A 144,179-nucleotide genomic window follows, 5' to 3' on the forward strand; every position below is an offset into this window, starting at 1 on the left:
TAAGATATCAGTTGCTAGTACCCACAGGATTGAATTGTTATTTTCAAGGAAGAAGCTGCAATTTTTTTTTTTCCGTCATTGTTCCTTGATCAATTAATTCTGTTTCAGTTCAGTTCTGTATTTTCATATGTAAGTGGCCATATCTCATTTTAAGAGTTGAGCCTAGGGGATGGAAGGGCCAAGAGGGGAGGAGAAGGTCTAAGAGAGAGTCTGATCTCGATGGCAAGGTTTAAGAGGCAGATGGAAAGTGGGCGCGGAATCAGATTTGGGCCAATGGGATTACAGATACATGATGGATCAGGGCAGGACCACAGGATTGGGATATACCATACATTTTGGAGGGGTGAGACAGAGCATACCATTTCAATAAAATGCAATATTACAGTCTTTCAAAGCTAATGAATGCATGCATAGAAGTGGAGTTAGAGAGGATAGCATGCATATACCTCGAGATACTGTACTTTCACTGAAAATACTCTTTGAATTGGAGCACCAGCTGTAATACAGGGTTTGTATGAGATTATTTCAGTTCATGCCTGCCCTTAACTAGACAGTAAGTCCTTCATCTGTTGATTTCTAAACTGACTTTTGGTGGGATAGTGAATGTCCTTGTGTCCTTTTTTCCTCAGGACTGAACTTTACAGTAGAGAGTAAATCTGTCTTGGACCAGAGACAGGGCTCAGTGATGTCAGTGAGAAGCTAGAAGCCAAGACAGAATCTGCTGTTGGATGGTGGAGTGGGAAGTGAGCTCCTGAACTGAGAAGTCTAATCCTTGATCACTCTGAGGAAGCACATCAGAGTCTTTCCTTACATAATTGTTAAATTTTGGTTTAGAAAACAGTATTTTTTCCTTGGCATTGTACCTTCTCTTTATACCTACTATCTCCCTGGTCGACTGCCTTTTAATTTCACTGCCCAGTAATAAGAAAGACTTTCCTAATAGATGAACAGCTTATACTGCAGCCAAAGCAAAGGTCTATTGCACCCCCAAAATCAGAAATACACTAAGCAGGATTTAAGAAATATTAGGTTTCTTTTAAACTTAGACATAAGAACAGTAAGTAACAATGTGTAAAACCATTTTTCATCCTGTAGCCCTGTAACAACTGTAATGCTTTAGGGAATAAGCTTCAGGCCTTCAGCTAAGTGTGCCTAGGCAAACTCTGCAAGGCCCCAGTTGTCGTCTATTAGGAGCGTTGCCAATTTTCTGTGAGAACTTGTGATATGAACTGGAATTTGTTACATAGCATTTCTTGCCAGGATGTACAGTTTTGAAAGTATGGAGTATTTACGTGTTTGAAATATGAATATCTCTTCAAAGCAAAGGCTCTGGAACTGTAAGCAACCTGATCATGGACAATTACTGCTCAGTGAAAATATGCAACCTTTAAGGAAATGAGGAGGCACTGGGCAGGGAAGAAAGAGCCAGGCAGCAGTGCAGGGAACTTGCCATAGCAACCTCCTTGAGCACTCCACAGAATCTCTGTCACTGCCAGGGACCCAGGACTCATACATGTCAAGAAAATCAGATATTTTACAAAAGGGAAAGATCCCAGACATTTTGCCCACATCAGTGTACCCCATGGAAGAGCTCTGGAACCTCTCCCTACACTGGGGTGAATCTGACTGCCCAGGGGACGAGCACTGAAGGACCGAGGGCTCACCCTGGGGGTTGAATGTGGCTGCTAAACACCCACTACTTAAATTTTATACTGAGAGCAACTAAAAATTACTAAGGACTAAGCATTAGTATGAAGGGCATCAATGAATGTCAATCTGGTTAAATTTTTCTTTGGAGCTCAAACTGACCCGGCTTATCAGTCTTATAAACATTATAGTAATATTTAGGTGTCTGATACATCCTTGTCCATATATTCAGTTGCTGCTATATCAGTTTGTTTATTAAAATTATTCTTTTTTTAGGTTTTAGGCCTAGATGCTGTACTTTTAAAACTGATATCTGCAAGATTTTACTTCATATCTGACCATCGTCTTCATATTGCAAAGATAAAGAGGCCAAGTCTCATTTCCTTTTTATGTTAGAGCTACAGGCAAATATCAAGGAATCTTAATAAGCTCTGGTCCAGGGCTAAGTAAACTGAACAGGACATGGGAAACTATGACCCGAGAAATCGCTGGACACAACAGGTAATGATGTGGGAGGATGCCAAAGGTTACAGACAGCACTGTGAGGACTGTCAGGGACGCCTGGGTTTCAGAGGTGGTTAAAGAGGAGGTGAGACCTGAAGCTAAACATCACAGACAGCTGGAGGGGAGCATTATAGACCTTTTGGGGAGGACAGCTTTAAAGGATAAACAGCACTTTGACCGCCTTGTTAGTTGAGCATGTAATGCTGAGATTACCTAGTAAGCAGAAAAAGAAACATCAAATTTAACTATGTGTGTAGCAAGAGTGAGCTCAGTGGAGAAAATAATTACCAGTAATTATTTGCGACAGTGATGGAGTGCAGAAATGATGGTGAAGAGGATGGTAAAGTAATAGGAAAAAAGGCAATAAAATACATAAATTATGTGTTTGGGTATGTCCAGGGATATGTCCTGTGGTTCACTGCAGCTGGAGGAGGACAATAAAGCCAAGCTGTTCCAACCATAGCACATGCTAATTCAGCTGCCATGATCAGGAGGAACTGGAGTCAGTGGAGTGAGGTGTTTTCCCTTGCTAGCAAGGAAAAACCCAGGACAGATGAATTGAGCAACCTGATATCACACTGTCAATGCCTGGTGCAGGCCTGAAAGCACCAGCCTCCTCCTAAAGATGTTTTGACTGTTTTGGCCTTGTCTGCCTTGATAGATGTCTAAAGCACAATTTTGCTAGGCATTCCTCACTGAAATTCGTGTTTCCTGGATGTGGTAATCTGTCTTACACACAGCACTCAAGACATGTTTTACAATGATAATTCATACTTTTCCTTTCGCATTGTACCTACTTGAATTTAAGTACAAACATAAGATATTTGACTTTTCAACTAGTATCTCAGCAAACACTGTAAACTCAGGGGTATATTAAAATATAACATATGGTGATCTTCTGACATCCATTACCAAGTTAACACATAAGATCCTGTTTCTGCCATAGCACAATAGCTCTTCCAGATATGGAAGTATTCAGGAGTTAAGTAATTCTAAATATTCTCATGTCAAAAATCAAGGTGAATGCATCTATGTTTGGTTTTTTTTGTTGTTGTTGTTTTTTTTTTAAAAGGTTAAAATAAGAGTAAACCATAGAGTTAAGGGGAAATGCCTAAATTCTCCACTACCTATATTTCAATTAAAGATAATAAAGAGATGTTAAGTGAATAACACTCCTTCTTTGAAGGACAGTGAGTGTGAGTGTACATTTCCCTTGAGAAGGTCTTTTTTTTACAATCTGGTCATATCGATCTTTCAGCAAAACCCTGGAGCAGTAATTATACTAAAAGACAAAGAAAGTGAACACATATTTACAGCTAGTGAACAGTATGATAGACTTATTCCAATCTCCAGAACATTTTGTAGAAAGGTTTATGGCAAACTCTAAATAGTTGTTCATACTATGTCACGAACAAAAAGCATATATGCTACCTTCTCAGAGCACTCACTATATCACTTGATTTATCATGAAAACACCAGCTGGTGAATTTGTGATACAGACACAAAATTCAGAATTTGTTTACTCTCATTCCAAACTTGAACTTTTGACTGTATTGCTTTTTCGTTATTAACACAATATAAACCCCCACAGGCCCGACATTTGCTGAATAGGTCAGATTCTCTCTGGTTAATTTGTCATACTTCAATGAAACATACTGAAGTTTTTCAGTGCTAGCATGAAAAACTAAGTTGCTTTTTAAAATGTACATCAGCTTGCTCCAGATTCAGTGTAAAGACAAAGTAGAATCCTTTGACATATGGGGAATATTTTTCAGCCAAATAATTAATATTTGATACTCTTTTGGGTTAAGAGAGATTGGTATGGGATAAAATATAAAATGTTTGCAAATATCTGTGAAGATCAAGGCATAGAACCAGTAAAATAAGATTTTTTATTATTTTTTTATAAAATATTTGTTTTCCCATGTACCTAAGACAGATATTTATTCTGTATGTTATGCTGTGACCCTTTCAAAGCACAAGAATCAGACTCTGAACCTGAGTTTTTGCATAATGCCTCTAGATATAAATACATACTACCTCTTCCTAAATCCCTTTCCTCAACATTACCCACTACCTTTGCTTGAATTAGTAAATTTTTGTCTTTTTGAAGTCTTTAGTTAAAAAAGTGTAGTAGTCGTTCTGTGCTTTAATCATTATACCTGCACATCTCCTCAACTGTTCACCCCACCTATACAGATTAAACTTCTGCTGCCTTTTAAAATGAACAAAGCAAAATAATTCCCACCCTTTTTCCCCCCAACTCAGAAATGGATCAAGACCATGGGATAAATAATGTAAATAAAAAAGAAAACAAGTGGTAACTTGTTTTCCAGTACATAACCCTGCAGATTCCATAAGTACTTAGAAAAATACTTGTATTCACAATATTTTTTTTCTTAAATGTCTAACATATCTGGTTGCTCTTCCATTTAAACAAAATGTAGGAGGACTGGTCTTCCTATATCTGCTGAAGCACCCACTGACCCTTCCTTCCCTTGCTTAAAAAATTTCTTCTTTCTTTTCCATGTGTCCTTCTGTCCCATGATGTAGTTTGATGCTGATTTCCTACTGTAGAAAATGGAACAGAGTTCAGTGTGGCAAGGATTGTTCTGGTTTCTAGAAAGCTTTATCTCCTCCATTATGACACATGAAAAAAGGATGCTGAAAATTTCTAATTCTACAGTAGCTGTAATGTTTCCTTAAATTAATACAGACTTTGAGGTGGTGATTGTTAGTTTAAGTGGCTTTGGCCTCATTAGAATATAATGAATTTTCAAGGTTAGTATTGTATCATGTAGGTAGTAATAATAAATAATTTCCTTGTCAGCAGGGAGTCAATGAATATTTTGGGACTCCATCTGCAGACTGTTTGGCTAGCAGGAATGCACTCTGCGCATACTTTGCTATTGATGTGCCTGTAAAACTCCTGTTAATTATAATGGGGATTTATAAATGGACATCAAAGACCAGTTTGTGAGCTCTCTGAAGCCCTGATCCTGCAAAGGCTTATAAATGTGTTTAATTTTCACACTGTTAGTAGTACAGTTGAAATCAATGTGGCTTAATATTAGCTACATGTGGAGTGTTTGTAGGACTGGGGACTGGTAGTGATTTTATACAGAATTTACTTACTGGCTCCTCTGAGTTTGCTTATTGTGATTTGCATTAAAGTCAGAAAACTGTGATCTGAAGGGGGCACACAAATTTAATTCTAAATAGATTTGAGATCACTGCAAAGCTTTACATTTAAAAAAATACTTTTGGACAGCAGAGCATTTTTAGAGGGGTAATTGGGCCACATATAGCATAAACTAAAGTTATGCTAAGTTAAAGATTTTGCAAAATTAAATTATGCAATAATTTACAAGACTTACTTATGGTTTTACAAAAAGGTCACAAAAATATTAATTTAAAACATCTTCATTCTTTTGACAGGTGTTACCCAAAATTCTTTTTTTTTCTTTTAGTTGAAATGTAGTCCCAGATTTAGTAAATCTCATCCTGTGGAATGCATTCTGTGTTACAAGATTTTTACACAACAGAATTTCAACATGACTTATTTAGTTAAAAGAGTCAATAAAAAGATCAGATCTGACCTTTTTGATATGACCATTGCTTGCTACTATCCTTCTCTAATAAGCAGAAGCTATTAAATAAGTACCTGCATCAGAGAGCATTGGGAGTAACAACAGGGTAACATTTTTACTTAAGAGCCCCTGCCAATCTACCTATATGAAAAAGATAAAGTTCCAGACAATTAAAAAAAAAAAAAAAAAAAAAAAAAAAGGAAGGCAAAAGCAAAATTAATAAAAGAAAATGCATGTGGTTGAGCAGAAGTATTCCTCTGCATCTTACATTTTAAAATCAGGGACTTCAAAAAATTAAACCTCTTCTCACATCATAAAATGTATGGAGGAGAAATCTAAGTGGGCTTCAATTTCTCAAACAGTGGAGGCAAGGCGTCCCTTTGTCCTTGCTCGGCTAGTGCATCCCTGTGCTATTTGTCTTTGTCAGACCTGTGCATTTGAGTACCCGCACTCCTAAGTCCCAGTTTGGGCTGTGCTCCTGTGCTAAATGGATGCGCTGTAGGATATTGACTACTGCGAATTTGACAAGGCTGCCCTTTTGACAAGGTGAAAGAGGTCATTATATTCACCTCTGGGATGCAGCCAATATAAATCTCATTCTTAAGGAGACACAATGTGTTCAGAAGCTGAGCCACAAGTCCAACAGCCTCCTGGATTCTGCCTAAGCAACAGAGATCTTAAAAATTATTAAAATGTAGTCAGGGTCACCCAAGTATGATAGGAAACAATCAATACTGTTTATTGTTCTCTGTGGTATAATGTCTGTATCTAGGACAAATACAGGAGATGTATCTTGGGGCTTTCTGTGACAAACAAGTGTTTGAGGGGAAAAGCATGAGTGCCAGAATGTCAGCCCATCCACAGGGGAGATGAAAACATATGCAAATGAGCAAACCTCCACAAACCAGTGCATTTCTTAATCTTCTTCATCTGTCCCACCCCTTTTTATGGTTAAGTGAGTTATTACAGCCCTAAAGCTGTAGAAATCCTAGCACAGTTGCCACTAGAGACTGGGGCTGAATCCCAATGAGTGGAAAGTACTGATTAAATGACAGAACAGTCTTTTCCATTCCAGTAACTCCAGTGGTCAGGCATTGTGAGAGCAAGGACTTTGAATGTCATTGAGCTAAAGGAGCTTTCATACTCATTACCATTCTTTGCATATTCAGCCACAAGGTGTGCCCTGGGCTTCATGGCCTCCTTAATGCTCTCTTCAGGCTGCACAAAATTCAGAGAAACTCACTGAAGAATCCCATATGGTGCCAAGGAACCTGGCCCACTTTTACAGACCGCTGGCAACTGAAGATCTGCTACAAGGAAACAATTTTGATGCCCAAAGTACAAAGCTGACTCAAACACAGCAAAACACATTACCACTGCTAAAGCTTTACGTTGCAAAAAGCTCAGAAACACAGATAAATAACTACTTACAGAGCCATAGAACCTCTGAAATATTTGCCAAACAAATACTAAATTTTAAGAAGCTTCTTTGCCTACCTGATATTTATTATTTAATAATTTTCTGCATTAGAAAAAAACATAATCCAAACCAACTATGAAAGTGTTTAAATTGTTATTTATATCATGTATTTCTCATAAGCCTTCAGCAAAACTGACCTTTTTTTGTGAGAGGCTATATATCTGTGATTCAGACCCCTAAAATCTTCAATATATATTTATTATCAGACATGCCTATTGCCTTACCTTTCTGGTTATCTTCCCTATGTAGCTATTTTTGGCAAATTGTGGCACATAATCTGTTTGCAGGTTCTCTACATTAAATCTAAATAATCACTACATAAAAGTTGGATGAATTATATTCTGAAGAAAATGTAGGTCTGCCAAAGAACTGATCTTTAGGAGACCTAATATAGTCTACACCACAAAATAGGATGCAGTCTCCAATGAAGCAAAAGTCCTTGAGTTTAGCCCTACTGAAAGAAAATGTCAGATAAATTCCAAAGCTTCTTTTTTAACTCAAATTATCCTTTCTTAAGAAATTGATGGCAAATTTTTCTGCTGGCAGTTTCTCACACATCCCTCCCTTGTTTTAAAGGCACATCTGAAGTGGAAGCCTGCTCTTGGCACTCTGCATAACAATGAATTGATGGTTGTCTGTGCAGGATGCTGACTAGCTGTACATTTGTCATATGTAGGAAGGTATATTCTTACCTTTCAATCAATCCCTAATAATTTTATTTTACAGATATTTTTCTTTTTATTTCCCTCATATTTCTTATGAACATCTGTCTTAACCTAAATCCTTAATATTTTCACATGCGTAGGAATTGACAGTCATTTGTAAGAAACACATATATTTAAAATGTCCTCTATGTTTCTGCCTGTTTTGCAAATGCCTTCCTGAAAGGCTCTATGCAGGCTGCTGTCAGAACATCTTTCCTCAGATTGTTTAGTATTCAGTTCACTGCTCGTTGGCTTAATCCTCTTCCCTCTCTTCTATTAAAAAGGGGATTAAGCATTTCTAAAAATAAAAATAAATGTTGAAAAGTTAGAAAAGGTTGATGCAAGTAACTGTGAGTGACTAGCAGTTGAAAGAGTTCAAACATTCTCTAATTAAACACCAGTGCCAAGGAATGTTAAATGATCCTAGGAGTCAAGCTCTTCTGGGGCTTGTAAGTACTCACTGATACAGCCTACCTGCACACTGCCACAGGAAGAGCAGCTCTGTCCCTAAATTCTGACAGAAAGAAGGTGGCAAAGCTAGACAATATTTGAAAAATGACTCAATGGAAGATGGACAGAGTATGGAGTTGAAAGTTTGAGCCCATTCTCCTTCTTTTAACTTTTCAAAATAACCCCTGTAACATATTGCACCAATTTTATTCACTTCTGATCCAAATGAAAACCAAGCTGCTCAGCAGAAAATTCTGGTAAAATTCAAACTTTATCTGCCCACTACAAATTAACTTTTTTCAGACCATAATCCTTATTTCTGCCCTCAACTTTGTTTGAAACATATTTACTATCAATCCCCAGAGAAAGTGGAAGCTTAGGATATTGAGCTGTTAAAAAACTTTTAGAGATGTTGGTAGACATCTCTTCTTCCCAGCAGATATTGGAAACTATTGCTTTTAACACAACTGTAATTGCTCTTACACTGCACTCCCAAGTTCTTGAGTTACACATACTCTTCTAACATGTAAACCCTTGTCTCACAGAGAGGGAAACTGAGGCAAGATAGGTGATGACCCAATATATGGGGGATTTTAACCAGATCCAGCTGTTTGTACTTCAGTTACACCTCTGCCTTTTTCTGCAATTCACCCTCATTGGTGCTGAGATGAAGCAAGTTTTCATAACCTCTAATAAATTGTGTATATTTGTATTTATGTTTTTACACAGATAGAAAAATAGGTAACGAACAAAAATAGTTAAACTGAAAATTAGTAATATGAAGAAACCCCCACGCACTTCTCAACATTAGAGAGCACTTTTCTGTTCTTTCATCAGAAGAATACAGAATTTAATATGTGCATTTTTTAGAGATGAAGAACACTCTTCAATGCATAAATAGAATACAGAATAAGGATTACTAAAGATTATGAGAAGGTATACAATGAGGAGATGAAGGCTTAAAATTTTATGCTAGGGAAGTGTAAAAGTCAGTGCAAGATGTACACTGAATTAATTTAAGACCCTTGGCTGAAGCTTAAGGAATATTATAAAGCATCCTTTAGAGGCAATTTTAAATGATATTTCTAAAAACAAATTATTTAAAGCTGAGTGACTGCAGAGAAGCATCAGTTAGAGAGAAGCTAAAAAGGCCTAACAAATAACAATGATGTTCTAAAAAAGGAGAATGTGGAAAAGAAGCAGCATGTAGATAAGGCTAGTCAAAATGTTACATGAGATCCTCCCAATGACTATGAGGTTACTGAAAAAGCCATGATCAGTTTGATCTGAAGTTTCTAGAGAAACAGACCAACAGCCTGATTTTTAAGATAGTGTGATAGAAGTTATGATGAGAATTTCCAATGGCATTTGAGAAACTTTTCATACTCTGTACCTTAATTTTTTTACAAAACATAATACTGTTTGATGAAAATTGTTTTGTCAGAAAATGCACTAGTAACTCAATTAGTGCCATTTCTTTTGGTAACTCCACCCTAATTTTGAAATTCCCAGTTTTGTTGCGAATATCTATACTCTTTGTCTAATCTTATCCCATCACCCTAGGCGAAACAAATTCATCTGTTAAACTGAGTCTTTTTCTGTGATAATTTCAAAAAGAGAGAATTTATCCAGAGTCCTACTTGATTCCCATATTTAAGCAAAATCATGAGAACATAAATCAGAAACCCAAGTAACAGCCGTTCAGCTGACAGATCAGGTAGGAGGGAACACTTAGTCACAGTGATTAATAGGTCTTTTCAGGAAGCACTTAGATACCATGGTGATGGGTGTTACAGCAAATCCTCAGATAGTCCTTGATGACTTCATATGGTCTAATTCCTTTTTGACAGTAAAGGGAGGGTAAAAATTAGACTTCTAAATTGCCTGTTTGATATTCACATGGAAATAGACTGAACAAACTACCATGACTACAGGGGTCTAGGTTGAGACTGTCATTTTCAAGGACACTTGAAAGGACAGCTTCTAATATCCTCAGATGATTTTGGAACTCTTGCTGAAGGCCTCATCTTGCAAGCTGTTATGCACAATTGCACATAGGTAAATCCCTTCAAAGTTTTAGTAGTTTATTGTGCAAGCATTAAGTTTTTATAGATTGAGGCTTAAAACAGTAATAATTAAAATGCCCTGGTTACAGCCCTTAGCTAAAGAGGGAAATGTGCAGGGTTTTTGGATCCAAAAGATGCCTATGCCTACAGGGAGTCCTATGCCTGGCTGCAGCCTGATAAAATCACCATGGTCCCTGCAGCCTCTTTTGCCTATGCCACAACTTCAGCCAAACCACTCTTGTTATTCTTATTGAAAGAATAATCAAAGACTGTGGGAAAGCAGTCATTACCTTAAGGGAGAGTTACAGCTGCTATTCCTCCTATCCCTCAGCAACAGGGAATGCTTCTCTTTTTCAGCACTGGTGAATATATTCAGTGTCCCAGAGATCTCCTTCCATTTTTCACTTTCCAATGGAAACAGCAACTAATTCTAGCCCTTCCTCTCAAAGGCAGAATAATTGTTTCCTATACAGCACTACTAATCCTTAAAATTTTCTGAATCACCACACTGGCTAAAACAATACCTGTAATTTCTACTTTGAAATTATATTGTTGTAACATTCTTAGCATAAATTTGCCTAAAAAGAAACCTGTTAAGAAGAGACATATTTTTAATAGGTTATCTTGAAAACATATCATATTAATAAGACTATTAATTAGAGAGATAAAGAAATAAACTGATTTTTAAAAATAAGTTTTCTAAACAAATTAGAAACAAAAACTGTTATAATTTTGCCTTTCAATTTTCAAAATATATTAATTTCTTTGGACACATGGCATTGTCAACCTGATGCTGAGATATAATAAACTGGCAGATTTCCACAGAAGTGAATGTAGTTGTTGATTATCATTAGCAGTGGGTCTAACATTTACATCTCAGCTGCTCTATAATAATTACTCTAGCAACACTTCTGCAGAGAACCAACACAACCCTTCAATTGTACCAGAAAGAAAAAGAAGTTACTAAGACTTTTCTTGTGTTTACAGAAGCTTTGTGTGAAATAGAGAGCAAACTCTAAGCAACTTATAGTGTACGTTATAACATTTCTGTCCCCTGACAGACCCATCCATTTCCAAGGGTATTTGAATGCTGGCATGTGATTCTAGGGTTTGTTCTGAAGGGTCAGATTGCATAGTGAAACATCAATGAAGAAGGGATCAAGTGAGGGCTTCCAAAACTTCTGAACACCAGAAGTTTTACCGGGGGGTCATGTCCTTTGTGGTAGTGGCTCATGTTCTCCATCTGGAAATTATGATATCAGTCTTAGAGGTCTTTTCCACCCTAAATGATTCTGTGAAATAAGCAGTTGCTTATTCAACAAACAGCATTCATAGGCTTTTGGAGTTCCCATATTTTGAATATTTTTGATAATTCATTCATTTGTTAAATACATTCCCTTCAAACTTTTGTCTTTCAATACATTCTGTTTTAATTTGCACTTGGCAGGAACAGCTTTTCAAAATAGTGAAATGCTTGAGACCAGTCTTATCCTTAGGGGTCCTCACCTTAAGAAGAGTGGAGCTGCTTATCACCACTGGAAAGCACAACTGTATGAGAAGTTCATTTTTTCTTTTTTCATAAGGGCCGAAATTTTCCATTTCTGTGAAATTATGCATTCCTTTAGGAAGAGAAACTTAATGTTCGACTCTTACCATGATTATATGCCTCTGGTTAGAAATGTTCTCTGGAGGTCGTCTGTTCCAACTCTCCATCCCTAGGCTGAAACAATTATATCTTTAGCATTGACAGGGGTCTGTCTAGCCTGTTCCCTAGTCCACAGTTTATGCAGACTCTTACCACTTTCATTATCAGTCTATTTTAGTGATTCGCTATTTTTAAAGTCAGAAAGTTTTCCTTATGTCACACAAGGCTCTTATGCTGCAATTTCAGTTCATGTCTTCTTGACCTGTCCTCCACACAGATAGAAAGCAGATTGGTTTTCTTCACTTTACAGGAGCCTTTTACATATTTCAGAAGTGGTATAATGTTTCTTTCTGTCTCCCTGTCTAGACTAAAAAAACATAGTTCTTTCAAACATTCTTCACAGGTCATGTGAGTAGGGTTCGATATTATTTCTAATAATTTATTACATGGGGTCATGTAGTTTGATGTCTGTGAAAGACCCAGGAGAAGCTGTACTAGCAGCAGAAGAAGTAAAAATATTGCTACTTCTATTTCCGGTTTGGTTAATGCATTTCACTGTGCTGTTCTATACTCTTAAAACTACAAAACATGTTTGATATATTTTCTGCTAATGTTCCTCAGCTTCATTTTTATGGTAGGTAGTCAGCTGGATTAAGAAATATTGTAATCAAAAGGCAGAGTCTTGCATTTATGTTTATTGATTTTTTTTTCTCCTTCCCAAATAATTATTCAATTTGACAAAATTATTTTGATTTTGGAATCTGTCCTGCAATTTATGTTTACAACTTTGAAAATTATATGTTATGTCAATTTAATAAATCTCATTTCTGCTTCCATTGTCTAATTTGTTGCACATTGGAAAGTACTATATCTCTGCAGAAGCACATCCTTCCATTTTACACTCTTAACTGTCTCTGCTTTCTATATAAGGTTTCCTATCACAATCTATACCAGGCTTATTCAAATACCACCATCTGCTATAAATTCAGCTATGAACAATTTATTTCTGACAAATCATTTGGGTCCTAGAAACACGTGAACACAAGATCACCACATTATTGAGGTTGAAAGGGATATTGGGAGATTATTTAGCCCAGCCTCTGATCAAAGAGAGGAGGACAGTGAATTCAGACCTGATTGCTTGGTTTCCCCTGTGCATTTGAGTCTGGAAAACTTCCAAACACAGGAATCCCATAGCCTCTCTGGGAATTCTGTTCCAGTGCTTAATTACCCTCATAGAATAGATCCCTTTCCTTATATCCTCTCAAAATTGCCTTGTTTCAATTTATTATGATTGTGTATTCTTTTCCCTCTGTTCATGGTGTCAAGGAACTTGGCTCTGTCTTATTGGTAGCCTCTTCTAATGTAATAGAAAGCTGCTACTTTCTCTCTCCAGGCTGAACAAGCCTCATCTCCTCTCAGATCAACTGCCCCACCCCCAACCATTTTAGCCACCTTCTGCTGGACTCTCGGCTCTGGACTCAGCTCTACTCTTTCTACTTTACTATAGGGTCATAGAATCATAGAATATCCAGCATTAGAAAGGACCCACAAGGACCATAGAAATCCAGCCCTGGCTCTGCACAGGACCATTCCAAAAATCACAATACCTGAAAGTGTTGTCCAAATGCTTCTTGAAGTCTGCCTGGCTTGGTGCTCTGACCACTTCCCTGGGGAGCCTGTTCCAGTGCCCAGCCACCCTTCTGCATGAAGAATCTTTCTCTAATATCCAGCCTAAACCTCCCTTGACACAATTTCATGCCATGCTGTCAGTGGTCCTATAACTGGTCACTGGAGAGAAGAGATCAGTGCCAGCTCCTTTGCTTTCCCTTGTGAGGAAGACATAGACCATGACAAGGTCTCCCCTCTGTCTCCTCCATGTTGCACAAACCAAGTGGCCTCAGCCACATCTCGTAGACCCTTTGCCATCTTCTTTATAAACACTTCTAGTACCAAGGTCCTGAAAAATGATTACAGCCTTCCTGATGGAGTGAGCCACATCTCGTAGACCCTTTGCCATCTTCTTTATAAACACTTCTGTACCAAGGTCCTGAAAAATGATTGCAACCTTCCTGATGGAGTCTCTTAATTGCTGAATAAAGGGCTCTTCTCTTGATCTACTGGCTATGCTCTTTTTGCTACAGCTCAGTATGCAATGAAGTTTTCTGCCAGGGCACAGAGATGACGCATATTTGGCCTACTGCCCACCATGTCCTTTCAGCAGAACTATTTTCTGGCAGTCAGTCCCTGGCCAGTCTCTGGCAGCAGGAGGTGAGTATGCCTCAAGCACAGGACTTTGCAGCTGTCATAGTTGGATTTCATAAAGATCTTTTTATTCCACTTCTCTAGCCTTTCTAGATGCCTCTGAACTGCAGCATTGCTCTGAAGCATATCAGCTGCATGCCCTGTCTCTACAAACTCAATGAAGACACAGTTTATCTAGTCCTACAGGTCATTGATAAAGGTAATAAACATGATAAATTCCCTGTTCAGTCTCTGAGTAACTCTACCTACAACCAGTCTCTACACAGATTATGAACCCCTACCTTTTGAGCATGATCATTCATCCAATTTTTTACTCTCCTGGTAGTCCATTAATCTAGACCATAACTCCCCAACAAAGACAATGTGGCAGATGAAATTCAAAGGCCTGCTAAATTCAAAATAAGCATTTTCCATCACAACCACAGATCTAGGAAACTCATCATAGAAGTAAGTCAGGTTTATAAAGAATAGGTTACCTTTGGCAAACACATACGAGTTATTCCAAGTCACCAGAAATATTTCTAAGGGAACCTGCTCCTTGGAGAGCTCTCCCAGGGCTAAGAGAGAGACTGACTGAGCTGTAGATACCTTCTTGCTTTTTACGAAGTGACTTGAACATTTATTTTCTTCAGTCCTATTATATTATTTCTGAAATCAAAAAATCAAAGCAATCTGTGAAAAATCAACACATTATTCAAGATCTGGGATCTGGGGAGAAGTTGAGTTGATACAGTGGCATAAAAATTTTCTTGTTGGCACAGAAAAATTCTGGCTTGCTCTTGATTCCTTTCCTAACACTGTTTACTTTTCTTAACTGTCACTGCATTAAAGTATTCATATAACTATCTGTGTAGTCCCAAGGGTGTATTCTGCTGCTTTAACAGCCTGTTCTGATTCCATCTATGAAAATCTGATTAGTTTTGATATTGTGCTTGAATTTACATTTATCTTCACTGACTTCTGTTTGTCATTGGTTTCTCAGGTATTTGATTGTGTGAGATTTCTTCAGTTCTCACAGCTGGTTTTCATTTACACCAGATAACTTTGTTTTATTGCAGACATTGACTACTCACTATCAATCTTTCTTCCTGCATCTTTGGTTACATTTTCTTTTGTCCAAACGAATATTTCACTAATATTCCATTCAAAAATATCATATACTTCAACATCTGTTCTCTAATATTTTTTAATTTTTTTCCCTTTTTTTACTACCTTTTTAAACCGTTCTTTATTTGTATAGGAACCTTCCCTGGTCTCCCTCTTGCAGAGTAGAGCTGATCAAAATATGCTAAAAAATAGACTAATTTTGAATGGAAAGCAGAGAATATTTTGCATATGGAAAAAGAAAAAAACCCCAGAATTTAGGTATATTATTAACCTACTTATAATTATAGGCTTTATAGAAACCCTTCTATAAGAAATACTTTAAGAAATACTTTGGATTACAGGTGCAAATGTTCAGGTTACTAGATTTAAACTTTGTTTAAAACAGAGGACAAATTTGTGTTTCTGAAAGATTATCTGATTATACTATTTCAGATTTTAAAGCTAATGCAACGCCATACCTGCCCAAAATATTAAATTCAGAACCCCAGATATGATATTGGATGAATTCTGATTTAGAGCTAAAAGCATTTTCTACTGAATCAATAATATCATCCTTTTAATACAAGTTCATGATGAAGTAAATAGAATTTTTTATTGACTTTAATTGGATTTTACCTCTAAATAGCTCTTAGAAGCTTCTTAGCCATGTAACAAAAGCCATTGCTGATCTTGTTTACCATGCTAGATATCATGAGATTTCAGTGCAAGGTGATATATCTTCAAATTTAAATTCAGTCACTGAATGTAGAAGGAGCAAAGTGTTGCATTGACAAATGTGAGTAGGCAAAAAATGGGTGAACAAAATTGTAATATGGAGCATAATGATGTTTTATATTTCTCTCCTTGCCTTTCACTGTTGAAACCATACCTTAATCTTGAGATCTTTATTACTATAATTTGGTGATAAATCATACAGAATTTATAATGATAATAAATTTTCTGACATTTTCTTAATGTTGGCGATTCTTAACTATGGATATTGTTGCAATTTCATTTTAAGTGCTAGCTCTGAGGATTTTAACAGGAGTGTCTTTCAACTTGGATGGTACACAAGAAAACATATTGACTTGCTTTTGCAATGAAGATTTTGAGTTAATGAGTGAGGACAAATCACTGAAACTGATCAGAGAATAATAGAATCGTTTGGTTGGAAGAGACCTTAAAGATTATGTAATTTCAACCCCACACCATGGGCAAGGACACTTCCACTAGACCAGGTTGCTCAGAGCCCCATCCAGCCTGGCCTTGAACACTTACAGGGATGGGGCGCCCGCAGCTTCCCAAGGTGACCTGTTCCAGCACCTCACCACCCTCACAGTAAAGAATTTCTTCCTAATATCTAATCTAAATCTGGTCTCTTTCAGTTTGAAGCCATGCCCCCTAGTCCTGCCTCTACATACTCTTGTAAATTGTCTGTCTCCATGTTTCTTGTGGGAATCCCAATTCTCTTAGCCTTTCCTCAACAGAGAGGTGCTCCATCCCTCTAATCATCTTGGTGGCCCTCCTCTGGACTCTGTCCAACAGGATGATATCTTTCCTGTGCTGAGGACCCATGAGCTGGATGCAGGGTTACAGGTGGGGTCTCACCAGAGCTGAGAAGAGGGGCAGAATCCCCTCCCTGTCCCTGTTGGCCACACTGCTTTGGATGCACCACAAGACACATTTGGTTTTCTGTGCTGCAAGTGCACATTGCTGGGTCATGTCCAGCCTCTCATCCCCCAGCACCCACAAGTCCTGCTCAGCAGGGCTGCTCTCGATCCATTCTCCACCCTGCCTCTATTTGTGCTTCGGATTGCTGCAACCCATGTGCAGAACCTTGCACTTGGCCTTGTTGAGCTTTATGGATAATAAATCATTTGTCATCAATCTGAATCTCAGACAATGGAGTCATGGCTGATGATGATCATTGTTGGACAGGGGTCTTGAGCACCTCTGTGCTGCTTGTGAATATGACAGCTGTGGATTATTTTTATGAGCTACATTGCATACATCAAAAACTAAAGATGCTTTCTCTATATCTGAATATTTTAGTAAGCATATCTGAAATTTTTGTATCTTATTCAAGAGCACAAAATTGCTATGGAAGATATTATTTTTTTTCTAAGCTTTACAAAATTAGTGTAGCTTTATACTGAGATACTTTCTATAACCCTAGAGAAATCTACTCTGGATCATTTGGTACATAGATTTCCTGCTTTTATTTGGATTCTTCATCTAGAGGGTCCTGTAACAAGCTTCTTAGGGAAGTGGTCAGAGTACCAAGCCAGAAGGAATTCAAGAAGCATTTGGAAGATGGTATGATACTTGGGGATGATCTTGTGTGGGGCAAGGAGCTGAACTTAATGATCCTTGTCGATGCCTTCCAACTCAGGATATTCTGATTCTGTGAAAAACTGTAAGTATGAAAGTAATAAATACGACCTTTCTTGTGGATTGCATCAAATCAATTTTTTTTATATTTTTAAGAATATTCATATTTTGGTTAAGAACCTGTTAAATCACTCAATTTTACAGATATAGTTCTCAACTGCTAAATAAACCCATCTTGCTGTGTTATATGATACTAAATAGACATTTAAACATTTTGGAATGATTCCTTGGTTTGTCCATAAAGAAACACAATGTGTATGAGATGATGGTGTTTATGAGTACTTTAAGCTACCATATGCTATCACTGCCAGAAACAATGCTTAGCTTTCACACCTGCTCTCACTTCAGCTCTGTGCAATGAACCCCACTGGAGAACTGATGGAGCTGAAAAATACCTGTTTCCTTCTGCTGTGGAAGTTTTCATGTGAATGGCTCTTGGTTCTGCCGCTGTGACATTATGCCTGCTCAAGGGAGGATATGGCACTGACAGGACTAGGTAACTCAGGGTGCTACTAGCAGATTACACAGGTTGAGCTTCAAATGAATGTTCTCTTTTTTACTGAGTGGCTTTCATTTTCTCCATTCATTTTCTGCTTTATTTTGCAGGATTAAATAGCTAACATGGTGCAGTAAAGTTTCCTTGGTTTTCCACTCTAAATTTTTCTTAATGTTTTTTATTTGCTTTAAAGTAATCATATTTGAATGAAAAGTTATTGGATGAGGTATTATTCTTGAATCTCAGAAAATCAAGGACATGATTCCAATCCTGACATAGATGGAGGTGAGGCAAGAGGAAAAGGGTGATGGTGGGGAAAAGAGCCTTTGCAGCTGTGTAATCACAGCTGCATCACAAGATGCAGGAGACAGCACAGCTATTGAGTGTGAATGGTGAACCAGAGTGCCCTAAGCACACCTGCATCTCGGTGTGATTAATAGAGCACTCTTAGTTTTAGAGAAGAATTACATGTTTTTAACTGCCTAAAAGGTAGCTGGAGAATATCATGCTGTGGAGGTGACACTGCTTCCCCTGAGTTTAGACTAGGCCACTAGCTTTTCAATGATTATGTTGCAAAGACACTAACAAATGGACCATTTGCTAAAATCTTATTCACTAGGATCTCAGCACAGGGCAAGTCTTATGTGGGGAATCAGATCTCTTGGACAAAAGGTGGCTCTCCAGACAGAGATGGGCACCTCCATTGCAAGGTTCCTTGTAGCAATGTCTTCAGCTGGATTGCCTGAGGCTCTTCAACCCACTGCTCTGCTCACTTCTTGCAGTTCATCTGACGCTGCTTCTGTGTGACAACCCCACCATAAGCAAGCTCCACTGCAACAGATTATTTAAAGCTGCAGACAAAACATCTCCTAATTCTCTTAATTGTCTACAAAAGACTGCCCCATTGGACTTTTCTACATGCAATTTGATCAATTTTGTGGCAGGAACCTCCTGAGAGTCTCTGAGATAGCACATTTTTCCACCCAGGTTGTTAATCAACATATTTAAGCACAGAAATTGGTCTAGGCACTGCAGGGTTTCCTGGGGGAAATCTTCAGGGCAGTCTCAAATTTCCACTAAGAGAGCTTTGGCACCAATTAGTCAAATCCTTAATTGAAAGGGTGGCTAGAAGTTCGGTCAATCACTGTCTCAAGTCAGTCTATTGTCTAAATTACTCCATTATCTCCTCTATGCAGATGTATACACCGGGAGTTTCTGGATCACCCAAGGAGTTAATGACTTGAGTGCATCAGGTGTGCACACAGGCACAGCCCTGTTTCTCAGCTACACCACAATTATAACTATAGGACAAACTTGAATTTCATACTTATTTTTATACTTAAGTTCTATACCCCTTGCTGCAATTAAAAGTCAGGCAACATGAAACTCAGTACCTCAGTAGCTGTAGCATTGGCTGATGAGTAAGACTCTAAATTATAACCAATTTTTAACAGAAATTATTTTAAAGAAGACTTTTTTTAATACCATTTTTATGCTTTTAACAGATTCAAATTGTCTTCATAGATAATGCAAAGTGAATAAAAATAAATAGATATCATCTAACACATTTAAGGCATGATTTTCTTCCTTGTGTAGTAAAGGCCTAACTGAACAATGAAGTAAAAGACTTACACATGTGCTTTTTCTTCTCTTTAGAACACTTAATATAATTTCTACAACCTACCAAGCTGAAGAATACCAAAACCTAATCAGAATTTTTACATAAGTAATAGTTCTTACACACACAATATTAACGTACACTGTGGTTGCTAATTCACAGTAATGTCTAACTCAACTAAAGTGAGAACAAATTCACTGAGCTTGAAATGCCATTCTAATGAACTAATAGCGGTTCTTCCTTTATTTGTATTTAGCTTTTTGTAGGTCATAGTAATTGAAACCTAAATGACGACTCACAACTTATGCTGAAGTTAACTTGAGCACCATTTACGCCTCCATTCTCCTGTCAGAACAACTGAGCTCAAAAAGGATCATAGCTCTAGAGCACTACTGAAACAAACCACCAGCTGGTTACAGCTGGGAACATCTGAAAAGGGAGAAGGAAGGGGTAGTCAAGACATGTATCTTTGGAAAATAATTCCCTTGGACATCATTTTGGGACGTTACATCTGGTAACCTCAGTTAATAGGAGGTTGTAACCGAAGGCTATAAATTCATATCTATTTTAGTTCCATATCTTGTCCTTTGCCTTATCAGTACCACTGTTAAGCTAAAAACAAGTAAGAAAGTGAAAACAAAACAAGTCTCCCCGCTGTTAAATCTCAGCTGTTGGAGTGCTTTACCTACATCATAAGAGTTACTACAAATACAGAGTCTGGCACTTGGTGCTCCTAAATCACTTTGGAAGCTGTTTTTAGCAGATATTTCTGAAAGAAAAGCATCTTAAGTGAGGTGTTGTTAATGCAGGCTTCTTAATCTCAAGACCTTATTCTTCCCTGCAGAATATCAGCAATTTCTACTGATTTTAAATAGAGGCAGTTTGTGTCCTGCAGGGAAGAAAAAGACCTAGGGAGCATTAACTAAAACAGCTTTAACACAGAAAACTGTAACTGAGGTCATCTTAATTCAAATACTTTACACTGTGCTGGCCTTAAATGAACTAATTTGAGACCTATGACCTTAACAGAGGGATTTCTCAATTGACATACTTTTAGCTGATGCAAAGTCTACCTGAAATAGCCTTAGGAAGTCTGTATAAGCATATTACTAAACATATACTATAGTAAATGTGAAATTCTTCTGGATTTAGTACAAATCAGATATTCATATAGAACTTCTATGAGGAAAGCTGCAGATTTTTGGCTATTAGTAAGTTTTTGAGTGGAAGTAAGAAAGTAATAATGAATTCTGATGCAAGCAGATTAAAATATAAAAATATAAACCTTTCCTGTGCCATAAAGAAAGTTATATAAAATCAATGGCTCTGTTTCTCCTGTGAACTATAAGAGACCCTGAGACTGACCATTGTGTGCAAGGCTCCAAAATCACAGCTAGTATGTATCTGAAAACCCCTTGGGGCTAGCACCATCTTTAAAAAATATTAGGTGTACAAATAGCTTTTTAAATCCAAATCAAAGCCAGGGATCCTGTTAACAAGAATTAAATTATCAGAGCTTATGTTTAGGATTCAAGCTTCCCCATATGATTTTCTCTTATCAAATATAGGAGGTAGCCATTTGCGTGATGAAGGAGAATTCTGTTTCTAAATTATCAATGTCCCACCCCTCACCTCCACCACCTCCCCAAAAATAAAAATCCAAATAGAGGATTCCAGGCAATAAAACCTGATAAAACAAAATAAATTATTTCTAATGGTCCCAATTATTGCATCTCAGCTGGCAATGAGTACAGAAAGGTTTCAGGCATCTATTGTGGCTTCTCAGCCAAAGTCTACCAGCCTGATTCCTCACAGCTCTGGTGTGTGGTCAACATTGGACACGTGTGTTTCAGCTCATTCCTGGGACAGGCTGTACTACCTGAGAGGGGATGACTGAGCTAGAGCAGTCCCAGGGTATGAGAAATTAATACAGGGAGGGAGCTGTCGCTGGAAAAGGAAGGAATTGTGGCTCTATTGCATCTCCGCATCCTAGGAGAGTTGGCAAAGCATTTTCCCTTCTCTCAAAGGCAAATGAGTATAAAACTTAATCTCACCACAATAATTCACCACTAATTTTTTAAGAGTTTATAAAACAGAAAGGGACAAAAAAGCACAGGAAAAAAAAAAACCCCAAAACATATATAGCAAATGTTTTAAAGAACTCATGCAAAATATATTTTCCCAATATGTGTACATGAAATGTAAGCAGACCCACACAGCTTGGGAATTTGTACACATGTATTCTGACTTCTATCTTCACATTAAGCATTTGGCATGTAAGAGAATGGACAGTTAAAAACATTTGGGCTTTACTGCATTGTTATAGATGCTGAAACAATATAATACTTGGCAATATGTAAACAGAGCATCAGTGCACAACTCCTGCATCAGAACCCTTGTAATGGAATGCTATTCTATATGCAGGTTTAGGACAGAAACAAACCAGAAGTGATATAAAGTTCTGACTTTTTTTCCCACACAAAATCCCAAGACCTTTTTTTTTTTTTTTCATTTGATCAAGATTACTACTCTAAAAATTGTAAGTTTAGCTCCAGAGATAATACTTTTGTTCTCATGACTGTTTTTTTTGTGTTTAATGCAGTCTGTTGATTTTGGACTGCTGAGTCTGACTACATATATCAGACAAAGGGATTGGATATGTGCCTTCAACATCCCCTTCACTCACAAAATTTGCTTTGCAGAAATTACACATTTGGTGTTACACATCTGAAGATATTTCCTTGCTCCTACATTATGTCCTCTCAGAAGGATATAATATTTTTCTGTCTAATTTTCTTCTGTGATGTATTAGTTGATCTCAATTTCTAGTTTAAAATGATACTTGCTTTATGAAAATTTCCTTCTTATAATTTCATACGCTTCCACCACATATAAATGCAGTGATTTTACAATAACAATTAATTGCTTTTAAGAAAAAGACCAAATTATGCATGTGGATATTGCACAGAACTTCACCTACATTTTGAGAAATGATCGTTTAACCTGTTTTTCTCATGTTGTTTCTCAGACCACATTATCTTCCACTTTAAGGCTTTAACATGTTTATGGTAATTACTAATATTGTATAGAGCTGATGACACCTCTGTTTATTTTCTTTTACATAACTTCTTTATGGAATTACTAATCTGGCAGTATAAGGGAAAGTGATATTCCATTGCTTGGTTGTATACTTATGCTGCAGACTTCTGCCAGAAAATCCATGCCAGTTGGGATAGATGTGGTGTCATTCGAGACTGATTTAGCTGTAGGAGCAAAAAACCTTATCGTGTAGACTACAGTGGCAGAACCATATTTTTGTCAGCTATCTGTGAGAAAATGTGCTTTGCCAGACATAATAAAGACATGTAACTACAGTAAGAAAGCCTTACCAATCTGATGTGGCAGTTTAACTGTACTTAGAAAGTAATTGTAGTTTGGATTTGCTTGGTTTGGTTTTGGTTTCATTTTGTTGAGGATTAATTTGGTTGGGGTTTTTTTTTGGGGATTTTATTTCATAGCAACTTTAGGCAGCTTTTCAATGACAGAAGAATCCATGAAAACTCCTTAATGCTTCTGCATCTGGACTCTTCCCTGCAATATCAGGTGAAAAAAAGACCATATAAAGCCTCAGAGATTTAGTACATTTTCAGTTCTGGACTAGTTGTCTGCTGGATCCAGTTACTTTAGTAGATTATTTGTCAGGAGTTTGGCTCTAGTAAGAAAAAGAGTGGAACACAAGTTGTCCAAACAAAAGTAAATGTTTGGGAAAAGATCCTAAAGAAAACAACTTCTTTGGTCCACCTTTGCATTATGTGTTCTTTATGAAGTTTATTCTGAATAAGATGACACAAATCCCACAATATGATGCTGTTTCCAAGATTATGATTTTCATTATAATTTATGGTTTTAAAGAGATCTTGATCAAATACAACTTTCCTGAACTTTTTTTTTTTTGTGTCTGTATTTGAGAGTTCAACACCAAGCAAATAGATATTCACCCTACCTCAAAAATAAAAATATAGGTGTTATGGCTCCCACTTTATTAAGCTTTTTATCAAACTCTTGGTCTGTCATTGTGACAGCTGTATTTGGCAGTGGAGGGAAATGTCATGGCTGATACTCCAACAAGGAGCTCCTGCTCTGGGATACTGCACTAGGTGAGGTCTTGGTCTCAACCAACTCAAATTTGTTCCCTCAGAAAAAGATACTGGGATCTTTATACAAGGATGAGATTTTGGTAATGAGTAAACTGTACACCTTGGGGACCCAGATGAAAACTTGCATCTTCAACAGACCTTTTAGAAACATTAAAAATATCCTGAAAACTGGTGGGGAAATAGACTTAAAACTGTTTTTCAAGAAATAAACTCAATATCTACTGTATTTTTTGAGACAGAGTACACAAAAAAATAAATGCCAGACCTGAATACAAAAAAGTAAATTAAAGCAGTGTTATTTTAGTGATGCTAGGAATATTTTTAAAAAATATTTTTATTAAAAAAGTCAAACCCAGTACTTCTGCAGAAAATTGCTTTTTTGCTATCAGATTTTTAACAAACCTTATAGCAGATGTCTTTACACTTTTATTAGTTTATATATTTTCCATGGGGACTCATGATAATACATTCCTGATGCGATATTGTGGTTCAGACTTCCAAGTGCATTCTCTTATCTTATTGTGTTGGGTTTTTTCTTTTCTTTCCTCATTTTTAATAACTTAGTTATGCACATATTTTGCCTTTATGTCATACTTTTCTCCTGGTTCTGAGATAAAACTTTCAAGAACAACTTATTATTAGTCTAGGTATTCTGGCTCTTCTTTATTGTTATTAAATTGATAAATGATTTTATATTCCACTTTTCCTTGAGATTTTTGAAAAAGTAGACATTATATCAGGTTGCTGAATTACAGGAAATACATTCTCTAGTATTATTAGGTGCCTAAGCATTTACCAATCACAACTTTCATCTAACTATTTTAATCTTCACTTGTATTAGTCTTTACTTAATTTGCTTTGTCTAACCTTCAATTAGGTGCATTTGTTATCACAAAGGACTTATTTCTCTCTTATTTTCTGTAATCCTCTAGGAAAATAATGATAATTATGCATTTTTTTGCCTTTGGATACTTAAACATCACATTTTATCTTGCAAAATTATAGCAAATAGAGAAGTACAAGTCAAATGTAGATTTTCTTTATGAGTGCTGAGGTGGAAAATTTCTGTAACTTTTGACTGTGTTATACAAGTGAGATGAAGATTGCTTTAAAGTTACTTTCATGTCTCAGCTAATTTATGCTTCCTGAAAGACAACTGGATTCCTCATAAGCATAGAGAATGATTCTTAATATTTCCTTTGTTTGCAGAGCAGCACCCTATATCATTTAAATTGACAAAACCTTAGAAAGGTTCACCCATCTGTTTACACTGCCAACAAAAACTTAAAGCAAAGGAAATATCAGGAAATCTGTTCTGTAGAAATACTTTCTCATGTTTGACTCATCTATTACCTATCACAAGGCTCATTTTGATCTTCCTTATTTTCTGAGGTGCTGTCCTTCAAAACAGCAGGTGTTGAAGTCTATCATATAGCCAAATTCTTCCTTATATGCATAAAGTGGAGTTAGTAGACATTCAATATAGAGGCACTTGAAGTGAAGCCTCACCCACACGAACCACACAGGTGTAAAATTGATTAATTGATTTATTCACTTCCATGGAAGAATGAGTTAGCAGATGGAAGATTAGGGTGAGCAATTATATTTCAACTATCCAAACTATTCCACATTTTGAAACTGAGCATCTCTGATTTTAGCTGTTGTAGGTCCCTTCTTGTCAGTCAGAAAAGTTACCATATTTAGCAGTACAAAGCATGTTTTCATTGCATGACATTCAAGGGAGTAAAGTAGGACACGTGTTTTGCTTTGCACAAATCAGTGACAGAATAGAGTCAGCCAGAAGGGAAGGTCTTGTGGGAAGACCTGCTGGACTGCTGCCAGAAGGCTTTAGTGACATACTGTCCCTGATAACCTGAAAGGGGGAAATTCTGAATTTCCTTACTTTGTCAAGAACATTGGCAGGAATAAATGGTAATTTTATAAATTGTAGCTCAGGACAAAATGGCAATCAGGATTAGTATAAAAATAGGAACAGAGTATGCAAGAGCCAAAGGATCTATGGTCCTTTCCTTTTCTCTTGCTAACTATAAAATTTTTTGTGAAATCTTGTTTAGATATTAGATATTATATATTTAATTGATCCTTTCCCATGGTGGAGAATATATTTTTGCTTCTGTTATTGTAGTATTTTGAAGCTTTCAGTCTGTTTGCGCTTACACTTATAATCATAGTGAGCTGTTTAGAATCACAGGCTCTTCTCAAGAAAAAATGAACACTAAAGGAATTTTGTCTGATATTAAAGCAGATATATGCTTTACCTATCATGTCAGTTAAAGAGGCCCAGTTTTTACCACTAAATACTAATCACAGAAATAATCTATCAATGCAAAATAGTATATGGCCAATATAAATATTACCATGTAAGAGATCTGATACACATAAGAATCTTTAAAATGCTGGACCCCTAATTTGCTTCCTTGATGTATGGGTATTATACAGCTTTTGAATATTTTGCTGCATATTATTGTTTTTATGCATCCTATTATTTTGGCTGTATTTGGTCTCATTCAGTTTACAGGTAAACTCTGGAAAAGAATTGGCATTTATACAATATAAGATCATTTTTCACACCTAAAAATTTTCTTAATGTAGTGTATATGTGTTTATGACCTCTTTACCTTTGTAAGCTCCTTTTCATCAGTAATTGAAACATATAAATTGAGTCTGTTAGTCTGTCTACAATATTCCCCTTATGCAGTATTGAAAATTAAATGAAAAAATTAACTTATTGATTTTGCTTATCTAACTAATCGGTAAACCAAAATCGGCATCTTGTGTTAAACTAAGTACAGCTGATCAAAACTGATTTGCTTGTATAAGTATCTTCTTTTTTTTTCCCTTTTCACTAAGTCAGCATGCAAAAAATGGAAAAATTTGATCAAAATGTTATGAAATTAAAATATGGGGCATGATTTTATTTATCTGAAGAAGCATTCAAGAAACTAAAGTATTTCCAGGACCATGAACAAATCCACAAGTGATGTAATCCAGTCACAGCAATGGGTTGGCAGGGACAGTGTCACCTGAAGGACAGGCTCAGAAAGCCACACATGGACCAGGCAAGTGCAACTAGTGTCCAATTTGATTTTTAACTCCACAAGGCATTCTCACCTCACAGCTGATCTGGCACAGAGTGTGTCAAGCCAGCTCTGTTCCTCCAAGAAAAGTAGCCCAGTGCACATCCAGCAAGTCTGAGGCACTGAAAGACATGAAGCAAGAATACAAGAATAATGCCTAGGACCTTTTGGCTTCTTGAGAAAGATCTGGACATGAAAAGACTGGGAAATTAACTCTCCTAAAGTACTAAGATGAAAAAATTTAAAACTTTCATGTTAGTGGTATGCATGATTAATACTGGGACAGAAAATACCAGTGAAATCTATCTTAGTAGGAAATTTTCCACCTTTTCCACCTGACATGGTTATAATCCTGACTTGGTGTAGTACTGCTGAAAACAAACATAGTCTCATTTTTTAGCCTTGTAATTTATATTTGGTTAAGGAATTTAAATAAAATTTAATGTTTGTTGAATCAATTTAGATAATAGTCTCATAAAACCACATTGCTTTCAGGGAAAAAACATAAAATAATTACACCGATTTTAGTTTTAAGAATCTCATATATCATCCACTGTCTGAACAGATGAAGTAAACAGCATGAGAGCATCTTGAAGCATTTGAAATGTGTGGTAAAGGGACTAATGATCACATAATATAGCATATAATTATTTATACTTATAAAGGGACAATATTTCAGTAGTATTTTTAAATGTCATATATTTTGTGATTAAATATTCACTTGAAAAGAACTTGAGCATTTGAACCACAGTTTATCTCTGCATCTTTGAGCAAATTAGTAGCAACTTGGCGTCAACTCATTGAGGTTTTCTTTCTTTCCTGCGCACAGCAGGAATCTCTCTGAGAGAGAGTAGGTTGTTTTACAACTGAAACCTTAATTTGAGACAAATAGAGGTAGTGTAAAACTAGCAAGTTGTTTTGTTTGTTTTGCTGCTGGAAGAAAAACTAAAAAAAACCCCACAGATTATCATGCTAGTTTAACCACAATCAATAATTCGAAATTCAACATTAATTCACCTGTAAACACTTGTAAGTCCTTACAAGTTTTTATAAGCAACACCACCACAACTGTCCAGATATCCAGAGTATGGATTACCCTACTCTAAGAAAAAATTATAGAACGAGGATTCACTCTTCAACTATGCTACATCTGGAGTCTTATGACTGAGCCAATATTTAAGTTGTTTGTTCTTCATGGCAGAAGAAATACTTCAGAAAGACAATCTGAGCTGCAAGAACCATATAGCAACACATAGCACCACAAAATACCCAGTGCAGAGTACTGGCAGGAGAAATATTAAAAATGCCTTTTCTCCAGAACCAAAGTGTAGGATGAAGAAAGAAGTGTTAGGTAACATTGACAGCTTCAAATGTATTTTTAAAAATCATATATGTTGATAGAGCTGCTTCTTCTCACCTTCTGTCAGCTGTGTACTTAAACCACTAATTCAAAAAGTGAATTTTTAGTTAAAACTCTTCTTTTTTTCTGTCTCAAGAGAATGTTCTATTCATACAACTTGAGAAAACAAGAAGAAAAATGCATTCAGCTTTTTTTGACACTGGACATTTTGAAGCTGTTTTGGGCCAATATGAAAGCATGAATAATGAATTACTGGGAAAGCATTATGATTCTTACCTTTGAAAACTCCACTTTTGTTTTCCTTTCTTGATAACCATTCCTGTATTTTGTCCATGAACTCTTGAGTATAAAGGCAAAACAATTCCTACAAGTAGATTTTATTCTAAGGAAAATGAGGAAAAATGAAGATTTATCAATTAACTCTGTGCTGAAGAAACTATTTCATGTTTTCACAGAATTTCCTAAAGGAAATCTCTATTTGCAATTTACTGCTTAGCTTTTCTCTGAATGTGTTATAATGAAGTTGACATACTGAGACATCACTCTATTTCTATGTACCAGTTGTATGTAGTAGATCAGAATAATAAAAAAAATTTAAGTCTGCAACTATGCATTTAACAGTTTCTAATATTGCTTAAAAGATTAGACCCTAAACTAACTGACCAGAATTATCATGTCAGCTGAGACAGACCATTAGTAAAATGTGATGTGAACACTCACTGTTATGTTCAGTTAACATTTTTCTTTTACAATCACCGTGCATTGTTACATTTTCACCAGAATTAGGGAATTACCCCACAAGTATCTTTTTAGTATTTAACAATGTTTTGATCAACTTCCCAAGTGTGATGAAAAGCCAGTTCAGGCACTGGCAAACCAGTATATAAAAAGCTTGAAGGACTTGTTAAAATCTTAAATAGCTGATCTGTACAAACCAGATTATTTTCAGAGTGATCCATGGATCATGGTCCTTTGATAACAAACAAACTATAACATAATACTTGCTCCATTATTTATATAGCTTCTTTAACAAGTGGTATCCATAATGAAAGAAATGCAAAATGCCTATTAATAATTCTTGTGGAACGATGCAAGTAAGTAACAATACCCATTATATTTCTGAAGTGAATAATAGTGAAAAATATTACCCATGAGTGGAATCTGTCACCCTCTAGAGGTACCTATTTATTTCTACTGAGAAAAATAAAGGCTCGTTGGGTATGAAGGGGCCTAATCTATGAAATGTGAGCTCCATCCTCATGGCAAGGTAAGTCATTTGAAAAATTTAACCTTACCAGGGTAAGGACCTTGATAAAGGCTGAGATTACAACAAGACGTAAAATTAAGGAAGAGATCTTGAAGAAAGTAAGACTGGAAGATCAGTAAGGACTAAAAAAAGTAAACTGGTTTTGATTATCCTTTTGCAGAGTCATAACGTCCTCCTAAAAAGGCAAAAGGGTAATCAGCATACAAGACAAAAGGAATGAATTTTGAAAAGGAAGAAAATATAGGAGATGGATTCAGAGACTGACAGTACTCTTTGTCATCTGCTCATCCTTCACTGAGATAGGCCAAATAAAAGATCTCTATTTTACAAGGACAAATAAGAACACAAATACATTTCCTGTTACATTATAGTAAACCTTCAACTAAGCTATTTATTTCCATGCTGGTAAGCAATTTTGCATAAAAGATCTTCTACTCTAAAATGTAGTCCCTAGTGAATTTTGTGCAAGCTAATTATGGATTGGTGAAAAATAAGATAAGAGAAGTGCTGACACAATCTTAAATAACAGCAGGCTAGACTAAAATGCCTAAGTTGGATAACAACTTCTGAAACTTTGCTCATTGGTGTGTGCAACATTGGTTTTTAAGCAAACGTAGCTGTTTGCAGCTCAGCAACATAGCTAAAGAAATGTTATAGTACATAAAATGATACAAATGTGATTAGTATGTCACACTCAGATCAGTATGCTATGCATTGTGCATCCACACAGTATGAGTGGTTCCTGCACTACAAAGATTAGGGCTTAAGTAATGGAGCAAATGCGAGTGTTATCTGTTTTGTATAGTTCAGGACTGCAGAAGGGAGATTACTGACAATATTCAAGAAAATTTGTTGGGAAGCTGAGGAGTGAACAAAGAGCTTCTCATAGCATGATTAGTGTCTTGGACTTCTGTCATATTCTTCTGGTTTTGTTTTTTAGTTTGATTTTAGGAACTTTTTTGTATTTTTGTATTATTTTGAGACTATCACATAGTTTTTACTTATTCACTGTTTTTTGTCTAAATAAACTCAAAAAGCTTTTGCAGATTAAGGTGAGTTGGTCCTGAGTCTCTAAATTTGAAACTTGGCAGTGCTTACTTGTACAGAGAAACCTTACTTGTACAGAGAAGCTAAATTTATGAAAGGAGTATTTACTAAATTTAATTTTGCATATATTGCTGGGAATGATGAAACATGAAAGAGAACAAATGTCTCCTTACTTATCCATTACTATCACTTCTTAATTCTGTTGGAAATATTAAACAGACTTTCTTGGGCATCTTGGCAGAGAAATTAAGTTCTGTCTGTGCAGCTGGACATAGTTTGAGTACGTCAAGGGAAAAGAACCATAGTTTACTCAGCATTGAAAGCAAGCAGTAAAATGTGAAGGTAAAGTCTAAGCATACCACTGAGGTATAGGATTACTTGGATAAGATGTTCACTGCCTTGTTTGTTTGTCTGTATTCTCAGATATCTAGCCTCTGACATGACTTCTCCTCTGGAAGAGCAGAGGTTGTTAACATGCTAAATTTGTATGTCCTTCTCTTGAAAACTTATGTTCCTTGGGAGAGCCAGCAGCCACACTGATGTGGTTATCATCCACTGCTGTAATAGAGTCACCATTAGGATGGGGATCTGTGTTTCCTGAGTGGAAAGATGAAGAATACATCCCTAGTGGGACATCTGCACAAAAGGCAGGAGGGCTGCTGCATGAACCTGCCATGGCTCAAGAGCACCAAGGGCTCTCTCACACTTTTGTGTGTAGAGGATAGCAGTTCTTTCATGCAAAGAAATAACATTTAGATGAACATATCAATCATTGAACTAAGGAAGTTTTAATCTGTAATCTCTGTAAAAGGGGACAGAGAGAAGATGTTTTCATTTTTTTTTCCTACATGCAAAGATGAGATCTAGGAGAGTTGTAGTCATGAAAAAAGCACCAGTTGAGCTTCCCACTTTTCATTTGTTTCCCTTCCTCTCAGTAAATGGATGTGGTATTAAGCCTAGCAATAATCAATGCAAAGTTAAATATTTATAAAAAATTATTTAAAATATCATCTGCACTTTTTTCATGCATGTGTATTCTAGATAAGAGGAAATGTTTTCTGTCAAATGGAAGAAAAATCAACATTCTATTTCTTGTAAAGACAGTAAATTACCTCCTATTGAATACAATGTTCAGGGAGTTTCCAAAAGCTTCAAGATCGTCTATACAATGAGATTTCTGACACAGCTGCCAACCCTTTTTTGACTTTAAAAGAATCAGCTCCACTGTTTGCTGGAGCATCTAATCTCTGCTAGATTAATTCCACGGAGACACATTCCAGTAGTTTAATCTCTGCTTCATTGGATTTCTTGAAAAAATAAATGAGAGGCTTCTGAGCACTGAGGTTTTAGATTCCTACCTCTTTATTTCAAATTAAACCAAAATATAATAGCGCTAGACCTAGAATCTAGGCCCTTAAATATATTTCCAACACTTGAAGAAGTATTTCTCTTTAGAAAAGGACATTGTAAATTTTAGGAATCATTACAAGGTATATACTGTAATGATCCTAATATGACAGACATGTACAAGACCAAAGTTGAAGACTTGACTGATTAAACTTTGGTAACAATAGTTTCAGTGGAGCCAATTATAAGGTCAGTCACGCATATAATCATACATGTAAATGTTTGCATGCGCAGGTAAATTATTAAAAATTTGTTTTCATAAATACCTTTATCCTGTCCCCATTGAGATTCTACTTCTGGATCCTATATGTGAAGAAAAACTGAAACAGAATTTGAACTTTTCAGAGTTTCCATTTTGTGAACACTAGAGCAAAGAAAGTGTGAAACAGAAAAGTGTACTCACCTTTATAAAAAGAAATCATAACAGTAAATCAAAATGGATTGACGAATGAATTCTGCACTGCAGCATTTTCATACAGAGCCTTAGATGAATTTATTATTATAACTTATAGTCACTTATTCATAATAATGTCTCATTTTACATAAACACCTGCTGAAAACTCATTGAGAACAGCCATTTTTTAGTTGTTCCTCTATAGGGCTGTGTACATTCTTCCATTTAGGTAATCTTCACAAAAAAATAAAATGGAAATGCTTCCAAAAACTATGCTAAAAATGAATGCAAAACACAAAAGCAAAATTCATTTATATCTCTCCCAGTTATTACTCAGAAAGTGTAGGATAAATCACACTGTCTCTCACTGCTCATATGATCTGCATACAGCTAATATTTTAAGCACAGAAATACTGAAATGTGAGACTACATGAAATTACTGCAGATTCACCCTGAAAAAATAATAATTATTAGTTCTCTTTAAGATAGTCTTGAGATAATAGCCATGATCTTACTTCTATTAAATAAAAGTAGGATATCTATTTACAGAAGAGTACCCAGAGGGAAAATAAAGATGTAAAAAACCTTGTTTGATTTATAAAGTTCTGTCACTGAGAATACTAGCCTGGGATTCTCATGACAATTTTACAAGTCAGAATAAGAAACAATTTTCTTCTAGATTAACTGATGAATTCCAAGTAGTAACTTGTTCATCTCAAGCAAGTATTCACTTGACTTCCAGCGCCTGTTTAACATTTATCCTGTGAATAAAAGAAATTATAATTTTGTGCTACATAATTTGTATTACCAGTGAAATATTTAACATATATTTGTAATCTTTCCCACAGGAAAATTTCTAAATGTATTCATCTGATTTTCCAGGGGTTTTGGTCTCTTGACAAAGATGATAGTGACATCTTGTCTAAATTTTGTGAAATAGTGATTGCCTGCTCACATACAGATGGAGACATTGTTGCAGCCTTTGTGGTAATAAAAGCTTTTATTTAAAATTCTCTAATGAGCAATTGAGGAAAGGATATGAGTAATATCTGAAATTCCGTTTGTATGACCTTGACAGACAGCCAATACAAAGTACAGGAGAGGAGCACGCAATGAAACCAATATGGAAAAAAAGGATCCTTTTAAACATATCCTATTGTGAGAGAGTTTTTCTCTTCATCCCTCATTCACAATGAAAATGGATTGAGGTAAAATGAGTTTCCATATCCTCACATATGGACCAGTGTATTCACCAAACTCCCATTTCATTTACTACGGCATCATAAGGGGATCAAAATGGATTCACTGGAAAGTTTATGGTAAATATGCATCCACAGGTCCAAAAAGTTAAAGAAATGAACATCAGAAAAGGGTATACATGTTTCAATATCCTCTTGAGTGAAACTCTTTTTTCCAGCTAAACATCCTACAATAGGTCACTGGAATATTTCTGCCGCCAGGTTAAAATGGCCAGGGGTCCCTTCTCTAACTTTCCACAATTTTCTCACATGGAACCTAAATTACTTAACACTTTCTTGAACGGATTCTGCCATAACTCAATAAAATGTACTAAGGGGAACCGAGGAGCAATACTGGAGCAAATTTGATTTCAGCTACCACCCGCCCTTTAATTGCTTCAGTGTCTGAAGTCTCTGACCATTTAATCTTTGAGGCACTAATAATGTGCCTAAATGATCAGTTACAAGTTTTTAAAAATTGCCTTGTGTACATGCATTAGGAGCTTTTGGTAGGCTGCGGCGAGAAGAAGTTGCTATAGAAACACCACCTTAACACACTCCATTCACTGATGGCTATAAAGAGATACAATGGTCCCTGCATAACTACTACTAATCCACATGATATTCGAAAATTGCCAGGGTTTTTCTCTCAAAATTCTTACTTGCAATGCCAGGGGAACTCCCCCTCCTTCCCTGCACCTTAGCCTCCCACCTTTCCATTCAAACCTTCCCAGATGGAACTTTGCTTGAGTATCTACTTGCCTGTGTTATTTTGTTCTGTTTCATGCAGGCAGCTGAATTCAGCTGTGATCTACACAATATGAAGAACTCAGCAAGAATAAATAAAATCAGCTGCTTTGTCAGAAATACCTATGCAACTAACAGGCAAAATATGTTGAGAGCATCAGGGTGGAGCTATGCTTGGAAGAAATGAACCTTTTTTATTTCCTGTAGCTTTTTCTAACAGATTCAGACTGCTAAAAAAACTGCTGTCTCATCCATTGATCCATTTTACCTTTTTTCCAGAATTTTTCTCCTTAATCTGGTAGGTAATTAAATGTGTGTTTTCAGCCATTCCTTATTCATCTTTTAACATTCCCAAAATTTAATCACCTGTAGAGGATAGAAGTACATGCACAGTAGTATTAATCTTTCTTGATTGTAATTGTGATTCAATTGTGATGGTCATTTGAGATGACCATCTCTGAAGAAAACTCAAAAATTAAATCTACCCAGGACCAAAACTAAATCCAATACATCTTGTGTAATTTACAAAAAAAAAATCAAAAGCTGTCAAAAGTCTATGATTGTGTTCTGGTTCCAGCCAGGGCAGATCTAGGTTTTGCAGTACGCAGAAGGAGGCATGGCTAGAACCCAGAGATTATTCTATGTAATTCATATCAGTATCAGGGGTGGGGAAGGAAGTTTCTTCTGAGAAGTGATTCCTTCCAGTCAAGCCCGTGTGGTGGGTGGAGCAGTGGGGTAATGCTGGTCACAAAGAGAGCAAGCAGTGGCTTGGCACTGGTCCTGATCTGTCACGAGCTGTTGGGGTGGTGTGGCTGGGGTTGGTTGAGCTCTGTGGTAATCACTTATGCATGTGAATCATTCTCTCTATCTCTGAAGAAAACTCAAAAATTAAATCTACCCAGGACCAAAACTAAATCCAATACATCTTGTGTAATTTACCACAATCCAACTTTAAACCATTAATTCAGGAGGTAGATGACCTGACTTCTAGATTATCCTTAGCTTGGAGAGAGGTATAAATGTAAGAGAACATAATGGCCTTTTTCTCCCCTTCAGATTGTTTCCTGTAAAAAAAAAAAAAAAAAGAGCATGCATTTGAAGCAGAATAATTATAAAACTTATCTAGAATAGGTTATCACAGCTGGATTGTCTTCCAAGGCCATTGAAGAAAAGGAGAGACTTTAAACAGTATTTTTCTCTGCAGATGTTATATATATGCTTTCCTTTGCCTACTAAGATTGCAGATGGTTCTTTTTGATTACTTTGGTTAGTGACCTTCTCCTTTCTAGATGTGAGCCTCTACAGTGTCATTTGGGTAATATCTGGGCTAGATATCTAAAGTGTTAAGAATTCCAAATTCCAGATTAATTTCCTCCTTTATAAAATTCCCAAATCATGTAACAAAGAGGAATGTATTAATTTTTTGGTCTGTGAACCCTTGTGAAATTATTCTCCCTATCAGAATTTTCCATTTAACTGATTGTCCTGTTTTGGGGTGGGATAAAGTTAGTTTTCTTTCTAGCTGTTGCAGGGCTGGTTTTTTTTATTTAAGATGAGAAAAAACTTTAGTACCATGCTAATGTTTTAGTTGTTGTTAAGCACTCTTTACACAAAGTCAAGGACTTTTCAGCTTCTCACAGCACCCCAGCCATGAGTAGACAGGGGCACAAGAAGCTGGGAGGACACACAGCCTGAACAGCTGACCAAAACTGACCAAAGAGATATTCCATACTCTATGATGTCATGCTCATTTTATAAACTGGGGGGAAAGCTGCCTGGGGTTGCTGCTTGGGAACTGCCTGGGAATCACGGTTGTGTTATTAATATTGTTGTTTTTATTAATATTGTTGCTGTTAGTCTTCTTATCTCAGTACTGTTTCCAGTAAATTGTTCTTATTTCAACTTGTGATCTTTACTTCTTTTCCCTCTATCCTGACAAAGGGAGTCAAAGGATAGGAAGGATAGGAAGTGAAAGTGAGCATGCAGCACGTGATTTGGAGAGTCTAGCTTTTTTTTGATTTGGGAGCACTATATTGGAAAGTACTATTCTTAAATCTCAACAAGTAGATAAAAGTTATTTTGACAAATTATTTTTTTCTGTAATGAAGCTGTAATAATATCATATGTATTTAATGTGAGGAAAATACAAAATGTTTTTATTTTGTTTTTTCTTTTTTTTTATTTTAACTGTGAAAACAATTAAGTTGTTTTGATTTTAATGGTATGTTATCTTATTTTTTAGCATTGCTACAATTTTAGAAAAATAAACTTTTTAAGATTTAACAAAAATTCTTTTTTAACACTTGTTGCAATGTCTTATTTTCTGGAAGTAAAATTTATTTATATATAAATGTAATAACTTATCTCTTAATAGTACCAGAATTTTGTTAACAAAAAAGGAAAAAGAATAGAAAGGAGGATGAAAAAAGGATCCTTATTAAGATAACATCATTAAATCCATCTGGTTTGTGCTCTTTATAAGCAATGAGAATGGGTTGCAAGAAATCAAAGTGTTCCATGAACTTAGGTTCATTCATATGTGAAGAAGGACCACCTTACCCAATGTGATTAATCTGAAAAAATTGTTGAATGTCAGGTTCTTTAATGTCATCTCATCTTATTAAAATGAGGCACATACAAGTGTTGTATTAAAAAATACCAACAGTTTTTACATGAACCCTGCCTAGGCTGATTTATACAATATTAAGAGCAGCTGGGGAATTCTTTTTCTTCAAAACTTAGATAAGTGATATCTCACCATCCTGTACTATTAGGAAGCAGTCTCTGGTCTGATGTAACAAGAATTATCGCGTATTGTATTATTTCTCATTTACTTTTGAGATTTATTTCCAATTTCAGTGATGTTTTGGTAGCTCAAAGACTTCTCATATAGTGTGAGAGCACAGTTCCCACTTCTTTCTCACATTGAATCATTGCTTATTTATTGACCTCAAGAAGTGGTTGACACCACACTTGAAAATAACTTTTTTAGACAGGCTTTCTAACGCTCTCTATATTTCCTTGAAAGGAAAAAGTGTATTACTAGCAGGTTAGCCGTTCCTATGGAAAATACAAATTTCTATCTTTTCCTTATCTTTTATTTTTGTGCTTTTAACAATTTAAAGAGATAGCATGAAAACATGGCACATCTCACTCTGGACACCAAAATAGTAAAAACAACAACAACAACAACAACAACAACAATAATAATAATATACAACAACGAAACAACCAACCAAAAAAACCTAACCAAAAACCTCAACCATCTAAAAAAACCCCAATTTCTTCTCAGTTTCCCCTTACTACTGCTTAAACCTGAAACACTGAACATGTCTTTTCAAATTCTTGGTAAGATGGGAAACAAAAATTTAAGACAGTCATTATTTCACCTCCGGTATGCCCTGAATACAGGGCTTGAAGTAATTTAGCAGTTAAATATTATCCTGACTGTGCAATGGTAGCTGCTTCTGCATGATCACTAAATTAATAATCCTGCTAAGTAACCAGAGAGCTTTTGAGTTTGATCAGAAATCGAAAAGATTTTTTTGATAGTATATTTTTAAAAATATTTAGTCATTAGAATTATACTGTACTCTATACTCAATGAAAAAAAAAAAAGTCAGTTATTATGTCTGTAATCATTATGTGATTTTGAAGGTTAATTGGTAATAAAATCGGAAATGTCCAAGCTGTTACAATCATAACTATTATATCAGTTTTAGAACAAAGATCACATAACTAGTGAACTATAACAGACCTCCCAGTTTTTATGAAATATGTCTCAGGAGGTCTGTTAATCTCTTCTGGGCCATCTGTCCTATTTGAATCAGAGAAGATAAAGACTTTTTGGGATCAGGGAGAAAGTAGGTCATTGCATTCCGGGACATATCTAACTTAGGTAGAAATATCCAGGAGGGGCTGTTAAACAAGGATCATTGAACAGGACATATGAATGACTAGAAGTCTGGCTAGAAGACTCCTAAAAGTGCAATTCTTTACACAGAATTTTATCACAGCTTGCTGAAGTTAGCAAGGGAAAGAAAAATTACAGTGACTGAAGTTTGGACTCCCCAGACATTATCAGAAATTACTTCCCTCATCTTCATGGTATTTGTCTCTTGCCCATTGTGCTTTTTGTTTTACTAAAAAAAAAACTCCTTTTGATGGAAGTATGTACTGAAAAATGGCAATGTAATTTAACGAATCTATTGGTTTCAATTATTTGGCCTCTGGCAGAGAAAGAGATTTTTGTTGTTCTGTTACTTTTTTTTTTTCCACTAAAAAGTGTATTCATGGTATAAAAATTCAAACAACCACTAAATAAAGCAACAATATTTCACAAACCACAGAGTTATGATAATGAAATTTACAAAAGTTTAGCAATCATGGGCAGTTTGTATTGCCCTGGTAGAAAAATGCAGCCACCTGTAGAAGCAGGTGCCAGAAAGGCCCTGGCAAGTTCAGCTCCTCACCAGTGTTGCCCCTTGGTGTTCTGCTGTATCCATGCTGCCTTAAGAGCTAATCCTCACACTCATTCTGTCCCCACTACTAGAGTGGCTGGCTCTTGGCTTATCAGTCTACCCCTGGGAAGAAGTACACATAGACTTCTCTTTAATTGGGACTATGCATTTCGGAACAGCTCGAGATATTTTAATGGCCTCCTAGATATCAGTAGGGAACCATTCATTTTATCAGGTTCAGCTATACAACAATGAACATCCTTTTCAGAACCTGTCAGTGACAGGGAGTTTAGACTGCTGTATGTGCATTTGTTTCTCTTTGAATGCTCCATCTCTCTGCAAGTAATATTGTCCAACAAGGGAAAAGGACTTTTTTATTATTTCAACCCTAAACATCAAAAGCTGGCTCTCATCTTTTCCCCTTCAACTCAGTACAAATAACCAACTAGTCAAAGAGCAAGAACTGCCTTAAACAAACTACAAAAGAATCAGAATAGCCAAAGATGTAAAAAAAATCTGAACTTCAGATATGGCTCCCTGATAATTGTTATGTTAAGCCACTGGGTTGACTAAACTAAAATCACATACTGAACCTTGCTTTTAAGCATATCATTTCAGAGGCTGAATTTCAGACTTCAGCTTTCCTAAACTGTGAAACATCTCTGTACAACATAGTTAAAATATTATTTTGAATTTAATTTGTTAAAAGCTCTATTGCTTTTGGCTTGTGCCTCAAAATACAGTGCAATGCCGTAAATAATATTTTATTATATTTGTGTAAAAATAAATCACACAGGAAACTGTCTTTGAAACTACCAGATATAATGATAGCAGAGCTCTCAGTATTCCCAAATATTCCTAAAGCAGTATGCTTCACATAATCTCAATAGTACAAATATACAAGAAAACAAGAAAGACATGGTGCTTTATGCAAACCTAGGTATATTTAGCTCTTTCTCTTGCAGCTGAGCACTGCTGAACTAGTAAGTGCATACAGTAGGAAGATTCTCACTGATGAGAGACCACCTTCATCACAAGAAAAGAAATCCAAACACTGAAAAGCCCCAGATACTTCATTAAGTTACTTTGGCTTGTTGAGGTGCCGTGTATAAGCTAAACCACTGTAACAGAGTCATATTATATTTTCATCTGATGGCAAATGTGATGTAAAACTTCTCTCAAAAACCCAAATGTTGGGTTGTTTTTTTTAAGTTTTGTTCCTTTGAAATTAGGTGTTTTATTTCTTGTTTGCAGTAGGTTAGGATTCACATTAACTCAGTTAAAACACTTGTCTAAGGTGTGATAAGTCAATTATATGTCTTAATCTGTATATCCTGGGCTGATATGCATTTAAGGATCTAGAGCCAACACCTGGTTATTCTGTTTCTGTCTATCCTTGCTCTAATAAATTTGTTAATTAGCTTAGAGATGAAAGGAGGCTATAATACACTCTAAAGTCAAAAGAGCCTGGATGGCAATATTGATGGCTGAGCTTTCAGATCTCCTCCTGAAAATGTTCAGTTCACCTTACTTCATCGAAGGCGTATGTACAGATGATCTGGCAGCAGTCGAGGACTAAAATGAATTTTCCATGGGTGTCAGCCTGTTTTGAATGCATCCACATTCCTCAGGTCACCAGTTGCACTGTCACCAGCAGCTGTCAGTTCTCGTGCTCCTGGACTTCCTATCACCAGGCAGCAAAGAAAGTGTCACCCTTATTTATGGTAAGGATGACCAAATTCCTAAACACAACTGTCATGGAACAATACATATGATATGTTAACATTTTGTGATCTTAGCATATCCTTGGCTTCTTCTGGAGCAACTGGACACGAATGCATTTTGTCAAGGGCTGTTGCACTGCATGCTATTCTAGTTGGAGGCTATAATGTCTTGTGGAGGATTGCAGATAGTAGAAGGAGGAAGAAAGCAGGAGGAAAAGGGAAGGTCCTCCCAAAGACATGAGATTATCCCAGGAGTGCAGCTTCTAGATGATGCTAACCTGCACAAGGATTAGATATTTGGATGTGATATGCTCTCATGCCCTGCTTTGGTCAGCTCATTATGGAGAAGATGAACATGCTCTTGCCTGGAGGAAATCTGGTTAACCTCTGCTGCTTGTGCCATATCAAAAGAGCTTTACTCCTCCCATTGTGTGCAGAAACACAGAAACAGAGGGATGCTGACGTCTGAAGGCCAGACTTTCAGTGTGTCTCCAGCCATTGCAGAGAACTTACACTGGCTTCAGCAAGGCTCCCAACTCAACGTGAGCAGCCCACAGCCACCTGTAGGGTCAGTGTGATACCAGTAATTCCAGTAATTCTGCTGCTCTGTGTATGCTGAGAGGGGCTGGATATACCCACGAGAAAGGACCTGTAGGAATATGACATTGTGTATGAGAAAATCAGGTGTAAAAATTTAGGCCCAAATACATTAAGACATTCTTACAAATGTTTCTATATTGCAGTGCAATTATGACTAAATATCCACTTTTTTAGTGGCATTTATATAGCTAGTGTTTCTATAGCATTCAGAGTAAGGATACCTTAAGCACTTTAATGCTCTCATGGATTCTGCTTATATTATAACTACTTAAGAGCCTTAAAGCTAATGATTATTTTAAATTATATTTTAAGGATTAGGTAGAAAAGAACTTGAGTTTTTGCCTTCCTTTGTCTCAGAAATCTGTCCTAGCATGAAAAATAGGTTGTGTTTGTTCCTACAAAAAACAACCTCAATCCTTGCTTAGAGGAATAAAGTAATGCAGCTAAAAAAGGTCATAATTTCCCCAGCGTGTGTGGAAAATGATACATAGAACACATCTATTTTGCATTTGTGTGCGAAAATTACAACAGCAATAGCAAGGCAGCAAAGTACCCATACTTTTAAAAAGGGATCTGGACAGCAACATAAAGCTCTGAGTTTCCCCAGCACTTCAGCTTGGGTCTTTTCTTACTCTTCCTTAAAGTGTGACAATTATAAAATTACTTCAGTGAATCTCTGTTTGTCATTAACTCTTGTCATTCCTCCTCAGCAATGAGGAATGATTTAAATCACCCCAGGAGAGTTAAAGCTGCAGTGAAAGAATTGTGTGATTGCTATGTACTCCAAAGTATTTTAAACTGGATCCATAACAGATGAAATAATTTACCTGTAAGGGCAAATCAAGAGCACACACATTTTGGTTGTGTCACAAAAGGGAAGCTAAACTATGTGTAGTACAAATTCTTATGAGTTCTTTTCCAGGAATAAAAATCAGCCAAAATTTTCAGAGTATTTTAGACATTATTTTCATTTTTTTTAGTCTCAGTTTATCTTGCTCTCTTAACACAGTTGCTGTGTTAAATACCATAAATTGTCACATGCATATGATTCCCTCTATGTACAATCTTCTTCAACAATGAAAGATCTAATTTCACCATTTCTGCTGTCTGCAGTGAATTTTTTTCACACAGCTCTAGATGGCAGTGCTGATAAACAACTAGTACACTCAGCAGGGATATATTTTACTTGGTGAACTGCTACAATTGATTTGGAGTCTTAACCTTTCCTCCACTTACCCTGTTTCCCACTCTACCACCTGCAGCCCTATAAACAGAAAAGACTTGCATGATGGAAGCCATCTGTACAGTAACTCGTCTCATCAGAGTGCTGAAGAGCTGTTCTGCTCAAGTGTTATCAATGTCTTCCAACTCACTGTGTATTTTTCTTATTGCTAAAAACAATCCCAAGCATTCTTTTTGGCAGATTAGTAAGGAATTCAAGTAGCAGATGTTCAAATCACTTTTTATTTTTTGCATATTGAATCTCCATAAGGATACCAAGATCTGTTTCTTGGTCTTTGTGCTAAGTGTAGCAGTTCAATCATCTCTGCTCTATAGACAGACACTATGGAAATGCCTATGAATATATTATATGAAAACCCACGTACATTTTAAAAAAATTATATTTAGCTTCCCTGGGAAATATCAAGAACAACATAAGCTGATTTTTATTCCTATGCCCCCATGAAAAATAAATATTGTGTCATAGGGAATACCTGAACACATGTTTACAAGCTGCTGTTGCACAAACTTCCTTCAATCAAAACTCTCCCTAACGTACAACAAATAGAAATGTCTACCTGACATTCCTCAGTATAAATTTGGCATACAAAGTTGTCCCCTGAAGATATAAGTGAAGTAGTCTGATGTAGTTGGACTACAAATCTTTTTGATAGCATATGTGTTCTCTCTTGCATAGATATAGAATTCTCATTATAATTTATAGAATCATATAATATGCCGAGTCAGAAGAATCACCATGCAGCATGATCATAGAGTCCAACTCCTGGCCCTATGCAGGACACCCCAAGAGTCACACCATGTGTCTGAGAGCACTGTCCAAACACTTCTTGATCATAGACAGTCTTGGTACTCTGGCCACTTCCCTGGAGAGCCATCAGCTTCATGCCATTTCCTTGAGTCCTGTCACTTGTCACACAAGTGAAGGAATCAGTGCCTCCTCCTCCTCTTCCTTTTGAGGATGTTGAAGACCACAATGAGGTTTCCCCTCAGCCACTTCTTCTCCAGGCTGAACAAATCAAGCGTCCTCAGTTGCTTTTCAAACGGCTTCCTGTCCAGACCCTTCACCATGTTTGCGGCCCTACTTTGGACACTGTTTAATAACTTAGAGTCTTTTTTATATTTTGGCACTCAAAACTGCACACAGAACTCAAGGTGAGGCCCCAGTACAGAGCAGAGCAGGACAATCTTGTCCTTGCCTGGCTGGCAGTGCTGTGTCTGATGCTCCCCCAGGATATGGTTGGCCCTCCTGGCTGCCGGGGCACTGCTCATATTCAACTCATATTGAACTTGCCGCTGACCAGTACCCCCAAACCCCTTTCCAGAGTGCTGCTCTCCTGTTGTTTGTTCCCTGGTTAATAAACACAACCAGTATTGCCCCATTCCAGGTGTAGAATCCGACACTTGACTTTATTGAACTTCATACAGCTGGTGACTGCCCAACTCTCTAATGTGTTGAGGTCTTTCTGCAGGACCTCTCTGACCACAAGCAGGTTGACAGCTTCTCCCAAATTAAGGTCATCTGCAAACTTAATGTTTCTTCAAGTCCCGTATCCAAGTTGTTAATGAAGATGTTGAAGAGAGCTGGGCCAAGGGTGCCGCCCTGCAGAACCCCGCCAGTGTCTGATTGCCAGTCTGATGTCAGTCCATTCCCCATAACCCTGTGTGTCTGTTGCTCACCTACCACACAACTTGGTTATCCAGTTGTGTGCTGGACATTTTGCACAGAAGGCTGCTATAAGAGACAGTTTCAAAAGCTTTGATGAAGTCCAAAAAGACATTATCTACTGGCTTTCCTAAATTAACTTGTGGGGCTTTGTTATCATAGAAGGAAATCAGGTTCGACAAGCAGGACTCTTCCCTCATGAGGCTATGCTGGTTGTGACTGACTGCACTGTCCTCCAGGTGTTTTTCAATACCTCCTAGAATAATCTTTTCCATGACTTTACCAGGCACTGAAGTGACTAGAAAAGTAATTTTAGGTACATAGGTATTGGGTAGGGTTCTCTTAGTAAAATATATAGTGCCATGCAAGGTTCTAAAGCATTTTTATGGAATCTTTTATAGTGATAAATCTTAGAACACCCTCAAGCACAATTTTGGCACATGTTGGCTAGGACTTGCCCAGCAATTTCCATAGCTTAGGTATAAGGACCTTCCACGAATCATTACCAATGGTCAATTTGCATTTAGAAAACTTATTTTGGAGGCAGTGAAATTATACTAGCATGCCCACATATTTTTCTGTGCCAGTAACTTCAGTGCTCTAATATATTCTTGGACAAGTTTAATTTTCTCCTACAGAAATAACCTAAATTTTCAATGCTTTTCTTCTTTGAAGAAATAACATCATTGTTTTCAGACCATAAGTTTGTGAACAGACATAGGTACTGCAGTTTCAGAATCCAGACCAAAAAAAATAGGATAAAGTTGTTGGAACCATATGGGTGAGAAGCTGATGAATAGTCTGGAGCAGGTATCTTATGAGGATTGGCTAAGTGAGCTGGGGTTGTTTATCCTGGAGAAAATGAGACACAGGGAGAACCTTATCACTGTCCACAAGTGTCTAAAAGCAGGTTGAATTCTGGTGACTGTCAGTCTCTTCTCCCCAAAGTGACAGGACAAGAGGAAATGTCCTTAAGTTGCATTAGGAGAAGCGTAGATTAAATACTAGGGGAACTGACATCACTGAAAGAGTAGTCAGGCATTGTAATAGGCTTCCCACAGCAGTGGGGAAATTGCCATCCCTGGAGCTGTTTAAAAAGGTGTGAATGTGGCTCTTGGAGATATGGTATTATGATACTCATGTGAAGTGGCACTTGTGGTGGAGTTTACAGTTGGACTTGGTCACCTAAGAGGTCTTTTCCAAATTTAATGATTCAATGATTCTGTGGTTTATACACATCATTCTCAGGAATTCTTGCTGAAGCATGAGGAATATTTGAGACATTTTTGAGAGGTATTTTTTGAGAAGGTATTATATTTATTAAACCAATCAAGACAATATCAATCAAATAAGATTTTATTCATTGAGCATGATACAGAAGAATGCTGATGTTTGGTCAGAGAAGGTTTTTAACTTTGAAATCCTGGATGTCTACCACGTGGTGAAAAATGAAACATATAATCCTTGAGTATCTTGATTTACAGACATTAAAATTTCCACAAAATGAACACTTCAAAAAACTACGGAAATAATTTTATTCTTCACAATCTTTAAGGTCTTTTGAGAAATTTCCCAGCATAACTAAAAATCACTATATTTGTTTTCAGTTGCCCTGTATGGTTAACCTATAGCTTTAACAAAATATCAAGGTATAGAGGATCATAATTTGGCAAATGTATTTCAAATCCTACTGGATCCATGTTCTTCAGAGACTTCTTAGTGGAATGATACTTAGCTGAGTTTCTGATCAAGTTTCTTGAAGGGAATTATTCTACAGCTCACATGCAAAGGTGTCTGATAACTATGTGTAACGATGGCTACAAAATGACAGAAGTGCAGGTACTATTTTAACTTAATCTGCCCAAGAACAGAGCTTATCTCAATAATACAAGAATAGACTTTATTGCAACATGCAATCTGCATATTCAACTCATAAATAGTGCAATGAAACTAGTATATAATACAAGATTGCAAGGTGTAGCTATATTCAGGCCTGTTGGAAGTATTATCAGTAGATAAAAGTCACCATTCCTTCTGTTGTGTTCAACTCATAAAAGTGATCCTACATGGGTTTTATCACTATTGACTAGAAAGCTAATACATTTTTTTATAACTATTCAAAGCTATTTCTAACTAAAGAAAAAACATTTCCTATCTGAAGAAAAGAAGGATATTGCTTTCTCTCTTTCAGGATATTCCTGCAGTCAGTTCCTGCAGTTAGGCAAATTGTGACGTTTTTGAAACTCAAAACATTGTAGATATTGATCACTTTTGATGAAGATTCTGATGGGAAGTTTTCTGAGAGTCAATAGGGACTGAAAGGAAGCTATTGCAGTTTTGGAAATATCATGCCTGAAATACAGTTTTGAAGTAAAATATATATAATAGATATCATACACTTTCTGTAAGATTCATACTCTAAGATTATTCATCTGCTCATAAGACTAGTATGAAAAAGCTTTGGAAAAGCTTGGCATTCAATATTAAGGTAAAAGACCCACAGCAGAGTGCTGAAAATATCCACATATACACAAGAGAATGCCTTGATAAAATTTAAAATTTTTGTTTCAATCACTGTACAAATGAATTTCCCTGATTACTATTTATTCTTTGGGAATGGAAACAAATAGCTGTTCTGGTCAATCACAGTAAGATCATTCTCAAGCTTCATTTCATTAATAAGACACACAATTCCTCTCAGACACATATAAATCTAAATAAATATACTATGCCCTCTGTTTGCTTGTCTGAAATAGGCATAGCAGAAGGACATATTAAATATCTTAAATGATGAATTTTTTTCAATTTTTTAGCAGTTTTGCTTTATAATTTCTTAATCTTTTCAGCTAAAGATTTTTTTAAATCAAGCTAAAAATTTCTGCTTAGAGAGAATGCTCATTCCTTCTTATTCTGCCCTTGTTGGCTAATGAGAATAATTGGTCCCCATCCTCTTATAACATTCCTTTATGTATTTGTAGGCAGTTATCATGGCTCCCCAGTGGTCATTATGTTTAGGTATTGAACATCTGCTCAAGAGTTTATTGATGCTGCAGATAGTACCATGTCTGCTGGGAGTAATAGCACATTGCACTATGTGGCCATTCGGGGAGCCCTACCTGCAGGAAGGTCACTCAGTAGTAAATCGAAACACCTACCAAATGCTAAGTCCTTACCTTAACACAAAGAAGGTATACATTTTTTCACATTATCAGTGGATTAGGCTGTTGCAAACCAAGAGGCAAGATTTGTTAAAACCACATATAATTGTGACTTTTTTTTTTTTTTTAAGAAAAGAGGCAAGGATTTTATCTGTATTTGATCATGATCTTTTCATGGTGCCTCAAAACATCAGATAAAGACTTTGCTTATTCCCAGACATTTTGTACTGAATTCCTATGAGGTCTTGACATTTCTATAATACCTTCCATGCTTGAGAAGAAAATATTGCAAGCCTGACAGGTGTTGACAAGCAAAACATTCAATAGTAAACATAGTATTAATTATAAAGTTTGCGTCCTTTGTTTTGCTCCCTGCTTTGTCTCAGAGTAACTTTTAGGTAAGAAACACTTGATTTTAATGTCTACATTATTAAAGAGAGGAAATTTTAGACAAGTTGATAAAAAAAATAGGAGGTGACTTTGAGCTAAGATACGGCCTGATCTACAGATCATTTCCCTTTTATTTATTAAATAATGTCAGCTACAAAAGCACATTTGAATACTCCACTGACAGGAAAGGTTTACATTTGGTTTACATTGATTAGGTTAACAGCAATAAAAATGTTATGCAATAATTCAATCAGCAGGAATTTTTAAGTGGGATAACAGGGAATTAAACCAAAAGAATATAGGCCTTTGGGTTTCCTGAAGTTTAAGTGAAAGACACCTTCACACAGATGCAAATAATATCGCACTTACAGTGCTTTGTATCATTGTTATAGTAATCACTGTATCTACCAACATGTTTCAGTCACTCTGCACTTCCTTTTTTAGCTCATTTTCCTTAGTCTCTAACAACATTTTGTGAATGCTATAAGGATTAGACAATTCCAGGGAGAATGGAAGAGGAAGGAAGGAAGGAAGGAAGAGGAAGGAAGGAAGGAAGGAAGGAAGGAAGGAATTGGAATATCTAAATGAGTAGTATCTGCTATTTTTAACCAATAATATATTTTTAAATTAATTATCTGTTTTAACTTATCATACAACCCCAAAAATGTGTGGCCATATACTATGATAAAGATGTGACACCTAAGCTGAATATTGCTGTACCGTGTTTACGTACTGATAGAGCAGAGGGGTGGTGTCTTACTCTATGTTAAAAATGCTGGCAGATTAGCAGCCAAAATGCTGAGAGCCTTCCAATTTGAAGGCATGGGGCGGGCCAACTGGCACGCTATTTATGAAAGGGACATTCAAACTATGCACATCGCTAAGCTGCCACTGTGAATGAGAAAAAGAAGAACAAGCAAAGTGTTATTGAAGCAAAGCCTAGAAAAAGAGCATCAAAGAGATTGGAACAATGAAGAGCTGCTTTCAGAATGAGATCATGAAAGCCTGAAGCCCTGTGGCAAGGCTGGCAGGTGGACACATGCTGCTGCAGATCACAGCAGCAGGAAAAGCCATCAGGATACTATACAGAGTTGGCAAGGTTGTTAGAATCCAGTTGGGGTAGATTAGAAGCCCTGCAGAGAAAGGATTAGCAGTTATGGGCATAATTTAGACAGCAGGAAGGTGAAATGAAAATCCACAGTCAACTTATACCTACCTTTGTGTTTTTTTCCTCCTTGTCAGTGAAAAAGATCATCATGAACTGAAACGCTTTAAAGTTTTTTTGGATACGTTATTGTAGAATGTAGTTCCTACTCTATTCTGTTTCTGGCTCAGGGGACTGAGAGCACTGTGTCTCTAGTGGGTAAGGAGGGAAAAGCCCAGGTATTTATCTTCCACTACCTCTGGTATCTTGTTTTCATTCAAGACAAATCTTGGAGTCATGAAGACCATTTAAGTTTCTTAGGGAATACTATAAAGAGAAGACTGCAAGCAGGTAGAAATGAGTGCTCTACATGTTCTTTTTGACTAGTTTCTCACTGATACACTAGAAATCCAGCATGTATGACTAGAGATCTGGGGTGTAATGAGAATTCATAATGAATTGCATCAAAGTCCAAAGACCATATTTTAGGGTGGACTCTCTAACACTCCAAGCTTACATCTCCTTGATGACTTAAGGTACAGGAAATTTCCAGTTTTCTGCAGTTTAGCTAACCTCCTGCTGAGGTTTCAAATTTGAGTGCCAGGTAGGTGCTCTGCACTACTACCTCACCAAAGAATCTGACCTCTTTTGGGGTGAAGTTGAAGTTTGCAGGATAATCCTTCTCCCTTTCTGTTTGGTTTTTATTGTCCTTATATGGAAACAGAGATAATAACTGGAAGAAAATGCCTCTAATGATACAGCTCTCTTCTGGTGCTTTGGGGCAGAATGTGAGAAAACAGGACCTCCCATCTTGTACACAGTGTTCCTGTTAAAATTCTAAGCCAAAGCACTCACTTCAGTGCATATATCAAATCAAAATACAACTGGTATAAATCAGCTGTATTTATTTATTTATTTAACTAACAGGTCTTACCCAGATGAACCAGCACAGCTAGTTACATGATAGACTGTATCAAGCCAATAACAATAACATTTATACTGAGTTTATTTCATGAGGCATATGGACTGGTTTTCAGTTATGACTCAGTTCATATAGTAACAGGTCAGCTCTGAAATAAAAGAATAAAAGTCCATGTGTATCTAAAGAGGTATTCATTTTACTGTTTGCCTTTTCATTTGCTCTCAATAGTGATTGAGGATTTAATAACTATATATAAACATTGTTGACAGGGACTTTTAGGTTGGATCTTTTCATTAGAGTTGAGATATGTTAGTGAACTCTTGCATCTGGCAAACTTAAAATTACCTAGGCATACTTTCCCACATTTTTCTACTTGCAAGTAAAGTGATTCTAAAGGATTCAGGTGAGTTCCTGCAAATACCACTGTTTATGTATTCTGATATATTCAAACCTTTTTTTGTGACTGAATCTCATCCTTCCATAAAATTACTGATTACATAGTCTGATGTGAAGTGTAGGTGATTGCTGAGAATTATTTTTTTGTTTGTTTATCATTGTCACTCCCAGTGACGTATTTCAGCCTCACTAAACCAGAACTTGTCAAAATCTTCCCTCTTGATTTACAGTGAAAAATATAATCATTTTACTTGGAATCTTAAAGGCAGCTTCAACATGGGTATCCTCATGCTCACACCATCATATTAGGATTATTTTCTACATATTTTTGTAAGTGCAAAGACTTTTCTTCTATACTTTTCCAATTAAGTAATATTGCTAATGCTCACTGATTTCATATTGGATAACTTTTATATCCTCTTTATCCCTAACAACTCCATTTCCTCATTCACGTTTGTTCAAAATAATGCTGCAAATCTATTTTCCCACTCCTTTTTATTGATATTCTTTACAACACCCTTTTTTTTTTTTTTTTTTTTTTTTGCATCATACACTGTAAAAATCTTGTTTGCTTTTTTTTAAAAAAAAAGAATTTCCTGCCTCTACCTTTCATTTGCTATTTGCCGCTGATAAATTGAAATTTACCTTGAATCCACAAGGCTGTGCCCAGCCTCAGCTGTTACATATCCAAAGCAAACGTGGTGGCACTTGCTTCCTGGTTTTCAGTCCCATCAGGGAAGGGATCGCCACTAAACTTCTGCTAAACTACATCATTACATTTTTTATCCTTCTGAGAATTTTTGCTTGATTGGATACCAACAAGAGACTTAGCAGTGGTAAGCCACTGACAAGAATTGTGGTGACAAGCGTTGTCCCTTTTTTTTTTAATTCTAATTCTCCTTTGTTTGAATCTGCTATTTTTTGTCCTATGGTTAAATAATAACTTGTTATTTTGGGAATGTTTTGGTTTACTACCTTTCACAAGAGGGCATGGGAAATCATTAGAGTTCCTAATTGCTAAATATAATTCTGATAATTAGAATCAGTAAGTATTTGCAAGAATATTCTGGTATCCTCTTTTTTTTATCAAGCTGTACCTTCATTTGATGTGAATTTAACAGCTTTATCATATTTCACTTTCTTACTCCAAAGAAGAATGAACTACAAATTGGAGGTTATGATGAACTCAGTTTATATTTAATTAAAAACTTAAGTCAAAAGCCAGAAACCAGGCAGGAGTAAGCTGCTAGTGAAGGCTGAGGCCGCCAAAACCTGATAAAGAAGAAAGTGTGGGGTTTTAAATTGAAAATGCTGGTAGGATGGCTGTGGATTTTGGATTTCTGTAGTGACAAACTGTACTTACAGATTCTAGGAGCCCCTGATGAAAAGCTCTTCTCATTCCCTAATACTTTATGGAAACACTACAGCCTCTTGGAATATTTTTCAAGCAAAAAGACATCATCATGACAACACTGGAAAAAGAAGGGCAAAAAAATTTCTTTCTGGTAGGGAAATAAAGACATCTTAAGCTCGACTTCAAAAGCTCTCTACAGCAAACAGTAGCTGTGGAGATACCGTTTCATCTTTGCCTCTGGGATATTATTAAGCCTTTCTAGTAGCTTTAACTGCAGGAGAAGGGATTACAGAAGTTGCTGCTGTGTAGCTGCCTGACATACAAATATCTGGAAAAGCACAGATCACGTTTTTGTACAAGGGCCACTTATTAGACAGCGCTGAAAGCTTAACCTAGAATGAATAGCACACCACACTGCTAGCTGCACACAAACAAAAAACATGCGAGACCCTCATGATTCATGCTGGCCTTTTAAGTGCTTTGGGTGAATATTCAGGCTCCCGGCTTTCCTTTTGTCATGGCTGTGTGTACAGAGATCGGTGCTAATTGAGGCTGTGCTGTTTTGGTACAGAGAGCCATGCCATGCCATTCACCCTGCTTCAGTTCAGGCTGTGTCAGCATTTCCATGACAAATCCTTACTTTCAAGGGTTTACAGCTTAATCGGAGCAAAACCCGCAATTGGCTGAAATGACACACACTTTTACCGTGTTAAAGGCTTTGTGCACAGGAGCCAGGAACACAAAGAAATTATTTCAGGTGCTTCTATTTACTTTGAGCTGCCGCTTTAGCCTGGTAATGGCTTTGTATTTCAAAATGGAATGTATAGGGTCAAGGTCCTTATTGAGAGTTACTTGTTACATTTGAAATGGGGAGGGGGAAAAAAAATAAAAATAACTGTATGGTTTTTTCAATGCTTTTCAGCAAATCACTGAGGATTTTGCAAGATTATCCTGGTGAATCAGGGATTGGAAAATAAGTTGCAAAGTGGCAGGAGTCAGTAGAGAAACAGATGTGCTCAAAGCAAGTCAAGTTACACCCTGTTAGTCCTAAGAGGCTGTATTAGACTGAACAGTCATGCTTTCTAGGCACCCACAGAAATAAGTCGCTGGCAGTGAGTAGCACACGATGTCCATAGCATCTGCTACACCCTGTCAAATCTCAGGAACCTGCACTGAAAGACAGATTTTGTTTTGTAAAGATTAGCATGAAAAAGGAAAGTCACCTCCTCTAAATACCAGTAAGGAACAGTTTCATGTTATAAAGTAAGAAAGCTGTCATGGTCAGGGGGCAGTCACTGCAATAAATAGTCCTCAAGGCAGCAGTAGAACGTGGTGGTGAAAGGTGATGCTTCAACACAACCTGTGTAAAATCAGGCAGGTGAATAATTGTTTGTAGGCTTGGATATAAGCTTGATGTTTCTCCATATCTGTAAGTCAGGTGCTGATGGTGTCATTTTTTTCCTTAAGGAGCTGATCTCTGCCACTTGCAATGCTTATAAACAGAACTATTATGAACTTGAAGGAATCAAATTTTTCTTTCATTCCACATACAGTCTACAAGTTGAGGGATATAGCCACTGAATCTCAGCTATTTAATTCTAGATTAAAGTAAGCATACTATTTGGTCTGCACGTAGATCATCACTTAATCTTGCAGTATTCACAAAATACCTTTCTCACATTTCATTTGCAAAAATTGTTTGAGTCCAAACACACTAGGAGTCAGTTCATAAGAGACTCAAATACCTCATGTAAATACAAATCTTCAGACAAAGATTTTATTTATAATTCAAGGTATTTTTATTATTTCAAATAATGATGTATAACAATGAATTATATAAATCCATCTCTTCTCGGTGACTAAAAATCTACTTCATACTTTTATTTTTTTCATGTGTTAACCATATGAAATTATACATTTTAGAATAAATAATTTATTAAAATATAGCTAATATTTAGACTTTGAAAAGGAAATCAGACTAAGTGGGAAATATTGTCACTTAATTAATTGAAAAATGCATAAGTAACTTGGAAATTCAATTCCTGAATGAGCTAGTGCTTAGAAATGAAACAACTTCTATAAATAGCTATTTGCAAAACAGGTCCAAACTTCCAATTTGAAGAATCTATTATTGGCTTTAGTATGTTCCCTCAAATGCAACTTTAAATAACACAGCACTTTGATGAATAATATATATGAACTAGAAATTAATAAATAATCTTAGATGAAGTAAAGAACCGGAAAAAACATTTTCCAATTCATTAAGCTGTTTCTTTCATGTGACAATGAAGTAAGTGTGAAATCAAATGAAAGATATAAGGAATAGAGTATCATTCTTGCAATATTTCTCTTGCAATTCTGTCCTTTTTCTTTGTCTTAACTTGCTCATGATGTGTAAAAATTAAATGACTGACATGATATCATCAGACCACGTGCAAATTGAAATGTTGACATGCTATGACTGCTGTTTTTCCACGTATTTATAATCAAATTCTCTGTTTTTTTGTTTGGTAAATACAACAGTGCATATTCCTAGTGTTTACTACTATCAGATTACTACAAGATAAAAAAACTCTGACAGGTTCTAAAATTGAGAAATTATCAACCAACTCTTAAACAAAACAAAAAATTAGTTTAAACTACCTAAAATCAAAGTAGAGCACTGATGAGGCACAGGGAAGCAATGGCACAAGTGGCAGCACAGTTCTTTGGCACAGCATCCCTACTCCATTGGCTCTTGAAAGGCAAGACCATCTGACTTGTGTACAATGTCCATATACAGGTTGTCATAAAAGGAAATTGCATAATTACCAATTTTGGGAATCTGAAATTCTGGGGGTTTCTGGGCCAGGACCTGCTTGAGGTTGTTCTACATTCTAGAGAACCAGCAAGGGTCATGTTGACTGTTGGTCCAGAGATATCATAAAGAGAAATCTGGAAATTATCTTGTGTAACTTGCTTTAGCATCCCAAATTTCACTTTCTCCTCTGCTTTTATTCCTTCTTCCCTTTTTATATTCATCCATATATTTAATACTGTAACTATGCCACCAAATGTTTGTACTTCTTCTCTCCAGGTTGGAATGCCTTCAAAGTAGACAGGTCTTAGTTAGTGACTTCATATCAGAGATATCAGAGTAAATCTGAATAGTGTTGTTACACAGTATGTCAGTCTAGAAGCTTAATGGTCCCCTCTGACTTTACAATCCATGAATCTGTAAATAATTGCAGTAGTGACTTGAAGACCTTAGAACACTTCTGAGAAAAATGGGGTACTTTATTTAAAAAACTCTTGAAATCACAGGGAAAAATCCTTTAGGCCGATAGCCAAGCTAGCGCATTGTAGAAAATTAATTTTCATGCTTGTGCTCTCAAAAAGAAATATGTCACTGTGTAGAAATGATATGAAAAGGATAATAATTTCCTTTACAACAATGTGTGCTGAAAAGGAAAACATGTATAATACACTTTAGGCACAAATATAGTTTTTATTTCCTTCCTTTGAAAAGCTGAAATACATTTAAAATTACCTGCTGTAGATGATGTAGCATGTTATGATAAAAAATCCAGCATTTTTTAATCAATGTGGTATTAGATTTTGTAATAGGATTACAATACTGCTTAAATGAATTTAAGTTGCTGAATTACATTAATACATTTCAGAAAAAATTGAGAATTTATATCAGATTCATATCTTAGGTTGAGCATAAAAACCAAACACTCATAATTTTTCTCTTATATGAATATGATAGTTTCCATTTTTCTTTTTCAAACCGGGTAAACATGTGGATCAATATATTACAAAATAATATATATTCTAACAGTTTGAATTCCTTTATACATACATTATTTTACAAAATCTCATATTCTTTAATTAGATTTTACTTAGGATTACCTAATCAGTCAAAATAAACAAAATCTATAATAAAAATGACAGTGATATACTATATTTCTGATATTAGCCAAGCTAAGAATATAAATAAATATACTAAATAGGTAAAGTTCATGATAATTTGTGGTTCAGTGCCTCTTAAGTGAATTAACAGTATTTTCTTCAAAATATCTTTATATGTAAATTTTTTACCTGATTTTTCTTGTTTTAATGTAATAGCTTCCTTTCCTAATAGTAGTAGTAGCTATTTTATCTGTTCAGACATTTGATGTTTTAGAAATGGAATAGTACATGAAACAGCTATGATAATTTTTTTCTATTCTACTGTAATTTCTGGATACTTGAAATAAAGTTTTGTGTCTATTTTATATGTAGGAAATCAAATTTGTACAAGTTATATTGGTAGTAATTTTCTAAAATTTTCAGATCAATAATTTACAATTCTTCATTTTCACGTATCTATTTTAGTGTTCTGATAAGGAAATTTTTATGTGGTTTTAATATTATCTTTTAAATTTTAAAGACTAAAAAGGTTAAAATACATTAAAAACTAATAAAGAACACACAAACCAAGAAGACAGTACTTACAGAGTTGAGCTATTCAGTGGAAAATAATATTTATTGTTCAGAATTTGTAACAGAAGAAGTCAATATGGAAACTGACATACTCTTATATTATGTACAGTTGAAATACATAAAGACAGTGCCTGTTTAGTATGCTGCACTTCAGTCTTTGAATGCTGGCCTGTCTGTATACTTTTAAAGAATAATTACTTACTTCTTAATACCCTAAGAGGAAAAATCAGAATGACAAAGCCTCTGTGAAAAAGTCTGCAAAAAGCCAGATGTCTATAGAAAGGAAGGAGTGGGAATGATGTCAGAAAAACTCCTAATGCACTGATGAATTGTTCATAATCAATTTTAATTTTAGGAGCAAATGCAGGGGGAGAAAAGAAAGTAAAGATTAAATGCAAAGAGAAATCATTCAGTGACATGATCTAGCACCAAAATGTAGCAAAGCACCAAAAATGTAAAAGGAAACAAATTTTATAAAAGTCACTCTCATAAATTGCACTATATAACCTTCATTTTACTCCTGTAACCATAATATGAAGATTTTTTTTTTATACCATATATTTAAAATTATGGCTCTCTCTGTCATTGGTGTACTCAAGTAAGGGCAGCTGATATGCCAACAGCCCTGGTCATATTACTCCATGCCAGAGGAACAGACACAGGATCTTTTTGGGGCACAAGTGAAAACAGGACTGTCAGCAACATTTCCTGTATTCCTTTTAAAAAGGTGGAGCATGTAGTTCTTCTAGCACAGCTCTACAGCAATGAATGGCCTTTTAAGTGAGGCAAGTGGTACCACATTATGATAATCAAAGCCTTAAACAAGAAGTAGAAGCAGTGGGAAGGAGATGCTGCAAAGCTTTAGGCAGCCCGTAGTGATATGCTCTGCCCTCAGGTATCTTCTGCAGCATCTATCAGAAACTAAAAAGTTGTTCAGCATTGTCAAACCCTCTGAGTGCCTCAGTAGTGAGGGTGGAACTGGAAAAGGAATGGAAGCACTTTGAAAGCATCTGCTTCAGAAGGAAAATAAGAATGTGGCAAAAGTATAAAATATTAAGGTATATGAATTAGTGCTAAACATAAATCTCCATTTTTGAAGATAGGAAAAAAGGCTTACAATGCACACATATGGAAAAACACTAGAGGCATAACTTTGTATAATGAGAAATAGAAAGAGAGGGGAAGAGGGAGATGAATTTCCCCCTAGAACAGAGAAAGTGCCTCTGGCTGTGTCATAGATCTCTAAGTTGGTGCACACAGCTGAGAGATCATAACAAAGATAAAACTGGACATAGAACTGTCCCAGACTGAGATAGTCCCGTGGGCACAGTGCGGTCAGCTTCTTTCTGTGCTGAAGAATTTAGCTTGCAGGCATGGGACATACAAACAGTGATTTCCAGCAGGGACTCTGAAGCATCTGTGAAAGAATTTGAAGATGGATATAATCTAGTATTATGATTATGTTTAATTTTCATAACTGTTTCCATCCTTTAATCCTCTACTCAAGGCAGGTCTGTGTAAGTATTTTTGACAAGTATTCCTGAGTTATCTCTGGAAGCAGTGGGTAAGTCTAGGTAAAATGATGTGCACAGATCTTCTCTTGGAGGAGCTCTAGTTCAAAAATGTAGGGGACCCAGGGCACTCAGGAGCTGTAGCTGCTCTTGGGAGAAACACTGTAATACTTGGAGCCACAGTCTTAGAAGTCCTGTCTGACAAGCATCAGTCGCTGTAACACCTGCAGGGAGAGTAGCATGATGGCTTGAAGCCTGTCCTGATTTCCTCTGACAGATCATATCAGCTTTATCAACCAAATAGAGTATTTCAGATGGTAGAGTGAAGCACACATTTTCCCAAGGATCTTGTCTTGCATTGTACAGCACTGGTGAGCACAAGCCTCTCTTCACAGGCTGCATTAGTGACTCCTGGTTCCTTAGGAGTAGATGGCTTTGTGGAAGTGCTGTTACATGAGAATACCTTTTGTACCACAGAAAATCTGTGAATAATTTCTTGCAAAGGATATGTATTGTCTTTTCATGTGTGGGGGTATCCTGCAAGGGTGCTCTGACAGTGTGGTGAGTTATCACAGCACTATAGCATTTTAAACTGAAATAATGCAGCAATGCAGGAAAATGGGGTGAATTAGTAAACACGGAGCTTTATCAACATAGTAATAGTACAGTATCTGTACAGTGCAGCGCCATACATGCATGTGCCATTCAAAAAAAGCCAATACAAACAAGGCTTTTTAATATCATTTTTGCTTAAGTGGAATTCATGCACAAGAAAATTATAATTGTTAAGAAACTGAAAATTTTCTCATTCCTGAAGTAACACTCCCTCGTGGTATTGACAGTGAGCTTCACTTGGAAAAGGTAGGGAGAAGGATTCTGTCAAATCTCCAATGAAGAATCAAAGATTCTTAAGAGTATAAACTCTGACACAAAACATGTAATTTTGCAAGTGCCAAAATAGGAAAAAATTCTTTAAAATTTGCAAGTTAAAAAATGTGAAAATGGGGTGTATGCATCATTTGAGGAAGCAGATATTTCCTTTATGTAAAGTTTATGTAAGGTTTCATGTTAAACATAAGCATCTTACTAAATTTTCTATAATGCATATTTCTGAATTACCTTTTTTGTGAACTGGGAATGTCATGGAAAATTCTTAAGCAATTGCTATGGACTACAAGTGAGTTTCTAAAGACTGATAAGGAAAGCGCTGAAATTCATTAAATCATGAGACTATTAGCTCCATTAAAACTCTCAGTAACATTATCACATCTTTATTTAAAAAAAGTCAAACAAGTTAGCCTGTAAGAAGGGATATAACTTTGAACAGAGTTATTTATAAAGATGCAGTTCTATGATCTGCAGTAACATTTCAAACGCCTTTTGTCTCCACCTCAGAAATAAGCACTCTCTTTATCTTCCATTTGTCTTCTGTTGTTATTCACAAATTTGCTTCCATCAAAAGTTACAAATTGTTCATTTCTTCTTCTTTTTTGTTTCTCCTGTTTTCCTTCACTGGTGACATGCATACAGCTGTTCAATCCCTCTGAGTAATTTTGAAACCTGTGAGAGACTGCTGCAAGCAATATCTTCCCTGATCATAACAATTTGATGTAGAGCCATTTCCTGTGCAGATCTAAAGAGGAAAGTAAATTGGAATTTTATTTCAGCTGGGAAGAAAGCAGCAGTGCCAAATACCGAAGTCATTGAAGACCTGATTTCAAAGATGATCTTAGGATTTAGGACCCAGGACACCTGTCTCATCTAGGATGCTGCTGGTAATTGGCTACCAGATGGGGTTGCATCCCTTTTGAGCTGGTAGAAAGGTAGCAGAGCATTAGGAAATGCTAAAATTTCAGAGTTAGCTTTGAAATGGTAAAAACAATACTAAAGACTATTGGAAAGAAAGTATATGCCCTTAGCTCAGAGATGTTTTAATATAACAACATTTTTAACGAGTTTTGGAAGTAGGCTTATACTCTTCATTAATTCATGTATTATTCTCTATTTAATCCCATGGCATAAATTTAGCAATTTTTTAAAAAGTGCCATAAAAATAACCCTTTTTCAGTAAATGGGTAGTTAAAATATATTAATCTGTTTCTGTTACCCTCTATTTTGATAGTACACACAGCACCCACCTGCCCCCTAAATTGTTGTATCTTTCCGTGTTGGGCAATATATTGAGTACATTCAGATGTAATAAATAGAAAAATTGTGTTCTATAGGGCACACTGCAAAAAATGACAACACAAATGTGCAACAAACAGTGCACTAAACAGTAAAACTGAAGCATTGTGTTGTGTATTGGAAGATATTCAGATATTCAGAATGAATTTCAACTGCCTTGTGACATATGGCATTTTTTTAACATCCTCTTAAGAACTGGAAAATACAGATAAAAATGTGCTGAGAGCTTTCTCGTACAAATAGAAAGCGTCAGCTCCATCAAAATATCAAAACTCAGGGAACCTGCCTTACTTTTATTTATCTGCTTATTGAGAAATAATTTCAGCAGCAATTTGGGAAAAAAACACAGTAAAAGATGTCACTAGAGATAACAACCAAGCAAGAGTCATCTGTATCACACCACTAAAAAAAAAAAAAAAAAAAAAAAAAAAAAAAAAACCCCAAACCCTGTCCTTCCATTTTGGAGGAGGTTTAACAGTTATATCTGGAAAGAGCATGGAAAAACTTTAATTTTCTTCTTAATAACAGGAAGTCACATCAGGAAACAAAATGTGCAACTACTTATGGCTGATAAGGCAGGAATTTGACCAAAGAGAAAAATAAACAAAAAAATATTAAGACATGGAGCAGCTTAGCAATAGAGAAGATTGAAAAACTTTTGTAATAATCTTCAAATACTTCCAAAGAAGATGCAGGAGTACCCTGCTCACCACGTCTAATGTGAATAAGTTGGGGAAAGGGTTTGAATCATAGGATTATTTAAGTTGGAAAAGACCCTTAAAGTCATTGAGTTAAATTGCCAGGTCTGCCACTAAATCATGTCCTTAAGTGCCACACCTACAGTCTTTTAAATACTTCCAGAGGATGGTGACTTGACCATTTCCCTTAGCATTCTTTTCTAATGCCTGACCACCATTCCTGTGAAGAAATTTTTCTTGTTTTGTGTTGGAACATGAAAAATACAGGTTCAATGTTAAGGGGAAAATGATTCATATGCCTAGCTTTCCATTAATGAAAGTTGTTAGGAAGATGGTTAAGGAAACAGCTTCCAGGAAAGAGGTAATTGTATTTAATTCTGATTTGGATAGGATAAGATGTCCTCCTGAGTATTTTTATGTATGTTTCTTTATATTTTCTTGAAAAACAATATTTTGTCAATATTAAGGCATATAAAAGCTTATATCTAACAATATTTTTTTTTTTTTTACAACCGTATATAGGTAGTCAGTGGATACGTTTTGTTTATCTGGTAACACTTCAAAAATCTGATGGCCATATTTTGCTGCCTAGAGATCTGTAAAATTTCTACAGTGTTGGAAGACTCCCATAACTTGAGGTTTTTCCTGTTTCCCGATGTGCTTTAGCACAATCCTTTTAGTATTAGACTTTAGGAACCCTTTAATACATGGTACCAACAGACGTAAGTTTAACTCCCAAATTATTTACCATTTGGCACAAATAGATAAACTATTTAAAAAAACCCAAATATTAATTTCTTTCTGAATAAATATCCTTCACATAAAGACTAATGAATGTGGTTCCACATGCTCAGCATCACTACAAACTCAGCTTGTTCATTTCAGTCTGTTGTGCCTTTTCTGTGTTCAAATCTCAGGCATCAATATGTATCATTCTTTGACTTATGTATTTTTAACTGCTCTGAAGATGGCGGGAAGAAAGGTAAAATGGGAAAAAAGACAATTTTTCATCAATGTTTTTCAATGCAAGAAATATCAAAGGATTTTGTAGCAGGAGGAAGTTCTATTATTATGAATTGTTTTTCACTATTTTCACTTCTTTCATTGTTTGTAAATCACAAACAAACATTGCCATTTTAACAAATATGTTCATTGGTTGAAAATGTTGAACAAATGCTATGCATACTCTAGTCCAAAAGCAGATAATGAGCTAGTATAGATACTACTTCAAATAATCAATATGTGCAATTTTGAATAGTAGCTGTTTGATAGGCTGTGACACCCATCTATCCCCTATATTAATTATTCCCTCTTTTTCTTTACAGTTTCCAGTTTTCACCATTACCACTTTCAATCTCTTGCAGCTACTGCAAAATCTGCTGCTTTGGCAGCCACTCCAGTCAGCAAGATTGTTCAATGTTCAGTGCTCTTAGGAAAGAAATAAAAGGGGTTATGTGCACAAATTGAGGACTGTATCTAAAATAGGAAAAAACTGTGAATATACGTATGAGTATATAACAGTGAATAACTCCAGGAGAGTCAGCTGAGTTTAGGCACCAAACTGGCATTCTTGAGGTGCTTCTCCACACATGACAAGGTTGAATGTCTTAAACAAGTCACTTCCTCTCTCTGCTGCTCTCTCTCTCAGTCATCCTGACTGCCTTTGTAAAGCATTTTTTTTATAATTATACTAAATCAAGACTACCTGCTTTTATGAGTATTATGACTGTATAAATAAAAGTGACTGACCTTGTCACTCATCTGCACATCTCCACATTAGAACTACTAGAATCTGTTTTATCAACAGGAGACCTGTAGGTGGTTTTCTGTATTTTGTGCGAAGATCTTACAATTTTTAATATCTGACCAGGCAATCAGAATAAATGAAAAAATCTCAATCTAGTGAATTTTCAAAGGACAGCACAATAAAACCACAGGTTTTTTTTTTAACAGAATACCATATATCCAAATGAAAAAAGAGAAAAAACCAGGACATTTTGGTTCTTACAAAATATATAGAGAAGCTGTGGGTTTTTTGGAAGTTAAAGCAACAAAGAAGGACATGGAAGATTTGGGGTTAGCATTAAAAAAGCAAAAATTAAACATCTAATAGATCAAAATTTCATACCTTTTTTAAAGACAAAGTAGGTCTTTAAAGTAGCATTCAGACTATTTCCCTCTTTCAGAACATGCGGGTATATAAGTCAGGTTGAAAATATTTACAAACCTTTGAACTATTCTATTCTACCTCAAGTCTTTGAAGATTGCAAAAAGGCATTTTAAGGAAAAGAAAAACATAATGATGCTATCAACAGACACACAAAGAAAGCACAAAAAGCAACAGTCTATATTAAAGAAAAGTTGATGGACAGACAAAGTAGAAATTGGGACATAATAATACATGAATTCCATGAATTCATTATACTTGAATTTCCATTTTTTCCAATTACATTAAAATGATTTTAAATAGCAGTGATCACATCTCTGAGAATCATTCTTGTTATTATCATCTATTTGTATTAATCATAGGAGATGCAGACTGAGCTGACTTGTTTCGAGTACTTTCTGGTTCAGGGGACATAGCTAACATTCCAAATTTTTTATTCCAGATAACACTCAATATGATTTCTTGACCTGGTATTCTCCTCTTGTCCTGTCTGTGGCATGCTGCAAAATCTTATTCATCTATATTTAGGAAATCTGCAAAATATATCTCTCTTCTCTTCTCTTCTCTTCTCTTCTCTTCTCTTCTCTTCTCTTCTCTTCTCTTCTCTTCTCTTCTCTTCTCTTCTCTTCTCTTCTCTTCTCTTTTCTCATTGTAATATAGGACATACTGAATTGACCTGAATTCACTACTGAATCACCCAATGGAACCAGTCTAACTCCTGCCATAATGAGTGGCAAAACCTACACAAACTTCAGGAGTTATCTCTTTGCATCTCATTTACTGGCATGGCTTTTAGGCATGGCTTTTTTAGCTCAAAGTTAATACCTCCTATCTGCAATGGGTTTCACTGCCACAAATTATACTTAGTGAAAAGAAAATATTTTACCTTATTGAGTTTTAGATAATAAGTTTCACTTGAAACTTGCACTTTGAAAAGCTCACTGACCCCTATGTAGCTGTCTAAGATGCATTTTAAAACAATAGCCTTTGAAATAATGAAGAGATGCTTTTCTTTGTTCTTATACCTTAGCCTAGCAAACAGAATATATCAAATATTTTGATCACACACACAGACACTGCCCCACTCTCACCCTCCCCATCTCCCCCCGCCCCTCATATGTTCTTGCTCAGTTAAGTCCAAGTCTGGCTACATTTAATGTTCAGTGGCAATGTGAGTCATTTGTGCCCTGACTAATTTGATAGCCTGGTTTTGATTTTTTTTTTCCACATGTAAAATCCTGTAGGATTTTTACTGTTAGGAAGACTGCTTATTTTTTGAGAAAGTCCATTCAGTTTCACAAATTCTGACAGGCAATGCTTTTTTATGAAGGATGGTTTCTCTTCACCTTTGTATTTTTAAGATTGTGACTTTACTTTGCATAGAAAAATCTTGCTCTTTGGAAATTAAGACCTTTTTTCCTACTCATTCTCATTCATGCAATAGGGCTCTCCCTGCAGAATTTCCTACAAGGAATCTGTTTTATTTTGTTTTATCACCTATAAAGACACTAACTATTCTATTAATAGGTATTTATAGGGGAGAGGGAAAGAAATCTTTCCTGAAGTGACTTTATAATGAATACTGATAATAAAAAAGATTTCAATTAAAGATTAGTAGAAAAGCTAAAAAAAAAAAACCAAAAAAACAAAACCCTTAATAGATACAGTGTGCTCTGCATATTCCTTAGAAAGAATAATATGAAATAGTACTGATAAGAGATACTCCAAATTCAGTGGTGGTTACAGATCCAGCCTGGGCACAAAATGACAACACAAAGCATTCTTTGCTGTGCATTTTCTCTGGGCTTATGCAATCTGATAGAATTTAAAAGATTTTTTTCATATGATGTCTCTTTACAATACAACAGGCTTTCGTCAGAAAGCTATAAAACACTAAATTAAGCTGAGAATAATGAACCATTTCCCAGCTAGTTGCAGCTTGTCACACTTATCCATACCATTTATACTTTGGACTTGGACTTTAAGATACTAAGACATCAACAGAGTCAACACCTGAAGCAAACTTCAAATTTTAAGCATTTTATATTTCAGCAGTTCTCTTCTTTTGTCTTCCTCTTGGCTCTATGGAAGTTTTGAAAGTGACTGTGCATGACTAGTACAGATATCTGCTGCACAACTTTGCTTGGTGTCTCAGGAAGAATGTTACGTGACACCAGCACATTATGCCAGAGAGAGCCACTGTAAATTCTTTGCTTCAGCTGTACAAGCAGAACATGGAGGAGAAACATTTTCAGCTTCATTAAAAGTAAGAAAATTTATTAGAAAAAGATGAATTTTCTAATAATGATGATTATTTTTTTAAAGAATAGAACTAGTAGCACCAATTATTTTCTTTGTGAACACTAAAATTTTCACCAGAATATTGAATATCTCTGGTTGAATTTTTTAAATTTCTAAATCCATTAAGATAACGCACATAGCTTTTCTTAATGCTTTTCTCCATTGTGCCTTGATAAAGGTTGTAATTTTTTGCAGCATTAATGCATTTTATTTGTAGGTGTTAGTAACTAATTAGACTGTAATCAGAACAATGTTCTGTTTCATAAAACTCTTCAACTGCAGGTATTCTGGAGCAAGAGGTACAGGATCATAGTAAGTAAAAGAGTGTAGCTTCACATTGATTTTCTTGCATGTCTTTTGCTTTTAAAAACACTTGAAAGCAGAAGCAAATGCTTATTCAGAAAAGAAGGGAGCAGAATGGAACAAGAGGACAAGGAACAGAGGTGAAAAAAGTTTAGACTGAATGCTTAATGCATTTAAATTAAAACCCAATATTATAAAATGGGTGTGATAATTGACTCCAAGAAAAAAAACCGAAACAACAGCAACAAAAAAAACTTCCTATAAAACCATAACCAAAAACAAGAAGCAAAACCAAAAACAAAGAAAAAACCCCCCACACACAAATAAACCCCAAAAAACATCCACTAAAAATAAAAAAAAATTAAAAAAAAAAAAAAAAAAAGAGAGAGCCCTTCATTTCTAGTCTGTCCTTTCAGATTTTATCTAGGTCATTGTGCATCAGGGACCAAGTATTAACTCTGGCACAATGATAAGAAAGACAATGAAGTCAGCCCACAGGAAAATTTTGTCCAAACTGTTGCTAACAAATACTGATTAGCTCACAACTCTACTCAGACTGATTTAGACATTTAAAACCCCCAAAGTGTATGTATATATCCACAGGGTAAAGTTATGTCTTACACCAAATGGCATCCTTGTGAGAAGATAGAGAGGAGTACAATATTTCTTATTTTTTTCAATAATAGTAATGGATTCCAGTAGAATTGTGGTCTGTAGTTCCTGTTAAGACTAATATTGAGACTGCTTATTTTCTTACTTCCACTTTTCTGCAATTCAGTCTGTAGCCTGCATTTGACTCTGTTGCTCAGAAAATTTGTGCTCATGCTTCTGATCCCTCATCTACACCCCTCTCTCCCCCACTGACCCCCATATTCCTCTACTGTCTTTTTTCTTTCCTCAAACATTTTTCACCCTAATGTCATACTTTCCACTGATATTTTCCACTTGAAACTACAGTTATGCTTTAAGCCTCTGCTCTCAGAAAGACAAACTCACTACACAACTACAGATTTTCCTTGCTTTTGTTTTATTTTTTGATTGCTACCCTTTCCAAAACTACAGAATTTTTTTTTCACTACTACAGCTTATTCAAAAAAGTACAGTGGTTGCGTTTTTTCACTTATTTTTTAAACCAACTGTAGGGCAATATGAGAAATGTGTTAAGAATTTTAATACTGCTCAATTCACTGTTTTCTCAGAAAAAAAAAAAAAGTGGTTTAAAATGTTCTTACATTTAAATAAAAATATTTTTAAAGATGTTGAGCTTAAATTACTTCTCTACCTGAAAAATCTTTTCTTGATGGGAAATGGAAAAGTTACAGGAATATTTAAGCTCTAAATGTCATTATAAAATCTTCATAATTCTGGTTTAGAATCTTGCTCAGTGACATTAAGGAACCAACTGATTTAAATGTGCGAAGAAGACTCTACATCACAGAGTTGGTATGTAAGAAAGAAACCAGACCAAAAACAAACCCATCTCAGCAGAAACTTCTGTACAGCATAAGGATTTCCAGGACTTTAATTTAATGAACTTCAGCAACAATTAAGTTTTGCAGGGAAAATGCTCTAATCTTTGCTTGTTTCAGTCTTCTGTCAGCTATGCACTTGATTGCAACCACCAGCAGAAAGTGTGCTTGGGAGTGGCAGTGGCCTTCTTTTAGAGAAATATGAAACAGGTTGGAAAAACACTAATAAAACTTGGGAGGAAAATAGTCTATGATGTCAACACAGCCTTCAAATCCATGAACTGCATTTATTAAAAAAATAAATATACACTTATGTCACGCTCTTGTCATTAACATTTAATGTGCAAAGAGTGGGTGAACATTCTATATTTAATTAAAACACAAAATTATTACTTCCATCTGCACACGCAGACCTGAGAAGCAGCTTAAGGTGTACAAAAAATTTACATCTGGTATTCAAATTTAGTTGTGGGGAGACATTTTAACCGTATCAAGTGTCAGACCATTCCTCTAGTGTAGAACAAATATGATACACTATTTATTAATATTTGAAAACATTTTCAATATTTGAAGTTTCTCAGGCTCTTTTATAGAGTTTAAATCATGTGAGTGAATCACAGGTTCCCAGGGTTAGGAGATCTCTTCAGTTATTTTCATTTCTTATTTTTATTTTATTTTTTGGTTCCTTTGGAAACCCACACAGAATGTTCTTTTTCTCAGCGTGGCTTTTTCAGTAATTCTTTTGTTCTTCATTTAGTACCAAGGAGCGCAGACCATGTTAAATCCACACAGCAGCCTGCAATCTCCTGAACCATATGCTATTTTTACAGCAGGTCACCTGTGGAAATGCTTTTTTCAATCAAATCCTCCTTCTCTTGGCTTGTCACTCTGCTGGTTCACACTGGGGCTAATCCTGGTGCTGTCACTCTGCAGCCACCGAAGCCACCATCTGCTCTTTGCCCTACTCCGGCCTTTGATCAAACGGTAAATAAATCCTTCAGGATAGGGAAGGATTTCCTGGGTGCTGGCCATACGGCAGCGTATTTGGTCATTGCATGGAGCCCTGGGTAGCACTGTGATCGCTGGTCAGTAATGAACATTCCCATTATCTTCACTGGGACTTATGAAGATTTCTCAGTGCTGAAATCAAACATTCTCATCTGCCTCAGAACTGGCAAAGCTGCTTGTGCATGGCTTTGAAATGAGGTTATCAAGAGAATATCATGTGCTTCAGAGCAGCAAAGGCTAACCTCCTGCAGGGACAGCGGAAACACCATACTGACATTCCCACAGTCCCACCTGAAATATGTTTGCTGACAAGGAGCTCTGGTGGCCCAGAAAGATGTTGATTAGGGATTGTTTTCTTGGCTATGTGTGAACAGACCCAAAACCAAAATGATAAGGCTGGGTAAATCCGAAATGCTGAAGGGATCATGATTTTTCTGACAGAAGGATAATGATTTTTCTGACAGAAGAAGGAATCTGCAATAACGCTACAATAGTACAGGCCAGTAAACTTTAGGAGATCTTGTTTTTGCTGGGGAGGCAACTGCTGTGCAAAGATGGGATGCAATGTATCACTTATCTCTCTGTGTGCATGGGGTTGAAGTGCTGAATGGTACAATTCTTGCTAAACCCTGCAAAACTGCATCTGACATTGCTTGAGATAGGACAGAGGCTAACTCAGTCGCTGAGTAAGCATAACTGGTGGGCCTTAAAATATCTGTAGACTATAACAGAATTGCTGAACTAACAAGCTGCTGAGCCAGCATAATGAATAGAACATAGCAAAAATAATGCAATAGCTTTGTGGTTAAGACAGTTGTAAACGAAAGAAAAGAGGAGCTGTCTGTCAGCACGTTTCAAAGAATTGGCTCCCCAGTCTCTTGTATTTTGACTAGAATGGATTCAGCAAAACAGCAGAAGGATAGTCTGGACAGCTGAGAAAGTGTGTGGCCCGTGGGTCACAGCATTATAAGGAGATAAAAGAGACTCAGAAATTCATCAATGTGAGTTCATCAGAAGAGAATCGGCATTGCAGATGCCACAGGCTGAGAAAGGTGAGCATTCTCTCCAAATTAGCTTGAAATACTGGCCAGGATATGCTTGTGACTCTCAAGTGGCAACAGCAGGCATCTTGCAGACCTTTTTAAGATATGAGAACTTAGAGATTTGGGCAGAAGAGTCCTCACAACCAGAATACTATGCTGCTAATGACTTTGTTAGGGAATTTATAATAAATATCCACTGCTTTTATATAATTTCATTAGTTTTCTTTTGGAATGGATGCAGAGAGAGATAGATAGACAGACAGATAGACAGATAGATAGATAGATAGATAGATAGATAGATTATAGACACATCCATCCATCCATCCATCCATCCATCCATCCATCACCATAAAACTTATGATTATCACTCATCATTCTGTTGCTTTAATTGCCTTTACTCATTGTCTGGGTTTGGTTGCTGTATTTCTGATTCATATTTATATTTGCTGTACTTTCATTTAGTGCAATTTTTATAAGCTACCAGTCAGTGTAAGATATTAAAATCATCACCTTCTTAATGTTGTGGATCCCTGTGGTTGCACTTCTACCTAATAAATAATTTGTATTAGTTTTCTAATATTTACAGTTACATCTCCAGAAAATTAAAAAATAACTGGATACTGATATGTAGTCATTCAAATTGCTAACTTGTTAGCATGATTTCTTGCAGATTTAATCCAGGAGAACTAGCAATACTACTAAATAATCAAAATGGCTAGCATATATGGGAATGCTTTAAAGGGTAACATGTTGGAAGCTGTTCCAAGTCGGCTGGTTGGATGTCACCAAAATGTTTTGGAGAGAGGAGAGTTTGTTTGTACAGACACAAACTGCACCATGTCTGTTGGCTTTGGGAATGAAGCACAGAAGCCATTTCATTTCATGTAACACTTACCCACAGCCTGATATGTCTTTCGTACTCATGACCGTGAAACTTTTGAATAGAGTTCTACAGCTTGTAGTGGAACTTCCTCCTTTTTATCTGAACAGTTTTGCAAAATGAAACTTTCTGAAAAGTTCAATTGAATAAAGCAGTCCTTACAGCATTTTAATTTATGTATAAATATTTGTTAAAATCCTACAAAACTTAGCTGAGCATTATATCTTCTTACAAGGGTATGGATGATCTTATAAAATAAATGAATTTTAAATCCCATTCAGAATGTACCAAGAGCCATAAACAGAATATTTTGCCTTTTTTTGCTTTATAATTAACTTATATAACAATTTAATATGAGATTTTATATTGCCCTTTACAGAGAACACATCCTCAGCTTTTTCACACCCTTTTTCTTTAGAACATTTTTTCATTTATTTCTCATTCTGTATTTTAATAGAAAGCAGAAAAAACTATGCAAAATATAACACATTGAGCTCTCCTTTCAAGCACAAACAGATCGTTTACTCTTGAATTAGTGGAAAAATGCCCTATGTCAGCATATTTGATTTTGAGTTTATATGAATTTGAGTCATTAAGCTGAAGTCTAGACTCAAAATGACTCTTTTTTCCTGTCATCTGGTTTTAATTGGACCATAATTTTATGTCTTCACAGTATGACTGATGTGTTACTAGTATTTTAGCAAAAAAATATATGTAGCCATAAAAATACATTATTTTCTTCTCTCACTTCCTATATCCTTTCCTTAAAGACTTAAAGAACTATTTAGCACTTTAAGGACTATTCTGTTTCCTGGACTAATTTCCAAAATGAGGGGAGGAAGTTCCCCTTATCTCTTTTCAAACTTAATTGTTGCCTTGCGGGATAAGTCACCAAACAGGAAACATGAAAAAAATTCTGCAAGGTGATGCCTCCATCCACCTCAACCAACAAAGGTTTGGAAATGAATTGGGAGGTCAAATATGTTAGTCTTTTAAAATCTGTGCCTAAACTGAAATAGACCATGGTGACAATGCAGAGGAGCTGCAGTATTTCCCCTCTCAAGAAGCGGCGTTCCAGGTCAGCAGCCATGTTGGCAGCAGCTGTTCCTGCCGAGCCTGAGCCCTCCTCGCTCTCCTTAAGGAGAGCACTGTTCATGTCCCTGCTTAGTCAGTGCTCAGATATCTGTATTCATCCAGGCAGCTATTCCTCTGTCCCCATCCCCGTCACAACAACACTCAGTGTACAGCCGGGACACTGTTTTTATGGTGCCTGTTATAACAGAATATGCTAAACAGGGAAAAATACAGTACTGCTACTGAAAGCATTCATAATTCCTACCAGAAAAATAGATATACATCATGATCTATCTAAATAACAGTAAAAGCATTATTGCTATAGCCAAATTCTAAATAATAATAATGAATAAATAAGAGTGTAAGATAATTTTTTGTCGCTTCTTTTTTTTTTTTTTTTTTTCTCTGAAATGAAGATCAGGACACATTTTCAACCTGAAATCTGCAAGCATAGCCACCTAGTACTTCATTGCTACTTAATGAAAAGTAAGATTCCAAGTAATAATAATAACAAAAAAGAAACTCCTAGAGTTGAGTGTTCAAAAAAAAAAAAAAGCAATTAACAAAAACAGACATCATGGAAAGTATACTGTCAAAATGCTGCTCTTTGTTTTGTCAAAATTAAGGTGGACTTTCTACAGTACTCACACAAACTAAACTCAGTCTTTGCTCCGCAAGAGTAAATGTTGTCATTCTTAATTTTTCACCAAAAATGAATTGTCCAAATAAATAGGGAAACAAATAGTGTTAAAATGTGGTTGCAGAATTTACTCTGTATCTGTTCTTTTATTCCTTTCTATTTATTTAATAATTTATTGTTAAACTAGCCCCACTTTCCATTGTCTTTCTAAAGGCTCAGTGAAAACCTGTGTCACTGCCAACTGCTGCTGCACCTGATGTTTTATTTTTGCAGCTCTCTCCAAAAACCTTGAGACATAAGCTTGTTCATGAGGCAAGCTTTTGCTACTAACCTAATGTAAAATAGCCAGTGGTGCCATTTAGTCGGCATAAGATTGCTTCTTTAACCACTGCACATGTTTAAAATTTGCAGTGATGTTAACTGGGGTTCAATGTATATATTAACAGGAGCCTGGAGGCCTCATTGAATTCCTTTCTGCTATATTCAAAATCACCATAGATGTTATTTATACCACTTCTGTTCTTAGTGCATTTGGCAAGAAAGAAAGTCAGTCCAACACAGTTGTCATCTAAAAATAAACACCAATGAGATCTTCTTCCTGTGGGCTGTAAGGTCATTCTGTAACTCAGCATGGTTCATTGATCTCTTCTACCCCCTGTGCCTTTCCAGATTTATTGGAAATCTGTTCAAAGGAGAATATATCTTACCGCTTGCTACTCTAGGAACTGCTGCTAAACGCTGAGTAAAAGATTCTTTTCTATTCTCTTTATTCCTTGTCCTTAGAGACAGAACCGAGGAAAATCTTCCCAAGTCTCTCAGACATCAGCTGAAAACAGATGAGCTGGGAATACAGGCTGAATACCTTTTGCAGCTCTTCCTTTGGACAAGTTCACTAAGTTCAGGAAACACCTTGGGAACAATTCATGTCAGTGTGTCTGTATTGCTTCTGTCATTAGCATGAAGAGCCTCAAAGTAATCTAAGTCAATGATCTGATTACTAATAAAGAGCAGCACTGAATACAGGTCAGACATGTGCTTTGTATTTCCCTTCCTTTTAATATTTCACAGTATTAAACAGTACTGTGAAGAGACAAATATTGCTACTAGCAAGAGATATATCTATATACCTATATACTCCCCATCAACCTAATGACATCATGCATTTCATGCAATTCAAGCATTCATGTAAAGCATATGTAACTCATTAGAAAAAATGGAGTTTCATCCACATTCACTTGGTTATGTCCTCTCTTCACTGTAAATCCTGAAACAAATGGGAAAATGTGAACACATGTGCTGGGAGTTTTACTAGGAGCTCAGCAGCTGGTACATAATCACTGAGGTTTGATTAATTTGTTGTTCTTCATCTTTTTTCTTTCTTTAAAATAAAGGCTTCTTTAAAATAAAGGCTTTCTTAGCAAGACTAATGTATATGCACTCAAGCCAGCAGTATGTGAGTAATGTGAATTAATAAAATAGTTTATGAGCAGTAGGATCCTGGTGTCTGTGGAGCTCCACTGAAACAAACGGCTCACCTTTGGGGTACCCCTAGAAAATGGTGTGCAAAAAGGGAGAGTGGCTTAGTGCATCAAGAAAAAGAAAGATGAAGCACTTGAATTGCTTTGATTCCTGCTACAGAGACACATCTGACAAAACAAATTTGCGTCTGGCTTTTTGCAAAGTATTATCTTCTGCTTTCCCCTACTGCTGGGCCAGGCAGCTGCATGCCCCTTCCCCATCTGTGCCTCGTTCATCTCTTCTCTCTCTTCTATGATTTTCTTTATCTTGAACATTTACCAGATTTTGGCCTGATGTTTTTGCTTCCAAGCATATAATGGTGGAATAGAAAGGCTATGTTCTGAGTCCTAATAATTTAATACTGTTACTTGCCCAGTAAATTTGAGAGGATACTCTCTTTAAACCATTACGTGATGTTTATAATATTAACAGTATTTTTTTTCTCTCTTTCCTCATTTTTCTTCTTCGTGCCAAAGGTGAAGTATTGAAGAGGCAAAAGAGTTCAGAAAAGGAATATTTCTCTTTAACTAGACACTTAAACAGCTCCGTATCTATCAACCCCTCTCATTCTCCACACATCTCTGCCTTCATTACTCCTTTAGCCTCCACCCAACAGATTCCTTTGTTCTCTTCCCTCAAACGAACATGCAGTGCATATTGTGCACCTTAACCAAATGAACACAGTGGCATTTCTAAAGTGGTTTTAAGGCCAGAGGTGAAAGGTGGTGTTTCAGCCCAATAGAATGGCATGCAAGAAACTCAGTGGTCATACTTGAACACAGCTATTTGGCAGATGTTCTCTGTGAACTTATCTTAAAAGAATTTAAGGTCCTTTGCCTGCTATCACTGCTGCTTAAGCAAACAACCAGTAATAGCAGCTGCAATAGCAATTACAAAAGCTTACAAAAGAGAGAGAGTTGTTCACAACAGAGCCCAGCCTGACCACAGCTGTGACACCCAACCACTGCCTCTGAAGGTGGCATTACCCAAACCCTCCCTCCAGCTCAGAACTGGAACCACACCACTACTCCTTCTGCTGTGCTTACTCCAAGGGAAGGCAGCAGCTGGTACCCTTTACTAGTCCTACGTGTGCTGTGCATAAGTCCAATGGGGAATGGAGACTGACAGTGGACTACCACGGCCTGAATGAAGTCACACCATCACCGAGTGCTGCTGTGCCAGACATGCTGGAATCTCAGTATGAACTGGAGTCCGAGGCAGCAAAATGTCATTGTTAATGCATTTTTCTCCATTCCTTCAGCAGCAGAATGCAGGCCACAGTTCATGTTCTCCTAGAGGGGCATTCAGTACGCCTGGAACCAACTGCCCCAGAGATGGAATTACAGCCCCAGTATTTGTCAGAGACTGATCCAGACTGCACTGGAAAATGGAGAAGCTCCATAAACTTGCAATGTATTGATGAGGTAATCATGTGGGGCAACACAGCAGAAGAGATTTTATAGAAAGTGCAGAAGGTAATCCAAATTGTCCTGTAGACCAGTTTTGCCATAAAGCAAAGTAAGGTCAAGGGTCCTGTCTGGGAAATTCAGTTTTTAGGAACAAAATGGCAAGACGGACAGCATCAGATTCCAATAGATGTGGTCAAAAAAATAGCAGCTATGTCTCCGCCAACTAGCAAGAAGAAAACACAGGGGGGTTTTTAGATACAGAAGAAAATACAGGGTTTTTTTTTGTGGGGGTTTGCACTGGGATGCATATTCTAGATTACAGCCAGACTGTAAAATGTCTCTATCAAATGACATGGTAGAAGAATGATTTCAAGTGGGATCTGGACAGCAACAAGTTTTTGAAAAAAAAAATAAACAAGAGATTGCTGATTCAGTAGCCCTTGGGCTAGTAAAGCCAGAATAAGATGTGAAAAATGTGTTCTACACTACATCCAGTGGATAATGTTCTTTCCTGGAGTCTCTGGCAAAAAGTTCATGGGGAGACTTGAGAACAACTCCTGGGGATATCTGAATTGAGATTTCAAGGATGGTACAGCTGACTTACAGTACTCAAACTCCATCCAACCCTCAGCTGAATAATGTGGTTTAGGAATTGTACTCCCCAGTTCAGTGCCCCCACTAAGACTCTCCAAACCACACACCACTCTCTTTTGCTTCCCCACTTTCCTCTCCCCTTCACTGTGGTGCAATGGAGAGGGGAATTTGAGGCAGAAAGGGCAAAGATCAAGGGTTGAGATAAAAACAATTTTCTGGTAACAGCAAAGAATAAGAAAACAAATGGTAACAATACAAATGACAGAGGGTACAAGAAAATAAATTATTCACACCAAAAAAAATCCCAATAACAGACAGTACCAGACAGCTCCTTCCACCATGTTTACTCAATTAGAAGAGAGGTCCTTTTACCCACCCCTGGAAAAGATGTGAAGAGATATAGAATAACCTCTGTGTCCTAGGCATGCCTCCTACTGCATAAAATTAACCTTGTCCTGGCCAGAACCACGAACCGAGGAACTGCAGTCACTTCTGAAGTTATTAATCAATTCAAAAATACAGGAAGAAAATAAACCAATATTAATATTTTTCCCAAAGGTGCATTATTTTGTCTCTCCTTACATATACAAATAATAATTAGACCCACATTTCTCAGGATTATATTCTTTCATTTAAAAATCATGTGTGAAAGAAAAAGGCCACCTGCAAAAGACGCTGAGGGTCTGTAACAGTTTTGCAGTTAATGCTTTTATCCAGACATGACTGAACTTCATGCCCTCCCCAAGCTCTTCCCATCTGCTCAGCGAAACATAGGCTAAGAAAACATGTCACTGCTGTAAATTGATCTTGAACTTTCTTGCTTCACATTTATGTCTTCTAAAAAATCCTTAAAGCTCTAACTAGAGCAGTGATATACTCAGGTAAAAAACAACATTGAGTTAGGCAGCCAAATTCTGGCCATTTTCTCTTTAGTGTGAAACTGGTGTAATTTCACTGAATATAAAGGTGTAGGTGCTGATTTATTTGTTCAAGAGCATTTCTAATTTATGGCCTTAGTAGATTGGCTCAGGTTCTCTTCTGGCTTAAGTAAATAAGTAACATATAATATCATCCAAACCAATGCAATTGGGGCAGGTCTAAATGCTACTTTTTGCTTCTGAGTACAGAAAATACAAGTTTATTGTGCATGAGGATCTTTTATTTTATCAAGATTGCTGAAAATATAAAGGGAACTAAATATACCCACACAAAAATTACCTCCAGAAGCACATTTAAATGAGACTTATAGAAGACAGTTAGAGGGGAAGAGAAAGAACAGAAAGTGTCTGCTCTGATTTACTGTAAATCTCTCCCTGGGTGATTTTGATGACTCCAGACCTGAGAAGCTTAGAAAAATATATATGACAGAGTCAGATGCTGTTAAGTCTATGAATACAAACAATAAATATTGTATCCCTCACTACTAAAGAAAATTATAGTATCTTGAGCTCTGAAAGAATAACAACATAAGAATATTTTATCTCATAAACACTTGCAATTAAGAATCAAAAGGAGAAAAGAAAATGCCCCGAGTCTCTTTTTTAATAGACTTTATATTTATGAAGAACAAAATTAACAGGCATGCCTCAGTTCAAATGGTACTGGAAATATTATTTAGTTATCAGGAAAATGACTGAAATATTTTAACACAGCAAAAATTTCCACAGTACAATTTGTTATTCTACAAAAAGCAGTAAGTCTTTAGCTGCTGTAATTGCCTTGGTGTACTTGAGTATCTCTATACATATTTAAAAAACAACAAAAATAACCCTCAGTCCTATTTCTCTATTCTGTTCTCACTTCATATTTAAACCTGTCCATTTCTAGACACAAATATAGATCTTAAAGCATGTTTATGTGATAAATATAAAAATTCAACAAAACTCTGCCAATGCTTAACTGTGATTGAATCTGCCTCATGGAAATCCCTTTGATAAATTTTGACCAAATCAATCTCATAAACATTTTGTTTTTAACCTATTTGGACTTGGTTCATTTTCTTTGCTTGGTCTGAGTAAGGTGAAGCTTTCAGTAAAATCAAAATTTCTTTTTCCACAGCTGATGGTAGTCTCTTTAAATACCACTAAGAAAAAATTTTAAATTAAATTTTTAGATTAAAAAATTGTTTAAAATCTGTGGTAGTGTTCTTCACCTAATATCTGTTATTCAGAAGACCTTTGTTTTCTGTCTTACCCTTGCCTTGGTCATCTAGTAATGGTTTTGGGAATGTTACTTTGGGCTATCTGCTCAGCAGTTAATAAAAACTGCCCAGGATCATTTTCTGCCAAGGAAGCAGACTAGAATAAGCCATATCTTACTATTTAATTCTTTTAACTGCCAAAAAATGCAAGACGTCTTGACTAATGGATCAAAGCCTGTGCTGACTCCTGAATGGTGAGTGAGATAATTTGAAACCAGACTGTCCTTTGTCATAGAATATTGAGTTTTACTATTATGTGGGAGCCCTATTTAGTTTTTCTGTTTCAGTGTAGCTTTTACCTCTTTCTTCTAGTTTCCTCATCTGCAAGGAGAGGAACATGATGCCTGCTTCTCCTAACCCACACTTTGCAATCTCTAAAGGAAAGCATTAGCTATGTCCTTTAATAAAGAAAATGAACTGTTAGAAGATACAATACAGACTTAGTCCACTTGTAATCACTGTAAATCTCCCAGTCTGACATCCACAGAAACCCCTTTGTGTCATTGCTTACTTTAAAATGAAAATATGCTGAGGGAACCGTAGCATTGACTTTCTACAATGTCTTTTAAATATGTACTAAAGATTTTTTTAGAGATAAAATCCCAAGAAAAATAAGGTCAGAGTGCTGGAAGTTTTCTCATAGTTTTAAATATTATTTTTATTATTAAAATTGAAGTGACTACATATTTAATGTTACCTGATATAATGAATATAGAAGCTTCAATTCGGCAATATGTTCTTGCCACTGGCTTGTAAGTTGATCTATTTAAGTTAAGAAAGCTTAACAGGAGTTATAGAAGGCGACCATTTTGCAATCAGTGTCACAGGGATGCAGGGCTATACATTTCTTTTAAAGCTTCAATATGCAATCTCTATTGTCTATAAAAGACAGCTACTAGCACTGTGTCTTGTTTGGTTTGCCTTCTAAGGAGCGGTATTTCAGTGCATGTTTGTGTTCTAGTGAATAGGAGAACAGATTTTTCTCAGAGAAATGGAAAGTGTTGTTATGCAAAATAATGTCTGAGGGATTTTTCACAAATTTTAGGAGTCAAAGTTGAGAATTAATGAGTGCCTTGAGTTGAGCGAATAATGAGAGTTTATGTGGAAGCTGAGAACTGCTTTGGTTTTCTGGTAATTTCCTGATGTACAAATAATTTCCTTTAATAAAGAAAGTATAAGTTTTTTGGTTTTTTCTATCATTCTTTTCACCCAGAATCTTTGGTCTGTAATTATGAAACCAACCAAACAAAAAATCCCAGTGTCTGTTTATTTTCTCTGAGTGTTTATAGTGTAAGGTCCTGATCTTACATGTGTGAATAATTTTAAGTGGATGAGCAGAATTAAAATGTTTGCAGAAGTATTTATAGGAATAAGGCTTAAATCCAGTTGGTATTAAAAGAGCTTGTGCTCTTTTCTGACACAGGACTTGCCTTCGTTGTTTCAGATTCCTTAGTTCTTGAGAAACCATTCTCAAGTTAGAGCATATCTTCAGTGTTGGGAGATAGAAAGTTTAGATCCTTAGAAAGGACAACAGACCTGACATGTGCCATCAAGGGCATTTTCTACCTTTATTAGTAGAGAAGGCATTTAAAAGTCTTAGACAAAACTGCTTTCCCTTCCATATCTACAGAGACACCATGAAGAGCAGGATGTAACGGTTAGGTGCCAAGGAACAAAACTTCATTGGAATTAGTTTTATGAAGTATTTAAGAGAAATATTTTGGTCTCCTAATCTTCTAGAAATACTATGCAAACAGACATGTTAGAGAGTCTTGAGCCTGAGATGTATATGGTGGAAGAAGAAAAGCATTGTCAGCCACAGTGGACTTTTGCTTAACAGCTCCCTGCTCTTTCCCTTTCCTGGCACCCCAGTCTGCAGATGATAGGGGAAAAGCGATAGCCCTGAGACAGGGCACCCTGGGAGTGAAGTCCTTAAGAGCAGCTCTGTGAGCTACCTTGTCCACTTCTTCTAGAAGAGCAGAAGGGCAGAGGGAAGAGCATTGAGTACAGTGTGGGAAAAGGGACAAAGTGGTAACAAATTACCTGCCTGCAAAGAAGATAGGTGCCCAATGAACCTTTTGTCTGTCTTTTAATTCCCTAGGTACTAGATGCATGTGGTGATGTGCTAATCTTGAGTATCTCTGGACCTTTCTTCCCATGCAAGCAGCTGGTAGGCAGACAGCACTGCGAACTCACTGCATGAGAGATTCTCTCACCTGTCCCCCCAAACACGATCAGTGCTCTCTCTGATGGATGAAGCCCAGTGTGTGTACATTCCAGGATGACTGCAGAGTTTCCCTTCCCCAGGAAAGCCAGGGCTACTCAGAGGAGCTTGTATCATGGGCACTTTTTCAGATATTTCCACAGAAGGAAGTAAACATATGACTAATAACAAATGGCCTTGTTAGTAGCATGGTTCTGGCAAGGATATCTGTGAGAAATATGGTACCAAAAGTTAAGTTGCCTTGAACTGTGCCAGAAAATGAGAATTCAGGGTGAAAAAACATATTTTCAAATTCAGACACTGCCAGGTTATTTCTGACACTACCATCTTCAGTCAGCTTCTTCAAAGACATCCAGAGGCTACATGTGGCTCAAAAGAAACCTCCCCATACACAAAAAAAAAAAAAAAAAAAAAAAAAAAAAAAAAAAAAAAAAGACCATCTTACACATTTTCCCTGATATTTAAATTTCTATCTCCCTTAAATTGGAAACAGACCTGAACACCAAGCCAGGTGTGGGCAGGGCTAGCTAGAGCCTGAAGAGCAGCATCAGCATCCTGCAACAAGCTGGATGATTCTGCACTGGATCTGGCTGGGATGGACCTAATTTTTATCATAGCAGCCTGTATGGTGCTGTGTTTTAGGTTTGTAACTAACACAGTGGTGATAATGCATCAGTATTTTGTCTGCTGCTGAGCAATGTATGTGCAGCATCGAGGCTTTCTCTTTAACTCATTCTGCCCTCTGCAGAGGGTAGGCTGGGTCTAAGCAAGAATCTGGGAGAAAACACAGCTGCTACAGCTGACCTTAACTGGCCAAAGTGTTAATTTATACTATATAGTGTCATGCTCATCAATAAAACAGTGCTTGCAGACTTGTCTGAATATTGGTCTGCTTATGGGGGTGGTGAGTGATTGCCTCTGCATATCTTGCATGGGGTTTTTTTTCCCTCTTTCCCTAATTTATTAAAATTTCCCATAACCCCACAAGTTTTCTCTCTTTTGCTCTTATTTTCTCCCTGTGGACAGGGAGACCAGGGAGACGGATTGAGCCTGTGGCTGCATTGGTGCTTAGATACTGGCCAGGATCAAACAACCACAGGTCCCACGACATTTGCTCACAGTTACAATCTTGCTGGCCTAAAGTGACATATATTTTTTCTGCTTGCACTTTGTCATACCTCCAGTCTTGTATGGCATGCCAAAGCTCTGACTCAGAGATGGGAAAAGAGAAAGAAAAATTAATCCTCCAGGATCACTGGGAGAATGTGGCATAGCCTCAAGAATATTTTGTTAGATAAACATCTATTTGGCTTTTCTCCGTCTTGTTGTTTATATGTCTTTGACACAGTGACTGTGAGTACAATTTCTGGGCTCTGAAGGTCAGTGGGAGATCTGCATTCTCATGTGATATCTACTGGTAAAGCAAAAGAGGACTGCTTTATACTACTGCAGCACTTAACATCCATTTCACTGGAATAATTTGGATCAGTGGCCTTTCTCAGACACTGCATGCAATTTTTACTCTCTGGTTCATTCCACTTGTTTGTACTCTTCCACCATCACTGTGTGCTGCTCAGCACAGCACCTGCTAGGCTACTAAAAGCCTGGAGTCAGCAGCTGTCAGTTTACACTGTCAGGTTTTCTTTCCTTTTACTCCTTCCAACTGGTGCTGTGGAAGCAAATCCTGCAGCCTCACTCCTCTAGCTTGCCAGGCAACTGTAACCTTCCTGGATTCCAGAGGATGAATCCATTACTAATATTTATCAGTCCTCAGCTATCTGATCTTCCTGTTACTTATACTAATAGAATATGGCTCAGAGATCGTAGTCCCCACAGCACCATGACACTGTTGGTTTAGCTTCAAGGAAATGTGATTCTGCATCACACTAACACAGCTGGACACTGCTTAAGCCCTGTGACAGCCATCAGAGAAGGCAAGATTGAGCTTTCCTTTTTTTTTTTTTTTTTTTTTTTTCCTTTTAATGTGTTAACCTCTAATAAACTGTTTCCACAGCAATTCCTTTCCTCTATCTGGAAAAGAATATAATCCCACCAAAAAAAAAACCCCAAAAACACATAACTATCACAGCATTTTATAACTTAGGTTTTACTGTACTTCGCTGGAGCTACTGACTGGCAGCAGTCTAATGGCACAGAATGGAATCAGAAAACAAACAGCTTTCAGTGCAGCTTTTCACCTGGTTTTGAAGGGTAGAATTGCCAATAGATGGTCATGGGTGGGTCCAAAGAGGCGGAGGTGAGAGAGATAATTACATGTAACTTACTCCCACTCCTGCAGATTTCTACGGCATATGTGGCTATGGTTCTGAGCTGAAATCAGAAATACTTTTGATGCAGAGGAAAAGAACATAGTTAAATGTATATTGAAATGCAGTTAAGTACCATTATTTAAAAGATACAAATTATTGTTGTAAAAGGAAAAGTGGACAGGGTGATGGTTTATTTCCATTATTTCTTTTTTAGTCCTTAACAACTTACTCTCTCCTTGTAAGGAAATTCTTTGTCACTCCAAATGTTAAATCAATGTCACAGATGCATGGTTCTTTGTTTTCCCTGTAAGAGTGAATATTGCTTTACAAGCAAATACTATATTTTAATAGAAAGGTATTTTGCACTGAATTTTAATATAATAGAAATGGACATATTGTTGCATGCTTTCAACTGTAATAAAATAGATTCATTATAGTATGAGAAGGATTTTTAGTTTGAAAATATGTTTTTTTCAGAATATTTAATAGAAAAGAACATATCATTTCACTGTATAAATTGATAGAAAAGGGATGCAATCACCATGAGAATGCACATCCATTAACAGGATCAGAAAAGGAAGGATTGTGATGAATATGTGATTTTCACATATCAGAGATAAATTCTATCAACCAGAAATGAAAGCCATTTTCCCCTTCGAAAAAATGAATACAAGTTTATGTGAACTGTATGGTAGGTCCTTGTATTCAAGGACTTCTCTGCCTAGCAATACCTCATAAAGTAATTGGAGTAATAAATACTCTGCTTGCTTACAAGTAAATCTGATACAAACAAACAGTAGAGAGTAAGGTGTGGAAAAAGTAAATTAACTGGAATAGACACTGAATAAATGGATAGGGGGTTTTATCACAAAAACAGAGATGGAGCTTAAGGAAAGCTGAGTTCTGTTCCTGAGGTGTCTGCAGAGGGTCTGTGTATTCTTAGTCAGATCTTAAGGAAGCATTTCTAAGTGAAGATGTGCACTTATTTAGCTGTCTCTGTGACTCTTATCTAAAGATGATGTGGCATTGTGTAGCTTAGGCCAGTCAAACTTAAACAACCAAATGTTTCCAAAGGCAGTCTTCAGCGTGGTGACAGAGGGAAGGTGCAAAGCCCATGCTTACTAGACTACTTCTAAATTACTTTATTGATGCCTACCTTTTTTTTCTCCAGTTACTTTAATTTTGCATAGTGATCCATTCTCCAAAGTAAAGGTAATGAGAGATACTATGGCCTCTCCAGTTGTGATGTACAATAGAAACCACAGAAGTCATTGACAACAGATTTTGTGGATGCCAAATATTTGCATGGATTCAGAGAGCAATGAAACACATTCACAGAAGACAAATCCGTCAGGAGCTACCAAGAAGAAAGATTAGGCCCTGAGTTTAGAATTCCCTGCACCCTGCTACAGTCTGAGCTTGCATTACTAAGAATTATTACATAAATTTATTCTTCCTCTGCTAGACATTGCTATGAAATGGATAGATGGATGTGGATTCAGTCTAATATGACCATTTTGATGCTTTTAAGTACTGAATAGCTTCCCATCATGCCAAAATAATAAACTATATATATTTTTTGAATAGCAGTGAGAAAAGAATCAGATTAAGAATATAGTAACTAAGCCAGTGGTTTTCTCAGACTTGTTTCTGTTTTCACACAAATCAGATGGCTGTGGCTTGCTACTTCCTATTGGTATATCTTTCAAAGAAACCGTGATAACCTAATGGTCATATCAGTCCCATTATCTAAAATATAATGCAAGAAATTTACAAAATCTCCCATAAAAAGTGCAGCTCTTGTAGAATGCTTCCTTTATTATTCCGAAAGAAGATATGGAAATTATTATTCTGATTGCTTACGCTTTTCTAGAAGTAACTGTAGCATTTTGTGCCAAATTTTAATTATCATGGGTGTGGTATAAAACCCAAAATATATAGACACAGAAATAGATTTCCCATTTTAGAAAGTCCTGGATATATAGCTTGCTGCAATTTCAAATGGCAAATAGATTTAGGGCTTTTTAAATGTTATACTAAAAATCCTCTCTCTGCACAATTTTTCCTTTCCTCAAGATAGTTTTCCCCACTTTGATTTCAAGCCCCAAACTTCTATGACTCACTTAATGTTTACACAAATATTCCACACTTACATCCAGCATAGCAAAGACTGAAGAAGTGGCAGTCCAAAGCTTTATCCAATACCAAAAGTTATTTCAATGAAAATAGAGTACAAAATTCATTCCCACACTTCACAACTAGGTCTTTTAGAGATTGCAGCTTTTGAACAAAAGTATTATAAAACACAGAAGGAACCCCTTGAGTTTTGAAATTTGACGAAATTGTCTCTTGTATAAGAGAAATTCTCATTTGAGCAAAAGGATTGAAATCGTCCCTCACATTTCTCTGTAAGGTTATAACTGTTTATAACATTCTATTTAAGTAACACATAAAGCAAAATGCATATGAAATTCACTTCAAGTTGCTGAATCCCATAGTCTGGCAGAGATGAGGCTGCCACAGGGCCATAGTTCCAGGTGCAGCCAGCAGCCGTACCGAGCCAAGCATTTGTCCTTGGTAGACACACATTTACATGGGTACTCTTCCACAATACACATGTACATACTTACATGGCTGGCCACACAAATTAGCAAAGACAGAGGCTGCCACACAAACATAGGTAGCACAGACAGGTAGCACAGCATAGGTAGCTTTTGTGCCTCCATCTCCAGCAGCTGAAAGTCTGTTAGTGGGCAGTTAATCCACATAGCATGGATCCCTCCTTTAGAAACCCAATCTACAGATTGGGCCCTGGTTTCCCTGGTTTCCCAGTTTCTTTATACACATGAACACAAGATGCTAGTGAGTCTGATCCCCACATTTTGCAGTCTCCCCAGTTTCTGGCTTAGTCACCTGTATCCACCCAGACCACTCAGGTCTCTACAGCTGCCCCAAGCATCTATTGCACTCAGCAGCTAGTCCAGGTGGATGTTAGCTAGTGAACACATTCCAGCAGGTTCCACTCCAGCCTCTTGAGTGCTGGCACAGGAGATATGTGGTCCCTCTGACTCGCACTCCCCAGTTCTGCCTGCTGACATTCAAGTCTCCATGTACATATGCATGTTGAAAATAAAGAGCCTACTCAGGAAAAATAGTAAAAAAATATAACTTAATGTGAGTACAGGACAGATCACGGTGATCAGATGCAGTGTATGGCCAATGAAGCATATTGGCCATGAAGCAGCCTCATGAGAGGTACCCTGGCCTTTTTATCTCTTTATCTCTGTTTTCTTGTTCTTGTTACCCAGAACCCTTCCTTTCCTTTCCTTTGGTTTGTAACTATCTGTAACTATCTCATAATAGTCTTGTACAATCCAAATACTTCCCCCTGCATCCCACACTGAATTCCCTAGCCCTGTGGGCAGTATCCACTGTCAGTCCATAAGAAGGACTGGAGACCATCTCCTGTCAACTGATGGATCCCAATCACAGCCTAAGGGGCTGAGACACCTTCCTGAGATGCCTTGAGAGGGCCTGACCTGGAGGAACTCAACCTCCTGCTTTCTTGTGTGCCTCTGGGCACACAAGAGTGTGGGGATGACCTTATCTTCATAAAACTTACCACTATACAAATCCATCTGAAGTAGGATGTAGTAGATAAACTTTTGTATGTTCATTTTGTAGATGTATTGTAACAATACAGTGTCGCAGGACTGGTTGGGTGGGGACAAAGGCACATTTGCAAACCCTGTGGAAACATACTTCAGTCAGCTGTTGCTTTTTGAGCAATCTGTATTTGGAGAGGGATCAGAAGTAAATTTTTTATGTTTGCTTATCTATGAAGTCTTCCTTGCACCTAAACTTTGCAATTCCTGTTCCTGAATTAAGTGGGGACGTTGGTTATATGGAATGAAGTCAGACCTTTTGAGAGCCTAAAAAGAGAGATCACTTCTCCCCAATTAAATTGCTTCATCTTCTTTTTGTAGGTCTAACTCTTAGCTGAAATTGAAAGAAGAATGGAGGACACAGTCACCTAGGGCACGTCACTATCGAGACTCTGCCTCTTCTCACATAAGCGCAGTTGCAGGGAAATGGAAACAACTTATAGCATCTTAAGGCAGCTATCTAAACCAGGCCAGACTAATTACAGACTGAAATGGCCAATATCTCTGCACTGATAAAGGCAATACAGGGTGACAAACTCAGATATAAACACTGTAGGCATCATTTAATCTGATGAGTCCCATCTTAGACTCAATAGTTGGATGTGTAGTACAAGAGAACTGGATGCTGCTATACAAATAATTGAAACCCCTCCCTTTCAACATGTGTAATATATATATATAATATAACATGAGAACTGATGATATAGAAGGTAAAACACATCTCTTTCAATATTTCCTTTAAGTAATTATGTAAGATCAGCAGGTGTTTAATTCAAACATGTTTGCATTACTTTTAGAGCAGCAAGATCTTAAGCCAGAAAACTCCAATCCAGAATATTCAGGGGGACAAGTTTGAGTTTTCTGAAAGTCTGTAATTTTCTCCCTCTAGTTTTTAGAGGATTAATTAATTAAAATCAATGAAGATAAGATCAGAACAAAACAAAATAAAATATTGGCATGTTATGAGTAAAAAAACCTGCACACTATTTTTTCAGGAGCAGTATTCCTAACCAATAGGCTACTAATTCATGTCTTGCTTCTGTCACATAACAAGTTAGACCTGACCTGAAAAAGGCAAAGCTTGGAGGAGCCAAAGGTAATGTATAACTTAAGCAAGGGTTAAAATTTTGGAGGTGTGTCATAAATTCATGTTCAGTATTACTTCAGGTACCTCCTTTATTTGACATGATCATTTAACTGCAGCTTACTTAAAGGCAATTCTTTTTTGATGCTATGCTATGAGTGGATTCATACACAACTTTTTCTTTTGTTTCTGTCCTTGGTATGCCTTACAAATTTTGCTTCATATTACAGTTCTTCTCACAGTTCCTGTAAGACTGATTTGGCAGCTGCCAAGATGCAGTCAGAGGTGAGCTCCATGATAGGGAAGTACTTAAGCACAGGTGACAGGCTGCACAGCAGCAGCAGCATGACATTTTATCTGAGATACAGACAATGCAGGCAGTAGCACATTGCATTTGATACACACAGGGGACAGCTGTGGGGGACAGCTGTGGTAAGTGTGGCAGTGTACAAGTAAGTGCTTTGAAAGATTATGACAGGCAAAATCTGACTTTTATTAAGAAATGGAGGTGAAAAAAGACTCTAATGGAAATTAAACAAATGGATTCTCATCCTATATAGAATTTCATCCTATATTAAATGTTACATGCATTTTAAAAAACTTTCCACATAAGAAGTCCAGACTTTGAAAAGGTTTGAGTCTCCTTGCCTGATGTGCATTAAATATGACCTTGTTCTATAAGTGGTTCCACCAGTGCCACAAACATGAATAAAAGTGGCAGTGGTAGGTTCCTGTTTGACAGAAGCAAAACCAGGTATCAGTCATCCATTTCAGTTTAAGTTTCCCTTCAGATATATTAATTTCTGTGTTGTTCACTATCCTCAGCAGGAAAATAAAAACCAGATTACTGAATAATGCCAAGATCCTTCTGGAAAGTTAGAAGTCTTGTATTCAAGAGCATGTACTACATCCTCACATTGATTCATCACTGAATTTTATTTTAAAAGACATTGAATGCAGAACAATGAAAGGTAGAATGGTTCATTGAGACCCACCACTGGCAACTATATTTCTACTTTTGTTGATCTATTTACAGATCAATCCTAATGTTGTCGGCAAGTGGTTACAAACCACAGAGGAGCCAGCAGTGAAGGTATGTCAGCTTTTTGCAGCACAAAATCCCACAGCTGGCAGGATTTTGGACAAAAATATTTCTGTTATTCTGGAATGCAAATAGAGGGAAGGCAAAGAGATATGTATGCTACTAGGCTTTTATTTTTTTCACAGTAATCTGGATTCATGCAATTTATTCTAAGCGCAGCTGTTAGGCTTTTTCAGCTCTAAAGACAAAATATACAGAGGAAAAAAAAATTCCATTGATTATATAGTGGGTGAGATCCTTAATAAACACAAATCAATAAAGGTTAACTTAAAATACATACAATTATGCTGCTTAATAATTACAGCTTTTAAATTTTTTTTTGTGACATAGCCAGAAACACTTTTTTAAATTCTTTTAATTACCAGTAAGTAAAAAGAAATCTGACTGCAGGATAAGGACATAGCTTTTATCTACATAACTATCTTTTATTCTATATTTCTTCTTTAGAGATTGCATAGGTTTTTTTTTTTTTTTTTGTTTTCAGCCCCAGACCTAGTAGGCAGAATTGGAGTAAACTCCAATTCTTCATTTTCCTGCCCAGTCACTCGTTCCTTCAGGAGAATGACAAGGACATCTCCAGAGCCCTCCTGCTCTAGTCTGGAGCATGACAACTTCCCTGCTCTGTTTTACAGGTACAGTGTAGCCCATCATGTAAAAATGTGATAGAGTAGCTGCAAAGGAAAGGACTGTGTACTTCACCAGCAAGAGATGAATAGTGATCCTGCAGGTTCCCAGGAAACTCCAGCCTGTAAATTCTCACCACCATGAATGACAGCATCAGATCCAACGTAAAGAAAGAGGAAATAAGGGGAAACAGCTTTATGTAGGACACAGGCTTAGGTGATTAGTTCTACTTGTCTCTTTTGGCTCTCAGAAGAGATACCACTGAAGCAAAATTTATGGAGAATTTTTAGTTAACTGGTCTGGCAGAGAGAGTTGATTACAGCAAATATGCCTAAGGTACCTTCCTGAAAGAGGTTGGGTTCTTTAACTGCTCCAGATGACTACAAGTCTTATTCTCTGGAATTTTGCACTATTGCTAAGACCAGATTATACTTTGGTAAGGAATAGGTGTTTCCTTTTTATTGCATTGCAGTTGGGTTTTTTTCGCTACAATTTACTAGAATTAGGAAGAGAGAAAATGTTTGTTTTCAGGATCAATGGAAAGTGAAAACAGAAAGCGAGAAAGTGAGAACAAAATGTAAAATTTTAGCAGGAGAAAATCCTCGAAACCAGCACAGCTAGAACAGTGAAATCAGCTAAAAATATATCTATAAAAAAACATTCTAATTAAGAAACAAATGCAGGCAGGAGGCAAAGTCATGAAACCACTAAAATCTGTAGGAAACTGTTGAGAAATACCAAAGGAAAAAAGGCAGAACCTGGGCTACATTGAATTAGAAGAAGTTTAAGTGTCAATATACTAGGGGAAAAAGATCTTATAATATTTCTTTTGAAGTGAAAATGGCAGGGTTTTTTTAACAATAACACAAAAAGAACTATTTAATAATTTTTTTTTCAGTCTTGAAATGTAATAGCATGAAATATTTTAAATTTCAACAGGAACTCAGGAAAATATTTAATAGAATCCTGTAAAATTAGATAATTCAAAGTAGGATTAATACCTTTAATCTAAAGCTATTAGAGAGCTGAGCAGGTGTTTTTATGCACCAATAATGTTGATTTTCAATAAGTCCTGGATGTGAGAGAAGTTCCAGAGAACTGGAAGAATGCTAGTGTTTTTTTAGTATTTTAAAAGAGAATTACCACATATTTTAGGCTTGAAATATATATATTACACAAAAATATGAAAGTGATAATCTAGGACTTGAATGATTGCAGTAGTCCTCTTTAATTCTTTTTTAATGCCAATCAGCAAGGGGCTATAAAAAGCACATTGTATAAGCTACTTTTTATGTTATTATTACTTTAACCAAGGCTACTAATAATAATAATTTTCCAGTGCACTGTGGATTTAGAAGGCTCATCTTTTATTTTATGAAAAAAATAAAAGAACAAAAAAAACCAAACCCAAAATAAACTAAAACATGAGATATTACTTTAAACTTACTCTCGTAAGTAAACTTACTCTGAGTTAACTCAGTGTTTAAGAGGATGTTTTTACTAATAGTGCCCTACAGACAATCAGTTCCTACCCTGTGTATATTTGAATATTTGTAGTACTGATTGACACTGAATAGAAATTTGGGTAAATAAAATATTACGCAACATCAAGACCAAGCAAAAGAGTCCAGCTGTCTTTACTTCTGACCATAAATTATCATCAGATAATGGACATTCACATTTCTTTGTTTTGACTTCAGGTTCCTGAAAAAGAAACACATTAATAAAGTTTTGATTTCAGTGTTATCATGTCTCCCAAAATCTCATTATTTGTTTTGGGCATAGAAGGTAATTCCTGTATAACCCAAGTTCACAGGCTGGGTCTAGGTTTCCACCGCCTATTAAATTAAAACTCTCAATACTGAATAGAAATTACAATTATTAAGTTCATTTAACAATTAAAAAAATAGATTTTATAGATTGATATATTTTAATAGATTCAATATCTGAGTCTTGCAAGGTAAAGGGGTATAGATAAATTAAGGCATTTATAATTAAACCCTTTATTAATGGCTAATAATTTGCTGTTTATGATGAAAATTAAAAATTGCAATAAATATTGTAATAATCTTGGAGAAGAAAAAAATAAAAGCTTGGGTTATTTTTAAATTGCATTTTTCCTACTATCATTATTTAAATTCTAGGAGTATTTAGAGGTTTTGTCTAGGAATGGGACTTCATTATTTCTTGAATTTCAAAAACATTCAGGTTAATAAAAAAATTACTTGATTTTAATGACTTAAAAATTTAGATGGCTGATGTAAGCTATTTTACCTAGGGTTCTTCCTCAAAGAATTTGGACTAAGCACCCCTGGTGTTAAAGGCATCTATGGGTGGAGAGAGGGCACATAAAGAAAGCTAGGTGACCTAGCACAGGGAAAAAAAAATATGACTGACAAGCAAGCATTTTAATTTTGTTATGTGCTCCAAAGGAGACGATGGCCTGACCTCATCACTCAGGTGCAGATTGCAGATTCATCTCTGCCACTGTTGTTGTGCTGTGTGCTGTATTTCAGTAATTGCTCCATTTCCTAACCATTACTGATACAAAGCCAAAGGCAGGTCTTACATTGGATATTATCATGAATATCATGGTGATTATCTTACAGCTTATAAACAAAATGCAGTGATTCTTTCGTCAAAAGTACACAATCTCATTTTTCTAGTGAGTTTAGGATCACAGGAAAGATTACACTGCTGACATATTTATTTATTTATTAATCATTTGTAGGACAGCATCCTATGATAACAACCCTGGGCTGATATGGGCAACACAAATAAAAAAAATAAAAACTGCCATTTGTCAGTTCTGCAGCTTTACACAGTTCACATGTTCAGAGGAATTGGTTGCCTTCCAAAGCTAGTCCTTCCCAAATAATGAAATACTCTACAATCACATGCCTTTGTATTCCTGTTGAAAGCTCTTGGCCCACTCTGTCAAATGCATTTGAAATGCTCTTTCAAACACTGAAACTTTGATGGCTTTGGTCTAAAACTCTTGACTCATTGAAAATTATCTTTTTTGAGGGGCACAGATGGTTCTGACCTATGAAAGGTCTCTTAGTTCAGATTTTTACCTTGAATAAGTGCAGCAAGCTTAACAAGCTCCAAAATACATATCATCTAAAATATAGGACACCTATAATCATAGTACAGACAAACACAGGGCTTGAATTTAAGGTTTAAACTCACTGGCAGATTGCTTGACCATGAAAAGAAGATATTCTTTTCATGTATTCTTTATTTCATTTGTTAGGGTACTTGGAAGGGCAGAAGAAAAGTGATAAAATAGGAAATTATGACTGTTCTTAATATATTAATAGAAAGTTTTTTCCCATTTATTTCTCTGTCACATCATCTAACAGCTGATACATAATTTTGCCTTCATTTAGGTCACACATACTTTCTGAAAGATTGTTTGTTTGCACCCTCCTTCATTTCAATCTCTCATCTTTCATTTATCGGCTGAGCATTGTACACATTTTTTTCAGGTGAAGCCTTGCAATGTTTTATATAATAACATCAATATTTCCATTTCTTTGTTAAATATGTCTCTTATAGTCATTACAACCCTATTGCTTTGAGTTTATAGACACTTCATGAACACAGGAGTGCATTCAGATGTTATAAATTCCCATCTTATTGCAGATATTTATATTAGGCTTGTTCATCTTATTTCTGAATGTCTGTCATGACATCCTAATTTTACTGAGGAGGTCTTCATCTTTGTGCATCACCAGCCATTATTATCACCATCTTTAATAGCATAGCTATTATTTCATAGAATAAGTAACAAGTTTTTAAGACCAAGACTTGAGAGACTTCAAGAGTAGCCTCCCCTCAGCTTCCTATTCTGACTTTCAGCATATGCTCTCCTTTCTTTAGTCATTCCTTACCCCTTAATATTCTGAAAATTCTGTCCATTTTGTCCAGCTAAACTAGAAGTTTACAGGTGGTGCCTCATCTTTCTTTTATTTTCCCTTTTTTATTAATTGCAGTACTTATAGACTAGATTTGTATTTTCCTTGACTAAAAAGTTACTTATCAAAAAAGATTTCATCTCATTTGCTACAATTTACCTTTGATAGTATCATGTGAAATTGCATTACATTTTCCGTTTAACTCCCTATTCCTTCTTTTGTGTTTTAAATTTAGTGCAATCTTGCATACTATTAAAAACTCGGCCTCACCATGCAGCACATTGTGCTATTAGAAAATTAACAAACTGATTTAAAACACAAAAAGCCTTGTATTTGATTTGCATTTCTTTTACTATATATTTCTGGAATTAAAATAGATTTTTGGAGATGTGGGGTAGTTTTCATGTTTCACTTTTCCCATTGTGAAGTTCTTTATACCATTCCTAGGCATTTTTCTTTTCTATGCTCTTCCAATATTATGTGTAAAAAATTATTCAAAAAGTATGCAGCTAAATATAGTATAGACCTTTTTTATTTTTTTAATCTCTCTTGTCATAGAAGAGTGGCCTCATTTCTTCTGTCCTCATCTGCCAGGTTCTCCATTCCCATTCATGTGCTCTGTAAATCAAATTATTCTTTTTTCCCTTGCTCTGTATTAGAATTGAAAGTCTCTGTTTCAATTTGACAGAAACATTTTTATGTCTGTTAGAATAGGGATAAGTTGCTTAGAAAGTCAGCACTTTCACTTTCCTTCCACACAAGAGGCCTATCTTTGTTTCTCTTTTCCCTGGTGTTTCTGTAAAGTGCTCATCTTTAGATTAGTGTTGCAGAGGACACATTTCCAAAATGCTGATAAAAGGTCCAGGTAACTGTATTTTCTGCCCTCAATGAATATAAGTAGCTATGATTACCTGATGAAAAAGTTGCATGAAGAAGAGCAGGGGTGGAAAGTGTTCTCTGGATTAAATATATAGCACATAAATAAACATTTGGGGAGAAAAAAAAAAAAACCCAAAAACAAAAAAAAAACCAAAAAACAAAACAAAAACAAACAAACAAACAAACAAACAAACAAAAACAAACAAGGAAAAAAAACCACCACCAAACACCAAAAAACTTAATTTTTTGGAAGAGGGAATTGACTCCTGACCTATGGAGTTTGCCAAGAAGGATTTCCTTGTTACTCTCAATCAGTACAGAGGGCATTTGTTCACTTAGCCACAGGTGAAAATGACACAAGCAATTAGATAATATACTGGCTGAAACCCTTCAGAATGCAGGTACTAAGAAATATTTTATGTAATTCCATAGCAGGCTGGATAGCCTATGCTAAATAGTAGAAATCCATCTTCCTTGAGGCAGGGAAGTGTATTATTCAGAAGTGACGTAGGGAAAGTTGCAAAGAGGAAATTAGTCACTATTTTAAAATAAGAAAAAATAAATTATATCTTGAGTATTTTTTGTACTTAATTGCTTTATAAAATTGAGTATTTTTTAAGTTGTCAGACTTCCTCATCTCTATGGAGTACTGTCTGTTCTGTAGATGTACCTTTTGGCATTTTCATTGTACCCTATCCTCATCAAGCTCCTGCTGCTATTGCTTTTCTTATATTTCTTCAGTTACATTGCAGGTCCACACTGCACACTGAAACCATTGAAGTAAATTTAAATCTGGTAAGAAGCAGCTCCTAATACTGTTAATATGATCCCCCTTGCTATGCTTTTAAGATGTTTGCTGAATTATTTAATTTATGTTATGCCTATGTATGGCAGCTAGATACATAATGGAACCTTTCACTGAAATCTCAGAAATGTCTGTAAATATTTCTGCTCTGCATAGAAGCAATCAAAGGTTGAAAATGCATTTTTCATATTCAAAAAACTAAATCCCACTAAGTTTGCTTTAATCAAAAAATGATCACTGGGTCCAACATAGAGGCAAAAGATGAAACATGAATTAAGAAAAAATTGTCTAAACACCTGGTGTCAACATTTAAGGAAATCTCTATCTCTATCTCTATTTCTATCTATCTATATCTCTGTCTATATCATCTATATCTGTATCTATATCTATATCTATATTTATATCTATACGTCTCCCATCTATCTATATAATCTATCTGTCTTTAAATATGTATCAGACATAAATAATATTCCAGTTCCTGGGTCCTCTAGTTCAAAAATGCAGGCTTACAGTCCTTCAATCAGGTCAGAAAATAATCAAAATCAGTGACTGGTACTATGAAGAAAGCAGAAAAAATGTTTTGCCTGTAGAATTTCTGAGTTCAGACAGGGTGGCTAAATTCAGCCATGTGGGGGTAAAAAGAGCAGCTAATTTTAACTTGGTGTTTGATTAAAAAACCAAAATTAATGAAAGCACTTAGAGGAGTCTTTCAGTCTTTTGATAACATCTGCTTATTTTACTGGCTTGTTCAAAAAGATCAGACAGCTGTTCAGCCAGGTAACTTGGATCCTCCCTTTGGAATAACTGGCTTACAGACCACCTGGACACAAATCCTTGCTTTCACTCAGCTAGCAGGCCATAGATAATGGGAATGGTAAATATGGGAGGAAGCAGTCTTTAGGTACAGCAGGGATGGAGGTTTGAGCAACCTGGTCTAGTGAAAGGAGTTCCTGCCCGTGGCAGAGGGGTTGGAACTAGAGGGTGGTTAAGACCCCTTCCAATCCAAACCACTCTGTATTATAATTCTATGTAAAATTAGGAAAAGATTTGTTACATGGCCTAGAGCTGTTCTTCAGGAGCATCCACAAATGACAGTGCTTTATAACCACATCCTCTAGAAGTAAGAGACAGGATTGGTGTTTAATGAAAATTATGTCCTCCTTGCACTTAAGTAGGCATGAATGGTTCCCTCCTGTGTTATTGTTCATAGTAACATTTTTATGAAAAATGGGAATATGTGAAAATTCCTAAAAATGAAAACTGCAGCTTTTCTTAGCTAGTTTGAATTAGTGAAGCTGTCTATACATGAAGAAAACAACACAGATTAAAGACCAGTCTGTGTCAGGGAGCCTTCATGTTTTTCTCTGGAAGCACAGAATACTATGTTTGGTTTTCATTATTATTTTTTTGTTTTGTGTTTACTGGAAAATCCACTTTTGCATTGTTTCCTTTGTACAAAATGTTTGAGTAATTTTCTCATATTTTTCTCTGTGTTTCTGTCTCACAGATAGATCTCCCTTTTTAGTTAATTTATATCCAAAAGTTTCTTCAGGATATTAGTCAAAGACTGTAAAACTTAGTGGGAAATGTTCTTTGCCACTGTATCTTCAAAGGATCAGTTTAATAAAATCCTGTATCCTTTAAATTTCTTAGACTTACCATGTCAGCATATTTTCCCAGTAATTGAAAGTAGTAAGGCAAGTATGAGGATTCACGCCTTCAGGCCTTCTAATATAGATTTCTCTAACATGACTAACAGAGTTGGCAGTATCCATAGTTATTATGTGAATAAATCTCAATTACAATGGCTGTATTCCTACCTAATCATCAGAAATATATTTTATACATATGTATATACAGAGATATTTTTTAAAAAATATAAATAAATTGAAGTATTTAATTTGGAACTTCCCCTGTGTACCAGCTACTTTACATAGTATACATTTTTATTCCAGGTTACATATTTACTCTGTCATCAGAGAGACTGAAATGTAGGTAAACAATGCAGAATGTGTTTTGAAAACTGAGTTATTTATGGCAGTGGAATAATTTACCAAGCCCTTGTAGATCTAGCATAAGGTATGTACATCATCTGCTGTGACAATACAGAATTTACAAGAAAATATGCAACATATATATTTCTGTACATGCAATACACTTTGTTGAATGAGGGGTTAAATACCAGAAAATCTGTTCACTTGCAATTAAAATTTGGAAAAACACCATAGAAAGAAACATATTATTTAATACATAAAGAAAACAGGCTGGAAAAGAAAAAAGTTAAACTCTGTTTTGAAATCATTGGGTCATTTTTGGATAAACATTAATCCTCTGATTCAGTATGGGGTAACTCTTCATTAACACTGAAGTCAATAAGATTACTCTCTGGCCCTTTGTCCTTATCTTTTGATTGCTGTCTTCTGAAATAGTATTGGAACAGATACACAGCCTCAGAGCCAGCTCTGAGTAGGCACGTTTGTCTTTCCATAGGAAATACTTTCTGACATCAATACGTATATTTAATCTCTTTCAGAATATAGAAATATTTACAATATATTTAAATCTACAGATTTATATTAGATTAACATAATCTAGTCTGTCATTTGCTTAGGTATTAGTAGTTTTGAAATAACAAAAACATTTCTGTATCATGAAACCCACAAGAAAATAAATGCAAATCTTGATTGTCTATGCAAACACTAATCTCGCATTGTGTTTTCACATTTGAATTGAGAAGTGTAGGTTTGCCTTTGAATTAAAATGCTATTGATGTCAGCATGTGCTTATCAGCTCAGGATAGAGAAGTTGCCTCTGCTCCCATGCTCTTACAATTTGCAAAGAGGTTGTTGTCTTAAATGTTGGGGGTTTTTCCTAGAAAAGAGACAGCTCATTAGAACTCATTACCAGTCAGCAGCTGTCACAGAGCATGGATTTCAAACTTGTGGCAATACATTTCCTCACAAAAACTTTCTCCACAAAATTGGGAACACAAATTATATTGTCATTAACCTCAAATGACATTATATGGGGCCACATTTACACCTTTTACTCTGCTTAAGAATATTTTAAAATTCAGTAGTTATAATTTGTGTTATGGCATTTATTCTTTTTAACATGTAATTTCTGCCACTGAAAAACTGTAAAATGAAAAGCAAAACATTTCATCATCAAATTCTGTCACAAAAACAGGAGGAAAATATTTAATTTCATTTTCCTGACAGTTGTTTTTGCAAGGAAAGAGGGATTCCAGGGAATTCATTGGTTCAATCAAAGAAAGAAGTGAAAGTAAGCTAGAGAAGGTTGACCAGAAAACTCCCACCTGTATTATCAGACACTGAAAGGTTAGTGTGTTATATTGAGGAACAAAGATGTCTAGGGAATATTAGCAATGCAGCTTCAGAGTGAGTAACATTAATTTAACATTTCTGAACAAGTGTATTACAAAGGTCTTACTTCTTAACAGGATTTTACAGCCCTTATGTTAAAATTAGAAAAAATAGAATTGTTATTTGCAGACCTAGTAAAAATATGAAATTATCTTATTATTTGAACATTTCTTTCATCTCTTAAGAAAATATGAAATTAAGGATTCTACACAGTGTTGCAGGTCTAAGTGTCAAAATCTACAGAACCTACCCATGGTATCATATCAAATATTTTACATCCTTAAGCAGAAACTTAAGTTAGAACCAGTAACCAGCATTTTCCTTTTGATAGTGCACTTATTAAAATCTGAAGGCTCAAAGATGCCTACAGCAGGCTATACATTCAATAAGAAAATAAAAAGTTTGCAGTTTCTCATACACTTTAAATCAGATATTTTCTGAAAAAGAGGAGACAGAAATGGCCTGATTTATAACATCTTATGATAATGATGACACTTTTCTGTATTTCTTTGATCCTTAACATCAGTCTTTCTTTGTTTTGGTGGGGTTTTTGTTTGTTTACAAAGCTGTTTTACCGTGTTGTTTTCTGGTTTTCCTTGATATAAAGCAGATAGGTGTGCCAAATTACTGTCTTCCAAAGGAGAAAGGTGATCTGTTCTTTTGTTGACGATTTTGACTCTTAAACAAATGTTTTCTCATTTTACCATCTGTGACTTGCAGAATATTTAAAGTGTGTAACTAAAGAACTCTATTAAATATTTTATACAAAGCAGAAATCCCAGTAACTATTATGTGTGACTGCCAAAACTAAGGATAAAAGAAAATAGTATGAAACATTAAAGAAAGGTGTGCTATTAAAACACTTTTTAAAGTCTGAATAAGCATATTTGGATATTTTAAGGAAAAAAGAATGCTACCTACTTTGACAATTAAGACTTGCCCTTGGGTTAAAAAAACCCAAAAACAAAACAAAACAAAATGCCCCCTGGAGTTTCTTTAATTTGCCTGAACAACTTCTTTGTTAAACTAATCAAAAACATGACTCAAATAAAATATGTATGAAGGCAATCACAAGAAGTTTCTAAAACTCGTGATGCACGCCTGTCATATTAACCTAATCACAGCAACAGCAGGCATGATTTGTGCTTAAGGGAGGTTACATACAGGAATACGTGCTTTTCATCTCTTTTTCTCCATGATCCTGCACTTAGGACACGTGACACATCCCGTACCAACCATGCAGTCCCTGAGACTTTGGTCTCAAGCAGATTTCCGGGGCAGATTTCCAGTGGGCTGCCAGTGACAGGCCTTGCAGCTGGAATGAATTGCCACCACCTGTGGAGATGTGCTGCCTTCCTGAGCTGCACCGGTAGAAGCCAAGCACTGCAGGGTAAAATCTGAAATGCTGATATTGTGCTCAGGGAATCAGCATGGTGGAATGCTTCATACCAAAGTTTATGTAACCCATAATGGTTTGGTACATTTCCACCATAAACTGCACAAAAACGGTACATAACTATACATAAATGGTGCATTTCCACCAGTCACTGTAGACCCTGTAGCCAAAGGAAAGAGCAGGACATCTCCAAAAGGTGAAAGCTCCCTTGCAGATGACTCCCAACACACCAATACAACTAGATAAGAAGACTCTGCCCCTGAACACCAGGATACTTAAAGTGAAGATAAGGAGCATGGGAATATGTCACAGTTGTCTTATTTCCTACATTTTCAGAGAAACCAATGAATCACATTAGTTTATATGAAGATTTTGGTCTTGTAGAAGGTTATGAATGCTCTAAGTACATCAGCCAGACAGAGGACTTAGGCAGACAGACATCTAGCTTTTGAATCCTTGCCAAACTATATAGGACAACTTGTAACCATGAATATTAAATCTAAGCCATAAGCTGAGATAGGCAGCGTATTGACCTCTGCCAATATGCATTTATGTCATTTCCAGGAACTCTAAAACTAAAAATAATGACATCTGCAGAGTACAAGTCCTTCCACAATGAAGTGGCCTTTAGATCACAACTTAGGCATTTTAAGTCCTTTCCTGATACCTCGATTTATGTCAAATGCCAAAGATCACAAAGGCAATCCATGTCAGAGGAAGGATTTGACCCAATGCCTCAAGTCCTGAGCTAATATTTAAAATGCTCTACAAATCAGTCTATCTTTTTGACAGTTCACTATGTGAGAAAGTAATTTACTTCTAGGCAAAATATGTTCCAGATGGTTTGCATTTGTAACCATGCTTGAGGAAGAATTATGAGAGCACTTGTTTGGCTCCCATGTAAGAATTAACGATGAAATACTTCCCATTTACGAGTGTCTGGGCCTAGTATTTATATACAGTTTTCACTTTCTAGGGTCAGATTCATACGTTTTTACCCCAGTTGCCCTTGATGGAAATCATGGTGCTTAGGCAAGGACACGAAAGATTTTTTCCTTGTAACAAAGATCTGAAACTTAATTTCTTTAAGGCCAAAGTTTGTTATGGCTAATATACTAAGCAATTTGCTGCTGCATTTTGCAAAATGTGTGAATGTTTTCAAATTTGTGGGAATAAGCTTAAAACATTGAATTGAAAACATGGGGGGACATAAAGAAAGAAAAAACCAGATTTTTTTAACATCTCCTTCAAAGCATATGGTGTATGCCTAACTAAAACAGTGCAACTGGCCTCAGCAAAGGCTGGATAATGCTGGGGATATAAACTTGCAAATCATTTGTTTCTTGTACCCTCTGCCATTAGTATTGTGGCTGTTACTGCTCCTTTCCTTATCTCACTATTTTCAGTAACTTGTTCTTATCTCAGCCTGTAATCTTTACCTTTTTTGCCTCCAATTTTCCTCTCCAGCCTGCCACAGGGAGAGGGAAGCACAGGGGGAGGGAGAAGTGAGCAGCAGCACCTAGTTTGGAGTTTTTCTGTAAGAACGTTAAATTTGGGAATCACATTCCTAAATATGACTGTATATAAGTGAATTTAATGTGTTTTCAAATTTAATATCAATATATGAATTATAATCAAAAGGTGTGATGATGTTTTTTGTGATAATTCTGTCTTGGATTTAGTTTTTATTAAGTGTTATTCAACAGTTTTACTTTGTGTAAATAAGAAGTATCTTTCTCATCTTTATCACAATTTATGATTTCTTTATAGAGACTATGCAGTTTGTGAATCCCTTTTCAAAAATCTAATCACAAATCTCTAACAGGACCTCTGAGAGTGAAAACAGTAGTCTTTACTTTGAAGTAGAGACAACTGAGAAGGGTAATGAAATCTTGGGAAGCAGAGGAATAAGAATTCTATTTTTTAGAATAAGAAAATCTATTTGGCCATAGTGAATGACAGAAAATTTTAGACCAATAAGGGAAAATAATGACTTTTCTAAAATCAATTACCAAAAATTCATTACAATAAAATGTTATTTCCCGAATTTTCAAAAATGAAAATGAAATATACAGTATTGTGTTACAAAGAAAAGTCAACAAAATTAGGAAGCAAAGTGAAATGCGATTTTTTTATTAAAAAATAAATCTGTCTTTCAGAAAACATATTTATAAAACAGAAGTTAAAATTGCCAATAAGACTGATTCTGTTTTTGTCTAAAGCAGTTTTCTCTAAAATCATTCATGCTACTCCTGTTCATACAATGAGTAAATTGCTTCACAAAATATATAAATAAATAATATCCCTTAATATACAGCCCTGATTCTGATTGAAATCTCTGACTGCTTTGGCATGCTCCAGTAGTAACATCTCTCTCCTATCACTTATGACAGAAACTGTTAAAGAAGAGGTTACATATTGCAAAGTTTTTCCACTGTCTCTCTGTGGAAGTAAATATTACTCTTTAAGTATAGAGTAGTTGAAAGCTATATGACTAAACAAAGGAGTGTGTACAGCAAGTGATGCAGGAAATCAGCCCAACACTTACAGAACATTAAAGTAAATGAAAATAAATTCCTTATAGTAACTTATTTTGCAAACTATTAATCAAGTTAAAGAAATTATGATTTCTTCTGATAATGTCAAATGCTTGATTTATTTTTCAGGCTATTTCAAAAGAAGGCACTATACACCAGTTTATCATGGTGTTCTTGATAGGAAATTTCACTGCCTTGGATGGATTTTCAAAGTGTTGTTAAAGGTAAGTGTTTTCTTATTCTGTGTAATGCATTTACAATTAAAGATTGTAAACTGTGCTTGTGCATTCTGACTATTACTCAAGCTTTGGCAAAATACCAACTTGACTGTGGAATTGAGCTTATTTGACTAGACAAAGTAGCAATATGTCTGCAGTTTTCACACTGCTGTTCATGCCTTTTCATATGGAGTTCCAGCTGCCTCAATGGGAAAATAAGGGCTGTAATTCATAGTAAGGGGAAAAACATCAGACACACTTCTAATTATTAGGAAGGGTGTTTTGTAACATTTGGATTTTCTTCTGCTTCATCTCATCCTTTCTCTTTGCAGAAACCTCATAATCATGTCCTGACTTTTAAAATTTATTTAAATATCTGCCAACTAACCCTGAGTCCATTGGAGCCTTGAAGATATCTATGGCACATCCTTTAAGTGATAAGCTGAAATTTTAAATTATTTCTGACTTGTGTGGTTTTTTTATTAAAATAGCCTGAATAAAATTTTTGCTCATTTGTTTATTTCTTTTAAGTTAAACTTTACATACAATGGTCCCAGAAGCTGGCACATGGAAAAAAAAATCATATTACATCAGCTGAAAAGATAAGCATTATGATATTTTAAAATAAATAGACACAACTATCTCTGCCACATCATGCCACTCCTTTCCCCCAAAAAAAAAAATAACCAAAAAAAACCCTCAAACTAACAAAAAACACCAGAACCTCTCAGAAAGAAAACAGAGAATGGCTTAAGTAGGATTCTTTTGAAAAAATACTTTTTCAGGAAAAATCTACAATTTATGTAGTGCTCTTTACCAGTAGATCCCAACTTTTCTTGGAAATAACTATTTTACAACAAAGGAACTAAAGCATAATAATATGACCTTACTGCCTAGGGTCAAAAGTCCTGTTCAGCAGGACATCAGAACTTAAATCCTTTTTGAAGACAAATCATTGACTAAGACCTGCAGAATCCAAGATTAACCTATGTGATCTTTTTGTTTGTGAGGCAGAGAGTGTTACTGGCTAGAATCAAATATCAGTTTCAGCTTTTCTAACCATTGCTAAAGAAACAGAAAAATATTTAAAATGTGTTTTTAAGTCTGGTTGGTTAACTGCATTCTGTAGTTCAAAATAATTCCTTCTGACAACTTGGACTGTTAGTTGTCAATTACTGCTCTTGACACACAAAAAACAGTATAAATAAATCGAATATATTCTTGTACCTTTATGGCATACAGTGTTCATGTCCTAAGTCTTTACCTAGCCTTAGTCTTGGATTTACAAATCTCTCTTCCTTAAAGATTATTTCAGATGAAAAATATTCTGTAGCACAGGGTTTTTATTACTTTTTGCTGACCTTAAACTTCTTTGAATGAGGAATAAGATGGTGAAGCTGGCTTCTAATCCAAACTCCAAATGATGTAAGCAGCAATATTTTTTAAGCACTTGCAGTGCTAGGTTATCAGTTGGTGATGACTTCATGATGGTGATGATATAGTCCAAGATAGTTGCTTACTAGTCACATGTGCTTCTAATACTTTGTTGTGAAATTCCTTTACAAGCATTGGGGGTTCTTTTTAGAGTAAATCAAATACTTATTTTGTTTCTGAAAAAAGTAGAGAATTAAGGGTGGAATTGATTTTTGGACTCAGAAAATGGGATGTTGCATCTTTATTTGACTGGGTTTTTTATCACAGACCTATTTAAATTGTGTGGTCAGGACAGAGAAAGATTAAACCTCTTTACTTTAAAATCTTCTTTTTTGTGTTCTACAACAACATACCCCCTTTCAAAACCTTTATTTCGCCATGTTCTTCTTGATCTAGTTATTAGAAGCCCAGATTTAGCAAAAAAGGAACAATCAATAAATTAATAGGAAAAAAATATGACACGTTGTTGTATAATGAAATCAGAGCCTTGAATAAGCATAGTAAAAAAAAATGTCTAGATTCAGTTTATGGTTTCAATGGATAGTTTTGTACATTATAGCTTGAGGACAAAGGAGTTCAAATAATAATGGAGGAAATTTGACAAGGTCATACAGAATGTAGGAACCTACAAACCCAGCTGTTACCAGTGAAATGCTGGCTATTCATTTTCCAGGCAAACTGATAGAATTAAGATGTAGATTAAAGCCATTTTAGCTCAATTGCTTTCAGTGGAATTGCACTGATCGTCACCACAGGGAACTTCACATGACTGAAGACTGTGTATTCCCATTCTCTGCTCTTGTTCCTCTTCAAGTCAGTGGATCTTTAACCTATGAAGTCCTTTGTTGAAAGATAAACATGTGATATTAATCAATGGGATTTGCATCAGAGAGATGTAGTACATGATTTGTTTATGCAAATAGCACAAGAAGTGAACACTCCAAGGGCAAACAGTAAGTGAGGTTTGATTGGAGCTATTTAGACTGATATGAAATGCTGTTTAATAAAATAATGCCATGTGACTTTTAGCACTAGATTAATCAAAAAGGTTAATGTGTCATTTAAGCACAAAGAAGGAAAAAATAGCATTTGTATTTACTGTTTATGTATAGGAATAATATTTCTGTTGTTATACTTCAAAACAAAATTGCAAATAATTGTCCATGATCTTTTGAAAATGGTCAGATACTTAATAAATCTGTTCAGAGAATCATGCATACCAGTAAGCTATTATTACAAAAGGGCAGTGAAAATAAATGTATCTTCACATGAAGAATAATTACTTCAGTGACTTCATACAGAAATGCCGATATGAGCAAAGTGAAAATTTAATAATTCATTGACTAATAAATATAATTCTGAGGGAAAAGCCTGATTTTCTTGAAATGTGCCAGATAACTTTTCCTGTCTTTCTTAGCAAGGAGACCATGGAAGGGTAAACTCTTCAGTTTCCTTCTCATTTCCTCTGAGGTCTTGTCTTCTGCTAGACCCCTGAACAGACATTTCCTTTGTAATTTTTACATTAATCTTTGTATTAAGTCAGTTGAAGGTTAGACAGTAAGAATGATTTAAATCTTATTTAAGTGTTATCATCAAGAATAACTTAGATAATACACAAGGTTTTTTCTTGAGGCTTTGATTGTAGTATTAACTTCTTTCTTGATCAATGCATTAATTATGTAATTCAGGAGCTGAAACACTATCTTCTAGTTTAGGTGACCAATCAAGCAGAAGAGTAATTACAAGTAAAATTATCCTGGTACTTGTCATGGCATACAGTGATACATACAGTTATTTCATTCCAGAAACTCAGAAAATTGCCCATTCCCTGCTCCTCACTGATTCACAGCTTTTGCACCCATTCAGCCAGCAAAGTTCATGCATTCCTGTGCACCCCCACCTCAGACACAATGATCAATGATCAATAAGGTTAGTAACTTTGTAAATAAGGCAATTATACAAATTTGTTTTGCTTTCACACACAAAGGGAATAGTTGCTATACCAAAGCTTCTTCCTCAGACTTGCCAAGTGTTTTGATTCCCAAGAAAAAATAGATATCCATTCCTCTGTCTCTAAGTTCCTTACAACCACTAGCATTTTGCTAATTGCTGTTTGTAAGACTCTTCTACTGTGGAATAGCAGCAATGGAGAAAATAGTAACTTCTGCCTCTGCTCTTAGAAATTACTTGACCAAAACAAACTCTGAAGAAATAGCGGTGTTGAAAAAAATCAATACTAAAACAGCAATGTTTATTTCCTCAGTTTCAATGATTCAATCTTACTGCTTTACATTGCTTGATGATGCAAATCAGTTGTAGTTTAAATCAAGCCAGAAAGTCACAGTCATTTTGCCTCGAGGAACTCAACAATAGAGAGACCATTCTGTGAAAACATATCCATTGTTCATCATGAAGAAATATAGCTATTTAGTAACATAAGTTTGGCCATCTTGAAACAGATCTATATTTTGTTAAATTACTTGTCCTGCAGCCAACGCCAGACTTTTTACAAGTGTGACAACTTAAAAAAGTGCTCTTGCACAGGTAGGAACTCATCCTGATGAGAAGCTTTGATAGAATTGTCCCCAGATATCTATATCGGGTTCCACCGATGGAGAATTATCGCCTCCATAGTACAAGCAGCATAGGATGGAAGGGGTGTTTGCACTCCATGTGCACCAAATTGTAAAGTTGAAGTAGGAACTGATGCCTTCTTTCCTGAAAGATTCTACCCCAAAGAAAAATTTAATGTAATGCTATGTGCTGCCATCATTTAGTGAAGAAACATCCTTCATATCCCCAAACCTACAGTGCAGGGGAACAAACACTCTCAGGTGGCTTAAATGTCTGATTTGTCTGCCTTGGGATTTGCAGTGCATTGCAGCAAAGCACCAAGATTGGTGTTATGATCCCAGTGAAAAGATCACTTGGATTCAGTAAGATGCTGCTTAAAATACCATTCATTGGAGCTAACACTGTAGGGAAAAAGAAAATGATACAGATAATCTTACATGCCTTCAGATGTAGGGAACAGTTGTATATCATTAGAAAGACCTCTAGTCAGGGAACAGCACATAATGCAGATCCCATCTGTTTGATGGCATTTTGGTCTTTAGAGCTCTTATACGATATTCTTAGAAAAGAACAATCCTATTAATCATTTCTAGTGTCAAACAAAAGGATGTTCACATGAGAACAGGCTGCTTCACTCTGAGATAAATACAAGCACACACAGGTGGTGTTATTTCTGATGCAAACGGCAGCTGCCTACAGGCTGCTTCATTACCAGTACCAGCTTCGTGTACCCTGCAGCCAAGGGATGTGCACAGCTCAACACAGTGCTGAAGAAAAGCACCAGAACACAACTTTGCACAGAAAAGGGCTGCACCTTCTCAGGCAAACTCTTTGGTGGAGCATTAATTCTTCAGTGGATGATGGTCTTTCTGATAGAATCACTACTGGGTTACCTAAAACACTTGTGCCATTAGCTGCTGTGCTTGCCATTCATGACATTAACTCTTCAAATGCTCAGACAGCAGAAAATACTCTGTGCGTGCACCTCAGTCTCTTATTTTTCAGCATATTCCAGCTGTATTTCACCATGAAGATGACATCCTCCACCAATAAAAGTATATTGCAATGAACTGAGCTGAAAACTGAACCATGGGCAGACTTTACCCATCCTTTCTGCCTACTGCTGTAAAATTCCTACAGGCAGATAACAGTCCTGCCTGCCATATACACATGACTAAAATTTGCCTCTTCCCTGACGTCCATTAGTGTTAAACTTGCATCTTCCCTTGCCTCCATTAATCTTAACTCTAATAACTTTAATCTTAACTCTAATAATGCTGAGTACTCTGCAGCTCCAAGCCTCATAACTGCTCCATATTTACTATGGTAGCCAGGTAAGTGTTTTCATCTGGACACAGTTCTTTGGCAGCAGTCTAATTTTAATTAATTATTGTGATAAAATTTGCCCTCCTTATTGTATCAGACAGTACATATTTCTTGTCATCATGGTATGTTATTGGGATGACAGCAGTTTTAAATCTAATTTCTCTAGACCATTTACAGTTGAACATATTGTTATTTCAAGTTCATTCTATCTTGGTTCTTCCCTTTGCATCCTTAGAATAGTTTAGTATTCTCCTTGTTCTAATAGTAAACTTCTAGTTTATCTCTATGAAAAGAGGTACCAATACAGTATACTGTAATATATTTAATCTTGGATGTCTGTACATGACACTGTAAGATTTGCTGCATAATTCTTCAGTCTTATTGTTTATGCAACCTTGCATCTTTGCTCTTTAGAACCCACTTATGAAGTGAATGAATTTCCATTAAAGTCCCTGAAGACACTAAATTTGAAAAACCTCAACCTAAGGTTCATATAGGATCTCAAACTTGACAGGAAGGAATGTCAGGTCTTTGTTTTTCTCCAGAATAGGGTGGGATTTTTTAAATAGAAGCAACTTATATTTACATTACATTTGGCTAAATATTTTTCTCCATTCTGAGGAATAATAAAATGTATCAGTTGTTATCTTCATGAGGACTGTAACTCATATCACAGACATTCTAATTTTATTAGCAGCAATTTGCCTAACCACAGTAAATCCTGACTGATCTGGATTTACCTTTCTAACTAATGAACCTGTTTATGTATTTGCCAAAACTGTGGCAGAAACCTATAACAATTGTTTTTAATTATGTATGCAGGGAACAAGAATTATCCTTATTTCTTTTCCACTGTAAGGAAGCATTGCCTTTTTTAAGAGCAGTTTAAATAACCATTTTAATATAGGGCCTAATACACCTTTACAATTAGCAGCCAACCAATCTGAATGGGTTTTCTTTATGAAGGGATTTGTGATGACATAGATATCTTCTTTTTCTAACTAAATAAAGGTAGAGCCTTATGACCAATGAAAGCATTCTCCTGAAAGGATTATCTGAGGTATGTGACGCTTTAAAAATTATTTCAAAAAATATGATTTTATTAAGTTAGCAATTTACTGTTCCTAGTAATGGGATTGTTATGCTGTCCATTTTCCCAGGTTTTCTCTGAAAGGCTTTTTCCAAATTTTACATTTTTGTAATGTTACTCTTTTAATTGCAATCTGTACTTTTTAGATTCTTTTTTTTCCTTTGACTTTAACAATTAAAGCAGATTCATTTGATTTTTTTTCTTATAAAGCCTTTTATCTATGTTTTTGGTTTTGGTTTTGCTCAGATAGTATTCTTCCTTGATTTTAAGTATTGGAGCAAAAATAGTACCATCTCTTGCTCTTCAAATTCTTGTTTGCTGCAACAACTTAGACAATCTAACTTATCCTGGGCTGATTTTAAAACTCTATTTGAAATCCTTTTTTTCTTAAAATTCTTAAAATATCTAATCAAACAAAACAAGCTATTTTTAAAAAATGGTTTTTATAAGCAGGCCTTATATGCCCTCACTGCTATTAGTTTCTATTTAGATTTGGCAGAAAATAGCTACCTCCTTCATTTACTCTTTGCTATTATGATTTTAAAATAGTGGGGTTTTTTTTCCTTATATGAATGTACAGTCTTACAGAAAGTACATATTTAGCTATTAAAATTGTTACCTTTTCCATAATTTTTAACCAATTGATTCTAATCATTATTGTTATTATCTTTCTTCCAGGTCTTTTTTTTTTTCAGATGAGTAGTTGAACTGAAAAATCAATTATTCATAGAGCCTGAGTCCAGATAGATTAGATGTACTTCATTTCCCTTGTCTCAAAAATCACTTATCAAAAAAGATATCAAATTAATCAGGCATGAACAACCTTTGTTAAATGTGTGTTGTATTTCATCCTATTTTCCAAGTTCTTCCATTTATTTGATTATATTTTCCTTCAAAAGTCTGTCCAGAGCTCTCAATACCATTGATTCATATGACATTGAGTTTATTTAGATTGCAATTTTCTTTCCTTTTAAAAGCAGACATCATATTTTCCCCTCTGTTATGTTAACACCTTCGCTGGCTTCCTTATGATGAGTTGGCAATTTCACATATGACATGTTCCAGCACAATATCATAGAGAATGCTAGTTCCTTTAACAGAGATATTTTGTAGGTTTTTTACTACCTATTTTTTTTAAATTATTTTATTAACTCAAGTGTTCTTTCAGATGTTTCTATTACCTTCTTCTTCCCCACTAACCAAATTGTTTTTCTCTCACCCTTAATATTTTCTCCATGTTAAAAACAAGTAGAATACTCTTTTTTTTTGTTATGCTGTCCATAAATTAATTTCAATCTCTTTCTTACTCCATCACTATATTAGATGTCACTAAACAGAATTTACTGGTCTGTAAGGAAGACCTTATGTAATCTAATTAATAATTTTGGCAAAAGAAATAGGAGTAGGCTAATAAAATGTTTTGGTTTAATAAATATAAGAGATATGATCAATATAAAAATAACCCAAAACATATCATGGCAAAAGGAAAAACTGACATGAATTCATTTTTCAGAAAATTATGATAAATTTAGTAACTTTCAAAGTGACATTCTGAAGCAATTTACTGTTAGAAATGTGAAAGCAAGGATCAAACTGGAGTTAAGTATCTGATCAAATGTAGGCTAATGCCAATATTGATATATAAGCAAATTATCCTACACCACTTCTGCTGAAGAAGATACACATCCTAACATGGAATTTAACTAATTCCAAAGTAGGCCAGCTAGGTCTAGGTGTTCTGAAACTTTATTTTCATTTTATCAGCTGTAATGGGAGCACATAGTAACTATGAACCTCCCTACCTTAAGTAGATTGAATTCTGCTCCAGGTGACTATACTTGGGTCTTTATTTGCAAATCTCCTATGCATTTTTTCATTTATTCATGATACATAGTATTTACTGGGAATTCCACTACAAGATATTCTGTCCCTATTCTTATAATAGTGTTATTAAATAATATTCTAAATGGATAAGAGGGAAGGTAATTGGCACATGTCAAAACTGGGGTGCTTTGATTTCTCCGTGTTTGCTGAGTTAAAAAAAAATGCAAGTTGTCCTGCATCTTGGTTTTATTTTTTTCATTCTATGTCTAGACTCATGATGTGCATTTAATATTATCACTGGTGGAGATATGTGGATATCTATACTAAAGCTGTAACATTGCAGAAAATTATTTTATAAAAAAATACTTTCAGAACTGTGGATCAAATATAAAGAACTGAAGTAGAAGAAAAATAGGAATAGATTCAGGGCTATGACTAACTTATTAAACTTCAGCAAAAATTTTGTTTAGTTCATTCCCCATAGTCTTTGCTTATTACATCCAGAAAAGAAGCCGATAGTTTTCTTGGTACTCGATACAGTGAACAACCAAGTCACAGAAAAAATCCAAACAGTTTTAACTTCCAGTTTTTCCTGATTCTATCAATAATTGCCCCAAATTGCTCTCTCTTTACTGTTGCATTCCCAGATAAACTGCATTTATTTCATCTATGTCCTTTTACATGGGTAGCCAAGCTTAGGTTGGATACTTACATCGTTGTCCAGAATGAGGGCTCATTACTGGGTGTGCATTGCCCACACTGAGGTGAGATATTTCTACTTTTTATTCTAGTTTGAGCGAACTAGGGACTTTGGTGGAAACCCATAAAAGGCTGGCTCACCATTCATCAAAACTTAACACTATTTATATGTTTTAATAAATTAATGCATCCGTATTCATTGGTTTATGATTACATAATATTTTTTAAGTTAGTACTCAAACCCCTATTTACTAGTTATTTCACTTGCTTCTCATGCTAATTAGCTTACATGTGCAGTTCTTCCTTCCATTTGATTCTGTAATCTGTTTTGAGTAGGTGATCAGTAAGTCAGTGGTCACAATCCCCCACTGTGGAAATTGTCTTTCACCCAGTTATTGCTTGGTTCTGCTGACTTTACTCCTGGTAATTATAATCCAGACAGCCTACTCATCTTTGGATTGTCTTCCCTTTTCCTTAAAATAAAACATTAGCCACCCATACAATGTTCACAATGCAGTTGCTTAATGATTACCATAGAGTTATAGTTACTGATTAACAAATAAAAAAAAACCTGCAAAGTTTGATTCAAATCTTTAAGGGCTCAAATTTTGAATGACCAATATCAATATTATAGCTTCCATTGGTCTGTATCAACAAAGTTTATTAAAACTATATGTGCAGGTAGATAAGAGCTGCCTGTGCGCCGTCTTTAAACAAAACAGGGATTAAAACTGTTATTAAAAATGCTTAATTTCAGCAGCTATTTTGTACCTTTCCTCAAATTATATCACTATCTAGAAATTAGAAAATTATTGAAATATTTGGCCATCTGTCTGTGATTTTATTTTATGAGAATTTCCTACCTTAAAACTGAAGGCAAAATTTACATCAACACTTTCTGTTTCATTGTACCCATTATTAACAAAAATGCTTATTGACTCCATTTTGGTGGTGCACAGGAGTTCTGAACAGCAAGAGAATTGCCATTCAGCATGCTGAAAGTGATAGATAAAAAGGTATTTCACATACAACACCCAGTGTTGCTTTTCCACTAATTTTCAAGCTCCTTCTATTCACTAAAATTTTTAATGGATTAAAAGCTGAAAATAAAAAATTGTAAACTGTTTCAGATAACACATGTTCTTAGGTCTTTTTTGCAATTTAATTTTGGGTTTTGGTTTAATAAAATTTGCCTTTATTTTTTAAAATTTGATACTTCAATTTAGTAGAGTAAAACAACCTATCTTCTTCGAAGGTATTTTCTACACATTATGCTAAGTTTAGTAGAAAAATAGAAGTGTGTTTCTTCTAGCATAACCTCCAACTTGTTTTTTTTGTAAGATTCACACACATGTTTAAACTCCTTACTATGCAGTTTATGACATGCAATTCATAAAATGACGGTTTTCCAAGAAAACGTAATATCAAGTGAATGATCTAAAGGAAAAAAGCATGCATTTTTTATCATTACATTGAAGACAACTACAAAGTATGGATTTTTTTCTAGAAGTTAGTAGAAAATTTTACTTTTGTGAAAAAAAGAAGTAAAATAGAACATTAGCTTAAAATTATCTAATTGTACAAACACCTGTATCCATCTGTTAAACTAGAGACTTAGAGGAGTAAATCAGTTTCTTAGTCTGGATTTGGCAGTGGCCCATGTTAAAGGATGTATTATGAAAATCAGGTTTAAAATTCTATCATTTTGACAAAAAAAAAATCTTTTTTAAAAGCTGTTCCATGCCCTTATTTGCTGTTGAGACAACCACTTGAAAGGATCAGTTTTTTAATTATTACTTGGTGGTCCATAAAGAAGCTTCATAAAACAGCAATGGCTAACAAAGGAAGTTAAAAATTTCTGTAAAAGACAAAACACCACAACACTGGCCAAAACTCCATAGGAATACCATCCTGAGCATGAAGGTAGGTAGGCATCGTTCTTTTCACTGGAGCTCTTTTTCACAGGAGCTGCCAAGAAAACTTCCAGATTCTGGAACTCACTGCCCAGGGAGGCTCTCTGTTTACGCTGGTCATTTACTAGAGTTATAGAATAGATAAAAGCCTAAGAGGCTAGATCATTCCTAATCTGCAAGTGCTTTGATAGGTCTCTAGTTATTACCTGAAGAAATGCAAAGCACATTCATTCCCCATGTTCATTCTTTATCCACTACAAATGATAATGTACAATAATGGTACAAACTTCTGCAACTCATATTACTGTCATGGTGTTAAATTAATGGAGATCATTTGACATATCATTTTGTATGTGGATATTCATTCAGTTCAGTAAAATTTTGGTCTCCAGATGTACAGCTCTGAAGCCAACTTTTGAAAATAGAATGGGACAAAAGTTAATAGAAAATCTACATTTAGCAGTATCCCTTCTCCACTTAATTTTAGCTTAAGAAATAATAAATGCTGTTTTTTCTAGTAGAAATTACTTACAAAGTTAAAGGGTCATATTCTTGCTGCAGCAGACAGGAAAACTGGTTAGAGGACCAGAAGGAAGGAGGAAGTCCTGCAGGAATTTAGGGTAACTAGTGGAAGACTAGTCTGGTGCATGCTGTGAAACACGGTGTCCATTAATCTTAGGGAGGTCCAAAGAGAGGTGAAATAGGCAGAGAAGGCTTTTTTCTACATGGACTCAGTCTTACATATTCATATCAGAAGGAGACACTGCTAGTAATCAACAGTGATTTTTGTTGTGATAGAGCATAAGCTTAAATGAATCAAAAAGTATGAAAAAAGACAGATAAGATGGGAAGAATAAAAGAGACATACAAGGGCAAAGGAAAGGAAAGTGTGAGTAAATCACAAAATCTGAGGGAACTATTTTGGAACATTTCCTTTGGACTTGGTTTCAAAACAAAAATATATGTTGCATCCATTCCCAAAAGTGAAACTACAAAGAATATAGAGAAAGCAATAAGAAATAAATACATGCAAAGATATAAAATTGGAGATGAGGAACTAAAGGAGTGAAGTCCAAGGGTAAGCATTTCATATAACTGGATGAATCCAAAGTAGTGCAGTAAAAAATTGAAAACTGGCTCAAGTTAGATAAACTCTGAATAACATATTTACTGACACTAGAAATGTGACTGCTACAGTGGGAGAAATTCTTCTTCAGTCTTACAGATTTTAATAGAGAACACAAGGCTTTGAATGCTATGCAATGAAAGCCAGAAGAGAAAAAAAAAAAAAAAAAAAAAAAAAAAAAAAAAAAAAAAAAAAAAAAAAAAGAGAAAATAAGTAAATTTTAGGGGATTTGGAAGTATTACAAGAATTTCTGCAGCAGTTATGACTACTGCACTAAGTGAACTGTATAGTTTATAATCTGCTATGAACCATTCTCCAGCAGAAGAGAAGAGAAGAGAAATGAATTGTGGCAAACAGGGGAAGAGATCACAAATAACTGTTAGAAGGCCAACCATGAGGCTAAATGCCTTTGTGAAGAGGTCAGTGTTTGACACGTCTCTTGCTGCTGGGCAAAGTATTTTACTGTGTAAAAGTACTTTGATCTGGTGGGATTTAGCTTATTTGCTCCTATCCTTCAGCTCTCAACAAGCTTTAAAGCGTATAATTAAGAATGAGCTTGCTTGCTTCAATCCAGGATAAGGGAAGAAACACTTTGAAAACACAATCCAATTATGTTGGGAAGGACCTGAAGGTTTGACTTGCTGAAAGATGACAAACATATTTATTTTGAAGCACGAATGTATCCTCAGGAGTTAATTCCCTTCACAGAGATCAACACTTGCAACGAAAAGGCCCTGATGACACATCTTCATGGACTTGTCTGTGCTTTCCCTTACTTTTGGTCATCGCGTGGCTGTTGCAAAGATTCACGTTAAACTCACCAAATGCTAGACTTGTGTCTAGGTCTCATCAAAACCCTTTAGAAGTGTTCCAAACCATTCTTTTGTCTTAATTAAACTCAGGTTCAAATGTTTTGGTCTAAGATTTAAAGTTTTCACCTTTAAGCTTTTTCTGAATAGATGTTAGCCAGAAAAACTGTACATTTGTGAAATAATGTGATGATAAAGAAAGTTCTAGGCATTAGGTATGCTTATGTCCTGTAGAAGTCAGAGAGAACTGAATTCAAGAAGTGACTTAAAAGTCTGAAGTGCTTGAAAGAACCACCCCATCATTATAAAGGACTAGGCTTTAAGTAGCATGGCTATGTATGCATGTTTTCCAGGCTAGATCCTAAAAGGACCATGAAAGTCCCTGCTGAACATGCCTTTAAGATGTTAATTTAATTCTGCAAAGTTCTACTTTATTTCTGTGAGTTCCTGAGCCTCTGAACTGCTTAAGTCTTCGCTGCCAGAGTTTGTCATGTGCCTAAATACTTGCTAACAGGTGTATGCAAAGCAGCCTTTGATGCTGCTGAGCAGGTGAGGCAGCTCTGTACAGCCTTGCCTCTTTCTAGCACAGTTATATTGCATTTGGTAACATTCTTGGGACTACAAGTTAATAAAAAAATATTAAAATTACGTGGAAGAATACTAGAATAATACATTAAGACAATTGTGAAGAAGAAGGCAAAAAATGTGACGAATAAATGCAGCAACCAGAAAGAGGAAGGAGATGCAGGCAGATCCTACAACCATGAACTGTCTCTTATATTCATATCATCATTGCTATTTTATTTTCTAAGGGTTATTATAAAATTGTGTAGAAAGCAAAACCTCTTCATTTCCAACACTCATTGTAAAATCTATTGTATGAATTGCAGACTAAAATGACTTTTTTGCCATGATTGTTATTTGGATTGCCTGCATTACCACAGTTGACGTCTAGATAGATATTAGCCTAAATTCAGAAGTTATTTCTAGCTCACACACATTTGCAAAATTTACAGGAGCTCAATTAGATGTGGCTCAGCAAAAATATGGGTAACAAAAATATAATCTTCATTGCCATTTATTGAGGCCATTTAAAAAATAATGGGGATTAAAATGGAAAATAATAATTTGTTTCAAAAGATGTCATAATCAAAGCAAAATTTGTATTTTAATAAGTTCAAATAATAAAAAGAATTATAAATAGATAGTATATCACAGCCCCTGGCTTAGTAGAATTTTTTCTCACATTTGCAGCATATTTGATTATCTCATAGCCACTATCTTTCAGGCAGCAATATATAGACATATGTGTCCAGTCCAGAAAATGAGGACTCTGTATTCAGAGCTTGGAAGACTCCAGGCTTATGTCTAAATCCTCTAATTTAATTATTTTTTCAATTCAGCTGATATTTCTAAAGACATGTCTCTAGGCTGAGTACTAAAACAAGTTCTGACAGGGAGCATAGAATAATTTAATATTCATCCATTATTTTATTCCATTCACTCATATGACAAGATTGCCTTAAATATACATGATTGAATGAGGATTTTTAGTAAAGATCTGGGTGTTAATCTCTTTCTGTTTTCTATCTGTTCAGTATTTGCAGTAAACAACTTTGTTAAATTCCTTATACTCAACATATGTTATTCTCATTTAGTCCCCTTCCTTCTATGCTGGTCTTGGGACTTCTAAATTCAATGTTTACGGATTCATTGCCTAAACATAAGAGCTTGAGGTTATCCTATGTACTTTCCTCTGCCAGTCCAGAATGTCTCTGCTCATCCAGTGCAGCATCATTCAGCTGCTTTGTGGACTTCTCAGATGTCCTCAATTTGTTTTATTGTTACTTAGAGAACAGAAGATTACTGACTGATTAATCCACAGCTATCAATTATCACTTAAGGTGACTGTTGCAGCTCAACCCCAGTAGGCAGCTCAGCCTATTGATTTTTAAAAAATTTTATCTTTTTACTACAACAAATTGGTAAAATAATTAATAATAAATTTAATTTTGATTCATTGTTCATTGTGGTGAATTGCATAATATTGCAATGAAATGGGATGCTCATATGGGGATGAATATGATTATTTCTTATGTCAAACAAAATGATAATATTTCTCAGATATTTTCAAACTGAAATTCACATTTGCTTGTGCTGAAGTGTACTTATGTCTGTATGCAATATGAAAAATGAAATATCTGTTTTTCCTTTGGCTATCTACAATATCTGAACCAGCTGTGAAGCTTTTTTATTCCCTACAGTAGTAGATTCTCTGATCTGGAAATTTTTTTGAGCCAATAACTATGAAACACTGTTAGGATTTACATCATAACTAGAAATGATAAATACAGGATTGGACTGCCAGTCCTCACAGCTTAATTAAGTTATGTCAGGGTCTTTTTAAACAGCAAAATAAACTTAACTCACACCAAAAGAAATCGACACTGGGAAAGAAGAATGACTACATTAGTGGTCCATATAAGTACTCCTCAATATTTTTTTCTTCTATATTTTTAAGGGAAAAAATATTACTTTATTAAAGGCAATGTTACTCTATTAAATGCTTCTGTAACATTGGCATCCTTGAGAATAGGACTGGGCTCAAAAATTACTAATGGCAAAAAATATCTCAGTTATGTCACAAAGTTATGTCACAAATTTCATTGAATTTGCATGGCAAGGTTTAGTTTTGGGGTGGGCTGCAGGGGTGGCTCCTGTGCAAAACTGCTAAAAGCTTCCCTTATGTTTGATGAGTCCAATGCCACCCGGTTCCAAGATGGACCTGCCACTGGGTAAGGCTGATCCCATCAGAGACCTCCATTGCGAAGTAGGTATCCATCGAGAAGGTTCTCATGCTTGGGCAGGTGGATCCCCAAAGGAGGCTGCCACCCTGTGGGATGCTACTGACAGGACCTGCAGAGCCATGGAAAACAGACCCCACACTAGAGCACGCTTTGCTGGCATGTCTTGGGACTCATTCCTGAGAGACTGCACCCTGTGGAAGGGACCCACACGGAGCAGTTCACGAAGAACTGCAGCCAGTGGGAAGGACTCATGATGGAGAAGTTCATGGAGAACTGTCTCACATGGGAGGGACCCTTGCTGGAATGTGAGGAGTCCTCTCCCTGCCGATGAAGGTGCAGCACAGACAGCATGCAATGGACTGACCCCAGCCCCCATTCCCTGTCTCCCTGTGCTGCTGGCAGGGATGAGGTAGAGAATTCAGGAGGAAAGTCAAGCCCAGGAAGAAGGGAGGGGTGGAGGGAAGGTGCTTTTAAGATTTGGATTAGTTTCTCATTTCCCTACTCTAATTTGATTAGCAATAAATTTAACTAATTTCTTCAAGTCAATTCTCTTTTGCGCAAGATGGTAATTGGTGAGTGATCTCTCCTCATCCTTATTTTGGTCCACAAACCTTTTTTGCATTTTCTCCCTCTTTTCCAGCTGAGCAGAGAAACAATAGGGAGGCTTTGGTGGGCACTTGGGTGTTCAGCCAGCGCCAATCCACCATAGTAGCTAAAGTGAGTTCTGTGTGAATGTGTGCCTTATTTTCAGTATCTCTATTTTAAAATTTAAAAAGTCCACAGGAAATTCAACTTGGAAGAATAATAAAGAAGGCTGCACAATTCCTTTATCCTAGGTAACAGCAGATGAATTTTTGACTCCAACTGACAATGAAAAATTAAAGATGGAAGCTACTACTCTTTCTAAACAGATTTAATAAAATTAGGATTCATACAAATTTTACACAATATTTTTATTGCTTTATTTTAAGACTTAACTGTTATGTTTGCAAATAATAACATTTATTTGCATTTTATTTTTAGTATCACAGTGCATGTTAAATTTTTGAAAGTTAGGTATCATATGTAAACTAGTTTTCATCTGGCTAAACATCTAGCTTTAATTAAATGCCTGGTTTTATAATTCTAAAGGTGAGATCAATGCCATCCTGAAAGTACACACAGAACAGAAAACAGGAACATGATCCATAATCCCACAGATATCATGCTCACATAGGAACTACTGATCTTAGGCTGTGTTCCCAGAGTCAATCTTCTGATAATCTAAAACTTAGTTTTCTAAAATCTCTTTTTACAGCTGTGCATTCCTTGTCAAAGGGGCTGTAACTGGCTTTTTTTCCATACATAAATAAACAGCTAGAGAAGAGTTGAATGGAACTGCAGAATCTGCACCAGGGCACAGTCTTTTCTCAAGCTTTAGAAAGCAGACACTACTACACCACTACTCTGGCAGGATATTTCTTAAAACAGAAATGCAAAATTTTCTCCTGAGATACTGGGCAATGAAGGCAGCTTAATGAAGTGAACAAGTTTACCACCGACTTTGTTGGTTTTGATTTTTTCTTCTTCTGAACACTAGTCATTAATAGTCAATTAATGGTCAGCTTGTCTCTCATGCTACATAAAAATGCTGTGGAGTACTTTACAGAGATTTATTAAATTAGTCAGCTGAGGACTCTGGCCAAAATACATTAATAAAGGAAATGAGTGAGCTATCCATAGATCAAAGAACAATTAGAGATTTCAGTTACATGGAAAGATTTTGTGGTAACTGTTCTCTCCTAAAGACATTTAAGCATCAGCAAACAATGATTGTTTATGTCCTCAGCATGACAACAGCTGAAACCCATAAATAGTTTTATAGGAGCTAGTTCAGGGTTTCATTCTAGTGCTGTAATTTGAAGTGATTACCTATTTTTTTTTACTCTCACTCATCATTTAATCCTGTATGAGCCAGACTGTCATCTTTATTCGGAATGAACAATATTTTTCACTGCAAATCATTCCAGTGATATCACTAATGCAATTTATTGCATGTTCTGCAATAAAACTTTTATTGGATGGAACATGACCCTTAGACAAAGGAGTCTTGATGTACTGAATATATACTTGATAATTTGATAAAGTTTGTATATCTTTTACATATTATATTTTTCTCTACAAAGCATATGAGAGGACTATTTTTTTTTTCATATTTATCCTTGTTTGTGTAATATAACTAATCTTGAAACATCGACAGAGCCCTGGAGCTCCCCACAACACTACACACAGTGGAGGTCTTCATAAGATTTTATAGAGAGCTGTCCTCATAATGTGGACTGTTGCTCTGCAGCACAAACTAAAAAGACACTCTTTAGACTGCTGTTATATCACCCATTCAAAAAAAAAAAAGTAACAATTTTTAAAGACATTTATAATTAAAAATATCAGATTACAAATTGACAGCAGTAGTAATAATATAAAGTTTTATATTTTATATATTTTATTCCTTGTCTTTTTTACTCATTTTATTGATGTAGGCGACTGAGTGGTAGTCATTTAAAGTCATTGCAGCCAGTTAGTCACTGTCCATGGTCCTGTTGGCAAGGCTAGTCAGGGTTTCTTTTAATCATGTTATAGATCTGAAAACGCAACCTTACTGAGTACCATGGAGCTAACCTTTGCTTGGGATTGATTTAAAAAATTACTTAGGAAATTGGAATTCCATATTATTATGTTCTTAAACAATATTTAGATGGCAATATTGTTATTATTTTATTTAAATATACTACAATAGCAGGCAAATTTTGCAAGTTTTGACATGATTAACACCAAAGTCAATTTTAGAAGGAGAGAATAATCTAAAGGGTAAGAATCTTGTCTATAAGCTGGCTTTATTAAATATAATTCTTCATTAACAATATTTATGCTTTTCCAAGTAAGCCATAATAGATATTTTTGGTTTTTTTTTTTTTCTTGGACTAAAAAATCTATTATCAGGGAAGTGTATCAGGGAAATGTATCTTCTCTAGTGATCAAAATATTTGAACCTATTCTACACTGGTGTGTTGAGAGATACACGAAATTCACTTTCTTTTCTTTCATTTAATGATGAATCTGGAAACAGAAAGAAAAAGGCAGTGAGAGGAGAAGAGAGAGAGGTATTTAAAATACATCAATATAACTGCATCTACAGTTTAAAGCACCTAGAAGACAGATGCACTCTCTATTAATAAGAGTACAAAATATCCAGTTAGTTATTTTAAGTTGGTTTTCTGCATGGAAGGAACTGAGAGATTGAACTTTTTATTCAATTCCTTATTGAATTAACTTAACTTAGAAGCAACAAATTGGGTGCATGGACAACTTGCAGAAAGAAAATTACACTACTAGAGGCTCTGTAGCAAAGCTATGCAGTGAAAGTCTAATGTGTAGCATAAGTCAGCACTTGCTCATTCAAAATCAGAAACTCTGAGGCAGGTATACTCAAAAATACTATCCCTACCACCATATTGCCTGATTTACCTCCTGATTTATGAGTTAAATATTTTCAGTCTTAAGGAAAAGTTTTGATACATGTACAATCTGTATGTATGATGTATAAGACAATTAAGTACACTAGAGCTATTCAACCTGTAAAAGGGTTCTGATGGTTCTGGTCTTTAAAATCAAAATTGCCTCAGATAATGAAAATAAGGAACAATCATTAATTGTCTGATGACAGTGAATATCTAGTATGAACTTTCTAGTATCAACCTTCTGATAAAAAGAAAAACATCCATTGAATTCATCTGGAGTAATTTGCGTATTCCCACAGAAACTGAAAAGAAATATTAGAAAATAAAATTCCCTTTACCACATGTTAATGAATATAATGAAAAATCATTACCTTTTCTTGTATTATGCTTCAAGGTGAGAAACAGGAGTTCTTAAGTTATCCCATCCTTAGTAGGAGGAACATATCTTATAATAATAATTCCCTTGTTAACTGATTTAATTTCATATTTTGGTTAAGAAACTGTGGTTTTGTTGCACTACAAAATACTTTAGCTGAGAAGTATATGATCCATTTAAATAACAGGAAATACCTGCTCTTGATTTAGTAAATATTATTTAGTGGGGGGGATGAAGAGTCTTCTTAATGATTACGTTAGGAGTAAAAGATGTGTTCAGTCCAGCAAACTTGGTAATAATTAGAAAATGAAAGCTGACACTGAAATTGATTCACTTCACTTTGGCTCACCCAGCTGTGACAACACCACCAGTAAAAGAAGGGAAATTCCACTCCCACAAGGTGATTTTTTTACTCCTTTGTCTGCTATTTGTTCTCTTGGGGCTGTTTTGACAATTTCATTTTGATTTGGGGAAAGAAAACATGTCCTCAAATGTTTCTCTTGCAACTGCTGTTTATCCTTCTAACTGCAAGCCTCTAGACGACAGGTGAAATGCAGAGTTCCTGTTTCATAAAAATTTCAAAATATAAAATTGGAATGAAAAGTCAAAATAGCCCTCATTCATCCAAAAGAGAGAAAAATACACAGCTCAACTGAGTGAATGCAATTCTATTTAATAGATTCAGAACCCTTCACAGGTATTTTGACTGTTTCAAATTATGTAGACTGAGTTAACACTCAACATGAAAAATCATTCTGAAGACAAACAACATTTATATGTATATTGGCATCAGACATATGCATCATATGTTCTATTAAATAATTTTTTTAATTAATGAAATCCTCAAAAGTACCTCTTTTAGAAAACAAGTGTAAACAAACTACAAAACTACAAAATCCTTTTTTAATGCTTGAAGAAAGATTTGCAAATTTAGTTGAATATCACTTTCAATTTTCTATTGAATTTTAATCATAGTGAACTACATTCAGTATTCCTGCACTTTCTCATACTTTCTTCTCTCCCACTCTTGAGTACAGCTTCTGGAAGTCAGAAAATAAGGGGAGAGAGAAATGATAGAAGAAACTATGAAAAATGATTTTACAATTAAGCAGAAGAATAGGGATGTAAACAACAGGTGTTTTTCTCTCCACATGTCCTTCTGTACAGTCTCCATCAGTCATTAATAGTTCTGAAGGAGTTCAATTAACTGTTCAGAGACCTTCAGCTAAAGAAACAGAAACAGAGGGCACTCCAAAACTTTCATTACAAAATTACAGCAGTTAGTTAATCTCACCAATTTACATTTGATCTGTATGTAACAAAGTTGTGTTTGATTGAAGAAAAATTATAGCAGTGGAACAAAAGTGTAACTCCTGGAAGAAAGCACAAGTGAATCATTTTAAGGACTACCTTGACTGTAGAATTAACTTTTGTTCAACAGAAGCATTCTGGAGGTATTCATAACTACAAAGTTTCTATGACACCTTACTTCTTCTGTGATTTTCCATCTCAAATGGAAAAAAAACTATATATTTAGTTCCAGCTATATACCCAGTAGGAAAGTGACCTGGCTTTGTGAGATTTTAGACATTGCAAGCTAGGAGCTTGAGTTAAGTACTGGAAACCTAGCTGAGTAGTGTTGAGAAGCAATTTTGATAAATTCAGAGAGGTAAGCCAAAACTAATAGATATTAATAACAGGTAGCTACAGAAAGATAGTGCATCTATGGACATGCATACATATTTCCTCATCAATCATCATTTTTGTGGAGGCAACTATTTTTGGCCCTAAAACTGAGGTGTATCTTTGACTATTTTGTACTAATAAAAGGCTACCTAGGCTTGACTTGAAGGCTGTGAAGTCACATAATGGTTTATAACAGGCCTTCCCAAACAAGATGGTATCAGAAGCCTTGAAACTGCAACACAAGATGATATCAGATGTTCCAGAGCTATAAACTCTTACTCAGAAACAGTCAATTAGTATTTACTAAAGGAATACAGCCTTGGGAAGAGAATAGAACTACCTTTTGCAAATAACAGAGAGAGCAATGAAAACTATCTAGCATGTGTAAAATGTAGATGTAACAGGCATGCTGAGAAAAGCACTAAAAAATATTGGGAGTAAAGGAAGCTGGCTGTTAAAAAACATACTGAATAACCTCAATGACAGCTTATAACAACGTGAAAAATCCCACACTAGGAAAAGTTGTTTCAAAATAGGTTGGGATGCTTATTACTTGCCAAACAACCCATTGAAAAAGTACTGAATAACCTCAGAAAAAATGGTAGATATTACAATGCTTATGTGTAACAGCTTTAACTGTTACTTAATTTGGGATAGTCTGTAACTGAATATTTTGGACTGTAAGTGCTAGTATAATTCTAAACTGATTTATATTCACTCTTTGATTAACATACTAAGACTTCAGCTAGACTTTCATTGACTTCTTGTTTTCAAATATAAGGTGTGCTTCCCCAGCCCACAAACATGCATGAGGTCTTTCATAAAGTTTCTCACTGTTGCATATGGTTAGAATTCAAATGTGAGAATAATCCAGGGGAGGGAAAGTCATATCATATTGTTAAATATTTGATCTTATTTTTTTCTTTGCATGGTCTCAAAAATACTAAATACAACTCATGTCAAGAATCTGTTTCATGTTTTAAGAACTGGAATTTATTTAAGATATTGTTACAGAGACAAACGTTTTCACTCAGTAATGTTCAGGGTTTTTAAGTGAGCATCGTTTCCTTCAGCTGCAGATTTTGGCTTACTGTCCTCGTTCTTTACATGAATAGTTTGTCAGACCTTACATTAAAACTCAGGAAACATAGAAAAAAACTGGATGAACTTTCACATGATCTTTGTAAAGACTGGCAGTGCTGACAGCTGCCTTTGAGAAACTGTTGTGTTTAGACACTAAGTTAAAGTGTTAGGACTAATATGACTGTCATTAAATAAAAATTTTTAAGTTTGTGAGTTGGTACAAAAAAAGTTAAGCTTTTTTGAGTAGAAAAGTCCATTTTCTTTGAAAAACTAGACTTTATCACAACAAAACTGTGTGCTCAGTTGCCTATGATTTCAACCTCAGTGCTTCATAAATGTTCTCTAAAGTAGAAAACATTATTTTAAAATTTTTGAGAAAATCAGGTTTGAGAATATTGTTGGAAAGAAATTGCTCTTCTCTTCTCAATTATTGGAACAAACATTATGCAAAATAAAATAAAATATAAAAGAAATAAAAAGTAAAAGAGTAAGATGCAGATTTAAAGCTACACGTGGATGATGACAGCAACAGTTCTTGAAAGAGAAATGTTCATTATCTTTTATGTTTGACTGGACATAGTGTAGAAGAAATAAGTGACCTTTAAACTAAGAGATCTGAAGAGATTTCCCCCCGCCACGCACACAACTTCTTTTTGATACAATGTCTCTGTCAGAATTTGTCTTATAGTTTTCACCAAAAATTATTAAGAGCTCATTTGTTAGTTAAAAAAAGTAAGCCTTGCTTTTCCTTTCTAAATAATGAAATAGACGTTGAAAGCAGCTTCTTTCTAATACTTATTTTTCATTAAAATCTTTTAAAGCACAAAATTGTGCTGGGTTTTTTTCCCTCCCTAGAAAATACCAAACTTTCTTGGATGAACAAAATAAATCAATGGAACTTACTAAATTCTCTTTCAGTTATTAAAGTTTATATCACAGGAATTAAATGAGGATTTGATACTTTCTTAAATTACAGCTTTTTATTAGAAATGTCATCAGTTTTAGCTGCCATTGGAAATTTTAACTACAGATCTTCATTGCAAGAGGCAATAATCAAAATATTCAAAGATTTATTCCTAAACTAATAAGATTATGCTACATAACTTCCTCACATTTCCATTCTGTTTTCTTAAACAGCGAGGATCCAGATGCATAACATAGTTAAATGTCATAGTACTGCATTTGATTGTAATGACATCTGGACAAATCCATGTATTTGAAAATAAATTACGCCTGCAGTGTGCAAACTTTATGGTAAACTGGAACCTCAACTCAGATCTGCACAGTGTGATGTTTGAGTAGCACATTAAAAACCATAGATGATGAAACTATAGTATTCTATGACAGATAGATTTTTCTGCCTCAGTCAACACTTAACATTTACAGATGATGCAAAATAAAATATACAATGGAGGCGTTAAAATTAATCTCTGATATTTTACAGCACTTGTCTCCCATATTTCATGCTGTTCAAGATACAATTGCTATGAGCAGTAGGATAGGTCTCTACTCTTGCCAGCTTTCATGCATAATAAATAAGCTTTCGATATATAATTAATGTAAACGATGAATCTGAAAACAAGGCACCTTCCCCCAGCCAAAAGGTTATTACAAAATACTATAATTATATATTGAATATATTGAATTCTGTATCTGAAAGTTGTGTGACTTTTTAGTTTCTTTTGTTATAAACCCAACCTTTTCTCAGAAATTTCTATCTACAACTCAGAACATCCTCAGTCTTATTTAGATCTTAACACACCAATTGTTTATCTGGGGCTTGACTGTCTGCCAGCAGAGCAATAAATATAGACTTTTTGTTGTTTTGTTTATTAACTGATAAACAAGATTGTTTACTATGTTAATCAGTGCATCCTTACTCCTGCCTTGAAGGCTGTTTATACTGAGGCTGAATATTTCAGCTAATTGGAAGAAGAATTCATGTTGGATCCATAAATCTTGCATATAAGGTTAATTTTAGTATTGTACTTACTCCTGCTGTAACCATATATCAGTGGTTTAACTATCCCTTATGAATTTGTTTAGTCTTTGCAAAGATTCCTAAGAGCTACACAGGCATTCTGCAATATATCTTGTAAGACTCCACAAAATATAAGTAGCTGTATGAAGATTTTATGGTGATGTCAATCATTTAATAGCCACTATCCCTTGCTGAAGGCAGCCATGAAGTGCAGTACCCAGGCAATACTGCTTTGAACACTTTGCAGCTAAAGAGAGCACAGGGAACCCCAGAACACTGAATGTTATTATTATTATTATTATTATTATTATTATTATTATTATTATTATTAGTTATTCTTATTAAAGTGCTACTAAGTTTCCTTAAAAGAAAATAAAAGGGCTGGTAGTTTCCAGACAGTTCTTTGGTTTTTTCATGATCAAACAATTTACTCTAAACACTAATACTTACAGATGTTAATTTTCTGTCTCCTTTTTTGAGGTAGACAAAGAAAATGAGCCTTCCATAGCCAAAGAAAGCAGTGAAAAAAGCTTTCTGGAAACAGTTAAAAAAAAAAAAACCCAAACAAACATTGGCAACTGCATGTTTGGAAATATGGCATTAATGATTCAGCACATGTAGTAAGAGATTAAAAATGAATATTGATTCTGCTAAGCATCTACCCACACATGCAAGAATAGGCTGTTTGCCTTGGAATTCTTTGATGTTATCTCACATTATGTATTATACTTAGCAAAACAAAAGGTAGCATTAAGAAATCATGTTTTCAGTGGTTACAAGTAGACAGAAATGTGGAAAAAGCACATCAAGGAAAAATAATGCTTGCTAGTTTGTAGGGTCCTGTAGATATTATGTAATAGCAAGAATCTAAGAAGGGGTATAAATATGTGCACAACCTGAAACGAAGCAAAGGAAAAAATCCAGCAATTTAGTTCTTACTGAACTGTGATGCCTGAGCTCAGTAGAGCATGGAGAGCAGGAAACTAAGTAAAACATTAAAAATTCTGTTTTCTGTTAAAATGACAGTTCTTGGAAATGATAGCTTCAAGATACTTCAAGATAAATTCAGGATTCGACTTTGACTAATATTTTTAACGAAAATTATCCTGAACTGTCTTAAGAAAAGACCCAAACAAAGGACAAGATTTCTAACAGGAAAGAAGATTTTTAAATTAAAAAAACATGTTAATTTAAAAGGAGATTTTGCTATACCAAAAGAACAAATTTATAATTCATATATTTAATCTACTTTTAAATAGATCCATATTGAGAATTACACTATGCAAACACAAAAAAAATTAATAAACTATATTAAGCCTATAAAATGTTAATCATTGGAACAGACAAAAAATCTTTTAATAGCATTTAAAAATTAATTGTGGGGTTGAAGGCCTAAAAGTCAGCAAACACTGGCAACATTCAGGTAGGTCTAAGAGTTATCAGCGATTTTGTCTCCTCATGTCTAGAGAAATCAGCCTGTAGGTAGTCAGTGGTAGAGCAATAATACTGTTCTCAGAGTATACTTTGAATTTTTTGTTGATACTGTTTTTCTCCAGGTCTTCCTTTTAATTTCTTAGCTGTGTTTTGACATGGAACTGAGTAGCAGAGTTTGCTTTCTGCTTCTCCTTTCCCTTTTCTAGTCTGTCCTTTGCCTCCCCTGTTGTTCTTTTGGCCTTGATTTCAGTCCCCTGGTCTCTCTGATCCACTTTCTGAGCCTCTTCATATCTTTCTACATTGTTGGCTCTCTCTCTTTTTCTTTTTATATATTTTTTAATCTCTTCTATCTATAATGTTGCACAGTTCCCACATGGCTTTGATTAATGCAGTCTTCCCCTGCTTTTGCATAAGTAGGACTAAGCTAAAGAATTCCATGAACTGTTTTTAGAAGCAGCTTAAAATGTTTTATCTTCTCCAGAACTCTCTCATTTTTGTTGGGTTTGATTTAAATATGTTGGTTCAGATTCACAGTGAAAGTGGATGGAAAAGATGGAGCAATCCCCCTGAACCCAATCACATGGAGCCTGTGTCCTAGTTAAATCACCTGAAGGATTTGCTATAAGAAAATAGGATATAGTGGGTTGTTTCTCTCCTACACAATCTCCTTTGCTAATGCCATGGATGGAATCTGCTTTATGGTCTGGTCACTAGCAGGCTTCTACCATTGGTATCCTGACATGAGTGACTTCCCTGCCAAGGCAGGAGATGTGCTTCCCTCCTCACTGTGCTACTTAGGTTTTGGTTGTTAGAAACTTATATCACCTCAGCCAAGGAGGAGCATTTGTCTTTAACATGATTTTGTAACTATTTCTGCCTCCGGGACTATTCTTGCTTTTATGACTCAATCTCCTAGTGCAGATTAGGTGAAATCAGCATTAACCTTCTGGGTATTTTTTTTTTTTTCTTTCCATGGAGGAAAGAGTCAAGAGAGCTATGAAGAAGTTGTCTGAGTGTGTGCTATTCTTTCTGAAAGCAGTAATGTTGTGTTACCTACCTGTAGTGGGATTAGACCATGACATCTCCTCAGGACTCAATTTTCAGGCCTTTGTGAGAAGTAGAGAAGAGTCATGTGGAGGAAGAGATCATAGGCAATAACTCACAAATTCATCCCACCCAATTTGAGGCACCTAAGTGAAATACTTGGGAGTATAGTCAAGCTTGTAAAGTCAAAAGAGAGAGCTACTTGAAGGAGCAACCTAGATACTCTCAGAGAAAAGTTCAGACCTTAGACTGAAAAGCCTTCTGGAGGTCTATATCTCTCCCTTTGATCAAGGAAACTAGAAATGCTACAAATCTACCCTAAGGGTCTTCATCATTGTAAGGTTAAGTGGAACCAATAGGGTTCAAAAAGCATATTCTAAAATAATCTGGGGTATGTGAAGTAGGGAATAGGTGTCTATAGGAAGTTACAAAGTGCTTAACTCCTAACAGGAATCTTTCTGCCAGGGCCCTGGAGGCACCCACAGCCTTGCCTGTCCCTGCCCACCCCTCCCTCTTCTATTCTTGGCTCAGGAACCCATTTCACTCTCCTGAGCCATCAGCCCCTGCCCCAGCAATGTCTTTTGACCCAGCTCCATCTCCCCACAGCCCTGCCTTGCCTGTCTGGGGGTGCACCCCCAGACCTATGTTGTAGGCCAGCCTCATCTATCCCAACCCCAGGGATGTGCCTTGTACCCAGGGCTGGGGTTGCCCTAGCTCTCCCTGGAGTTTCTGCTCCTGGCTGGGGTGGTGGGATGTGCCCTGTCTTCTAGACCCCACCCAGATGGACCTGAGGCACCCCTGCCACTCCCCCTGGGGATTTACTGCTCTCACTGAGTCCTGGTAGTTTTTCTTTCCCACGTCTTTTTCCACTTTTCTTTGCCCCATTTCCTCTTTGGGTGCATCTCTGCTTTCAGAGAATATTTTTCTCTTATATCCCTTAAAGCAGGATCTTTGGAAGCATTTAGGTGCCTAATGAAGCAGACTTGGACTAATGGTATTTTTCACACTGGCTAAGCACTTCAATTCTGTTGAAAAATCAGCAAAAGAACATTCTTTCCTCACTTTTATCTGTGTTGTCATTTGTATCCCTATTACCCCAACACTGGGCAGAAGGGTGGGCTGCAAATTTGAGGCAAGATTCCAGATATGGCTGGGAATTAGAAGGAGTTGGGAAACAAACTGGAGCAAAGTATAACTTAGTGGAAAGAGGACAACAAATAAAAGTAATATATAACGATCTGATTCATTGCTCTGCAGGGCACCCATTACTCACGGGGGCTGGGCAAGCGGGCACCATCACTGGTGGGTGTGCAATCAACTGGCCCACATGCAGTGGATTTGCTTGTTGCATGCTCATGAGCCATTCAGTCAGAAACTTGATAAATCCCCATTAAAATAAGAAGAACAACGGTTCACTATTGAGAGCAGTATGTCTACCTCCAGAAACATCAAAAGAAGGAGTCTGATTCAGTGTTGGGTGAAGAAGGAAAGGAGTGAATGCCTAACACATGAGAAAATGCTTGCACATGTTGAGAAAGGCATACATGCAAGTGTGGGATAGGGATCTAGGGTTTTTAAGTACAAGAAAGAGAGCATTAGAAATTCTTCAAGGTTTTCCATTTGTTTCTAGTGTTGAAAGATAATTCAAAATTCTATCATGTGGACTAAATCTTCCCAAATAATTTTAAGTTGTATGGGACACAATTCAAAAATTTGTCCAAGGTCTTTTGAAATCTGGCTGCTGCCCAGACTTTTGAGGTGTTTTACAGACAGTGACGTATATTGTCAGGCTCTTTATATGGCTGTCTGGAGGTGATTGCTGTGCTGAGGATAGATAAGGTAATTGGCACCATGCTGAGGTAAGATTAGGAAAGGCAAACTTATAATTCCCTGGGTGATGTTCTGAGGGCAATAATTCTGAAAGAATTTTAAAAAATTAAAATTCAATGTCAAATAAACACAAGCTCTTTATCATTTGGGGTTGGGAGGGAAAGTCAAGTAAAAGCCTCCAAGGGAGCAGAGACATTGCAAATGTAGTGACAGGTGCTCCCTACAGAAGAAGTAAAAGGCATCATTTTCTAACCACCAAATGGCTGCTTCTTCAGGGAAGGCAGTAACACAACTTCTTTATAAGCAAGATTTCCTCTGACGATAGTTTTTCCTCACAAAGCTCTCAGAACACTTTATCATTTCCTCATTTCAGTTTGACAAATCAGTTGCTGAATAACCAGAATTAACCAGTATTTTCACCAAGATATGAGTATGGACATTCTTTAAGAAATAAAAATATTTGTGATTTACTGTGAAGATCAGCCATCCTTATGGTGTCAGTCATCCTACTCTTCACTGGGCTGAGCCCTGAAGCCTGTTTCCTGGAATGAGCTTCTGTACAATCTGCAGACTTAAAGCATGCGGTCAGTTTCCAATTAAGAACAACAAGGGAGGGCTGGAGCACTCCAGACCATGAGAAAACTTACATAATGCTACTGCTTGTAAACTAAAGACAGCTCTTGAAAAACAAGTTGAGATGGCACTAATATTCGTTAATAATGAATGCCTTCCAGGAAAGCCCTTATGTATGAAAATGTGTCACTGGCTTTGGCCCAAAGTTAGAATGCCTGTGTGCATTTAGGTCTCTGCCTGTACTAAAAAACCTGATAGTCATAAACTTTCTTTGGGAATCCTGTATTGTTATCAAGGCATTGCTGACATAATTTTCACAGAATTTATAAAGTATACAGGTTATCCATTCACAACAGAACTCATTGCCTAAAGTTGTCAGGTAAATTGAGTTAAAAGGCAATCAGCTAGTTAAAGATGGAATTTAAATATGTTAAGTAAATAGGAATTGTGGTCTTCATATGGGATAAAATATATGTGACAAATTCTACCAAAATATTTTATTTCATCTGCAGATCTTAGTTGTCAGGGAGAGAACAAATTCAGTTGTTTTGTTTTGTTTTGTTTTTCTTTCAAACATTCTAATATATACTTTACTTTAACAGCAGAATTCTACCTATGTAGAATTCTACCTTAAACATCTGTAACTTTGCCACTGTGTTGTAATGGTGAGTTATTCTTAACCTAGGAAATCCTTTCTTAGTGACACTAAAAAATCTGAGGATACTGGAGATGTACTAAACGAAGGGCATTATCGCAGATTAAATACTTGTATGGAGACCTTTGCCACCTTGGAACCCTTTTGTCATGTTGGGGTTTTTGGACTGGTTTTGTGAGTGATAAATTTGCAGATGAGAACATTGCCTTTATTTAAAAGCATTTTGGTTTAAGTAATGTGGCCACCTGTTAGTACCAATCGAAAAATAATCCAGTTTATCCTCATGTTGACTCTCTATTCCATCTGTGGAAGACAGACAGAATGTAGAATCACAGAAGGTTTGGGATTGGAATGGACCTTAAAGAACACCTGGTTCCAATACCCCTGTCATGGGCAGGGGTACCTTCCAGTAAATCAGCTTTCTCACATTCCCATCCAGCCTAGCCTTGAGCACTTCCAGCACTACAAGCCCTTGGAAGGTATCCTTGTACAGCTTTCTTGTAGGCCTCCTTTAGACAGTGGGAGGCTGTTAGAATGTCTCCCTGGTGCCTTCTCTTCTCCAGGCTGCACAATCCCAACTCTCTCAGCCTGTCTACTCTCAGAGTGCTCCAGCCCTCTTACCACCCCATAAAGCCTCCTCTGAACTCATTCCAACAGGTCCATGCCATTATGCTGAGGGCTCCAGAACTGGATCCAATACCTTAGGTGGGGTCTCATGAGAACAGAGTAGAGGGAGAGGATCACATCCCTCAACCTACTGGTCACATCCTAAAGGTGATTTAGAAAGTTATAGATTATTACCAAAATTTGTTTGACAAGACACAGAGCACAAGGGGATGAGGCAGGCCACATGTCCCTCTTCAGAGCAAGACTCAGTCTATAAATTAGTCATCTCATGTCTTGGGATCTGGACTTGAATTTTTTTGGTAGAATCACAAGAAACTTGAACTCATTCTTCTTAAACCACAGATATTTCATTATTCTTAAACTGACATTATTTCTGCTGATGACCAAAAATGGGTTATAAAAAAGAACTAATTTTTTTTATCAACACTGCATTTTGTGAGACTGTTCCCACAGATATGATAGTTTACTAGATCAAGACCACTATGAGATTTAAAAAATAAAATCCTTTTCCTCTGTTGGGGTTAGAAATTACCAAACAGTTTAATTCTATCAAAAGAGATGAATTTTATAATGAAATTCAGGAAGATTTCTGGAAAAAAATTATGAAAGCCCCTGAGAGATAAGTTGCACCAAGTTTTAGAAATTAGCTGAATAGGAATTTTCATGATAACAGATTTGGATCTGAGCTCCTAAATTAAATTGAAACCTCACATTAGAAGGTCAAATACTTTTTTGCTTCTCCTCCCTTCAGTCCAAAAATCAGTGATTAGCAATGAGAAAGTAAGTTCTTCTCTCTAAAAATATCATAAATATTAAAGCTTTAGTAATCACTGAAAAATAAAGTTCTTACAGGACAGGGAATAATGAACATATGCTAAACCTAGCAGCTAATTAGGGTGTGTTTTAACATGAACTTTTTCTCCTTGATGCAAACATTGCTATACAAGACTTATCCTAACATAAAGGGGTTTAATGGCTTTTTCGTTTAAATAAAGGAGAGGTCTGAGTTGTTAACCTGAAAAGATTCCAGAAAATGCTTCTTTAATTAAATTAGTGTTATGGAATTAGACTGCTGTTTTATTCCATTGTCTTACAAATCATAACACCAAAGGCATCTCTAAAGCGTGAATCAGCTATACCTTTGACAACAGAGAAATTGAGAAGAAAGGGTAGAAACTTAATGTTTTCTTCTGAAACACAAGGATAGAATTATTTGATGTGGATAATTAAAACAAATGATGTTCACATCCCAATGTTTACTGTACTTGCACTTGATATTACAAACCTTACAGGCAGCCTAAAGCAGTAAAATAAATTAATGAAGGAAAATGAGATGAAAGACCACAAATAATTTTGAAGGTTGAAGAAATTGTTAGAAACATTACCACTATAAGAATATTTTAGCTTAAAAGGATAACTTCATAAGAAGGACTTAAAACTATTACTGACTTCTGAAACAAAAGGAGTCATTCTATTGTTTTTTGTCCATCAGCTGAGATTGTGGAAGAAAAGAAAACATCAATAAGGAGCAAAAAACAAAGAAAGGATCCAACTGGACTGCAAAGCAAAAAGTTACGAAAACGTGGATAGATCATGTTGATCTATCTGAAAGCCAAAATTTTAATCAAAATCCATGTGTGGATTTTTGGTTTACAAGTTTATCTTTAAAAGTGGGTATTTTTTCATAAAAGGAAAGCCGCTACGTTTTCACACTCAGTAATAGTGGTAAGTAACATTTAATTGCGGAAAATAATATTCGTCAGAGTATTATTCAACAATATAACTCCAAACTCCCTAGTTTGATAGAAGAATAAAAAAGGGGAAATAATTTTTGAATCACATAAATTATCCGTCTTTGCATATGATAATACTAATCCTGACTATTTTGAAATTTTATAATATTTAAAAAAATATTTTCTAAAACACAGGAAATCGACAATTTTGGAAAATGAGCAATGAACACTAATTAACAAATGAGGAAATTAGGCCATGTGAAAGTGTTGCTCAAGAGAGTCAGGGAATTTTTATTAGGGAAAGGGATAAGGTCCATTTCCCTCATTCTATGATACTATGTTAAAAACTTTTAAAGATAAATACATGCTTTAGGTAAAAATTACCAGCAACTGCAGACAAGAAGAATCTTCAACAAAAATGAAGTTGTAGAAGACAAATTAACATAATTTAAACCCCACAAATAATAAAAAATGCTTAGAAGGTGGCTAGAAATCATAGCAAATAAATACTATCTCTAAGGAAAGGTTTTTAAAAATACAGACCATATTTATGTGTTAGAAGATTTCAGAATTTATTCAACATTTCAATAAATAAAGAGCTAGTCTTTTCAACATTAGGTTTCCTGGATTTTGTTGCCTAATTACAAGTTCAATTCACAGTGTTATCAGTGAGTTGGCACCCAAAACACCTGGATGTATAAGTTCCTGTTAAAACACATCTTCTAAGCATTAGCTGCAAACCAAAAGGAAAAGATTGAATCACATATTTTCAGCCATACTCATCAAACATGTTATTATGTAGAACCCCTCAGCAATAACATAATGCTTACAGAATCATTGGGATATTGAAAATTTAGGAGTGGGAAATCTGAATTTACAGGAGTGGCTGACTCAAATTCTTCTTCTAATGCTCTTTGACATTGTGAAAACTCTTTAAAAATCAGTTCCAAAAAATTTTGAATAAATGTGTGACTAAAGCTGTGCCATCTACATTATTTATATAGACACAAAGAGACCTGTCCTTTTATAAATATAAACCGGGGTATCCTTTTTGTGGAACAGGTTCAGATACACAACTCTGAGTGTATCTTTAAACCCATGCCTGGAAGATAATGAACCATATAAATAAAACCCCTAATGTCAAACTAGAAACAGGAATACTTGAATTTCTGCCTTTAGGACTTCTTTGGACTACATTTATTACTAGACTATTAAATGTTTGATCAAAAAAAAAAGAAGACCTTGCATATTTATCTCCAACACCATATTCATAGCCGTGAGAATATAGCAGAAAGAACAGTTCCAGCCCCAAGCTGGATGCTTATTTCATTGAGAGAGGTAAGCAGGGTTTCATTTCCAATCTGAATTTTCTATGGAGTTAAGTTCTCCACACTCTGCATGCTGTGTTTTATAAATCTTTCTAAAGGATTATAAATTTTCCTCAATATTGCTCTACCTGTGTCCATCAAGTAACACTGCGGACTTCACAGAGCAGCAGAGTACATAATAAAGGGATCTTGTCACTGAGTCTCACCTTTGTATTTTTAGCTTTTAAATGTTTAGAATTGTTATATTATGGTTCAAGTAAATGTAGCAAGAATGGCTCATACCTAAATGAATATAGTTGTGGGGTGCAGGTGCTGACTTTCTTCTTGGGAATACAGTGACTGTATCTGTAGTAAGAAAAATAAAGAAATAATTTATGGCCATAAACTACTCAGGGAAGTAGTACAAAAATACATTAAAAATGAAAAAAAAAAAAGAAAAATAAATATTGCAATTAATAACTATCCTAAATACAGTCCTTCCAGAGTCACATAACAAACAAGCAGGTCAAAATATGTAATTAAGTAACAAAAGGGACAACATGGAAAGACCTAGAAATCAGTCTTGAGATAAAAAAAAGAGGAAGAGCTATGAACAAACTTTCAGAAAAGGATAAAATGCAATATTGCATAGATTAATGGGATCAAAATGACAATGTATAACTTCATATATAGCTGCTTGAGGTAATTATAATCTATTCTCTAGAGTAATTTAGTTCTCCTCTGGTCATTAAGCATTTTAATGTGTTTGTGTGTCATACTGGTATTTGAGCTTCACAAAGACTGAAGCTTCCAGCCTTTTTTTTCTACAGATAATAAAAAAATATACCTTACTGAAACCTGACCTAGCAACTTTTCTAACAAAGTAACACAGAGTATCTGTCTGGTCATATCAAAAAGGATTTGCACAGCATGTAAGAAAACTTTTTTGAAAAGTTTTGTGTTGGATTTTTGCCTGTTTGTTCAGTTGGTGGTTTGGTTTTGGTTTGCATTATGGTTTTGGTTTTTACTGTTTTAAAGAAACTATAAAGAAAAGGCAGGCTTCTTGAATTCACCATCAGCTTAAAAATGTAACCACTCCCCCATCTTTTAAGTATTATCTGTGTACCAGAAGCAGCAGATAGAATAACAACATAATAACATAAGCTAGTAAATAATCTCTGCAATTACGAAAAGTGAGTAAATTCCAATATGCATAAATCACCGACTACACCCTCCTTTAGTTTATGCCAATAAGGCTAATTTTTTTTTCCCTTGGGAATATTATTTGGAATCAACTCTTTTTATTGACCATTACTGATGCTTGGAAAGCCACCTGCATTTGTTACTTGTCTCTTGCCTAGGTGAAAGTCTATACACTGTCTTTGCACTCTCACTGACCTGCTGGCAATTCTCTTCCTAGCACAGCCCAGGATGCTCTTTCATACGAGGGCGCACGAGGGAAGCATGTTCAATTTGTCCACTAGGACATCCATGTCCTTTTCTGCCAAGCTGTTGTCCAGGCAGACAGCCTGTGCAGGACTTTGCTTTTCTTGTTGCTGAGCTTTGCAAGACTCCAGTTTTCTTATTTCTCCAGCCTGTAGAGGTCCTTCTGAATGACAGCACAACCCACTGGTGTGTTGGCATCTGCTCCTAATTTGGAATCATCTGAAAACTTTCAGAAGTTGCACTCTAAGTGCATAAACTTGCACAACTGTCTAGCCCAATCTGTCACCTTCTTACTTGATTACTATTCATTATATCCCTTCCTGGTAGTTCCTACTTTAAAGTTTTCTACAACTCATTGGTCACCCTGTTGGCAAGTACTATTGCCTTTGATTTGGCCTGTAAGGAATGGCTATTATCTGTGACTTATGTCTAAAACATTGTTTAAAATTCTATATGGTATGTTATGTAGTACAGAGGCAAACTTTCTCTAGTGTTCCTTTTTTCTTAGTAACCCACACCTTTAGCTTCCCAGAGGTATCCTAATGTTTAAATAAAACACCCCATCTGATTAGGCTGAGGCTCGCTTTCCCTTCTCCCATGTTATACTTTCCTACTAGATGTGGTAGTTTTTCCTCCTTAAACGAGTTCCTTCCTGACATTACAATAAAAAAATCTATTTCTGTTTTTTTCACAGAACAGGGAAAAGCAATTAGTTGCAATTATTGATTGCATGCACAGGTAGATAGACAGACAGACAGGCAGTAAGCTAACTTACTCTCAGAAAGTTAAATAAGTAAAAATTTTGAAATTAACTCTGAATGGTTTTGGGTTCATTAGTTATTACGCCCTACTGAGGATATACTATTATTGTTACTGGGTCTGAATTCTATTGATGAGAAAATTGTTGATTCAGGGTTTTTTTAAAGTTTATTTATTTGTCTTTACATAATTCAGCTGTCTGGTTTTTTTCCTCAGATGGGAATTTCTCGAGTATCCAATGTCAATCCCATTGAAGAAATACCCTTTATATTCAGTGGAATAGAGACAAATTGGAATAGAGACAAAAATATGCAGGAGATTGTTCACAGCTATCTGTGTCTCTAAGTTTATCGGCTGGATCTTACAACAACAGCAACTTTTTCAGGCTGTCCTCTTATTTTCAGCCTGGAGGTCATAAGAGTGCAAGGCATTACACTGACATGCAAGATCTATCCTTCATAAAATCAAGTATCTGCTACTCACAGACAGAGGTAGATTTTTTCCCACAGTGAATTTGCCACTGGTAACACTGGAGCCAGGGTAATAATCCATATTATAATCATTTGTTAAGAATTTAATCCTAAATGAGAATTATGAAAGACAGATTTTTCAGAGACTTTTGTATGTTTGCCAGCAAACTTATAGCCTTGTCCGTGTTTGACTTGCTTCACATGAAAATATCAAAAGCTATAAATAGACTAGTTCTGTCTTATTCACTTTTTGCTAGAGAGACATATAGACAGTCTGTTTGACATCAAAATCATGGTGGGGAATCTCAACCTGCTCCAAGTTTAAAGTTGCACCAGCTGTGGGTTTTATTTACATGCACACTGTAATGTAAACAAAGTGATTTTGCATCCCCATTTTAAATGTAACTTAGTTTAAGTATCATCAGCATCCTGGATGCAATTTCTCCCGTCTCTTGTAAATAGGGATTTTTGCAAATGTTCGTTTACTGTGCAAGATTAATTAAGGAAGAGGTGTCTAATTCCGAATGAGCAGTTATTGTAGTTCCTCTATAAGAAACTGCTACATGTGGAAGTAAGAAGGTACTGAGGTGTTTCCATAAAAGCAACCACGTGTGGGGCTTAACTTCATAAATAAAAAAGAAGGAAGACATCATTTGGAAATACAGCATGACAGCCTTTGAAAAGGAAAACAGTTACTTTATGACAATGTAAAAATCAGTTCACATCACTTGGAATGAGAAAAAAAAATTTGAGAAGTTTGAGTTAAGGAACAATGATAAACTGAAAATTAAGATACTAGTCAGTCAAGAGTCTGACAACATATCATGCCTATAAGAAAGGATTTCTTAACAGAAACCTTTTAAATATAATAAAATCAAAAATAAAAATAACCCTTTAAATATAATAGTTTTACTGACATACATTGGAACATCTTTTAAGGAACAGCTATATAGATTACTAGTTGTAAAGAAGTTATCATTCTTTGGTAGTGGATGTGTAAATATTGCTCAGCAAATAGAAAGGTGTGTGTTATTGACACTGTTTTAGTGATAAATCCAAAACATAGCAACATATCTGCAGCAGAGATGGCCTGCAGCAGCCGTTCTGGCCTCAACCAGATCCCTGTGTAGAACAACTTGTTACACTTATCTTAACTTTGATAAACACTCTCTGTTCTCTTGGGAAAGGTGCATACCAGAGGAATGACTACAGCCATAAACACCAGGTGTGGATACCTCCTTTTTTGTCTCCCAGGATGCTGGGGACTGCATGTTTGAGTGAGTGACTGATAAGGGCAGAGAGGTCTGCTCTAAGGAGTGCTTGGAGGTGTCAGCCGTTTTGTCTTTCCTCCTGCCCGTTCCCAAGACTTTCTTCAAATTTTCCCGTAGTAGGAACATACAAATAGTGAAGTGGGTGTAATAAAGAGGGATCCTGCTGGAACAAGCAGTGATCTCTGGCTTTTTTCCAAGCTGCTGAAATAATATCAGCTACAAGGGATAAAATTAAATCTACCCCAGCCAAAAAAAAATTGTGTTAATAAATATTGGTGTTAAGGATGCTTCACATCTCTTCCTAGTTCAAATGTACATGTATTTGTATGCAAATCTGACTGCAACATAGTCCATACCAACTTTTAGGAAAACAAAAATCTATTTTGCATCAAAACTTATCTTAGAAATACTTGATTGCTCTGAGAGACACGTTTTGTGAAGTCATCTCTAGTTTCTATATTTGACCACACTTATTCATGCACAGTTATTACTATGACATATTAAAAGTGTGGTACAGTTTATACGTATAAATAAAGTTCTTATATTTCCACTTTATAATGCTAAAACCAATGATATTTGTAATCAAATGAATATTAAGCATTTTTATTTGCACAATGCAAATAAAATAGATATTTAGCGTACTGAATACTGTAACAATGGTATTTTAATTTTCTATAGAAACAGCAAATATACTGAATAAAAAGCAGAGAGCAGTATTCAATGGAAAACGATGATAGCTTTACATTGACTGACTAAACCTCTTTCTATATTAAAGATAACATTTTCAGTTTGCTACTCTAAAAGTTGAGAGTTATAACTATAGTTTCCAAGCCTGGCATATGATTAATGAGTTTTACTCTCTGCTGTATTAAAGAATGGAATGAAAACTTAATGGCCAAAGAGTGCATATATATCTTCAAAAATAACAAACAAATAAAGTGATAGAAGGTGTCTGTGTTGTTCACAAGTCCCTGGACGCTGATATTTTTGGAAACATAGGCACATATACGCGATCAATAGTATATCCTGTGATACATTCAACCAGCTCTCAGTCCTGATGGCTCACATACTTAAGTAAAATTTGGAATACACATAGTCCTTGTATCACTAAGTTAAAATAATTTCATAAACTAAATAGAAGTCATTTGAAACCCCAAAGACAATGGTGAAAATAAGAAGTGAAATGATAATTTGCTCAGAACGGCTCTGTAGTTAAAAGACCAATAGAAAAATCATGTGGTTAACTTGAGATATTTATCTTAGAAGTAAGCTCTTCATAGTCCTTTGTTGCAACTGAACATTTATATATATGTCTATGTGTATGTCTATCTATCTATCTATCTATCTTCATCTATGTATCTATGTATCACACATACCTAAATATGTGAATTAGGCAATTGCAGATTGCTGTGATGAGAATGTGTAGAAAACTGATGCAACCAGCAGGATACTAACTTGGGGATAAAGATTTCATTAACATCACAAATCATGGTAATGATAAACTCTTACTATTACAAAACTCCTAGTCGTTATATTTATGTCCTAAGATAGTTGTGGGTATGCAAGACTACCACGATGAGTTTGTATAGTTGGTACAGATGGGAAGTGCCCTTGATAACCTTTAGTTGCTGAGGTTGAGGCTCTTCTGTCAGACTGTAGTGGGCTGTCATCTTTTTTATTTTATTTTTCTTGGTTGCACTTGTTGCTATTATGCAATTGCTTCCCTCCCAAAAGGGTACATCTCATTTGGTCCTGATCTGGCTTTGATTGTTTTTTGTCTCCTGTGAATTTGGCACAAGGTCCTGTCTGTTTTGCACTCTTTTAGTCATATCTTGTTCTTTGCCACCCTGTGTGTCTCCTAGGTTGAACTGCATCTGTTCATCTTCACCCCTTTAGTGGTCGCATATCCCACATGCTCATGAAAAATACTTGCAGCTTGTTCTGTATGGCTCGCTCATCCCAGATGTGAAAAACGTTTAACTAAAGCTTTTACTTACACATTTTAATATGTAAGATATGTTTTAAGCAAAAATATTGTTGCTAAAGTGATTGATACAAAGTGATGCTGTTTATATTGCGATTGATGCACACAATTTCTTGGTGTACAGGCATCTGCTTTGGCTATATCTTTTAAGAGTCTGAGAGACCTGCCTCTGAACCTTCACCCAGCAGCCAGACCAACACCTGTTAGAATGGGATAGACCCACTGCTACCATTGAGCTGAGTCTGAGTGACTCATGGTCTCATAGTAAATTGAGATGATTAAAGTGACAGAAAAATAATGCAGCGAGAATAAATTTCAGTAAATTGGCTTATTTTGTGGCCCTGTGAAAGCTGGAGGCCTCATGCTAGAGGCATCATGCTGGGGAAAGGTGTCATTTAAATGGATTTGTGACAGGAAGGGGAAGATATAATATAAGGAAACAGAGAAAGTATAGGAAACCCACATCAATGGAAGAACATATCAAAAGATAAGTTTCCTTCATTCTGCAATTGTGAATCATTCACCTTCCCCAGTTATGCTCTGTTTTCAGCCCACTCAGCAAGGCTTCTGTTCTGAAGCACCATCTTCTACCGCCTTCCTATGGTCCTTAATCAGTTGCTGACAGTTATGACTAAAAGCACTCCATGTAGAATTCTGACTTAGAACTTATTAGTAAACAGCAAGTAAATAAATTAAACCCCCCCCCACTCCCTCCTCATTCCTTAGTTTCCCTAGGCTCTTTGTGTTTCATGTCTAGGGCTCTAGCTTGATAAAAGCCTAGAAAACTGTGGATCAAACCTTATAGATGCTGTATATTCAAAGGCAAAAACGTATCTTTTCTTGGGTAAATGACAGTAATTTATTTATATTTATTGCCCATTATAAACAGCAATTTAATTGAATGCTGAGTGAAATATGAAATATGGTGTAGTGCTTGAAGTAAGAGGAAAGGAAGGAAAGGGACGTAACACCAGCCAGAAAGAAGTAAAACTATGAATGGAGTAGGCTAAGAGATTCTTCACATGAGTATCCTGGGCTGGCTGGGATTTTTGTCTGTTTTTCCACTTTTTCTCTCTTTTCAGACCTTTGCTCAGTGACACAGATTGGTTGCCATGAGTCATGATGCCAAGGATGGAAAAAAAGCCCAGGCAGCCCCCTGTGCTCATGGTCATCTTCACAGTCTTTTTGGAATTACAGTCTAAAGGTAGAACTCCCATGACTGTGTTTCATTTTCAATGACTTTTTTCTGAAAATTTACAATATAAATAATATTATGACTACATGAGAATTTAATGTTTTATGATTGCAATAATAAACAAAGTTTTGACCTGGTTTGTTTTTATAAACCAAACCAAATTGTTTGTAAAGCTCAAAAAAAGATAATAAATAATTTTCAGAGGAAGAAATTCAAGTACACAGAGATTAACTAAGTAGCCTAAAGTCACTTACAGAGCTGGAATTTGAAATAAGAACTCATTGACACAGGTCAGTGAGCAATAGTGGTGGAACCTGACTCTACTTTATTATGGTAATCAAGATGATATGATTCTCTTAAGAGTTCTATTTTAATTTGTCCTGCATGGATAAAAAGCAATTTAAATTGAGAAATAACAAATGTCTTATTCTATATAAATAAAAAATGAAATAGAAAAAAAAGGTCAGGGGAATTGCTCAAGCAAAGAAATAAAATTTTCGCTAAAGCAGAACTGAGTTTTTAATCTAGAAAATGTTGCTAGTCTCATATTGATTCCACAGGAAAAAACAAGCATGAATTCTGAAAGTTGAAAGCCACCACTTTAAGTTACCAAAGAAGTTTAAAAAAAAAAGAGTCGCTAATCCTCTGGTCTTAAAATAAACGCACCATTTACTAAACACTTATCTTGTCATTTAAATAGCAATCTTCTGAGCATATTTTAGCTACAAAATGCTCTCCTAAAATATGCCAAACACTAAACTTCATTTTATATGTTCCAAGAACAATTAGGTGAGCTAAAATTATACTTCTATCAAGTGTATATAGCGTTCTACCTATGCCTTCATACCTAAAAAAAAAAATACTATCAAAACCGCCTATAGGAGAAAACAAAACGTAAAAGACTGAACAAGAGGGAATAAATACTCAGCCTTGAACATGCAATAAAGATTAATGGAGAGGACAGACTAAAGAGGGTAAAGAATGGGATGGTTAGAAGAAAACAAAAAAAGAGAATATTGGGGTGTGAAAGGGAGGTTTGTAGGGTGCACTGGAATAAGTTTTTAGTCTTTCACCAAAATTCACCAAAAAAATGCTTCTAAAGGTATCACAGGTGTCTAAAAAGCCTAAGGGTTCTTAGCAGTAGGCACTAGGAAACTAAAATAAGTCAAAAGACATTATTATTTTATCATGTTTTTTCTCTAGAATAAACATCCAAATATAGTAGAAAAATTTAAAGTGTCTCAGAATCTACTTCAGGTGTCATAAAGGTAAAAGAATTGTTGTTTTGATTGAAATTATAAAAAAAAGCAACAAAACACACTGAGCAAATAAGCATCCAAACAACAGGTATCTTGTTGTTTTACTTCTGCTTTGTTATCACATTAGTACCAGATAATTTCATGAGAGAAATTAACGAGATTTACCATTTCCTAATAGCTACCCATCAGCCAGTGAATACTTGAGCTTGCTCTTTGTCATGATGATTCACAAGACAGAAAGTACAAATTGAGTTATTCATACTGAATACATGGGAGCTGCATATATTCTGTAATTTTGGAGATCAGAATGTCAAAATATAGTATATTTAGAACACTAAATATTTGTTCCACATTGTATAATTCAAGGAATATTTCTTTAAAAGTTAATCATAAATTTAGAAATTTAGAAAGTGAGCAAACAAAACAGCAAGCTGTTTATTAGGGTCTCTTTTATTCTTGATAAACACATATTAAGACTGAATTTTAAGAATAAATTTTTTTTTATGAGCAGGAAGAAGAGGAAAAAACAGTGCTAAAGATACTTAAATACTTTAAAGTCAGTATTTAGCATGATTTATTATATAATATATAAGATCTCACTCAGTCTTTAAGACAATCTGATACTATCCTTTTTGCCTGTGAGTATCAGGCTGTTTTAAGTATTCCAGGGATTTTAGTGCACTTCGTATTTTATAGAATAAGGAAGAGGACATGAGGGAACAGGGAAGAGACTTTTTTTATGACAGACTCATATCAGGTTCTGCAAATTTGACTCCTTTGGATTACCATATTTAACTTTCTTGAGGGGGAGAAATTCTTTCCCTTTTAAGTTAACACTTATCATGAGCTCTAGCACTAATGTATTTGTTATGGTAGCAGCATATTAAGGTGGCTTATGCTGTGTTTATTTTACAGCATTAAACTGACATCTATATTTGTTTAACTGGAAAATTAAGTGTACTGATATCCTGAAGGAAGAGATAAGGTGTCATTTTTTATTCTGTTATGCATAGTGGGGGTATAAAATAGTTTGTATGGGGCTCTTCTCAGATGCCTTGATCTTTGCTGGAATGGAATG

The sequence above is a fragment of the Pyrgilauda ruficollis genome, unplaced genomic scaffold, assembly GCF_017590135.1.
Source record: "Pyrgilauda ruficollis isolate IOZ18807 unplaced genomic scaffold, ASM1759013v1 scaffold43, whole genome shotgun sequence".
Lineage (NCBI taxonomy): Eukaryota > Metazoa > Chordata > Aves > Passeriformes > Passeridae > Pyrgilauda > Pyrgilauda ruficollis.